Source organism: Podarcis raffonei, chromosome 1 (assembly GCF_027172205.1).
Source record: "Podarcis raffonei isolate rPodRaf1 chromosome 1, rPodRaf1.pri, whole genome shotgun sequence".
NCBI classification, from domain to species: Eukaryota; Metazoa; Chordata; class Lepidosauria; order Squamata; family Lacertidae; genus Podarcis; species Podarcis raffonei.
Window position 1 is genome coordinate 7,904,844 of NC_070602.1, and position 121,896 is coordinate 8,026,739.

A 121,896-nucleotide genomic window follows, 5' to 3' on the forward strand; every position below is an offset into this window, starting at 1 on the left:
CCCTGAGATACAGCAGGGATGTGACAGCAGACAGAGCCTTTTTCATAAAAACAAAAAAATGGGGAAAGTGATGGTCCACTAAGTACAATTAAACCAGGGCGCAGCAAGCCCACACAACTTGCAATCTCACAAGCCAAACACATACAGATTGCCAACCAGGTGGCGTAGGAGCTGGGAGAGCTCCAGCAAACCAATATCCTGGCGGCCACGAAGGTAGGCAAATACTCTTTCCTGCTAGAATAAGACAGCTTCCTAAGCGGTGTGCAATACTCCAAAGCCTGCACAAATCTCATATAAATGTTATTCTCTAGTGCGGCCTCCGCGATGATGGAACTATATCAATGTGGCGTGGCACAACAACCTTGTTTTCATGCACTGGCAGAGGAATGGTGGGAGGAACCAGCTGGGGAACCCCCCACACACAGGGTAGGAAGGTTCAGAGCCTGGGGATTGGAGGTGGGATGACAATGAGCGATCAGTGAGAGAAGAGGGAGAAGACTGGGAGGAGGAGGTGTCAGAAGATGATGAGGCAACAGGGCTTAGTGAGCAGGGAGAGTCTGTGGCAGAGAGAGGTCCAGAATCAGAATCAGGAGAGGAGGGAGGCCAAGAGATAAGACAGGCTGGTTAAGAAGCCAGGGCATCCCCCCTCCTGCTGCAACAAGCTCCCCTCCAAATTGGCCTCACAGAACCAGGAGAGGCATGAAGCAGAAGGAGCAAAGGCAGACATGCAGGCACAGTCTCCGAATGCTTGGAAAACACCCTGGAGAGGAGGCGATGTCTATGACGGTGGGCACCACAGGGACATTTGGTCTTGGCAACTGCTTCCTGGGGCAAGACCTGAGTTGCTGTGCTCATTAGGCCTAGCACTCCTGTGCAGATCCTATCTTGCTCATAGTTAACTCCAGCTTGGTCAGGGTGATTTACTGCTGGCTCCCTCCTGTCACTTATATAGAAAGAAACATGTCCACTGCAGTGGGTTGGTCTAGATAGCCAATTGAATCTCCACCAACCCTACAGTTCTGTGATTCTGTGTCATTGTTCTGGAATGAAGAGCTGTGGGATGGGTTCCTGGTTTTCTGATTGCCAGGGCACAGTATAGATAACATTATTATACTGGAAGGTGACCACGCACCATCAAGACTGGATTTGCCCTTCCTAGACAAGAATCAGCCTGGAACCCCTTTCTCCACAGCGGCACCTAGCAGCTGGAAAGGGTACTGCAGTGTCTGGCTGTGGATGGCCCAAACTTGGAATATTATAATCCAGTTTGATGCAGCTTTTGCATGCAACCTGTTGGTAGATATGGCAGCCCTCTTCAGACATGAAAGAACTGGATTGTGCAGCCTGGCGGGGAGCCCACTCAATGTCTCCTTAAATTAAATCTCCAGCATTCACAGCAGGGCAGTGGCCTCTGCCCGGGACATGTTTGATGTACCTTATTCCCTATCTCATACACCCATAGAAATCTGGATGCAATCTCCCCTCGTGGCTGTGCTCCAAAGCCCTGGAATTACTTTATTCCATACTTTGCACTATTCCCGGGGAGCCTCTTCCCCTCAGTTTGGCCATACACAGTGGGGCTTGTCTGCAAACTCACCATTATTATTATTCCCGCCGCCACTTCCAAATATTCAAGTTATTCCTGTTGCTCCTTACAGCTTCGCCCCGTCTTTCCCAGACACAGCACACTTGTGATTGCCTGCAAATGTCTCCAGTTTCCACTCTGGCTTCCTGTAGAAAATTCTTCCTTCACCTAAAAGCGTGAGATTTGAGGCCCCGGGGGCTTCCGTGCTTCATTGTGCATGTGTCACATTATTTAGCAGCCTGAATACCTCCCCCCACCCACTAAACTTCGTTGAAATTACCTAGCTGTTTGTAGAGGAACAGTCTCTAAAAGCTGCTAAGGCGAGTTGTTTGCCACGACAGCTCCAGGAAAAGTCTGCCTGAACTGTAAGGCAGGGAGGTGTGAAAGCAACAGAGTAAGGGGTGTTTGCTAATGGGAGAGAGGGCCTGGCTCTGAGAGAATGGTTGAGTTGGAAGGGAACCTCAGGGTCATCTAGTCCAACCCCCTGCAATGCAGATGATGCACGAAAGACGGCCATCCAACCTCTCTTAAAAAACCACCAAGGAAGGAGAGTCCACCACCTTTCGAGGGAGACAGTTCCACCTTCAAACAGCCCTCACTGTCAGAAAGTTCTTCCTGGTGCTTATTCAAAATCTCCTTTCTTGCAATTTGAAGCCATTGGTTCTGGTCTTATCCCTCCAGAGCAGCAGAAAGCAGGCTTGCTCCATCATCCATGTGACAACCCTTCAGATGTTTGAAGATGGCTATTGTATCTCCTCTCAGTCTACAGGGTGTGGTGTAGTGGTTAAGAGCGGTGGACTCGTAATCTGGTGAACCGGGTTCGCTTCCTCGCTCCTCCACATGCAGCTGCTGGGTGACCTTGGGCCAGTCACACTTCTCTGAAGTCTCTCAGCCCCACTCACCTCACAGAGTGTTTGTTGTGGGGGAGGAAGGGAAAGGAGATTGTTAGCCGCTTTGAGACTCCTTCAGGTAGTGATAAAGCGGGATATCAAATCCAAACTCCTCCTCCTCCTCTTCTTCTTCTTCTTCAAACATACCCAGGCTAAACAGGTGAAAGTGTCGCATGCCAGGGAACATGCCAGGGAAGTTCATTCAGTATCTCAGTATCTCAGAAAAAAGATTTCCACAAGAGTTTAGTGTTGCTCAACAAGTTGTATGGCTTTGAAAAAGGGATTGGACATTTCTGGGATATGATATATAATGAACTGAAAAAAATGTTTGAAATAACTTTTGTAAAAAAACAACAACCCAGAAGCCTTTCTGTTAGGAATTATAGCTACCGACATTCCAAAGGAAAAGGAAAGACTCTTTATGTATGTGACAACAGCAGCACGGATGCTACTAGCCCAGAGAGGAATGGCAAATTAAGCTGTTAGATTACGCTGAAATGGCAAAATTGACCAGAAAGCTCAGGAACCAAGAAGACAAGAAAGTGAAAAAGAATGGGGAAAGTTTATAATTTATTTAGGATACCACTGTAAGCAGATGAAAACATTAGCAGGATTTTAATCTGACTTGTAATGTAACCAATACTATGGACAATATGGATAGACATAAAATATAATTAGGAAATAATACGCAGTTGACTATGTTGACAATAGACCCATGGAGAGGATGCGGGGGGAGTCCCAAGATTCAGAGTAATCTCTTTATACGGATGTGTATTTGGTATGGTTATATAAATTCATATTTTTAAAATCAAATAAAAATTATTTTGAAAAAAGAAAAAAAGGATTGAACAAATTCATGGAGGAGAAAGCTACCATTGGCTGCTAACCCTGATGGTGATATTCTGTCTCCATTTTCAGAGGCAGCTTTTAAATTTTGGAGGCTTATTTTATATTTTAAACTTTGTATATTGTATATTTTATCGAGGCAAAGTGCTTGGAGACCTACGTGGCGAAAAACAGGATGCAAAAACCCATATATATATGTCAGGGAACTGACATCAGAGATCAACGGAGAGGGAAGACGCTCCGAGGATGCAGGGGAGGGAACCAGCAAGGAGAGAGGGAGAGCTTCGGCTGGGGAAGGAAACCAAGGTGACACCAGGAAGAAAGGGGAGGCTGAGAGTACTTCGGAGGGAAGGCTCCGAGACTCTGCCAGTGAGATCAGTGGGGAGAGCGCAGGATCTCCGCTTGGCACGCCTACTCTGCGCAGAAGGCTTCCGCGCAGAGAAGCTAGGCGGAGACTGGCTGTCAAGGAATTCTTATGTTGGAAGAAGTTCAGGAAACGCCCACTGACGGATTCTGCCAGTGATTAAGACAGTCGCATTTGCAAGGCGCTGTCAAACCAGGGAAAGTTTGAGCTATATCACCTGCTTGGGGGCAGTTTGGAGCTTACGCATGAGCAACACCATTTCCCATTACAATATATATATATATGTTTGAACTGTTTTCATAATGCAATAATACTGGAACCATTCCTGAGATGTTGACCTGTTTTCAAATGTGCCAAATTGATTGTAACTGTTTTATGTATGGAACCATTCTTTATTGCTTTTACTCTTTTCTTTTCTTTTTAGGTTATAAGTGTTTTTGTAGTCGTTTCATTTATCGCTGCAATGCACCCTGAGACCTTGTAGGCAAAGGGCAGGTAAGAAATAAATCAGATCAGACCATAAAAACTGATGCTCACGGATCTATCTATCTATCTATCATCTATCTATATCATCTATCTATCATCTATCTATCTATCTATCTATCTATCTATCTATATCTATCATCTATCTATCTATCTATCTATCTATCATCTATCTATCTATATATCTATCTATCTATCTATCTATCTATCTATCTATCTATCTATCATCTATCTCTATCATCTACCTACCTACCTAACTACCTATCTATATCTGGTTTTCCACATGAGTAAGACAAATTCGTTGTTGGGTTATCCTGGAAAAAGCGACACCCGATTCTGTTGGTATGAAAGCTACTTCACATTTATATAAGGCTCCCCGCAAAGAATCCTGGGAGTCGCAGTTTTTTTGTGGTGTTGCTGAGAGTGCAAACTACACCAAGACGTTCTGTCATTTGGCCTGGAAGAAAAAGGGCCTCCTTAGGAAGAACAATCTTGTCCAAAAACATCTCCAGGGCACCAGGTTGGAGGAGGCTGATCTACGTCGTCGAGTTACGGGGCGGATTCCCCCGACGTTAGGCAAGATCTACGGCACGAATGCCGATAGTAGCCAGCCCTCTGATCTGCATCCCGGCAGATTTCAAACAGACCATGAAAGTGGGTGGTCTAAACTGTCTGCAGACAGCCTTAAATCCCAGCGAGAGAAAGTTCTCGTTCCTGGAATGCGTCTAATATTGCATATCAAAAGTGCCTTTGATTCCCAGAAACATTCTGGAGGCGCAAAACATCTCAATGTATCGCCAGCGTGGAGACGGATGGGCTTGCTTAGAGCGCCTGGGAAGACTCCTGCTTGCTAATCTCTGGGAGTCAAACGTTGATTTGATTTAGCACGAGTCGGGAGGAGTGTGTGGTGTGGGACGCAAGGGAGAGTCACTTTGTATTTCTGGCTAGAGTAGCTGAACACAAGATTCACACACGACACTTAGTTTAAAAGTCTATTGAATGTAACCAGAGGTGTATTGGCCCAGGGTCAGGGTGGGGTAGGAATTAAGAACCGTTACTGTTTCTGCAGCAGGGTGCCTGTAGGGTCCTGTTCTCCAGCATCCTAGAGCCGTCCAATCAGCAGAAAGGGGAGTCTTTCAGCTCACCCAGCTGGAGCCAATCAGAGTGGAAGAAGACGAGTCAGCCACTGAGGATGGGCTCCTGGGGTCACTCTGCAGATGGCACCTGGGAAGGACATGGAAGAGTTCTTCTGTGCCCTGCAAAACCAAGCATGTAGCAAGACTGAAATGCAACGTGTGCCACTTTCAAGAGAAAGAGTGCATGTTCTGTTCCATACCGTGGACCTTCAAGGAAAGCGCTCCCTTGAGAGGGAGAATATTGGGAAGAAGAGGCGAAGGGGTAACAGGGCTTAGTGAGTGGGGAGAATCTGTGGCAGAGAGAAGTCCAGAATCAGAGGCAGAAGCAGGAGAGAAGGGAGGCCAAGAGGCAGAGATGAGTCAGTCTGGCGAAGAGTCACGGGAGTCTCCCCATCCTGCTGTGACTGGAGATGAACTGCTGTTTTCATTGGGCAAGTCTGTGAAGATTGTATTTTTGGTTGGTTTGTTTTTTAAATCATTTTTATTTGGTTTTACAAATATAAATTTATAACCATACCAAATACACATCCATATAAAGAGATTACTCTGAATCTTGGGACTTCCCCCCATACTGTCAACATTTTCAACTGCGTATTATTTCATAATCTATATTTTATAACTATCCATATTGCCCATATTTCTTCTTTCCATCTCTGGGCTGTGAAGATTGTGTTTTTGCTAATAGAGTGTTAACTTCAACTTTGAACAGCGGGATTTACTGCCAGCTCACTCTTTGACATATGTATATATGTGAAGGCATCACTACCGCTGGTTTCTATGCCAACCCCGTGGTGCCTGGCTCTGAGGAAGGGCCCAGGAGATCTTTCCTCTCACAGCTGGGCCTTCTGAATGAGGTGGCCAAGAGAATGCCTGCATTGCCTCTCTGGTTTCCCTCTGATGAGAAGGACTTTCTCAGAATCTTGCCAGCCACTGCAGATGGGAACTGAGCCTGGCACCCCCAGAGTCTCATGCAGGAGCCTCTCCTGGCTCCACCTGCAGGTGCCAGGGACCAAACCTGGGACCTTCTGCATGCAAATCAGATGGTCTGCCACTAAGGTACAGCACCATCCATGAGTCTGGTGCTTTACAGAGCTACAAGAGGGCAGGTCCTTAAGCAGCCTGCATTTTCACATTTGGCACAGAAAACAGAGGAAGGGGAAGGGAGAAAATAACACACCATTATTTGAGGTATATGTATTTTGGCTAAGTCGCACACTTAGCTGTTGTAGTCCTGGGAACTAGGAGGTTGCGCCAAAGGGGCCGTGGAAAAGGTGCAATTTGAAGGACGTAATATAGGTGGCAGGTGGGTGGCTGCTCCCTCAAGGGGGCTGTATTATTTTCAAAAATGAAAATGAAAGCTGAGATGGTAAGGATACTGGAAGCAGTACCAACTGCCCACATGTGGTATGGCCGTTGACTGCCAAAAGACCAGCCGATGGAGCACATGCACAGAGTGATTTCGCCAAAGGGCACGCCGGAAGAACAGAAATAAATCCAGATTTTCCATTGGGATGAAGTTTGGAAAGCAATAAAAACCAGAAGTTCCTCCCCCCAAAAGTTTGCTTTTAAAAAAATATGTGACTGCCGATATCTGACAACTGTAAATGAACAGCTATTGAGCTGGAGGGAGTCTTCGGAGGACGGGGCAGGGAGTGTAATTACAGGTCGTAAAGCCCGCATAATTTTTGCAGACAGAGAGGACTTTGTCTCCCGTGTGACATGCTGATTGCCATCTGGCCCAAAGTCCTATGGTTTGGCTAAGGAGGGTTTCCCCCTCGCTTTTCCGGGAGTAGATTCCCACTGCTAACGGAATATGGCACATTCTAATTTCATTAATGCTGCAGGATTATCACAGCTTCCTCCTTCCTGCGGGGAAAAGGCTGCACAAGGAACTGTACCTACTGTACCTCCAGATGCAATTAGCTGTATATTTATTTAACAGCAGCTTGCCATCCATATGCACGGCTGCATGGGAGGAACTGAGGTCGCATCCTGCCCAAATGAGGCCTATGCATGGGTGGCACTGGCACAGCGTCCCGAATGACAGCTGTTCCGACTTAAAGGGAGGAGGCTGGACTGGAGCAAAGAAATGGAACAATGGCGCAGATCACCTGGAGGCAGGGATAGCCCTGATGTGAGCCATGCTAAGCAATGTGGCTCAGGCAGTAGATAGGGGGAAGGTGAGCAACAGATCTTACTATCATCACTGCTGCTGCCTCCCTGGCCACTGCCATGGGCTGGTTGGACGCAGAGGAATGGTGGGAGGGACCAGCCGGGGAACAACCAAGGGAAGAAGGCTCAGAACCCAAGGAATGGTGATGGGACAATGATGAGTAGTCAGAGGGAGAAGACTAGGAGGTGAAGGTGTTGGAAGCTGAAGAGGTTAACAGGGCTTAGTGAGCGGGGAGAGTCTGTGGCAGAGAGAAGTCCGGAATCAGAGGAAGAAGCTGAAGTGGGAGAGGAGAGAGGCCAAGAGGCAGAGATGTGTTTGGCTGGTGAAGAGTCATGGATGTTTCCCCCTCCTGCTGCAGCAAGCTCCCTTCCTCCCTTGTCTCCCAGAACCAGAAGAGGCATGAAAAGGGCATAGGTTGCATGTAGGTGCAGTCTCCGATTGCTTGGGGAAAGCCCTGGAGAAGAGGGGACTTAAGATGGCTGTGAGGAGGTGGGGACTTTCAGTCTGGCAACTGCTTTTCATGAAGAAAGACCATCGGGAATGAGCTTGTGCTGGTCCCGGGGGGAGGTTACCGTGGGGCGAGGTCCAGGACCTGAGTTGAGGGTCGGCAGACAGTCCTCCTCGGGAAAAGCGGGGTCCACAGTGAGAAGCCGGGCAAGGACAGGAACTCTGGGGAAACAGGACTGGATGCTGGCTGAGACAGCTCTTCAACGACGTTGCTCCCGCAACCTGGGACTGGGCTGACTGGCCTTTATCTTCTCTGAGGCCAGGGGCGGTCCCGGCCCCCAGGAGACCCGCCTCTCCTGGCCTTAAGGCGAGCACTCCTCCTGGGAGAAACCAGTTCCCTTCGCCTCTCTGCCCTGAGCCTCTGCAGTTCAGGAGAGGCTGAAGGGTTACTGGGCCCAGGGGGAGACTCACCTGTAGGCACTGAGTCCTCAACCACCTCCGGAACCAGAGTGGATTCACCTGGTGCCTGCTCCCGAGGATCCGGCACAGGTGCAGGCGCTTCAGCATCAAGGCCCTGCCCCAGTTCAGCCGGCCCTGGAGGCGGGGACTCCTGTGCAGGCTGGGATTCCTCCGGTTCAGCCTCTGAATCGGATTCCCAGGCCATCACAGAGCTGATCTCTTCATTAGGCCTGACACTCAGCCAGGTCTGTGGAGATGGTTTTTTTTGTGTGTGTGAATAAAGAGTGAACTCCAACTTTGAACGGTGTGATTTACTGCCAGCTCGCTCTTTGACAGCCACTGCTGTCAATCTCTTGCTTCGGATGTCATCACCCATGCAACGGGCAGAGAGAAGGCGAGTAAAAAGAGCACATGATAAAAATACATGCAGTGCTTTTCCCCCCAGGGGAAGGTATAAGGGACACGGGTGGCGCTGTGGGTTAAACCACAGAGCCTAGGACTTGCCGATCAGAAGGTTGGCGGTTCGAATACCTTCAACTGGGTGAGCTCCCGTTGCTCGGTCCCTGCTCCTGCCAACCTAGCAGTTCAAAAGCACGTCAAAGTGCAAGTAGATAAATAGGTACCGCTCCGGCGGGAAGGTAAACAGTGTTTCCGTGCGCTGCTCTGGTTCGCCAGAAGCCGCTTAGTCATGCTGGCCACATGACCCGGGAGCTGTACGCCGGCTTCCTCGGCCACTAAAGTGAGATGAGCGCCGCAACCCCAGAGTCGGTCATGACTGGACCTAATGGTCAGGGGTCCCTGTACCTTTTACTCGAAGGTACGCAGTACCTGCACCTCTTTTTTGTTGTTAAAAAGTGTGGCGCTTCTGTAACAACTTCATGGTGGGTACTGGCATCTATTTTTCTAGGAAAAAAGCACTGAGTACATGAACTATGCCTGGTGTGAAGAAGGACGCGAGGGAGAACATTTTCTCCCTCTCTCTCCTAGCCCTAGACCTTAAAGGTAAAGGTAAAGGTACCCCTGCCCGTACGGGCCAGTCTTGCCAGACTTTAGGGTTGTGCGCTCATCTCACTCTAGAGGCCGGGAGCCAGCGCTGTCCGCAGACACTTCCGGGTCACGTGGCCAGTGTGACGAAGCTACTCTGGCGAGCCAGAGTCGGAAACGGAAACGCCGTTTACCTTCCCGCTGGTAAGCGGTCCCTATTTATCTACTTGCACCCAGGGGTGCTTTTGAACTGCTAGGTTGGCAGGCGCTGGGACCGAGCAGCGGGAGCGCACCCCGCCGCAGGGATTCGAACCACCGACCTGACGATCGGCAAGCCCTAGGCGCTAAGGTTTTACCCACAGCGCCACCCGCGTCCCTAGCCCTAGACCTTAGAGCCGTCCAATAAAGCTGAATGTTAGAAGATTCAGGACAAAGAAGCTATTTCTGCACACACAGGCGAACTGTGGGGTTTGCTCCCACAGGAGGAAGTGATGGGTTTAGAAGAAGACTGAAGAAACTCATGGAGGACAAAGCTATAATCGGCTACTTGCCATGGTGACTAAGCTCTTTCCTGCTGGAGGCAGCAATGTTTCTGCATGCGGGGAGAGTGATCTTGCAACCATGTCCTGCTTGCAGGCTCCCCCAGGCATCTGGCTGGCCCCTGTGAAAACAGGATGCTGGACTAGAGGGGCCATTGGCCTGATCCAGCAGGCTCTTCTTATGTTCTCATGTTTCTGCATGCTATTATGGCTTCTGGATTCCTACCAATTCAAATGGAAAGCTACACTGAATAAACACCCACCAATAAAAGATAATGGGAGAGGATTTACCCAGCAAATTATTTGTCAAAATTACAAATACCCAAATACAATCATTCACCCTTGCTAGATTCAACATGCTGCCATCTGCCTTATTGCAGGGCAGATTCGAGGGTAAACCATACGAAGAACGAGTCGCCCCTGTGGCTTGATGGAGGTAGACACTGTTTCTCATGTCTTGTTACGCTGCCGTTTCTACGGGGATATACGCTCGGTATTTATCACTCCTGTTATACAAAAATATCCAAATGGGTCCAAACTTCAATGTCTAAAACTCCTGGTAGAGGACAAGGATCTAGAGATCACACTAAGGGTGTGACTGCCATAAAACTTAGAGAACAAGCTGTACTACCAAAATGATTAAGGTTTTAAATGACAATTTTAGGTTATAGTTTAGTGATCAAGATTTAATACATATTTTTAACTGCCGCTATATCTGAATTGTCTCTGTTATACCCAACTGCAATTCAATGTATTCTTGTTGTGTTTTATGATTTTCCGATATTGTAAGTGAACTGGTCTATGACCGTAATAATAAAATTCATTCATGCTATTATGGCTTATAAATGCTTACATACACACTATTTTCTCCAGTACAATTTACGTTATCTCTGTGCACGCTTTCTGGCTAACGAACTGCAAAACTACTCGGACCCCGAAAGCCTAGAACGCATGGGACAAGCGGTCACATACTGGTAAATACTGACTGTCACTGCCTGGCATTGGTGAGAAATATCATATCTTAATCCCAAATGCAAAGTATCAGCTGAGCACACGGGCATTTGGAGGATATTCACTATCCAAATTCACAGAGCGTCTCCAAAACTTGGAGAAGCAAACATTTCAAAGAATGGCTGCGCTTTGGCTGAAATGTTGTTTTGGGGAATGCAAATAAGTTAAGTTCAGGTTTAAATGTTGAACGGAATCAAAATTTCCCCCTGTTCCTATGGGTGGGTCTGCATGGCATTTAGCTGTGTGCCTCTTTTAATAAGGGAAGTGTCGACAAGTGTGTTTTGGACAGCATTCATTTCCCAACGTTAGGGCATATTGTTGTTTAGTCGTTTAGTCGTGTCCGACTTTCGTGACCCCCTGGACCAGAGCACGCCAGGCACTCCTGTCTTCCACTGCCTCCCGCAGTTTGGTCAAACTCATGCTGGTAGCTTCAAGAACACTGTCCAGCCATCTCGTCCTCTGTCGTCCCTTTCTTCTTGTGCCCTCCATCTTTCCCAACATCAGGGTCTTTTCCAGGGAGTCTTCTCTTCTCATGAGGTGGCCAAAGTATTGGAGTCTCAGCTTCAGGATCTGTCCTTCCAGTGAGCACTCAGGGCTGATTTCCTTCAGAATGGATAGGATTGATCTTCTCGCAGTCCATGGGACTCTCAAGAGTCTCCTCCAGCACAATAATTCAAAAGCATCAATTCTTCGGCGATCAGCCTTCTTTCGGGCATATTAGCTACAAATAAAACTGAACACCACAATATAGCATGCAAGGCTTACTGATACAGAAGGGGGTAACTTATTATCTTAACCATATAATTCAGGAACACGGTAGCAATTTGAGTTTAATTTCTACCTGTTGGGATTTCCTGAAGCAAGGTTCACGCTTGGAATGATTCCATTGCTCCTCATCCCCATGGAGATGCTCTATATATAGTCGCATTAATTCAGTCCAATTATGTTGCGCTGGAAATCTTTCAAGTTGGCTGGTCATCGTTTGCAGATCGTCTTAAACCCAATTGGTGCAGCTCTCATGTTGGGAATTGTGCAGAATTGGCAGCTGGTGTGGCGGCTTTTACCGAGAGTATAAAAGCTCTTTTATGGAGCTGGTGCTTGGGTCTTTGTTTGTTTGTTTTTAGCATAGCTGCCTTGGCTGATCAGCGGGAACTGTAATTCTCCAGCCATTGTCCAATAAATCACAGGCAGGGCCATCCTGATGCTTAAACTCCGAGAGCACTTATTTTCACAAGGGCACCGTGTGTTCTTACTAGCCACACAATTGCAGCACCGTCCCCTGGGCAAGCACTGAATGCGCGGCCCGTTTCGATGTGGGCTGCCATTTCCATGAAATGTTATCTTGCATGGCAAGGCCTGGGCCGTAACAAGGTATTTTAAAAGCAGCAGTACACAAGCAGGGAGAGCATTAACGCAAGGTGCACGCATTAAAATCCCTGCACACGCCGAGTGTATTTTGTTCTCTCCTACTGCCCGGCTCAACAGAGTAGCAAATGCTTTTTAAAAAAAAAGAAGAAGAAGAAGCTAATCTTCATTGATTTTTTCCATTATGAAAAAAAGCCAAAGAAAGAAACGAAAATAAAATAAAACCAGAGAGAATAGAATTCACACTCACAAGGAGAGACTCCAACTAAGTTTCCAGAATTTACAGTGTAAAAGCAGAACAATTAAATCAGCAACCAAATCTAAGAGAGGGAAGAAATCATTCTGGTATACAAAAGTGCCAATATACATGGAAACACGACATATAAGTAGGGTACAAAGCAGTGAGAGAAATAAGAGAGCATGCTATGAGCCACAATTTATAAATATATACACTGCCCTGGACCTTTGGATAAAGGGTGGTATATTGTTGGAAACTGTTGCATACCCTCCAACGTTTCACTGATGAAAATAGGGATGTGCGGTGGCACTGTGGGTAAAAGCCTCAGTGCCTAGGGCTTGCCGATCGAAAGGTCGGCGGTTCGAATCCCCGCGGCGGGGTGCGCTCCCGTTGTTCGGTCCCAGCACCTGCCAACCTAGCAGTTTGAAAGCACTCCCAGGTGCAAGTAGATAAATAGGGACCGCTTACTAGCGGGAAGGTAAACGGCGTTTCCGTGTGCGGCTCTGGCTCGCCAGAGCAGCGATATCATGCTGGCCACGTGACCCGGAAGTGTCTCCGGACAGCGCTGGCCCCTGGCCTCTTGAGTGAGATGGGCGCACAACCCTAGAGTCTGTCAAGACTGGCCCGTACGGGCAGGGGTACCTTTACCTTTACCTTTTTATTCCATAATAGTAACAATAATTTTATTGTTTATACCTACTGCGGGAGGCAGTGGAAGATAGGAGTGCCTGGCGTGCTCTGGTCCATGGGGTCACGAAGAGTCGGACACGACTAAACGACTAAACAACAACAACAACAATCCCCACCCATGTGACTGGGTTGCCTCAACCACTCTGGGTGGCTTCCAACATACATAAAAACATAATAAAACTTTAAACATTCAACAAACTTTCCTATACAGGGCTGCCTTCAGATGTCTTCTATAGGTTGGCTTGGGGATTGCATAACTCCATACCCTCCAACATTTCTCCAGTAAAAATAGGGACATCCTAAGGAAAAGCAGGACACTCTTCTTAAAGGTGGAGTGGAAAGAGGAGCCAGGCAGCTTCCTCAGGTAGCGAAAGAGCAACGGGATCAGGCCCTCTTGAGCTTTGAGGAGGTGTCTGAGTTTTTCACAGAGGAGGTGTGGACTCTGCTGGATCCAGACCAAAGAGCTCTGCACAAGGAAGTCATGGAGGAGAATTATGAGATGGTGGCCTCTTTAGAGACTCTGATACTCAAGTCTGAGCTCATCTCCTCACTTGGAACAGAAAAATACAGGGATGTTGTCCTGGACCAATTAGAATTTTGAGGGGCCATCTGGTAAAGGCTGTTCTCCAACTGGAGCGCTTGCAGGCCAGTGTTTCCCAATCGTCAGTGCTTATACATTTTTTTAGATTTGTCTTTGAACCTCTTTTGTTGACCACCAGCATTACGCTTTCCATTTTTAAATCTGGAATATAGTATTGCTAGAACGCAAAGGGACTTACACAATAGCTCCCTCGCCCCCAAATCTCAAGCAAGTCCTTAACTTCTGCTGTCCTCCAGTGCCCCCCTCCCCATTCCTGTCTTTCCTGCACTGCAGCTGAAGTACTGCTTGGTACAGTGATGCTCCAATGCAACCACAATGGGAAAATAAAAAATAGGGAGATTAATCATCATCATCATAATAGTTCACCTCTCACAGAGCTGCAATTCCCTGCACCCTTAGCCAGCCACAGTTCCCAGGATTCTTTGGGGGAAGACGTGGTCAGTCTATTTGGAGCTGGCTTTGGGATCCACTCCTCACACACATTTTAGAATTGGCAGGTTCCGCGGACCCTGGAGCAGCTGGGAAGCGTCACAGCCCAGGCAAAAATCCCAGGAAAGGACACAGAGGTTAGGGGCAACGCTTCATGCTTTCATCCAAAACATCATTGCTGCTGCTCACACCATGGCAACAAGAAAACAACACTTCACAAGAAAATTAGGGTGGTTTTTTTTAGGGGGAGGGGAAATACAGTAAAGCGCACAACAGCTGTTGAAGGACCCTCATTACCATGGCAAAGTGAGACAAACAGCTATCCATGCAAATCAAAAGCTTTTCGTAATTCCAGGACTGTCCCTGGAAGATCAGGACACTTGGAGGGTATGTTCCGTGTCCTGTCAGGTGATCAGCTCCAGCCTGACTTGAGAGGTCCTTGGCTGAGTGTCCGACAGCATTAACGAGGCCCTGCCTCCCTCTTTGTCATAGAATCATAGAATCATAGAGTTGGAAGAGACCACAAGGGCCATCGAGTCCAACCCATATGAACCCCAAAATCACCATATGAACCCCAAAATCTGGGATCCCCTCGATACTGGTGCCAAAGTTTTGCAACGTTTCGCAGCGACCCGCAAACGGAGTAATTGATACATCAAAATGGGGTTCGTAGTTAATTACCCCAATCTAATCCGATTCACTCCAAACCGGAGCCAGACTTTGGCAAAATGAGGAATTTGCACTGCAAAACTGTTGCCAAATTTCCTCCGTCTTGGAGAAAGAGACACATACGCAGAGGCACGAGGCTCCGTCCTGCTTTTTAATCCTCCTGCAGTTCCTCTCTTAATAATAATAATAATAATAATAATAATAATAATAATAATAATAACAACAATAAATTTAAATGCTGCCCGCCTGACTTGGTTGCTCCAACCACTCTGGGCATCTCCCAACAAAAAAATAGTAAAAACACAATGCAACATCAAACACTAAAAACTTCCTTGAGCAGGGCTGCCTTCAGTTCTCTTTTACAAATCACATAGCTGTTTATCTGTTTGACATCTGATGGGAGGGCGTTCCACAGGGTGGGCACCACTACCGAGTTGGCCCTCTGCCTAGTTCCCTGTAACCTCACTTCTCACAGGGAGGGAACTGCCAGAAGGCTCTCGGTGCTGGATCTCAGTGTCTGGGCCGAACAATGGGGATGGAGATGCTCCTTCAGGTATACGGGGCCAAGGCCATTTAGGGAGTCAGCACCAACACTTTGAATTGTGCTTGGAAAAGGACCGGGAGCCAATGTAGGTCTTTCAGGACCGGTGTTATATGGTCCTGGCGGCCACTCCCAGTCACCAGTCTAGCTGCCGCATTCTGGATTAGTTGTAGTTTCCGAGTCACCTTCAAAGGTAGCCCCACACAGAGCGCGTTGCTGTAGATAACCAGAGCATGCACCATTCTGGTGAGGCAATGCACAGGCCTCTGTGTCCTGACACCCCCTATCCGTCTGCTCAGAATAGTAATACATCTCTGGTGCCATTTCCGGCTGCAGCCCGACATGCCCGATTTGAGATTACTGTAATAATACTGCATGAAAAGGATAAACAGCCTTGTTTTATTCGGTGATTGGTTGCATGTGTTTGCCTAGGAAAGCCAATTCCTTAAGAGGGGAACATGTGGTTCCGGGAGACACATCTGCAGTGTATCTTGGTGCGTTGCCTCTGGTAAACGCTGTGCTCGCTTTAACGATCAGATGTCGGGCGGAATGTGCCAGAAAACAGCCTGAGTCTGCCAATGCTTATTTTATTTTTATTATTTAAAGGGAGGGGAGGGATAAAGTATTGCACCAATGCGCTTTCCAAGGCAGAAAGCTGTGTTTCCTGGCGGTGTGCGTGCCTTTTGCTCCTTCTCTTTCTATCAGCCCCTTGAGTGCTTTTTGGGGTGGCTTCCTCCTTCCTCACCACCTGTGTGTACAGCCCCAAAGCGCAAGATCTGCTTTCTGTTGAGTCTTGAGCGCTTTAAGGAAGGCACCACCTTCAGCCAGGATTCAATGTGGCTTTTGTTCGCACAAAAGTATACAAAAGCTCAGTTGTGATGGCTGCGCGTTTCGAAAAATCCTAGGGTTTCCAAGCTTCCGCCTTGAGGCTATGTTATATTTCACGTGAGATTCCAGGCCGTAAGAGAGAGGGTCTTGGCTGGCTTCTTTTTGAATGCACCTTCTCTCTGCAGAACCGTTTTAGCTACAAGCAAAAATTCGCAGCCAGCCCAACGACTTTTAGGGCTGGATCAATTAAAGCAGGAACTCCCAGGGCAGTTTCAAACAAGGGTGCCATTATCGGCACAGCGGTTGAGGTGAGGAGTGGGGGAGATACAGAGAGATCGTAAAACGAGAAAGTCGCCAGGATGCCAGTACAATAGTTGCAGTGAGCTGAATTTCCCCCACCTCCAGTTAGGAAGTTTAATAACCCTGCAATATTATGCTGAGTCTCTTGATCGCAAGCCTACAAATGCTTCTAAGTTCACTCCAGAACTCCAAAATCCCAAAGAAGGGCTTGTCTGTGTGGGTCATTTTCAGCATTTCAGAAATGGCACAAATGTTCCAGTTATAATATGTGCCTGATAACAGCTGTGGCAAGGGAGATGAGCGCAGCACCCCATCGTTGCCTTTGACTGGACTTAACCATCCAGGGGTCCTTTACCTTACCTTACTATGACTACAGGGTTTGTTTGGCAGACAAAATGAATCACTTGCAATGCAGACGCCAGAGAGGTAGCAGCAATGGTCAGCTGCAGCAAAATCAATGAGGAGTCCTGCAGTATCCCAAAGACTCACAATTTTATTGTCTCCTAAGATTTCGGGGGGGGGGGCGCTGTGGGTTAAACCACAGAGCCTAGGACTTGCCGATCAGAAGGTTGGCGGTTCGAATCCCCGCTATGGGGTGAGCTCCTGTTGCTTGGTCCCTGCTTCTGCCAACCTAGCAGTTCGAAAGCACGTCAAATTGCAAGTAGATAAAAAGGTACTGCTCCAGCGGGAAGGTAAATGGTGTTTCCATTCGCTGCTCTGGTTTGCCAGAAGCGGCTTAGTCATGCTGGCCACATGACCCGGAAGCTGTACGCCGGCTCCCTTGGCCAATAAAGCGATATGAGCGCCGCAACCCCAGAGTCGTTCACGACTGGACCTAATGGTCAGGGGTTCCTTCACCTTTACCTTTAACATTTGGGGGACCAGATCCCGCTTTTTCAGACACAGGAGGTGCTGTCTTCAATTTACTTCAAACTGCTACCTTTCAAATATCATAGGTAAAGATAAAGGGACCCCTGACCATTGGGTCCAGTCGTGGCCAACTCTGGGGTTGCAGCACTCATCTTGCTTTATTGGCTGAGGGAGCCGGTGTACAGCTTCCGGGTCATGTGGCCAGCATGACTAAGCTGCTTCTGGCGAACCAGAGCAGCGCACGGAAACGCCATTTACCTTCCCGCCGGAGCGGTACCTATTTATCTACTTGCACTATGACATGCTTTCGAACTGCTAGGTTGGCAGGAGCAGGGACAAAGCAATGGGAACTCACCCCGTTGTGGGGATTCGAACCGCCGACCTTCAGATCGGCAAGTCCTAGGCTCTTTGGTTTAACCCATAGCGCCACCCGCGTCCCTTATCAAATATCATAGAACCATAGAAATGTAGAGTAAACAAGAAGTAATAGGGACTGGAAGCATGCGTTCAAATACCTCCCTTCTCTGACTGCCCGGATGGTGTATGAGGAGCAGTCGTCTCCATCTCATTGAGAGCAGAGAGCAAGGGAAAAGTCTCTCCAGTTATAGGTGCTTGTAGCAGCTGTCACTAGAGACCAATTTAACAGGTGGATGGAAGCTTTGGTACATGTGGTGCCTCATACGGCCATTGTATGAACTGGATCTTGATGCCAGAGCTCTCAGCCTAATGCATCCATTTGCTTGAGCTGACCTTGAATTATACGACATTTACAGTCTGTGCCTGACAGTCTTTCATGGCTGATTCACAAAACCTCTTGGAACAAGCTCACCCGATGCTACAAGAAGCAATAAGCAAAGAGTGTGTGTGATCCACAACCAATGTTACTTTAAAGCAGCAGCAGATCAAAACCTTTTCACACTCCAAGCTGCTTTCTAAGTTGACAGAGTCCTTTTAATGCAAATTCACTTCAAACCGTAATTTCAGAGCGAACTTTAAAACCCTCCATAAGGCTTAGAACCTCTACAATGTCTCATTGTTTTTTGTTCCAAAACAGTTGAAAGAAAGACCCTCTCTTTTCCATCTGGAGCCGGCGAGGTTTGGCTTGAAGAAAATAACAATCCCAACACGCAAACGCATTAACTCGAATTGTTAAACTGAAATTCTTCTACAATAAGAGATCAATGAAATTAAAGACCATCGCCTTAAATTACTTCCATCCATTATCCACGACGCATTACATCTGCTGCACTTTTGCCGATGGAATATTACTTTCACTGTTATGAGGGCAAGGAATACAGATCCCAATAAAAGAACACACACATCAAACATCGGTTCCTTGTGGCATTCCCCTTTGAAGTCTCATTGGCTTGCTTCCAGGATCCAGTCACAAATTGATTTAGAATTTTCATATATATATATATATATATATATATATATATATATATATATATCCCAGCCCCCCTTCTGAAGAGTGCTCTGGGACCGTTAACCAAGATGGAAATTCCAGTCTCTGATTGAATCTCCAGCCATGTTGCATTAGTAAGGGTACTGTATTTCAAACGGATTTCTTTCTTTTCAGCCAACCCTGTTTCTCCTGGCTACGTATGAAATGCACGGCATTGCCTCTAGCTTGGCCGTGTAGCATTATCAGCCATGAAAGAATTTGAGCTCAACTGGCTCGCTTAATTCAACTGGATGATATGTTTCCATTGGCAAACGTCCCCATTAAAACCAACATCTTGAGAATACTTGGGTGAATTTCGTTCATGTCGGCTCTGTTTTCCCACAGGTTGTCGAGGAAATGCCAGAAACACAAGTTCTCTCTCGTAACACTAGAACCCGGCGTCATCCAATGAAGCTTGAAGAGTGCAGGCTTCAGGGCAGACAAAAGAAATAGTTTCTTCACACTGTAGAATTTGCTACCACAAGATATGCTGACTGTCGCCATCTTGGGCAGTTTCAAAAGGGGGTTAGACGAATTCATGAAGGATGAAGCTATTAATGACTATTTGTCATTACAAGCCATATTACCTCCAGTAGGAATATTCCAGAAAGAACTTGAGAATTGGTCTTGAATAGGTTGCTAGGCAACAGAAAAATCTACCCAGCAACAGGAGCCTTTTTTAAGGGCATGTGGTCAATCTGACCAGATTGGTTACAATATCATCAACTCCATGAGATATTTAAACTTGATAAATGAAATGGTTTTGCAATGGAGCCTTCCAGATTTGAAAAAGAATTGATTAACTCCAAAGGAAAAACTCTTTCTAAAATGTATCGACTCCTCCTTGACTGGGAAGTCAAGGAGGAAGAGATAAAACCAGTACAGTGGTGCCCCGCAAGACGAATGCCTCGCGAGACGAAAAACTCGCTAGACGAAAGGGTTTTCCGTTTTTTGAGTCATTCCGCAAGACGAATTTCCCTATGGGCTTGTTTCGCAAGACGAAACGTCTTGCGAGTTCTTGCGAGTTTGTTTCCTTTTTCTTAAAGCCGCTAAGCCGTTAATAGCCGCTAAGCCGCTAAGCCGTTAATAGCCGCTAAGCCGTTAATAGCCGCTAAGCTGCTAATAGCCGTGCTTCACAAGACGAAAAAACCGCAAGACGAAGAGACTCGCGGAACGGATTAATTTCGTCTTGCGAGGCACCACTGTAATAGTTAAATGGGCTCAAGATCTTGGTTATAACATCCCAATGGATGCTTGGGAAAGACTATGGGAGGTAGATATGAAGTTCACCGTGTGTTATGTATTGAAAGAAAATTTTATGAAAATGCAATTCCGCTGGTATTTAGCACCATTAAACTATCTAAAATGTATAAAAATACCTCAAGTAAATGTTAAATGCTGGAGATGTGGGGAAGCGGAAGGTACAATGCTACATATGTGGTGGAACTGTAAGAAAATAAAGGAATTTTGGGAGGTAGTTTCTAACGAGCTCAAAAACATGTTTAAGATCTATTTTATAAAAAAGCTGGAAGCTTTCCTTTTGGGTATACTAGGTTCAGACAGCCCTAAAAAGGTGAGGAAAATATTCTTGTACGCCTCAGTAGTTGCAAGAATGTTAATCGCTACAAACTAGAAAGGGGACACAATCCCGACCAAACTGGAGTGGCAAAGCAAACTGTTAGAATACGCTGAGCTGGCAAAAATGTCAGGGAAATTGAGAGGACATACTGATCAAACATTTATGAAAGAATGGGACATGTACAAAAAATAACTTAAGGAAATGTAGTAACATGTCAATGGCAGGCCTTGAATGACCCCTGTGGTACAGTAGAAACTCATAGGAGAATAGGTCATCAATGAAAATTAATGAATGAAAACGGAAAGTGCGCTCAAAGAAATAGGTGGTAGATGCATGATGGGGTGACGGGAAGTCGTTACAGATGTAAGATGACTTTAATGTGATTTGATGTAAGATTTTTTTAATTGTTATTTCTGGATGAATTTTTGTTTGTCTTTTAATTTAAATAAAGCATTCAAAAAGGGGGGGGCGTGTGATCAACAAAGGTCAGTGTAAAGTGTCAGTGTGTAAATGAGCATGAGTCAGCATTAGGTCTCTTGCCCGATGGCTGGAAAAGGAAAGGATTATGTTATTTTATTTGTATTCGACCAGTGTAAATCTTTGTAAATAATAAAGATACTCAATTAAAAAGAAACTCTGTTGCAAGTCTAATAAAAGAAGAAAACCCAAGAGTAGATGCTGCGCACACATCAGCATTCCTGGGACTCCTGAGTTGTGCTGTTGTGCTCATGCACGGCCAGGGGAAAAACAAGGCTGTCCAGGGTTGTAAAGACTGTGGAGAGAATAATTGGGAGCACTCTTCCCACCTTGGATCAAATCTATGCTTCCAGGTGTCATAAGAAAGCTGCAGAGATAGTGCAGGAAAGTGCGCACCCCAGAAATTATCTCTTTCAGCTTCTGCCTTCTGGAAGACCAGGACTAGCCGTCTCAGAAACAGTTTCTATCCAAATGCGATTTTGGTTTTAAACACAGTGTAAGTTAGTCTCTGTGGGAGTATATTGTATTTAATTATGGGGTATCAGAGTTTTTAGGGGGTTAACCAGTTAAATGTATTAAAGAAGGTTTAAAATGGAAAATGGCTAAGTGTATGGAGCTAACCTTGGGGTTTCCCCAGTGTTGTTTTATAAAGGACTCTGAGCTGTAACCAGTTAATGATTAACCTGTTGATCGCTTCTCTGCATTGAGAGTGAACCTTTGATCATGTGATGAAGGTATTGAGTTACAAATTCGCCATCTTGAAAGGGTGGAGGCTGTTAAGTCTTTCTCTGAACGTCGTGGAAAACAAAGCATGTCATCCCGCCTCCCCAAGAGCTGCTTAGCCAGGAGATTGGAAAGCAGGTTGGAGAGAGAGATGCTTGTTTGGATTATTTCATGTATTGCAAGATGCTGAACACAAGATATTGTATGGATATTTTTGATGTTTTATTTTTTTTTTAAAAAAAATAGTTTTTATTAAAGGTTTTATTGGATTACAGAAGTACATACAGTGTCCCCAGGTTCAGATTATAACCCCACCTATCTTCTCCCCTAACCTTAAACTGTGTACAATACTAAAGTCTCGCATTGAATAAAACATTGTTTTCTTTCTGTTTTAAAGAAAGTTCTGCCAGTAAAAATTTGAATAATGGGCCTGGACAATGCTTCATTTCCAAAGGAGTCAGTCGCTTCAAAGCATTCTAAATTTCAATTTCCAGTTGCTGGAAGAATTGTTGATTCATTTCATAAAATTCACACTCTGCTTGGTTTTTTTTTTTAAACAAACACTCACCAGTGGTTTCCAAAATGCATTTTTTAAACCCTTAGCACACGGAGAGCGCATGCTGTGTGCTGGGGGCTCACATGGGTGTCAACGCACCATCATAGGCACATGTTCTGCACCGGCTTCTAATGCAGGTCGTGATAAAACTATTTTGAGAAAACAGTGGGAAAAGAGAGATCAGCCGCCAGCGCAGGGTTGCCATATTTCAGAAAGTGAAAATTCAGAGTTGTTGAGCTTTCAGTGGGGGGCAATTTCTTTTGAAGTTGTAAAGAAAATTTTAAAGGAAATTTGCCAAAATCTAGACTTCCGACATGGGTTGCCATACATCCAGATTTCCCCAGACATTTCAGCAATCACCACCCAGACCCTTTTTTCGTCTGCCATATTCCAGATGTATTGCAGCCCTACGCCAGAACTCACCCTTTACTCCAACCGGCACCCCTGAATTCCAGACTCTGAGCCTCAGGCGGCCTGGCAGGCCTATTTAATCACCTTAAATGTGATCATGGGTGAACACACACACTCATGTTCCTTCTCCACCTCCCTACCCTGAGAAAAGACACACACACCCCGGTTTTTCAGCCCCCCAAAACACATTTAATGTGTGTTGCTCCAGATTCAAGCTTGCCATGTGATTCTCTAATAAAATAATTAATATGTATGAGCTGACACAATAGGCTAACAGCTTTAAGGCACCCGCCGCGTTCTATTATGTATGACTTGCCGAAAAGCAAATACAATTATTATCCTAAGTTATAATAATTATGTAATATTTCCTTGATGGAAGCAATTGCCATCTATTGTGCTGGGGAGTAATTACAGCCTTCTGAAAACCTTGATGGTCTTTCGAATCTTGAACAGGCAGCAGAAATGACATGTGCGTTTAAAACAAAAAAAGGACAACCTACAATACCGGGGACAATTTCTTCAAAAAAATTGGATGTGCCCAGAAGACTAAGAGGTTAAAGTGGTAATGGTTAGCTTTAAAATATGGTGTGTTTTTATTCTCTTAGCAGTTTGATGTGGTGCCTTCCAGATGTTTTCGACTACAACTCCCATCAGCCATAGTTGTGGCAGATGAAGGCGTCCGATTTTTCGCACCATAGCATTTCTTCGCTCTGTGTGCTTCTCCCATTTATTATTATCATTTATCAGGACAGAGAAAAGAAAGTGCTTATTCACGCAGCGCGCAGTTAAAACTTTTGAACTTGCTCCTGCAGGAGCATAGCTGTCAACATTTCCCTTTTTTAAAGGGAAATTCCCTTATTTCGAATAGAATTCCTCGCCAGAAAAGGGGAAAGTTGACAGCTATGCGCAGGAGGGAGTGATGTCCACCGGCATGGATGGCTTAGGGTTAGACAAATTCACGGAGGAGAGAGCTATCAATGACTACTAGGCAGGAAGGCTATGCTCTGTCAGGTGTGCATGCAGGAGCCAGGCCCTGTGACCAGTAGGACTTTGCAGGACTTGGGCCTTCCTAAGTTTGTTCTGAAGAGGCAAGGCGCGGCCACACAGGTGATATAAGGTGCTGACCTTATATCCCAGGAAGGGATATAAGGTCAGCATTTTCTCTTTGGCTCTTTGTCACAGCAACACATTCCCTGCCTTGCTGCGTTTGACTCCTTGCTTCTTGATCCTCGGACCCCTGACTTCGTGACTCCTTGCTTCTTGATCCTCAGACCCCTGACTTCATGACTCCTTGCTTCTTGATCCTTGGACCCCTGACTTCGCGACTCCTTCCTTCTTGATCCTCGGACCCTTAACTTCTTGACTCCTTGCTTCTTGATCCTCAGACCCCTGACTTCGTGACTCCTTGCTTCTTGATCCTCAGACCCCTGACTTCGTGACTCCTTGCTTCTTGATCCTCAGACCCCTGACTTCACGACTCCTTGCTTCTTGATCCTCGGACCCTTAACTTCTTGACTCCTTGCTTCTTGATCCTCAGACCCCTGACTTCACGACTCCTTGCTTCTTGATCCTCAGACCCCTGACTTCGTGACTCCTTGCTTCTTGATCCTCAGACCCCTGACTTCACGACTCCTTGCTTCTTGATCCTCAGACCCCTGACTTCGTGACTCCTTGCTTCTTGATCCTCAGACCCCTGACTTCGTGACTCCTTGCTTCTTGATCCTCAGACCCTGACTTTGTGACTCCTTGCTTCTTGATCCTCGGACCCCTGACTTTGTGACTCCTTGCTTCTTGATCCTTGGACCCTGACTTCGTGACTCCTTGCTTCTTGATCCTCAGACCCCTGACTTCGTGACTCCTTGCTTCTTGATCCTCAGACCCTGACTTCGTGACTCCTTGCTTCTTGATCCTCGGACCCCTGATGTGCTGGTCCCAGGGGGGTTACCGTGAGGCGTGGTCAAAGTCCGGTCCTGGGCCGAGGGTCTGGAGACTGTCCACCAAGGGGGAAGCTGGGTTCAAAGCAAAAAGCTGGGCGTGGTTGGGAACTCCGGAAAGACAGGTCTGGGTGCTGGCAGAAACAGGTTTCCAACATCGTTGCTCCCGCAACCTGGGACCAGGCTGACTGGCCTTTATTTTCTCTGAGGCCAGGGGAGGTCCCGGCCCACAGGTGACCCGCCTCTCCTGACCTGTAGGTGGGCACTCCTCCTGAGAGAAACCAGTTCCCTCTGCCGCTCTGCCCTGAGCCTCTGCAGCTCAGGAGAGGCTGGAGGGTTACTGGACCCAGGGGGAGGCTCACCTTCCCCTGACAGGGCTGGGAGAGGTGTACCTGCAGGCAATGGATCCTCAATCACCTCCGGAGCCAGAGCGGATTCATCTGGTATCTGCTCCTGAGAATCCGGCACAGGTGTGGGCGCTTCAGATTCAAGGCCCTGCCCCAGCTCAGCCAGCCCTGGAGGTGGGGACTCCTGTGCAGGCTGGGGTTCCTCCGGTTCAGCCTCTGAATCAGATTCCCAGGCCATCACACCTGACTTTGTGACTCCTTCCTTCTTGATCCTCAGACCCCTGACTTCGTGACTCCTTGCTTCCTGACCCTCGGACCCCTGACTTCGTGACTCCTTGCTTCCTGACCCTCGGACCCCTGACTTCGTGACTCCTTGCTTCCTGACCCTCGGACCCCTGACTTCGTGACTCCTTGCTTCCTGACCCTCGGACCCCTGACTTCGTGACTCCTTGCTTCCTGATCCTCAGACCCCTGACTTCGTGACTCCTTGCTTCCTGACCCTCGGACCCCTGACTTCGTGACTCCTTGCTTCCTGACCCTCGGACCCCTGACTTCTTGATTTCCGGCTCTCTGACCCTCGGACTCTTGGCTTTCTGACTCCTGGCTTCTGGACTTCCGTTCCTGCTCCCACCCCGCCATCTTGCCCCCGGTCCCGACATCCCCAGCCGGGACTTCGATTGCCTGCAAACCGGACCGTGACATGCGCTGCCTCCAAAGTTGTGGGAAGCAATGCTTCTGAACACCACTTGCTGGAAACCATAGGAAGGTAGAAGGATAATTTGCTTGAATCTGGTTTGAGGGTTTCCTTCAGGAATCTGGTTGGCCAATGTGAGGACAGGTTGCAAAACTAGATGGGCCAGCAGACTCTTAACTGCTAGCCATCAGTAGTGTGGAAACAATCTCCAAGGTCACGGTGACATAATCATTGCTATAAAAGAAGTTTGGCAGTGATTTGAGAAAAAGAGGGGAGGGTATTCCAAACACACGGTTCATGTATCGGCTCAGTTTTCTAAAATGTTACTCTGACGCTGGCCTGAAAATATTTGGTGCTGAAAACGTAACAATATGAAAAATGTCACTTTTCCTGCTCTGCCATTCTCCAAAAACACACCACAGAAATCTGAGATGAAGACGCATGTTGGTTTGACCATTCTTATTCCACACTGGGCAGTGTTTTCCAAAAGATTTCCTGAGGAGGAATAAAAGATGCTTAGGGAATAAAACCAGCATCTTAAAAAGCAGAGACATCACCTTACCAACAAAGGTCCGTATAGTCAAAGCCATGGTCTTTCCAGTAGCGATGTATGGAAGTGAGAGCTGGACCATAACGAAGGCTGATCGCCGAAGAATTGATGCTTTTGAATTATGGTGCTGGAGGAGACTCTTGAGAGTCCCATGGACTGCAAGAAGATCAAACCTCTCCATTCTGAAGGAAATCAGCCCTGAGTGCTCACTGGAAGGACAGATTGTGAAGCTGAGGATCCAAGACTTTGGCCACCTCATGAGAAGAGAAGACTCCCTGGAAAAGACCCTGATGTTGGGAAAGATGGAGGGCACAAGGAGAAGGGGACGACAGAGGACGAGATGGTTGGACAGTGTTCTCGAAGCTACAAACATGAGTCTGACCAAACTGCGAGAGGCAGTGGAAGACAGGAGTGCCTGGCGTGCTCTGGTCCATGGGGTCACAAAGAGTCGGACACGACTAAACGACTAAACAGCAAGGGAATAAAACAAAGCTCCAAAGACATAAAATGTAAAAGACTTTGGTTCCTGCCGTGGTAACAGTTTGTGTTTCATGGAACGGGCTGGAGATGAGAGAAAGGGTCAAGTGTGAGGCGGCAAAAAGGCAGACATGGGTGGGTGTGGAGAGGCCAAATAGAAAACACACACGCACTCACACACAAAGGGGCATGTTTGAACTGCTCCACCCCATGTCAGGTGTGCGTGCAGGAGCCAGGCCCTGTGACCAATAGGACTTTGCAGGACTAGGGCCTTCCTAAGTTTATTCCGAAGAGGCAAGACGCGGCCACACAGGTGAGGCCGATTGGTAACTCACAGCACCTGGTGGCAAGAGCTGGAAAGGGATATAAGGTCAGCATTTTCCCTTTGCCACAGCAACACGTTCCCTGCCTTGCTGCGTTTGACTCCTTGCTTCTTAATCCTCGGACCATTTACTTCATGACTTCTTGCTTCCTGACCCTTGGCTTCTTGACTCCCGGCTCTCTGACCCTCGGACTCTTGGCTTCCTGACTCCTGGCTTCTGAACTCCTGTTCCTGCTCCCACCCTGTCATCTTGCTCCCGGACCCAACGTCCCCAGTCAGGACTTTGATCGCCCATGAACCAGATCATGACACCCCAGCTGATTTTTAAAGGGCCCAATTAAAAGAAATTTCTACCAAGATCATGTTGGGGGCCGGGTGTTTTCTACTACCATCCCCTGCTGCAAGCCCACCACCCGTTCCCCAAACCTGCTGCACCAAGAGGTGTGGCAGCCATTTGCACATTGCACACACATGAGGAAAGGTGTGTCCATCCCCACAAAAAAGGGCAAAGATATGCACATTTAATATAGGTGTATAGGTGTGAATTTAAAAATAACTACCCAAACTTAGATTGATAGCTAGATGCTATTTCTATTCATCTATCTTTTTCACTCTATGCAAGAAGAAAGGAAGACTGTGGCCAGGTGATAACTGCTGTCAGGCTGCTTCAAAGACCCTGCAGCTCAGAGGGCAATTTATTTATCCATTTCAGAATGGATATATGTATTGCTTTCAAAATTGGTTTACAAAACCAACTGCAATATGAACAATGTGGCTGGGTGGGAGGAATAGATAAGAATCATCCTTGTAATAATAAAAGAAACATATAATAGAGTGGGGGTCGGGGGCGAAAAATTCACAAAAATAAAAACTTTCATTGGAAATCATTATTTGCCTTTCTGTTTTTTTGATCTACTGAATTGCAATTCTGACATAGCTGGAAAAGGGCTAACGTTAGGGAGGCAGCATTGTGTAGTGGTTAGTGTGCTGGACTAGAAACAGGGAGGCTGGGGTTCGAATGCCCACTCAGCTATCTTTCTTCTTCTTTGGCGACCACTTGGAGCTGAGTGTCTTTGTTCCAAGTTTATTTATTTAGGGAGAGAGGAACAGGGAGGTTGTTGACTGCAACCGCCGAGAGATGATTCACCATGGAATCTGTTCAAACACTTTGGGGAACCGACTTCTGATTTTCAGGGGCTGCGAAGAGCCAGGAAGTTCAGTTTCCAGTGTCTTCCGGTCTGGCCCTAATTCTAATGTATCGCCAATATGTCCTCTACCCCCAGATATCTTTTTACATAAAAAACCCCCCAAACACTTAAGAGATTATTTGTTCTCTTCCTCTGCCCCCCCATTTTTGTAGGGTACTGAGCTGCATAATCTCGCACAACTCAAAAAGAACAAGATTAGAGTGTATTCCCCAAGTCTCCTAATGAGATGAGGAATTAATATTTGAAAAAAGTGAGGAAATCCTGGCTTAACACACTTCTGGGAGAATGCGCTGCAGCCAGCCAGTCGCTCGGCCATGGTAAATCCTCCTTTCTTGGTTTTTATGATATGAGGATGCCTTCCTTTAAAAAGGGGATTTAGCAGGAATCCAACGTGGCCTACGAGGTGGGAAAGGACTTGAATAAGGGACTCTCCGAACCATTTCCCCTGTTCTTTGACCAGCTCTTTAAACTGTGATGCCCAGAACTACATACTGTACAGTACTGCAGGTGGGGTCTGACCAAGGCAGAATAGAGCAGTACTATTGCTTCTCTTGAAGAATCAGAGACTGGCCTTAGCTGATAAATTCTATAAGGCAAATATAACTGATATAACGACCCAGAGGCTACCTTCTGAGCTTGGAAAAAACTTTCAAAGTCAACAGGTTACTTCCAAATGTACACAAACAGAGGAGAGAGATGGCTATCTTCAGGACCAGTTCCGCATGGTATGCACAGACCTCTCCAGCATGGAAAAAAAATCTAACAATAAATTAAAACAACAAAACGAAGCACTAAAAGGAGTTAAGAAGTAAATTGGAAGAGACGATAAGAACAAGTTCTAAGGGTTGGTTATAGAGCAGAAACTTGCCTTAGAGCTCAAAACCCTGCTTCAGGCATTCGGCAGCCATCTTGACTCATTTATGTGCATAAATTGATAAGAAAACCATGCATCTGTAAACACGTCAGATTTAGCCTGACCCTTTGCTAATCTGGACGGGACGCGGGTGGCGCTGTGGGTAAAAGTCTCAGCGCCTAGGGCTTGCCGATCGAAAGGTCGGCGGTTCGAATCCCCGCGGCGGGGTGCGCTCCCGTTGCTCGGTCCCAGCGCCTGCCAGCCTAGCAGTTCGAAAGCACCCCCAGGTGCAAGTAGATAAATAGGGACCGCTTACTAGCGGGAAGGTAAACAGCGTTCCGTGTGCTGCGCTGGCTCGCCAGATGCAGCTTGTCACGCTGGCCACGTGACCCGGAAGTGTCTTCGGACAGCGCTGGCTCCTGGCCTATAGAGTGAGATGAGCGCACAACCCCAGAGTCTGGCAAGACTGGCCCGTACGGGCAGGGGTACCTTTACCTTTTTACCTTTGCTAATCTGACACTGTGCATTCGTTTTCCCATTAAGACTAATCTCTGAATGCAATCGTACCAGTTATAGAAAATTCCAAGGATGTGTCACGGTCATTCTGGCACCCACTAATAAAAGGACCGCCCACCCCCTGGTGGAACCTGCCGCAGTCATTCTGTTGGCTGGGGCCCACTCCCAGGCAGCCCTGACCCTCTCCCCATCAAAACAGAATACAAACTATACAATAAACCAGTAAGACAGTACAAACTAATAAAAAATAAAAATTACATTTATACTAAAATTAAACTAATCCCCAGCCCCAACTAAACGTTTATCCTACCCTCAACAGAGCAAAAACAAAACAAAACAAACCCCCAACATTTAAAACGCCACAGATTAAAAACTATTTTAAAACATTTAAAAGAATTTTTAACACAGCAGGGCAATGTCTCTCCAGCCTCCCAGAAGATTTGGGAACAGCGCGGTGACTGATTCTGGAGAGAGAATTAAGTAGATCCGCAAAACTGAGCTTACTGTCTTTGAGTATAAGGAGACAAACTTTCATGCAACTTAATCTTACTGGGGTGAGATACCGCGGCATATAAGATACATACCTGCATATATATTATTGCTGCAACCCCCAGGGGGACCTTATGGTAAAGATAAGGTCAGGGAAGAATAAAGGGAAAGGAAGCCAGAAGTAAAGCCACAGGTAACATACCTGTTACCTGGATGATGTGTTGACGTTGGACGGGGTAAAGGGCCTTTTAGTGGTGGCACCCCAGCAGTGGGCTGCCCTCCACAGAAGCTCGGTGCCTCCTCTGTTGTCATCTTGACCTTAGCTCCCCCTGCCCCTGCCAATATATTCCCAGACTCTTTCCCAACAGGCTATCTGGATTTCATCAAGAAGAAAGCATTGCAAAACATAATTGGAGGCAAACACCCAACTAGGTTAAAGGAAAGGAGGCAAGCTGTTCCTTTTAGACGCACCCAAGAGCAAAAGGCTGTTATTTCTTCTTCGTTCAATTAAGATCTACAAAATAATACAACAGCAGTTACCAGCCAGTTACAAAAACCTTTGCCACAATTTGGATGTCGGCCGCAAAGTCTCTTCTTGGTGCCCAGAAACAACTTCTGAGCTTCTTCTTCTGTTGTTTTAAACAAAGAGGAAGTTGCTGTTCTGACTACTGATGGGCCTCGGGGACATGTTCCTGGGTCACTGGTCATATCGTGTGTTAAAAGGAGGAAGGAAGGCTAACTTTCGTTAATGTCACAAGGGGATACAATTCTTCCACCAGTGCACGTTAGGAAAATATACCGGCCAGGCTTCAGATTTTTGAAGGCCCTGAGAGGAAAAGATCTCCGGTGTTCCCTCACCCCCATCTCTCTCTCTCTCTCTCTCTCTCTCTCTCTCTCTCTCTCTCTCTCTCTCTCTCCTCTCTCTCTCTCTCTCTCACACACACACACACACACAGTGACTCTGCTATGAAGGAAGTTTAATAAATAATAATAATAATTTCATTATTTGTATCCCACCCATCTGACTGGGTTGCCCCAGTTTGCAGTGCTTGGGGCATTTTACTTGAGAGAAAAGGCAAGTAAGAAGAGATACCACCAAAGTTTATAAAATTATGGCACGGATTAAGAAAAGGTTTCCTTCCTCTCTCATTCCACAATACTGTAAGTTCGTTGTTCTGTATGGGACAATGACAATAAAGATTATCATATCGTATTACATATGGTATGTACAGTTGTTTGTGGTTTTTTATATTATTCTTGCTGTAAAAATGTGTGAGATTACGATATTGTATTTATTTGCATTACCTAGCGCATGTTCTACTGATGAAGCCTAGGATGGCGAAAGAAGGCGAATATTCCGGAAATCCTTGTCTTAAGACTCTGTGAAAGGATTCAACAACCCTTCATGTGCATTATTGGACTCTATGAACAGACAGGAGGAATAGACACTTATACATGTATGGACCTTATGCATGAACTGACTAGAGAATGAACTGATCCACTGGGTCTTCTGCTTTTTTCATTGAACTTTATGAAATCTACAATTTGATACAATAAATAGTATACCTTATTTATTCAAAGTACAGCTGGTTGCTTCTTGTGTGTTTATTGAGTATGTTTCACGTAACCTTAGGTTTGTTGTTGCCTTTGGACAACGGCACGTTCCTCCTGGTCTTCTGCTGCAGCAAAACTGCCCATGGGACCCCCAGCCTCTTCCTTCGAAGAGATTTTCTCCAGGGTCTGGGCTGGAGGGACTCCTGACATCATGTATTTGGTGCTTTGCAAATACTCCAAGGTGCAAACAATCAAGCCAAAGTATATCTGGAACTAAGGACACGTGAGAGTTCCAAGCCACCTCTGCTGGAGAGCTTTCCATGATGACAAGCTTCTCTTTCAACTCTGCGGCTTTCTGCGTTCAAAGTTGTGTAAACTTCGGAAAGGATTCCCGATTGCAAAACCAAGCTTAGCACCCAAGGAGAGAGCGTGTGTGTTGTGGTCTGCGGAGACTGCAGAATAGAGATTGCGAACAAAGGATGGGGCAAAGGGAGTGGCAGAGGCAAAGGGAGGTCAGCAACCAGAGTGGCTTAGCTGTGGGAACTGTGTACAGCCCGTTGATTGGTTCTAAATATATACCAAATTCCTTCTCGAAAGCTATAATTAAAAAAACTCCCATCTATTTCAGGGGACGTGTGTGCCAGAAAGAAGATGATTTAATTACAGCTTTCAAAGTGGAATTTGACCATAAGATATACAGAAATCAATAAGCAAAGAGCAATGCAGTTCCTATGCAACATGCAATAATGTCATGTATCTGCTGACCTTTGGGAACTCTTGCTATGATGCCTCGAACGAAAAGGAATATGCTCCTATCAAAGGGGAAGGTAGAGAAGATGGCCAGACTGGGCAGCTGTTTCAGAGGTCAATTCCTCACATTAAAAATAAAATAAAATCCTTCCACCAAGACATTCAGGGTGGTGTACATGTTTGCTCTGCCCTCTTCTTTTACAGTAACCCTGTGAGGTAGGTTAGGCTAGGCTGAGAGAAGGTGACTGGCCCAAGATCACCTTGTGAGCTTCATGGATGAGTTTGCTGGGGAGGCGGGGTAATCAATTTTTAAGCAAACAGTTTGGATTAGCATATCAGATTTAATAAAGGAGATTAAAGGGGTGTACTGTGTCCAGTATACCTGAAGGAGCGTCTCCACCTCCATCGTTCTGCCCAGACACTGAGGTCCAGCGCCAAGGGCCTTCTGGTGGTTCCCTCGCTGCGAGAAGCCAAGTTACAGGGAACCAGCCAGAGGGCCTTCTCAGTAGTGGCTCCCGCCCTGTGGAACACCCTCCCACCAGATGTCAAAGAGAACAACAACTACCAGACTTTTAGCAGACATCTAAAGGCAGCCCTGTTTAGGGAAGCTTTTAATGTTTAATAGATTGTTGTATTTTAGTGTTTTGTTGGAAGCCGCCCAGAGTGGCTGGGGAAACCCAGCCAGATGGGCGGGGTATAAATAATTTATTATTATTATTATTATTATTATTATTATTATTATTATTATTAAGCTTTAGAGATTTAGTGGCTGAGGAAGATCTACAGCTGGTAGTGAGAATCTGAACACGGGCAAGAAGAGGAATTTCAGCAAGATGGAAATTTACACAGATGTCTTGGGGAAAACATGGAATGGGGCAGCGCTGACTAAACTGAGCAATTTTGTGGGAATCAGTTCTTTATGGGACTCCACTGCCGAGGTGCAACATGAGATCTGTGTTATCCGCCTCCCATTCTCTGCTCCTTCTTCCTTAGCCAACTTCTGCTTGTAAGATACCTGCCCTTTTATTCCATGCCTGTGAAGTTTATGTAGGAGCTTCCAGTAAAGGGACTTTCTCTAAATATTTTTGGAAGGCCAGTCATGTGATGTACTTGGACTGCTCTTATCTACGGATTTGCTTGTAGCCTTTTAAAATTCATTCAGGGTTACTTGCCGACTGTAAAGCGGGTCTGAACGTTACCGTAAAAAATAAATTTGGGTCACTGGGGAAAGAGCTAAAAGCAGCAGAAATCCTTGAAAAAAGTAAAAACCTATGTCCTATCCAAACTAAAAGCAAGACAGACAGACAGACACACACACGGGAGAGAGAGAGAGAGAGAGAGAGAGAGAGAGAGAGAGAGAGAGAGAGATATTAAAGCAGTACAGTACAGTGATGCCCCGCAAGACGAATGCCTCGCAAGACGAAAAACTCGCTAGACGAAAGGGTTTTCCGTTTTTTGAGTCGTTCCGCAAGACGAATTTCCCTATGGGCTTGCTTCGCAAGACGAAACGTCTTGCGAGTTTGTTTCCTTTTTCTTAAAGCCGCTAAGCCGCCAAGCCATTAATAGCTGTTAATAGCCGCTAAGCCGCTAATAGCCGTGCTTCGCAAGACGAAAAAACCGCAAGACGAAGAGACTTGCGGAACGGATTAATTTCGTCTTGCGAGGCACCACTGTACTTGTAAATAGAGCCAGAGTTCTGTGATTTTATAGCATTTCATATTTATGGACTATGGTTCACTACAACCATTTAAAACAGTATCGCTAAACCCCACTGATCCGCTAGGCAGGCAGTGAGATGGTTTTCACTGCTTTACTGCCTGCAAACGACACTAACAAAAAGAATTATAGGTGATGTGTTGCCTACTAAAATACCAAGAATGTTACACAGAGCCACAACAAAAGCATCTCCCTATGGAACAAGGTTTCTTCTGAGCCCCCATGTCGTGGCAATAAGTAATTCAAAAGTTCAAAGTTACCCTGCCCACCATCCACTGGCATGGCCCAGCCAAAGTTAAGCACTTGCGTTGATGCCTGAGAGATGTAAGGATGTGATTTGAAGGCTTGACAGCACCTGACACTTCTCCTTACCCTCCCATTAATGTCCGTCTCCCCACCCCCCTCTTAGAATTTAGACTGCAAACTGCTTGGGGCAGAATCTTCGCTTCTTGCTTATTTGGGGTCCTATGGAATCTACCCCTTTTGCACAATTGGTTCCATGGCTCACCATGGAAAAACATCTGGCTGATTGCCCGAGGATGTTGGGTAGGTGCGTGGGGATCTGCTCTTTGGGGAATTTTTTTTTAGGGCTATCATAATCTACTCTTTGACTCCTGAACCATAATGGTAACATGAAGCCGTGATTGCCACCAAGTTGTAAGGTAAAGGTAAAGGGACCCCTGACCATTAGGTCCAGTCGCGAACGACTCTGGGGTTGCGGTGCTCATCTCGCTTTACTGGCCAAGGGAGCCGGCGTACAACTTCCGGGTCATGTGGCTAGCATGACTAAGCCGCTTCTGGCAAACCAGAGCAGCGCACGGAAACGCCGTTTGCCTTCCCGCAGGAGCGGTACCTGTTTATCTACTTGCACTTCAACGTGCTTTTGGCAGGAGCAGGGACCGAGCAACGGGAGCTCACCCTGTCCCTGGGATTCGAACCGCTGACCTTCTGATCAGCAAGGTTTAGACCACAGCGCCACCTGCATCCCAAGTTGTTAGGTATAGTGATTTAATTTAATGAAACTGGGAATGCTTCAATGCATTACAGTGTTTTTAATTCTGAAATGTTCCCCAGTAACTCTCATGTGATTGGTTAGCTCTGGTCACACAAGTGGTATCTTATTACAGTGGTACTTCGGGTTACATAAGCTTCAGGTTACATACGCTTCAGGTTACAGACTCCACTAACTCAGAAATAGTACCTCGGGTTAAGAACTTTGCTTCAGGATGAGAACAGAAATCGTGCTCCGGTGGCGCGGCGGCACCAGGAGGCCCCATTAGCTAAAGTGGTGCTTCAGGTTAAGAACAGACCTCTGCAATGAATTAAGTTGTTAAACCAAGGTACCACTGTACTTTGTTGTTGTTTAGTCGTTTAGTCGTGTCCGACTCTTCTTGACCCCCTGGACCAGAGCACGCCAGGCACTCCAGTCTTCCACTGCCTCCCGCAGTTTGGTCAAACTCATGCTGGTAGCTTCGAGAACACTATCCAACCATCTCGTCCTCTGTCGTCCCCTTCTCCTTGTGCCCTCCATCTTTCCCAACATCAGGGTCTTTTCCTGGGAGTCTTCTCTTCTCATGAGGTGACCAAAGTATTGGAGCCTCAGCTTCAGGATCTGTCCTTCCAGTGAGCACTCAGGGCTGATTTCCTTCAGAATGGAGAGGTTTGATCTTCTTGCAGTCCATGGGACTCTTGAGTCTCCTCCAGCACCAGAATTCAAAAGCATTCATTCTTCGGCGATCAGCCTTCTTTATGGTCCAGCTTTCACTTCCATACACCACGACTGGGAAAACCATAGCTTTTACTATACGGACCTTTGTTGGCAAGGTGATGTCTCTACTTTTTAAGATGCTGTCTAGGTTTGTCGTTGTTTTTCTACCAAGAAGCAGCACAAATTCGTGAAGGCTACCCATGGCTACTAGCTGTGACAACTACGTTGACTCACTACTCGGGAGGCAGCAATGCTTATTTCCAATTGCTGGAAACCATAGGAGGAGAGAGGGCTCTTGTGCCCCGGGTCTGCTTGCAGGTTTCGCTTGGGCATCTGGTTGGCCACTGTGAGAACAGGATGCTGGACTAGAGGGGCCCCTGGTCTGATCCAGCAGGACTCTTCTTACATTCATCAAACACAATCTCCATTCATTTTGGTGCAAAGGAAACGCAACACAAATGGTCTCTGTTTGCAAATCAATTGCCTATCATTTGTTACTTAAGTCCCACAACAGCAGCAAATACCAATTGCATTTGCTGAGTGGGTTTCTATTCCAGACATGGGACAAATAAGTGAGCGTCAACAATTACTGCTCCTGCTTTTGTCAGAGTTATCTGGCACCTCTACTCCCTATTAGTAGCACCTCAGAGAAGAGGTAAACATGATTCTTCACTGTAGCGGCAGCTATCCTGCATCTTAGGCCGGGCAAAAGGAACTCTGGGAAGGAAGCAAAGGGCAAGGGGAAGTTGAGCTGGGCGAGGGTTAAACAAAAGTATTCCCAGACCTGAACTCTCCACTGAACATCTTGTTTTAAGTCCTGCGCCCGCAGATGCAACCAAAAGGCAGCAATGGTAGTTGGCCCTCAAAAATTTCAGCCCTCGAGTGCCTCAGTGTTTTGGATGGTGGCTTTGAAATCCAATCCATTTCCTAGAACTGGAAATGAAGAATTAATCCTTGAACTGTAAAAATAACATCCTGCATGGGAGAATTAATGGAAACAAGTAACAGGCCAGCCAGTAAGACACTTTCATCCTGGATTTTTAATTCTCTGGTTTATTTTGGACCAAACACTCGAAGCGTGCGTTGTTGTTTTTCTCCTCGCCCGCCCCCCTACTTTCTTGGTATCCAATGTACACATGATGGTTGCAATAAATTAGAATATTTAGCTGTTTGAACTCTTAACAAAACACTCTCCTCCTCCGCCTTCAGTTATGTTCCTTTAGGCTGTCCCCAAGCCAAGGGCAATTCAGATCTCAGGCAGATTTGGGCAGCATATGCTCAAAACATGTTTCAGCTGCTGACCTCACCAACCCAACACATGAAAGCTAAAAATAAACTTGGGATGGCAGAGCTAGACAAATGGGAGCCCACATTCCTTCCCGGGAAAGGAAAGAGAGACAGCGACTCCTCTGATCTGTTTATTGTAGGAAGATAAGATCTGATGTCAAATGTCCGAACGGAGATTGACTTTCTGGATTCTGTCTTCCGGACAGCGCAGTCCTCTTCTAGACGCATCCTCTGAGAATCCACAGTGTTCTCCATCTCCATGTTGCTTCGAACCAAATCCACAATTATAATAATAATAATAATAAATTTTATTTATATCCCACCCTCCCCAGCCGAAGCCGGGCTCAGGGCGGCTAACAACAATACAACAATACAAAAGTACAACACAAACAACACTCTAAAATCATTCATTATAAAATTAATTAATTATTTCCTCGACGTCCCCCATGCACTTATTTAATCCACCTAAATGGCTGGTTGAAGATCCTCTTTGCAAACTCTCTAGCAGCCCAGCCAATTATTCCACTCTTCTGGGAGCTGGAGGGGGACCTGATGCTTAAACCTATCTCCCTCTAGTTGAGTGCCTTCCAAACAGACATGGACCACAGTCCTCTCAAACGGTGTGTTGAATGACTGTAATGCACTAAAAAAAAAAATTTATTAAGGTTCATACAGGAAAATACAAAATTTAATATCTTCTCTCATTTTTTAACCAAACCAAGACTTTTATCTAGATACAATAAAAACACCAAAAAGAGGGGGGGGAGAAATAGATAAATGATATCCCTTGAGTCCGCTAGATGACATCGCTAGGGATCGTTGCCTTAGGAGAGTGAGAAAAATTCTCAGGGATGACTCACACCCCGGCCATCACCTCTTTAATCTTCTACCCTCAGGAATGAGATATAGAAGCACAATCAGCCATACCAACAGGCTAAAAAATAGCTTCTATCCGTGGGCTGTTAGGCTGTTGAACAGAAAATAACATAGCGAAATTGACTTGCGAGGTGGTGTGTTGTTCGATAAGCACACAGAGTGCAACGAAACTGAGTGGTTTTTTGGGGGGAGGCTTGTTTAATTTCATTGTGCACAGGTTGTACAATAACAATAAAGGCATTATTATTATTATTAAAGAATTAAAGAAAAGAGAGTAGAAAAGAGAAAGATAGAAAAATATGATTTAGAAAGTAAAGTACTTTCGATTCTTCATCTGTCCGCCATATAAGAAAACAATATTCATTTTGCCCAATCCAATATAACAATGTGCTTTTGATATGCACGTACAAAGATTATATTGGCCTTGCAGAAATGGAACATTTATATTCACATTTTAACTTCAATGTGCTTTCTCTGCTATTGGTTGACCCGGTATGTGCTTTACCGTCTTGTCAAACATCTTTAAAAAATAAATAAAAAAATGAAAAGGTGTGTGTGTTCTGCACCAGGCAGGAGAACAGCCTGTTGGATCAGGTCAAAGGCTCCAGCTAGTCCAATACTCTGTTCTCATAGTGGCCAAGCAGAACCGGCAGCTGACAGCATTCTCCCCAGCCATGTTCTCTAGCACTCAACGGCATTACTGCCTTCAGCTATGGAGGCAGCGCACAAACATCAGGCCCAATAGCCATTGATAGCCTTACCCTCCACGAAGGATGTAACTCACAATGAGACAAGATAGAAATTAATATGTATGTATATATATATATTGTGGTTGTTGTTTAGTCATTTAGTCATGTCCAACTCTTTGTGACCCCATGGACCAGAGCTCGCCAGGCACTCCTGTCTTCCACTGCCTCCCGCAGTTTGGTCAAACTCATGTTCGTAGCTTTGAGAACACTGTCCAACCATCTTGTCCTCTGTCGTCCCCTTCTCCTTGTGCCCTCCATCTTTCCCAACATCAGGGTCTTTTCCAGGGAGTCTTCTCTTCTCATGAGGTGGCCAAAGTATTGGAGCCTCAGCTTCAGGATCTGTCCTTCCAGTGAGCACTCAGGGCTGATTTCCTTAATAATGGATAGGTCCAAAACAAGCTGTAATCCTGGAGAACTTGTCGCGGTGCAAGAGGAAGTCGTGAAGCAACGTACCCCGCGCCTGCAAATAAACAAGGCTTCAAACAAGCAAGGATTTTACCATGTCCTTTCGAATGCAGTTTTGAATTGTGTTCCCCTTTTCCATATAGCAGAACGCATCTCATTTCTGAATAGCGGCGAGGTGAATCTTAGGAAGCGGTGCTGACGTATCATTCACAAGTCGTCATTAAAGCAGATTTGAAGCCACTCCCCGACACATACTGAGTTTAGCTAGGGCTGCTCTCTCTTGTAGGGCTACATCGCAGCATCGTGGCGAGTACAGCTCTATTAACACAGCTCACGTCTGTCAAAGCAATATGAAGATGGGGTGGAGATCTATTTACGTATATTTTTTTCTCTACACATTTTTGTGTCCTTTTGTTTTTTTCTTTGCATCTTTATAACCGAAAACTTTTCAGTATTGATATTTGATATTAACATTAAAAAAGAGGGGGTAGGGATACAGATTCCTGCCTGCTGCTTTCATCCCTGATTTCTATACTGTTAGACTTAGGGGAGCCCCCCCCAAAAAAACCCATTAATAAATGGTAGGATTTTGATTGGTTGGGAGTATTGAAGAGAAAATTGCAGGCCAGTGGAAAATACAGGCTAAGCTTCCTTTTCAAGCCAAGGCCTCACCTGAAAAAATAGAGGCATTAACATGACAAAAGTTGTTGATACCCCATCTAAGAGGAGTTCTTGGGCCTGGGCAGACAGAGGTTGCCATGGTGAAGTGGTGTCAGGAAAAGGACAGATCCATCTTGGGCAGGCTGGCTGAAAGCTGGCTGGGAGAGAGGCCTTGCTGTGACGAACAAGCCCTTCTTGAAATGACCATGCTGTAAGTTCTGGACTCCCTCCATGCAGACAGAAGGTGTAAATATGTGAATAAATCGTATTTCATATTACCAACAGCAGCCACAATATTGCTGGAAGTCTTGGAAGTATCACAAGATTCTTTACTGTTGTTCTGTCTTGGGAAGGTTTCAGGCTGAACAGGGATCAGGGATGGGTGTTTTACTTATATAACATCCCTGCCTTTGTGGCAAGGGGTTAGCTGTTCTAAACACCATCAGCACTGGGGAAATAAACCTCATTACAAGCCTCCTTTTTAAAAAGGTGAAAGAAAAGCACAGGGAGCAGCTACGAAACAGTACAAGCGACAGGAATGGAAACAAGGAGAAAGGAAATCCCTTCTTTCATAATGGGGCAAACAGAAGCACTGGGAGGAATACATCAAGTGAAACCTAAAACCATCCCTAATGCATTTAAGAGGAGGGAAAATGTGAAGTATATCCTGCCTCTGGGAATAATACTGGTAGGAAGCTTTCACCAGCAAGGCTGGAGGACTTTCTATTTGCCCTGGAATTTGAGCTGTTGTTTGCAAAACCTTCCCAAGAGTCCGCTTTTTTTCCAAGTGTCCGATACTTTTGGCCAATCTGTTTTCCAGAATGACCAATTCCCTGAGCCCGCTTTCTCTCTCTCAGAAGCCAGGAGTTGTCAGAACCAAGTGAGGAAAGCAACAAACCTTCCGCCCAGGATGCAGGAGGACGGGGGAGAACAGGGATTTTTGAGCAAAGTATCTTATGCGGCTTCATGCTATAGGAAAATAGGAAGCTGTCATCTGTTGAGCGAGACGAATGGTCCATCTAGCTCAATACTGTTGACGCCAACTGTCAGCGACTCTCCAAGGTTTCGGACAGGGGGCACTTCTAGCCCCATCTGAAGATCATGGGGGTTGAACCCTCTCCACACAAAGATGTTCTCTCACTGAGCCACAGCTCTATAGACAGGAAGAGCAGGCCAGCTGAAAAGGCAGCAACCCTCAATCACAACAGGATTGCAGAAGGTAACATATTTTTACAGTGCCATGCTTGGCACGAAATGCCCCAACAAAAACTCCAGGCTGGTGTTTTATTGCAGGCAAATTCTGCAACATCTTCTTGAGTTAGGCTTCGTCTGCACTATGCATTTGAAGCAGTATCGTGCCACTTTAAACCATCATGGCGTCTCCTAAATAATTCTTGGAGCTGCTGTTTGTCTAGGGTGCTGGGAGTTGATTGGTTTGCAAACTACAGTGGCACCTCGGGTTAAGTACTTAATTCGTTCCGGAGGTCTGTTCTTAACCTGAAACTGTTCTTAACCTGAAGCACCACTTTAGCTAATGGGGCCTCTTGTTGCTGCCGCGCCGTCGGAGCCCGATTTCTGTTCTCACCCTGAAGCAAAGTTCTTAACCTGAGGTAATATTTCTGGGTTAGCGGATTCTGTAACCTGAAGCGTATGTAACCTGAGGTACCACTGTATTATTATAAAATGTAAAATACCTTGAGTGTTTTGTTTAAAAAAGGAGGATATAAGCATACCAGATAAATACAAAGGTCCAGAGGATCTGAATGCAGAATTCACAGATGTGGGCCCAAGTGTGAGCCTGGCAAGAGGTGCAGGCACTGAAATTTCCCCACACCCTGAAACATTGCCCCAAACTGAAGCCAAGCTACTTGAACCTGAATTTACCAATGCTTGGATGTCTGCATTAGCAACCACAACTCTTTGGACCTCATTCAAAGTAAGATGTAACTCCCTGGGGCCATCTCACCAATGCCATTGAAACTAAGGTGTCAAGCAAGGCTGCATACTGGCCCCACTCTTATTTAATTTCTACATCACTTCCATGGTGGCCCACCTCCATAATACAAACTTTCACTCCCCAAAACACATCTCTGTTCTGCTCTCTGCAGACGATGCAGCAATACTTTCAAGAATGGGATCATCTCAATAGATGGTCCTTGTTAAGTTGTGGGTGAACATATCAGACGACACAGCGATTCTCCAAACAGCTCTTGTTTATTCACAGGTCAGAACAGAACTGAACTGAAGGGTTCAGCCAGCCTGCTTATACAGAGCTCCAGTACAACGTAACTGTAACAACTTTCTGTAACTATCCAATCACTGAACGTCACTTTTGATCCCTTATTTGCATATGTGGACCTGAGTGAAAACTATCTACAGTATCCCCCTGCTGGCCCAGGGTGAGAACTTCAGTACATAACAGTCCTGGTTGCGGGCAGGCTCTCAGCCTGGTTCCCCCCACCCTGGCATGAGTGGAGCTATCGCCCTCACGCCGGGGTGGCACCACATTCACCCAGGGCTATTGCCCAATCATATCGAAGGGTGATAGTGAGGGAAAGTATAAAAGTGGCAGCGCAACGTGTGCCAGGCTCCTGCTTCACGCTGCCGAACAGAGCTGAGACTTCTGTCACCTGCATTGTTCAAAGGTCATAGCTATAATTCTTGTCAACTGTCAATTAATTCTTTTACCTTTTCAGTACATTAATCAGACATTTGAAGTGCGCGCTCTTGTATTGCAAGGAAATCTTTGCTTTTTTATTGCGGAGAGAGTTGCTAACTTGGGTGTCTTATTATTTGACCTGTTGAGTTTTTGTGCAGGTTAATGTAGCACAACGCTAAACTGAAGGGGCAGTTTTGCGAGCGCTATTTGTGGAGTTAATTCTTGTTAAAACTGCACTAGTTTGAGTGGCATCTTGGGCAGTTTATTTTGGCGCGAAAAGCCATTTTAGTGGTAATTTGCTGTGACCGCTATTGTCTAGAGCAATTTATTTAAAGGGGGGGGGAGCAGCCTCATTAAAAGGGACTGCTCTTGTTCCTCTTTTTGCCAGTCAATTACAGTGGTTTTGCTGTTGTTTTTGATTTTGTTATTCCTTTCACCTTTGCAATGTGGCCGGTTTGTATATCTGCTGTTTGTGGTGCAGCAGCGCCACCTGGCGGAGAGCTAAATAATAGCAGGGACAGTTGCAAGCCCAGCTAAATGGACTGTGATTAGCAATTGCTTCAAAATAAAATTCAAAAAGGCAAATGGAATCTACCAGTTGGTTTGACAATATGTCTCCCTCAGACAGAAGTATAAACTTCCAATAGAATGGAAAAGTCAAAAAGCAGAAAGAAACGCTTGGCACAGCTTAATAAAGGCCTTGCACGACAAGTACAGCTCCCTCTTTTGGTGTACCATATCACGCCTCCTGGAGCATGGTCGCAATGTGCCAATTCTGTGCCTCAGAGGTGTCCCAGAGACGCAAGAGGAAGACATTGGAAAGAAATTAATAAAAGAACTGGCAAACTGGTTGGGAGTTGAAGAGGAAAAACCACTCTTAGACATAGACAAAATATTCAGAATAAGGACTGACCAATCTAAGACGTATAAAGGGCTAGATGATTGTATGATTTTCTTGAATTCTAGATTACTTAAACGTAAGATTCATATTAACATTGGAAGTTTTATGTAAACGAATTAGGGAGGAAAAAGAAATAAAAGGGATTATGCTGGGAAATAGAAGTTACAAAATGAGGACATTTGCTGACGATCTAATTATAACTACGGAGCAACCAAAACAGAGTTTAACAAAGGCGTTGGAAATAATATATGGCTACGGTAAAGTTGCGGGGTTCAAACTGAATTTAAACAAGACAAAACTATTAGTTAAAAATTTGTCACCAGATGAAAAAGCAGAATTAGAAAAAATAATACAAATTAAAATCTACCCCAAAATCAAGTATTTAGGATTATGGATAACACCAAAGAATATTAACTTGTATGAAGATAATTATATTAATTGTTGGAAAGATATCAAAAGACAGTTGGAGACATGGACAAACTTAAGTTTATCATTCCTGGGCCGTATTTCGGTAATTAAAATGATAGTCTTACCGAAGCTACTCTTTTTATTCCAAACGATTCCAATTATAGGAAAGACCAGCAGTATTGACAAGTGGCAAAAAGAAATTTCTAAATTTTTGTGGAAGGGTAAAAGACCAAGAATAAAGCATAAGATATTAATAGATACTGTAGAAAGAGGTGGCTCATGTCTTCTCTGGTTGAAAGATTGGTGTTTATTAAAAAATTGGGATATTTTAGATCTAGAAGGTCATGACACCCGTTTTGGATGGCATGGCTATCTTAATTATGGGAAAAATAAAGGCGCACCGGAGTTTTTCAAATCATATAATAAGAAATGCTGTATATAAGGTGTGGGAAAAATACAAAAGATATTTGGGACAGAAAACCCCAAGATGGAACTCTCCATTAGAAGCAATCACTGTTAAAAAAAACAACAACATCAAAGAGAACTGGATAACATATAACACAATATTAAGGGAGGAGGAGGGTCAACTAATATTAATAAGTTATGAGAAAATAAAAGCTCTCTATATTGGACAAACAGGCCAAACCTTACGCCAAAGAATAAATGGACATAAATCGGACATCAAGAATCACAAGACAGAGAAATCAGTAGGAGAACACTTCAGTCTCCCAGGACATTCTATACAAGATCTCAAAGTAGCTGTTTTACTACAAAGGAATTTCAGAAATAGACTGGAAAGAGAAGCTGCTGAATTGCAACTCATTACCAAACTTAAAACCATGGAGAGACCTGGTCTGAACAAAGACATTGGATTCTTATCTCATTATACATGACAAAGCCATTTTTCACCTTCTCACCCCTTGCTTTTTCCTGTAAGACCTATTGCAGTCGTTAAGAGTCGTCAACAGGCTCATCACAGCTATCTGCCAATCACCCATTCCCACCACCCTTCTGAGTAATACCCCTCCCCACCTTCTCACTATATAGAGGGATCTGGCAACTTCTGTTTCAGTGTATCTGAAGAAGTGTGCATGCACACGAAAGCTCATACCAAGAACTAACTTAGTTGGTCTTTAAGGTGCTACTGGAAGGAAAATATTTTTTTGTTTTGAGAAAATAAAAGATCACTTTTCTAGTTGGCTAGATTACTTCCAGGTGAATGAAATGTTCAGACAGGATAAGCAGATAGGTTTTGAAAAGGAGCCTTCAAGATTTGAATTAGAATTACTGAATAGTAAAACTAAAATAATGGCAAAAATGTATAGACTTCTTTTAGACTACGAAGTAATGGATGAGGAGGTTAAGACTTCAATGATAAAGTGGGCCCAAGATGTGGGCATTCCAATTATGCTAAAAGATTGGGAAAACTTATGGAAGGTAAATTTGAAATTTACAGCCAGCTATAATATAAGAGAGAACATGATGAAAATGGCTCATAGGTGGCACCTCACTTCTTCCAGATTATCAAGAATGTATAAAAATTTGGCAAATGCTTGTTGGAGATGTGGAGGAAATAATGGTGACATAATCCACATGTGGTGGACGTGTGGAAAGATTAAGATTTTTTTGGGGGGGGGAAATATTCGATGAATTAAAAAAGATGATGGGGATAACTTTTACTAAAAAACCGGAGGCATTTCTATTAAATATTTTAGATAAAGAGATCCCAAAAAATCTAAGAGAGATATTTTTGTATGCAACCGCAGCGACTCGTATACTTGTGTCCAAGGGATGGAAAGTTCACGAGGCTCCAAAAATAACAGATTGGCAAATCAAATTACAGGAATTGGTGGAGACGGCTCAACTGACTAGTAAACTCAGAGGAAACTCAAAGTCCTGCCGGGACTTTGATCGCCTATGAACCGGACCATGATACACAGAGGGTCTTATCGTCACAGTCAGAGAGTAAGCAAGAAACCTTTTCAGCTAGTCCATGCGGATGTATGTGGTCCTTTTAAAGCTAGAAGGGGTAATTCCCGATATGTGCTTGCAATAACTGCAATAATTGATGCTACAAGGTTTTGCTGGGTTTATCCTATGAAACATAAGGGAGAGGTGTTCTCCAAGTTTAAAGACTGGGTAGCATATGTGGAGATGAAATTTTCCTGTAAGGTACAGAAGTTGAAATCCTACTGAGGTGGAGAGTTTTTATCTAATGCGTTTCGGTCTTGGTTGGGAAGACATGGAATAGGGCATAATAAAACAAACTCTCAGAGTCCTGAGAAGAATGGAGTCACAGAAAGGAAAACTTTAAACCCTGGAACTTGGAGGCACAAAACCGAAGCTAAGCAGGAGAACTCTCTATCATATTGGGGGAGGAATTCCCCAGGAAGAAAAGAGAACCTGGAATAGCTGGAGTTGGATTGGATATAAGTGCTTACTGAAGACCAGGGAAAATTATTGCAACACTCCTTGCCAATAAGTAACTTTTTAACATTTTCTGACATTTTGGGATGCCTATCTCTTAAAGCTTAAAATTTGAAGATTTGGACTATAATATACCGGATTACAAAGTTAAAGAAGTGGACTATAACATATTGGATTACAATTATAAAGTTGGACTATTCTCCATTCACCGCCACCTTCTTGAAAAGGAAAGGAATTATTGAAGAGAAGTATACAATTCTGAACTGATTGTCTTTGTTGGTTTTGCTTATCTTTTGGTCTTATTCCATGTATGAACTGTCCTGTTTGATATAGCCATTTCAGAGCCTGCGGAGGAGGTGGGGTTGCGGTCTTCACGCCCACCCAACGTGCGCGGGGGCTGGCTCCAGCCCCTGTGAAATCAGAGGAATCCCGGCTGCGTCGTCAACCCAGCCAGCCAATCGGGTGGCGGGGGGCGTGGCCTGTCCTATTTAGGGCCGGCGTGGCTGGGGTTCGCCCTCTTTTCGTCGCGCCAGCCTGCCTGTTTTTGAGGTTTGTATTAGGGTCCTTTTTCCTTAGGTTTCTTTGTTGCAGGGTCGCAGCTTTCATTGGACACCCGTAATCCCGTGGATTTGCCTTCACTTCATTCCATGCGTCCTTGGTTTTGCCTCCGGTCCTTCCCATGTCCCGGACAGGGGCTGCGTCAGCTGTTCCCATTAAGCATCACTGGAGCCCAAAGGGTCGAACCACCACTGCCTATCGGATCCGCTTTCTTTTCTCTGGGGCGCCGCTCATCGTTGAAGCATTCCATTGCCCAATCACCCCGGAGCCGCAGAGTGCAGCCGCACGGACAAAAGCCTCCGTCAATAGGAATTGTTTTCTACCGCCCATTGCAAGGGAGCTTCATTGGTCGGGTTTGCTACATGTTCCCGCGAGCTCATTTCCGCAGTTTCATCATCATTCGGAGGACCCAACGCGCACGGCGGTTCAGGTTTTTTTCCGGGGTTATCGGCGCTGCATTTTTGGGGCTGGGGGGTGCCCTGCAGGCGTGTGTTTGGGCTTGGCGGCAAAGAAGGGGGGAAGCGTGAGGTGGTTGCGGGGATCGTTCTCGTTTCTGCGAAAGTTTTACACTATCCTTCTTTGTGTTTGTACCAGCAGCGTTAGTCTTTGGGGGCGGGTGGACTGCAGCAGAGCAGCCTAGCGGCTTCATCAGCTAGCTGGATTTCTTTCGCTCTCCGCGGAGGTTTGGGCAAATAAGCGGCGGCAAGTGTTGCTAGGTGACCAGCCCGTCCCGGCCGCCATCTTGTGTTGGGAATTCAACAAAGGGGTTTGTACGAGGCCTATCTGTAAGTATAGCCACAAGTGTGAAAAATGCCTCGGCAACCACCCGGCCACTGCCTGCCTCAAAGGAAGGCAGCCCTTTCGGGGCGGGAGAGGCTTCTCCAACCAGGGTGCTAGGGGTGGCCATGGAGCTTCCTTCGGGCCACAGGGTAATCAACAGTAATTCTGATCTCGGCCTGGCCTTTTCTCCCATTAAGATGACCTCTTTAAAAACCCTTTTAGATCTCTACCCCAACAGAACAGCAACATTATATCTCTGGGAAGGTTTTAGTTTAGGTTTTAGGATTCCAGTCACTTCCCCCCCCCCCAATTCAGGTGACCCACCAAATCAGAAATCAGTCAGGGAAATGCCCGAAGTTGCGCACAAGAATATTTTTAAAGAAATAAAAGCAGGGAGGGTAGCCAGGCCCTTTTTGGTCCCTCCCATAGAGGGTTTGCATATATCCCCATTAGGCATTGTCCCCAAAAAAGCACCCGGTGAGTTTTGCATGATTCACAACCTATCCTACCCAAAGGGAGAGTCTGTCAATGATGTGATACCTTAGGAACTTTGCTCTGTGAGGTATGCCTCCTTTGACCAGGCGGTTAAACTTATTCACAAATTTGGAAAAGGTGCATTGTTGGCGAAATGTGACATAGTCTGCTTTCCGACTGCTGCCAGTCCACTCGGAAGATTTCCAGTGGCTGGGCTTTAAATCTGAGGGGGCATACTTTGTAGAAAAAGCTACGCCCATGCTCAGTGGCCTGCACAGCCTTTGAGGCATTTAGTACCTTCTTGGACTGGAATTTATCCTCATAGCTGATAATAGACAAAAGTGCTCGGCCCTTCTAGAAGCTTTCACATCTTTAGAGGGGGAGCTGGGGGTACCATTGGCTGCAGACAAAACAGAGGGCCCAGCTATAATTATGGTTTACCTGGGCATTGTGTTGGACATGGTCGCCCAAACTTCAAAACTTCCTATAGAAAAATAGGTTGCAGTTAGGGACCTCATTCAGCAGCTTCTCCCTCTAAGAAAAGTTACCCTTAGGCAGATTCAGTCATTGTTAGGCCATTTGAACTTTGCTTGCCGAGTGGTTTCCCCTGGCCGCCCATTTTGTGGCCGCCTTGCAAGGTTGTCAGCAGGTCTGCGGTCACCCCATCATAGGGTTCGCTTATCAAAAGAGGTAAAATCTGACCTGGAAGTCTGGCTAAAGTTCTTGGAAAGTTATAATGGAATTTCCTTGTGGCAGGATAACATATCTCTGCAAATAGACTTTCAGGTACACTCTGATGCAGGTTCTCTAGGGTTTGGCATTTATTTCAGGGGGCAATGGTGTGCCCAGCAATGGCCTGCGGAATGGCAAGGGGGTCCCACTACCAGAGACTTAACCTTCTTGGAATTCTTCCCAATCGTAGTGGCTGTGCACTTGTGGTCAAAAGAATTCAGTAACCATAGGGTGTGCTTTCACACCGACAACCAGGCAGTAGTATTGGTTCTATCCAAGCAGGCTGCCCGGTCACCAAGGGTGGGGTTCCTTCTACGTACCTTTGTCCTCCTGTGCTTAGAGCTCAATATCCACTTTTCTGCCAAATTCGTGCCTAGTGTTAACAATGACATCGCGGATGCCCTATCTTGTTTTCAGATGGACCGCTTCCGCTCATCAGCACCGGATGCGCACCAGCTGCCACAGCCATTCCTGGAGCACCTATGGAGCCTTGGGAACCAGAAGTGATGCAGGGAGTATTAGCCTCATTGACGCCTTCCACAATAAGATCTTACAAGAAAGCTTGGTCAGATTTCCTAAGATTTCACAATAACTCTAATGCAGCTAGAATCAATGCCCCCCCCCCCCGCCAAGTCTGAGGTTCTTTCTTACTTAGTGCACCTGAGACGTCTGGGCTGGGCTGCTAAAACTCTTAACATGCAGGCGGCGGCGATATTCTTCTGCAAAGCAGCCTATTCTTCTGACCCATGTGCGGACTTTGTGGTGAGAAAGGCTCTGGAGGGCTGGCGCAGGCTGCAGCCTCCCAGTTGCGATAAGAAAAAACCCATATCGTTTGACATCCTTTACCAGATCCATAAAAAGTTGAGATCGGTTTGCTGGTCAAAGTATGAGGCCCGCTTATTCTCAGCGGCCTATTCCATCGCCTTTTTCAGTGCACTTTGCATTGGGGAGGTGGTACTCGAAGGTGACCCACGCTCCTCTTCCCGGGGTTTGTGGTTGAGTGATGTCACGTTATCACAGGAGGACTTAGTTTTGCGGATTCGCAGTTCCAAAACAGACCAGTACAGGAGGGGGGCTTTAATTCGGCTATTAGCGACCAAATAATTGGGCCCATGCCCGGTTAAGGACACAAGGCACTTCTTGTTTACGGGACCTAATATCGCAGGGCCTCTCTTAATCCATGCTGATGGCTCACTCCTGACATGGCACCAGTTCACCCGCGTCATGCGCTTAACAATTGCAGCATGCGGACTACCCCCTGCGGCGCCCTCATTTCGTATAGGGGCGGCCACTACAGCAATGCACATGGGCCTGTCTGCCGAGAGGATAAAAGATCTAGACCGCTGGAAATCAGATGCTTATAAAAGTTATGTTAGGAAAAATTTATGACTGCTTGCCTTGGGCCACCTGACCTTGGCCTGTTCTTTCAATTTTCTTACAGGAAATATGAGGGTACACATCTGGATAATTGGGCACAGCATTATGCATTGGGCCAGGGCCCGTGCCATCGATACCGGTCTAGGGCTGCACATCAACTTACCTTCAAACATCAATATATCCTGGATTTCCCAGAGGGGAATGCGCTGGGCTGAAATGTTACCCGCAGTTAAGGCCAGAGCAGCAGTGGAAGACCCCCCAGATGCTTTAGTAATTCAATTAGGCGAAAACAACTTAGCGTACCGAAAGGCAGTCGATCTGATGTGGCATATTTTTGGGGACTTTGAGGAGTTGAAGGCCTCTTACCCAGACATCATCATTCTCTGGGCATCATTGATGGAGAGGCGGGTCTGGAGAGATAGCCAGTGCCAGATAGCCATAAACAGGGCTAGGAAAGCCTTGGATCCGGCAGTGGTGCGTAGAGTGGCAGCCCTGGGTGGGCGAGTCATTGAACACCCAGGCATACGTTTGAACAACGAGGCACTCTACCGGTTTGATGGCGTGCATCTTTCAGATGCGGGAAATGACATATGGCTGACTGACATAGCAAAGGGGATTAGAGATTGGTTGCAGGCATGAGGGTACTGGCGGCGAGCAGTTGCTCGAGTGGCGGTTAGGCATTGGTAAGAAGGGGTGAAGAGGATGTGGGGGGGGAGGAAACACCATCACCTCCCCCAAAAGCTAAGGGTAGTCCATTAAAGGATTCCGGGGGGGGCGTGGCCCTGTCCGAAGCCTATGGAGGTGTGAGCCTAAGGCACGCCCCTGAGCGGTGACCCGGGGGAGCTCCTAGTTGACGTGCCTCAGCAGGACTCCCCCTTATGGTGTTAACCCATGCCGGTCTTCATGCAATCGGGCTGGAACCAGCTAGCGATAGGACCACTGCCTAAGCTAATACCTCTCATTCCTGAAATCAATAAAGTTGTGGCCTAATTCACCCATTAACCTTAATACTTGGTGTCCAGTGTCTTTATTTCTCCTTGGTGGGGGGCGGGAACTCGTCGCGCAAATGGCCTGTTTGATATATGGCAAGTAAGATTTGGCTGAATTAATTGATTAACCTTTGTGTGAAAGGGGTACGGTAACAGTGATATTTTTACTTTTGCTTTTTAATTCTTTTTTTACTTTCCCCCTTCTTTTTTATTTTCTATTTCTTGTAAGGATTTGCAAGGGTGGGAGAAGGGTCCAAAAGTGTAAAGGGGAAGATTTTATGGTTCAGCTCGGGAGTGGAAAAATGTTTTCACTTCTGGGCAGAACTTAGAATCTTTATTTGGTCTATTCAAGGTCACACCTGTAGGAAAATCCTTTAGTGCAGACATGGAAAGGGGGAAACAAAATATGGGAGCTGTTACTAGGAGGGCCTCCATTGAGAAGCAACATGCAAGTGTACAGGAAGAGACGACAACAGAAAAAACATGGAAGGCAGATTACACTGACTTTCTTACAAAGCAATTTATTGATTTTAGGAAGGAGATGGCCCAGACAATGAAGAGTTTGGCACAACAAGTGCACTCAGACTTGGAAAAATCTACCAACTTATTGACGGAACAGTTTGGGAAGATGGGTGAGAAGGTTAACAATTTAGAAATTAAGGTTGACAAGTTGGAAAAAAAACACTGAGGAACTGGGCCATCTGAAAGAGGAACAGAAAGTTGTTATGGGGACGGGGAGGCCTTCAAGAAAGACAAAATGATTTAGAAGACCAGATCCTTCTGTTGCAGATAAAAGAGAGGGGGGAAACAGTGAGATTAAGAGGATTACCAATTTTAGAGGAAGAACAGTATTTAGAAACATACGTTGCAAAAACAATTTCAGGTGCAGGGATAAATATCCGAAAATGGGCCAGTCCATTCTGATGGGGCCAAGAGCTAGCCGGATGGCTTATGAATACCAAGACCTGTTAGGGTGTGAAACCTAAGACGCTGGCAAGTTAGCAATGTCATGTGACTTTAAGTAGTCAAGCTCGTTAAGTTGTTAAGTTGCTCAGTATATAAAGAGTGTTTGTTTTCTCTGCCTGTGGGGCGTGAAGCAAAATGTCTGAAAGCTCCGGAGGTGTTTCTGTTATCTTTCTGCAATAAACCTGTCTTTGGAAAGACAGGCTTCCCTGTGTCGTTATTTCTTTGCTTTGCTGCTGAGACTTTGAAGCTTGTACTGCAACAAGAATCTCTGCACTGGACTTAATTAAAGCTCTGCAAAGAGAACTGTTGCTGGTGGCGCAGCGGAAGCGCTTACTGGACCAGTACACAGACTCTCTTAAGACCTGCCACTCCAGCTGCAAGATGCAACTGTGGGAGACGGCCGTCGAGGACTTCCACCACACGACAGTCACTGGATGGTGAGACAGCGTTCACCCAGCCCAGGTTGAGTCTACTCACCGGTAAGAGCTCGGGAGGTGCGTGTGCTGGTGCGACGATATGTGGCAGAGGAGGAGGAGGAATTTCTCCAGAGACCTTCACGTGGATACGCGACAGCAGAACATCTGTGTCCGGAGGGACGAGTGCCTCGACATTTTGTTTCAAGGTATGACTATAGTCTCGAGAGGGGAAGAGACTATTGTAGACAGTCTCCTCTGGGGCTAACCCTGAGCAACCTTAATTGGAGGGCATTTCCAAAATATCAGCCCCCCACTGACGTTTTGAGTTATCTGACTCTTTTCGAAGTAACTTGCTAAGATATGGGGGTCGCTCCGAAAATGTACATGCCAATCTTGCGTTCCCTAGTCTGTGGGGACTTAACTGAACTGATGGGTCACCTCCCCTCATCCCAAATCAATGACTATGAGAGCTTTAAAAAGCTGGTCATGCAGAGGTATGGACTTGCAGCCGAGGGGGTGTGTGATTTTGGAGAGCTTAAACAGCTGATGTTAATTAAGCAACTTATGCGGTATTTACCCCCACAAATTGCAAGTTTGGTTGCTGACCGGTCGGCGCCAGCGATTAATGGCGGGTTCCCTCTGAGCTCCGGAGGGAACCGGCCCCGTGAAGTGTGGGTCTGGCCGCTGCGGCGAAGCGGAGACCCGAAGAAATCGCAGGTGGTGAAGCCTGCGAACGCGGAGACTCGGCGGGCTCCATTTGCGCCCCCCCCAACTGCAAGGGAGCCTTTTTAAAGGCTTCTGAACGGAGCGGGGGTGAGCGGTGCGGAGCTGAGAGTCGTTTACCATCTTATACCATCTTCGCGGGGCGAAGCCGCAAGCCATTGTCGGAGAGCGTCGATTCCTTTCTGGAAATTTGGACTGAAAATAACTACCCGTGAGTAGGGGTAAGAAGAGAAAACCTTTTATTAAAAAAAAATATTAAAGCAATTTGGCACCGAAACGGGAGAAGTATAAACAGGAAGTCTGCTTCTCCCGACTTGTAGACAGAACAAAGCAAAGGGAATATAAAGCAGAAACTTTGAAAGACGTTACTTAAAAATTCTGAACCCTCATCCCAAATCAATGACTATGAGAGCTTTAAAAAGCTGGTCATGCAGAGGTATGGACTGCATCTGGAGAACTATCGGAGGGCTTTCCGAAAAGGGGAGAAAGCTGGTCCCACAGACAATACTGCTGTGTACTCGGCGAAAATGGCACAGAACTTTGAACTTTGGCTTGCAGCCGAGGGGGTGTGTGATTTTGGAGAGCTTAAACAGCTGATGTTAATTAAGCAACTTATGCGGTATTTACCCCCAGAAATTGCAAGTTTGGTTGCTGACCAGTCCCCACGAACTTTATCCGAAGCTACAGAGCTTGCAGAATCTTTTCGGCTAAATCATTCTCATCTAACCAACAGGGGACCGGGTGGTGGGTACAGACCGGCAGCTCCAACTGGAAAGTCTGCCCCCCCCCAGTAAAGCTCAAAGTAAAGGCTTCCCAATGCCTGCGAAGGACTCTACTGCAGCAGGTGGGGAACGTGCTAAATTGTCTCCAAATTCAGGATTGTGTTTTTACTGCAAAAAGCCTGGGCATGTGAAAGCGGCTTGCCCCCAATTGAGTGACAAGAAGCCTCCTGTTCTGACTTCAACTCCTGCCCTGCGCCTGATTCAGTGGAGGAGGACTTGGAAGAGGAACCACAAAAACCCGGAGTTGGGGAAAGCCCAATCCTGGATGGGAAGGGTGGGGCAACTCCTGACGCTATGGCTTCTGAAACAGCTGCAGCCCCTGTAAATGGGACCTGCAGGTCCAAGTGAGCCTCATGTGAAGTGGGCTAATTCAAAGTTTACAGCGCCCATTGAGATCAACGGAATTGCTGTGAACTCTTTCAGAGACACTGGGTCTGATATTACCAGTGTGTTCCGTGATCTGGTTATGCCTATACAAATGCAGGCTAAACCCTTAAAGATTAGCCCCTATGGTGTGAATGAGATTTATCAGTCCACTGCTATTGTATCAATAGCCTATAAGGGGTTCCATGGAAACCTGTTAGTTATAGTACATGACCCAAAGGTGTGTAAAAGTCCTGTCCTGGTAGGAAACGATTTGGGATATCAGGTTTACCAACAACAGCGTACAGTAAACAATTAAAACATATGAAGAATTAAAAGATGGCTTGACAGGATGGTTACAATACCACCAGGTAAACGGTTTATGGAATGAGGATAAAAAACTAGGAATTAGCGAGAAAAAATCTAAATATCAAATAGAAATTTTGGAAGGAAGAACAAAACTTTTATCTAAAATGTACAATTTGTCATTAGAGTGGGATACTAAAGATGAGCTAATAAAAGAAGTGATTTCGGTTACAACATAGAATATGATAAATGGGTAAAGTTGTGGAACAAAGGGATTGAAGTTTACGGCATGCTCCACTTTAAGGGAAAACGTTGAAAAAATGATGTACCGGTGGTATATCACCCCAGTCAAATTGGTGAAAATGTACAAAATGGGAAACAAAGCCTGTTGGAAATGTAAACGTAAGGACGGGGATTTCTATCATATGTGGTGGGTATGTGATGAAATGAAAAGATTTTGGAAGCTTATATATAACGAATTAAAGAAACATTTTAGAAATACCTTCCCCAAAAAACCGGAGGCATTCTTATTAGGGATAATAGGAGACAAAATAAAAGAGGAGAATCAGAAGTTATTTCAAATACGCTATGGTGGCAGCTTTCTCCATGGAGTTTTCTTGGCAGGGATACTGGAGTGGCTTGCCGGTTCCTCCTCCAGGTGGATCACGTTTGGTCAAAACTCTCCACTATGACCTGTTCATCTTGGGTGCCCTGCTCGGCATAGTTCAAAGCACTGCAAATAACAAGGCCAGTGGAAGTGATGGTATTCCAGCTGAACTATTTAAAATTTTAAAAGATGATGCTGTTAAGGTGCTACACTCAATATGCCAGCAAGTTTGGAAAACTCAGCAGTGGCCAGAGGATTGGAGAAGATCAGTCTACATCCCAATCCCAAAGAAGGGCAGTGCTAAAGAATGCTCCAAGTACCGCACAATTGCACTCATTTCACACGCTAGCAAGGTTATGCTTAAAATTCTACAAGGAAGGCTCAAGCAGTATGTGGACCGAGAACTCCCAGAAGTGCAAGCTGGATTTCGAAGAGGCAGAGGAACCAGAGACCAAATTGCAAACATGCGCTGGATTATGGAGAAAGCTAGAGAGTTCCAGAAAGATGTCTACTTCTGCTTCATTGACTATGCAAAAGCCTTTGACTGTGTCGACCACAGCAAACTATGGCAAGTTCTTAAAGAAATGGGAGTGCCTGATCACCTCATCTGTCTCCTGAGAAATCTCTATGTGGGACAAGAAGCTACAGTTAGAACTGGATATGGAACAACTGATTGGTTCAAAATTGGGAAAGGAGTATGACAAGGCTGTATATTGTCTCCCTGGTTATTTAACTTATATGCAGAATTCATCATGTGAAAGGCTGGGCTGGATGAATCCCTAGCCGGAATTAAGATTGCTGGAAGAAATATCAACAACCTCAGATATGCAGATGACACAACCTTGATGGCAGAAAGTGAGGAGGAATTAAAGAACCTTTTACTGAGGGTGAAAGAGGAGAGCGCAAAATATGGTCTGAAGCTCAACATCAAAAAAACAAAGATCATGGCCACTGGTCCCATCACCTCCTGGCAAATAGAAGGGGAAGAAATGGAGGCAGTGAGAGATTTTACTTTCTTGGGCTCCATGATCACTGCAGATGGTGAGAGCAGCCACGAAATTAAGAGACGCCTGCTTCTTGGGAGGAAAGCAATGACCAACCTAGACAGCATCTTAAAAAGTAGAGACATCACCTTGCCAACAAAGGTCCGTATAGTTAAAGCTATGGTTTTCCCAGTAGTGATATATGGAAGTGAGAGCTGGACCATAAAGAAGGCTGATCTCCGAAGAATTGATGCTTTTGAATTATGGTGCTGGAGGAGACTCTGGAGAGTCCCATGGACTGCAAGAAGATCAAACCTCTCCATTCTGAAGGAAATCAGCCCTGAGTGCTCACTGGAAGGACAGATCCTGAAGCTGAGGCTCCAATACTTTGGCCACCTCATGAGAAGAGAAGACTCCCTGGAAAAGACCCTGATGTTGGGAAAGATGGAGGGCACAAGGAGAAGGGGACGACAGAGGACAAGATGGTTGGATAGTGTCTTCGAAGCTACAAACATGAGTCTGAACAAACTGCGGGAGGCAGTGGAAGACAGGAGTGCCTGGCGTGCTCTGGTCCATGGGGTCACGAAGAGTCGGACACGACTAAACGACTAAACAACAACAATGGTGGCAGCTAGGGTTCTTGTAGCCCAAAAATGGAAGTCATCAGAGATCCCAACAGTCACTGAATGGCAGGCAAAAAATTTTGAATACACAGAATTAGCGAAAATGACAAATAAAATTCGACACCAAAAAGGGGCAAAGTTTATAGAAGAATGGGGCAAATTTGTAACATATATATAGAATGTAATTGCAGAAGTTTAAGAACTACAGCAGAATGAACATAAATCTTGTGACGTATACAGAAAAGTAAAAGAAACTGTAAGAGAAGATGTATATTAAGAAAACGGCAACTGGAAAGGAAGGAAGTCGAGGCGTGATTTAACGCAATGTTAATAAGATGATATTAAGAATGATTGTAATGGTTTTATTTTGCTTTTTTGTTTTTGTTTTTTGGAAAACATTAATAAAAAGCATTATGGATAAAAAAAACACCAAAAAAACCTTTGGCTCATGTTAAAGAAGAGCATTGTGGGAGAGCCAAATGCTGTAGAACCCTGGGAAAGTGTATCTGTTTCTTTAATTGCAGACTTTCTGTCTTTAAGAGTGTGAATAAGTTATCTTCATATCATAAGGACTGCTGCTGCTGTCCAGGAGGATTCCCCTGCATGAGTGCCTTAGGGCCCCGCTCCTGTCACTCACCACCTGGCCCAGGGCAGGGCCTGACAGGCCTCATAAGGATGGTTGCTGCTACTGCTGCTGCTGTCCAGGAGGACAGAGTTCTTTTTAAAATGTTTTAAAATTTTCTTTTTCCCTTTTGAATTTTTTGTATATGGGGGGGGGAGGATGTTTGGTTGGGCTTGGGAATTTGTTTGATTTTTATGTATTTGTAATTTTTACAGTTTTTTTGTTTGTATTGTTTTATTGTGGTTTTTGTGGTTTTTTTAAGGTTTTATTTTGTTCTTAAGGGGAGGGGTCAGGGCTGCCAGGGAGTGGGTCCCAGCCAACAAAATGGCTGAGGAATGTTCCACGGAGGGGATGCACTGGGACAACCGATCTCAGTGATCATGGGCAGGAGGAGGAGTTAGGCTAAGACCAGACCACGTCATTACAGAGGAGGCAGGTTTAGTCATTGTCTGAGGACTATCCCTGCCTCCGGGTCTGGTCCTGACCGGACGGATACTAGAATCAGCAAGGGATACCCACATGACCTGAAGGTGCTGCTGTGCAATGCCAGGTCAATGATTCATAAGACTGCCATCCATGACTTGATCATGGATGGAGGACTTGACCTGGCATGTGTAACAGAGACTTGGTTGGATGAAGCAGATGGGCCTGTCCTTGCCGCTGCTTGTCCACCAGGTTTCTCTTACGCAAAGATAACAGCCCGGGGGAGTCGATAATGTTGTTGTTGTTTAGTCGTGTCCGACTCTTCGTGACCCCCTGGACCAGAACACGCCAGGCACCTCTGTCCTCCACTACCTCCCGCAGTTTGGTCAAACTCATGCTGGTAACCTCGAAAACACTATCCAACCATCTCATCCTCTGTCGCCCCCTTCTCCTTGTGCCCTCCATCTTTCCCAGCATCAGTGTCTTCTCTTCTCATGAGGTGGCCAAAGTACTGGAGCCTCAGCTTCACGATCTGTCCTTCCAGTGAGCCCTCAGGGCTGATTTCCTTAAGAATGGATGCGTTTGATCTTTTTGCATTTCATGGGACTCTCAAGAGTCTCCTCCAGCACCATAATTCAAAAGAATAAAATCTTCGGCGATCAGCCTTCTTTATGGTCCAGCTCTCACTTCCATACATCACTACGGGGAAAACCATGGTACAATAATACTTATAGGAATATACGCTCCCAATGATAAGAAACCAGAATTCTATGAATTGCTAGAAGAAAAAATGATCGATTACATTGAAGAGAAAATTATTCTAATGGGAGCTTTAAATGGAGTAACTGCCCCCCCCCCTGAGCTGGATAAAACCTCAAGAGGAGTAGGAGGGAAGGGGGGGATACTTCCCTCAAGCTTTTTTCAGTCTTTGAAAACTGATCAGTTAAGGAAGGGGGTCACATTAACCCTGGCCCCCTCAGAGCGAGAGGGCCCCTGCCTGTGGCGAGACACCCGCCGGTTCCTCAGAGTGTGCACCAACCACAAGGTTCCCTTCCTCATCCACGCAGACACACGCCCTTTGACATGATGCCAGTTCACGGCAGTCCTACATAAGGTCATGGCGGCCTGTGGCGGCAACCCCAGGAATTCTCTGGCCACTCCTTGCGCATTGGCGCCACCACTTCAGTGGCAACCCAGGGCTGGGACCCCGCCCATAACAAGGAGCTGGGTCGTTAGTGTTCCACGGCTAACGGGCTACATTCGTCGCCGCACGCTTTTACTTACTGTTTCCATTTAATTTTCTTACAGGTGTGCCCAGCACAAAGGAGAAATTTCCCAGAATGGGCCAGTCCATCATTATGGCCCCAAGAACCAGCCAGATGGCTTATGAGTATGGAGACTTGCCACAACAAATGCGGGAAGCATCTGTGGAGGACGGCAGCTTGGAGCGTCCATCCCGTGACAGTCGCAGATCGGTGAGACATTGTTTGCCTAGGCCAGTCCAGGTCTACTCGCCAGTAAGAGCTTGGGAAACCCGTGGGGCGGTGCGACGGTACGAGGAACAGGAGGTCGAACCTCACCCCAAACCCTTGCATGGATACACAGAGGAGGAACTTCAGCGTCCGGATGGACAGGCACCTCATTATCGTTATGCTTCGAGGTATGATTACAGCCCAGAGCCACGAGGAGCAATTTCCAGACAGGCTCCTCCGGGATTTGCTTTGAGCAACCTTAACTGGCGGGCGTTTCCTAAGTACCAATCCCCCACCGATGTTTTGAGTTACTTAACTCTCTTTGAAATGACTTGCCGGGATTGTTGGGATTCACAGGATGCTGTGTAAGTAAGTCTGCAGGCTTCAGTTTGCAACAGGCTGATGCCATACTCTCTGTGGAAGTGCTGGATGACTCAGCAGTAATGTGATTGGCTGTCACCTGTTTAAAAGTAAAGCCTGTCCAATAGTAATTGTGGTGGTGTAGATGAGTGTGGAGTCTTCTTTTGCCTCAAGGTGCAGCCAGGTACTCTGTCTGATTATATGAACTGCTTCCGTAGATATTTGTATATATATTTAGCTGACAATAGTAAATACTGCACTAAAGAACCTGGGACGCTGAGCATTCTGCTAAAGTGCCATGAGGAATTTGCGACAGGGATATGGGGGTGCCCTTAAAAATGTACATGCCTATTTTGCACTCCTTAATTTGTGGGGAGCTAGCTGAGCTGATGGGCCATCTCCCTTTGTCCCAGGCAAATGACTATGAGCGTTTTAAAAAATTGGTGATTCAAAGGCATGGGAAAGGGAAGGAGAAGAAGAGGAGGCAGAAGAGGGAGAAGAGAGGGAAGAAGAGGAAGAGGACCTAAGTGACAAAACCACCCGAATTTGAATTCAGATACAATTAAGGCTGATTTGAATATATAAAAAAATGACTTTGAAATTATAACTTGGAATGTGAATGGTTTAAACGAGAAATCTAAGAGAAATAAAGTTGAGAATGTACTGAAGAAAAAAAATATTGACGTAATTTGTTTACAAGAAACACATGTTGCAAAAAAACATAAACACATTTTGAAAAATAAAAGGCTAGGGGCAGAATTTATTAATTCAGATGTGAATAAGAAAAGATGAGTAGTACTTTATGTCAAAGAGAAATAGGAGCCTAAATTAATTTGTAAAGATGAAGAGGGGAGAGTAATAGGGGTACAAATTAATTATCAAGGGGAAAAAATTAATGTGGTTGCCATTTCTGCTCCAAACACAAACAAGGCAGAATTTTATAAGAAGTTAGAAGAAAGATTGACAGAAATAGAAGATCAGAAGATAATATTAATAGGAGATTACAATGGTGTGGCAACACCAGAATTGGATAGACTAACAAAAAAGAAGAAAGTTAACCAAGTGAAATTGCCAAGGTCCTTTTTTGATCTGGCAGAAAATTTGGATTTAATAGATGTTTGGAGACATAAACACCCAACCACAAAACAATTTACTTTCTTTTCGGAACCACACCAGAGTTGGGGGAGGATAGATCAAATTTGGATTTCAAGGCATCTAACTCTAAGAACATTTAAATGTGAAATACTGCCATGAACATTATCAGACCATAACCCCATAGTTTTGGAGATAAAAAGCAATGTGCAAAGTACATATAGATGGAGGATGAATGAAAACCTCTTTGAGAATTTAGAAGTAATTGAAAAAGCCAAGGAGACTCTGAAAGAATATCTTAAATGGAACTTAAATAAAGAAACAGATTTGGATATTGTTTGGGATGCAAGCAAAGCTGTCATGAGAGGTTATCTGACTCAACAAAATAACTATAGAAGAAAATTGAGAGAAAAGAAAAAAGTAGAAATCCTAGCTCAACTGGAAGAATGTGAGAAGAAATTAACGATTAAACCCAAAGATGAACAAAACAAACAAGTAATAAAAAGTTGCAAACTCAATTTTCGATATTAGTAAATCAAGAAGTGGAATGGAAAATTAAATTAATGAGACAGAATTTTTTTGAATCAGCCAATAAAACAGGAAAACTTTTGGCATGGCAATTACGAAAAAGACAGAAACAAAGTGTGATAAATAAAATAAAAGTAGGAGAACACCAAATAGAAGATCCGAAGGAAATAAAGAAAACCTTTCAGAAATTTTATGAAAAATTATATAAGAAAGAGTACGAAGAGATAAGTAAAATAGGAGAATATTTAGAAGATTACAAAGGGAAACAAATAACAGAGGAAGAGAACAACTGAATAAACCAATAACAAAAGAAGAGATTCAAAGTGCAATAAAAAAGATGAAAATAGGTAAAGCCCCAGGCCCGGACGGACTTTCAGCAAAATATTATAAAATCTTAGAGGACCAACTAACCCCTGTATTGTGTGATGTTATGAATAACATTTTGCAAGGAGGAAATATACCAAGAACATGGAAAGCAGCACACATAACTTTGATGCCTAAACCAGAAGCCAACAGACAAACTATTAAAAATTATAGACCCATCTCATTGTTAAACAATGATTATAAAATTTTCACAGAAATTTTGGCAAACAGATTGAAAAGAAGTTTAAAAGATCTTATACACAAGGATCAAGCTGGGTTTCTCCCAGACAGACAGCTCAAAGACAATGTGAGGCGTATTGTAGATATTATAGAATATTTAGAAGTTAAAAATGAAATACCAGCTGCGTTAATATTTATTGATGCAGAAAAAGCGTTTGACAACATATCATGGCAATTTTTGTTAAAAAGTATGGAGGCAATGGGAATAGAGGGTACATTTATGAAGGCTATAAGAGCTATATATTCTGACCAAACAGCTAAATTGATTGTAAATAATAATCTGAGAAAGTCATTTGACATCACGAAAGGAACGAGACAGGGATGCCCTCTATGCCCCTTGCTGTTTATAATGGTGCTGGAGGTAATAGCAAACAGAATAAGAAAAACACTGGAGATACGTGGAGTCAAAATTGGTATTAAGGAGTTCAAACTGAAGGCCTATGGGGACGATTTGGTATTATCATTAGAGGAACCTCAAACTAGTGTTGGTAAAGTTTTGGAAGAATTTGAAGAATTTGGTACATTATCAGGCTTCAAATTAAACAAAGTAAAGACTAAAATGATGGTTAAAAATATGGAAAGGAATATGAGAGAGCAATTGGAACAAAAGTACGGAATCAAAGTAGTGAAAAAAGTAAAATATTTAGGGATCTGGGTAACAATGAAAAACATCAATTTAAGTAGTAACAATGGAAAGAGATCAAAAGAGATTTGGATACATGGAATAGATTAAAGTTGTCTTGGGCCGGGAGAATAGCAGCAATTAAAATGAACATCCTCCCGAAAATGTTGAATAACATTTTTCAAACGATCCCTGTAATTAGGGGATCTTATCAATTTAAGGACTGGCAAAAAACCCTCTCAAAATTCATTTGGCAAGGGAAGAGACTGAGGATCAAATTCCAGTTATTAACGGACCGGAAGGAAAGAGGTGGATTTTCCGTACCAAATTTAAGACTATACTACAAAGCTTCCTGTTTATGTTGGATTAAGGAATTGATTATTTTAGAGAATACGGATTTACTGGACTTGGAAGGATTCAACAATAGATATGGTTGGCATGCCTATTTGTGGCATAACAAGGGGAAAGTCCATAAAGGTTTCTTGAATCATATCTTCAGAGGTGCCCTACATGAGGTGTGAGAGGAAAACAAAAGCCTCTTAGAAAGAAACACCCCTTGGTGGCTATCTCCGATAGATATTTTAACAACAAAAAAACTGAATATGGAAGGAAAGAGAATAACATATGAAGATATATTAGTAAAAACAGAGAGAGGATGGAAAATTAAAACATATGAAGAATTAAAAGATGGGCTGACAAGGTGGCTACAGTATCACCAGGTAAATGGTTTCTGGAATGAGGATAAAAAACCAGGAATTAGTGATAAAAAATCTAAATATCAAATAGAAATTTTAGAAGGAAAAACAAAACTGTTATCTAAGATGTACAATTTTCTATTAGAATGGGATACTAAAGATGAGTTAATAAAGGAAGTGATGGTAAAGTGGGCAATCGATTTCGGTTACAACATAGAGTATGATAAATGGGTAAAGCTGTGGAATAAAGGGATGAAATTCACGTCATGTTCAACTTTAAGGGAAAACCTGGAAAAAATGATGTACCGGTGGTATATTACCCCGGTCAAATTGGTGAAAATGTACAAAATGGGAAACAAACCCTGTTGGAAATGTAAACATAAGGACGGGGATCTCTATCATATGTGGTGGGTATGTGATGAAAAGAAAAAATTCTGGGAGCTTATATATAATGAATTAAAGAAACTTTTTAGATATACCTTCCCAAAAAAGCCGGGGGCATTTTTATTAGGAATAATAGGTGATGAAATAAAAAAGGAGGATCAAAAGTTATTTCAATACGCAACGGTGGCAGCTAGGGTTCTTGTAGCCCAAAGATGGAAGTTATCAGAGATCCCTACAGTTATGTAATGGCAGGCAAGATTATTTGAATATACGGAATTAGCGAAAATGACATATAAAATCCGACACCAAAAAGGGTCAAAGTTTATAGAAGATTGGAGTAAATTTGTAACGTATATAGAATGTTAATTGTAGAAGTTTAAGAACTACAGCAGGACTAATATAAATCTTGTGACGTGTACAGAAACGTAAAAGAAACTGTAAGAGAAGAGGTACTTCAAGAAAACCGCAACTGGGAAGGAAAGAAGTCGAGGCGTGACTCAGCGCAATGTAAATAAGACGATATTAAGATTGATTGTAAAGATTGTTTTATTTTGTTTTGGTTTTTGGTTTTTGTTTATTGAAAAATGTTGATAAAAAGCATTTAAAAAAAACAAAAACAAAGGCATGGGCTTCATGCTGAAAATTATTGGTGGGCCTTCCGGAAGGGGGTAAGTCCAACCCCTTAGACAGTCTTTCTGTGTCTTCCACGAAAATGGCTCAAAATTTTGACTTGTGGCTTTCAGCTGAAGGCGTTGATACTTTTGAAGGACTAAGGCAATTGATGTTAAAATAACAGTTTATGCGCCAATTGCCTCCTGAGATTGCGAACCTGGTCGCTGATCAACACCCCGCTACTATGGACCAAGCGACCGAATTCGCAGAGTCATTTAAACTGAACTGGTCCCATTTGGCGAATAGAGAACCGTCGGGAGGGAATAGAGTGGCGGCGTCAGCTCCAGCCAGGAGATCTGATCCTCCCGCCAAAGACCAAAGTAAAGTCACTCCCATACCTGCAAAAGACTCCTTTGTAGCGGGAGGGGATCGCTCTAAACTTGCTCCTAGTTCGGGACTGTTTCTATTGTAAAAAAACCGGGCCATGTGAAGGCAGCTTGCCCTCAATTGAGTGATAAAAAGCCTCCAGCTCTGACATTAACCCCTGCGGTGTGCATGATCCAGCGACCAGCAGAGGATTGGGAGGCAGAGCAGCAAAGTTCAGGAGCTGGAAAAAACCCAGATCCGGATGGAAAGGGTGGGGCAGCGCCTGACGCTTTAGTTCCTAAGACTGCAAACGCCGTTACAGTGGGGCCTGTGAGTACAGGAGCAGGACCAAGGGTGCCACATGTTAATTGGGCTAATCTGGAATATTCAGCACCCATTGAAATAAAGTTGTTGTGAACTCTTATCAAGATACAGGGTCTGATATCACCAGCGTATCCAGAGATTTGGTTTTGCCCATACAGATGCAGCCTAAGCCCTTGAAGATCAGCCCGTATGGCGTAAATGAGATTTTCCAGCCTACCTCCATCGTCCCTGTTTCCTATAAAGGTTATAATGGAAACCAACTTGTTATAGTACTAAAGCAAGAGGTGGAGGGTTGCCCCTATGCTATTCATATAATCAGTTAGCAGTTATCAATATATTCACATATGCTCACATATAACCAGAACCTTACAGTGATTTTTATAATCCATTTGAATCATAAAAAGCTTTTGCCTAGTCTAACAGAAAACTGCTTGAAACCGCAAGTTCAGAGAAGGACCTTTCCCCCAGTGCTTTCTTGCACCCTAGAGAAAGGGGAAGCTATAAATCAGAAGATGCTGGTACATCTCTCCCCCTCAACTCTAGACTAATTCTGGACACGAAACAGGAAGGGCTGACCACAATACCCCTTACATGAACAGATGCACGGGGGTGTTAGCACCAGGAGATCCCCTCCTAGCTGAAGTTTCAATTCCCTGTTCCATCAACTAGGGAAAAGGTCAGACTGCACAGACAAGAAAGCAGAACTTGGGAGTTGTACTCTGCACATGGACAAGAGCATGGCAGAAGCGCGCTTATTGGTTATTTTTCGCTGGCGTTCGTGATTGTCTCATGATTGTCTCATGATCTGTGATGCTGCACTCAGGTATATAACTCCTGAACTTGAATCCTTTGGGGTCCCAGTCTTTTGGAAAAGATTCCAATTGGGTCCATTATTGCTCAGCAATAAACCTCACCTTCTTTTTCTCCAATTTGCTGTGTCTGTCAATCCTTTGTCTCCACTAAGTGGGTACCATTTTAAAAATATTTGCAACAAATTGGTGCCGTGACTCGGATGACAGGCCAGTAGGGTACCTTTTTACCCAAAAGCCTTGCCCAGTTGGGTGGGGCAACCACGTCGTTGGACTGCTCACCTCCAGGCGCCACCGGACTATTTCCAAGGAGAGGATCAGCTTTTCCTCCTCTTGCTTTAGTACATGACCCTGAGGTGTGTAAAAGCCCTGTTTTGGTGGGAAATGATTTGGGGTTTCAGGTTTACTTGCAGCAGCAGTTAACAGTAAACTCTGTAACCGTAGAAACCCCCTCCATCTCATCCCAGGTGGGCACAGGTTTTTTTGTTTTTGTTTTATTATTAAATTTGCTTAGTAACATAACATTATTTTATATATTCTATAAAACAAAGAATACAGAACAAAATTCATTCATACTACAATGCCTAACTTCATAACACTAATATATATGGTTTCTGGGGGAAAAGGCTTACATAACAAAATCAATTCAAAATACCATCCAGTTTACTTCCCCCCCCTCCCCACTCCAGCCCTCCCCACCCCCGGTCAGGCCTTCCTTCTTCATATCTTTATCCATGTACACAGTCTGTTCATTCGAGCTTGTATGTTAGGGTTGGCTTCACCTCTTTCTATCAAGTTCCTGTAAAATGCCCATTTATTTTTGGCATTTATTTTCCCATCTATCCTCTGCCACTATCTGTGCGAATATTTCAGACTGTACGTATTCAAAAACATAATCATTCCATTTGGCCTTTTCTTTCCATTCCAAAGCAATAACTGCCATTCCAGCTAGAATCATAATCTTGTACTACTCTTGCTTATTACTCCAGCACAAATGGTATATATAGTGAAAGGGTTTAGTCCCAAATGCTGGCATTGTGGTCAGGCGAAAGGACTATATTCACACATGTGGTGGGAATGTAATCTGGTTAAGGAATATTGGCAAAAGATTATAAAGGTAATTTCTGTATTATTTCAAATAAACATAGAAGTTAATAGGGATTTGTTATTTTGGGGAATACTGGGAAATAACAAAACACAGGGTTGAATGGAAAATCTGGAGGGGAGGGAAAGCCCTCGACACTCAATCCGGAGTCAGTTGAGGAATGTGATGCCTCTGCTGGGTTGGGAGACCTGGGAGAGTTTGCAGCAGAGCAAAGATCGGATTCTTCCCTACAGGATTGTCGGGAGGCGGTTGGAGCTCCGCTCCAAGGAGAAAAGAGGGTCCAATTTGTGTATCAAAGGGGACTCTTATATCACCAGTTTGCGCCAAAGAAAGTGAAGGACAAGGATTTTGTTTTGCAGTTGGTGGTTCCGGAGAAGAAAAGATCAACGGTCCTGAGCCTGGCCCATGAGGACAGTTTAGCAGGACACATGGGTTTGCAAAAAACTCTAGAGAGACTCGGTCGTTATTTTTATTGGCCTGATGTGTATCAAACCACCAAAACTTATGTACGTTCCTGTGTTGTTTGTCAGAAAGTGGGTAATGACCATGATAGTTTGTCTAATGTTTTGCAGAGTGTTCCCTTAGAAGCAAATTGGCGGCCTCTCTATCTGCCACCCAAACATCAGAGTGGACATTTCTGGGCTGTTCAGGGCAGAGGGAGTGCATTTGACCCTCTCAGGAAACAACCTCTGGTTGCGCGATGTGCACCAAGACCTCAAGGACTGAGTGGACAGCAGGGTATGACTCTTCTTGGGGGGGGAGCTTTCAGCTGTAGGTTTCTTGGCGGCGAGACCCCTTCTCAGGGTCTCGGGTGGTGGTTTTAGGTCTTGGTCAGTATCCTCGTCTACCTTTGAGATGGGGGTAACATCTTCATGCACCCCCCAACAGTGGCATTTGCAGGGCCAGTTAAAGGGATGATTGCAAGAGACACTGGCCCTAGAGCGGAGGCTTTGGTGAAGTGGGAGGGCACGCTGTGTAAGTTCACGCTTTACAGTCCCTGTTACATTCCCATTCCCAGGATGCCTGCAGAGGGTTCGAGGTGATGACCTCGAGGGCACCCTGCCCTACTGAGACCCTCCAGCCTCTCCATTGTATCACACCAAGCACCACATGAAACCCGAGCCCCGAAATAAAAGTGCCTTTTTCCCCCTCTCTGCGCCCGTCCATTTTCATTGGTAGACCGGGGGAAGCAAACAGCGTATTTTATGAATGAAAAGACTATTTGCGTATGGGAACGTCCCGACCAATCAGCCTGCGCCGAACGGAGGCTGCAGCCAATCAATGCAATGCATTTCATCTGCAGAGCCAGCTCAGCTCGAGCTCTTGAACGCCTCGTTTACCTTCTGACAAGCTGTTGACAGCTCCCTGCTGTGAGAATAATGGACTGACACCTCATAAACTTGCTAAGCCAATCAAAATTGATACAATGTAGCCAGTTGTTTCCAAAATGGACTGCCACTGTGTTAAAGGGCTAAAATACATAAAAATTCACAGAAAATCGCCTGAACCATCGATTCTCTTGCTTCCAATGCCAATCTGCTCCATTTCCTTAGGACTTTGAAACCACCCAGTGCGCTCCATAATCCTTCGAGCGGGAGGTCACGTACACACAGGAAGGACCTCATTGATACCAAATCACCCGAACCTAGCCCTTCCTCCAGGCCAGGCCAGGTGGCAGACTACGTAAACTAAGATCCTATTGTTGTGGCCTAATTTAAACCCATACATTGTTGTCACGTCTCATTTCTGGGGATAGGCTCCAGGGACAGAGTTTAGCACGTGGGCTCGCAATTCAAACTTTTTTCTTTGTGGAATTGTTTGAAGGTTGGGGGGTAGCATTTGATTGTTGGCTGAGGAAACGCAGCCCGCCTTACGGGGTCAACCCCTTTCAGTCACCCCTTCAGGGAGACATTGGGGCAGGGGAGCCCCCACATTGTCAGTCAGTCTACACAAGTGTAGGCCAGGCACCGCGCAAGAGGCATGTTACCCTCAAACCAGGGCAAAATCTAGGTTTCTCTTAAGTGAGAGCCAGGGGGAGGAGAGTAGCAAAGGATTTAACATTACTTCCGACAGTGTCGCACTGGGACTTAGCTTACTCTTCTGTGTCCCAATCCTCCAGGTGAAAGGTAGAGCATTAATGCTTCTGGGTGGTCAAATGCACAATGTGTGGGAAACAAGCAAGACAAATTTGAGCTTTTAAAACAGGATGGCAAATATGACCTAGGAGGCTCATGACTGGAATGTAGGAATTGACAAAGATTCTGGACTATATGGACTTTGGACCAGCCTTTACAAATGGAGTCTAACCTAACTAAACCAAGGGGAGCTTTTTCCATGGAGAAAAGAAATCTGAAGACCTGCAGCAGCAGGATTCTTAACTTTATGTTTAATTCTTGGCTTTTTCTAGAATTATGATAGACATAAAAGAGAAGCTGAGAAATTTAAACAATGACCAAATCGGCAATTAATATTCGGCATAATATTGAAATGAATGGATCAGTGTGGAAAATTATGGGATTCAACAATGAACTTTTCGGCATGTTACCAAATTAGAGAAAATATGTATAAAATGCAGCATAGATGGTATTTGACACCAATAAAACTGGCTAAAATGTACCCCCAAAAAATCAACAATGTGCTGGAAATGTCTGGAAGTAGAGGGTTCCTTTATTCATCCTTGGTGGAAATGTAAAAGGGCAAAATAATTTTGGAAGATGGTGTACAATGAGTTGAAAACTTTTAAACTTCCCAAGAAAGCGGAAGCACTTCTTCTAGTTGTAATTGGGAATGAATACCTAAGGAAGGCCACAACCTATTTTTATACACAACAGCAACAGCAAGGATAGTATATGCAAGGTATTGGAAATTAAGAGATATCCCAGGGAAAGAATAATTACTATACAAACTAATTAAATATGCAGAGCTTGCCAGTATGACAATAAAATAAACAAATTGACAAGCAGTGAGTGGGAGTACCTAGGGGAATATTTTAAAAAATTGGACCTTAAATATACGTTCCAGGTAGGGGGTACTTTGTGACCCAACAGCTGACATTATGAAAGATAAAGAGTGGGAAATTGGGTGAAGGAATGAATGTATATGCAACCAAATAAGATGTATAAAGAACTGTCATGAAATGCTTGATTATTCCATTATAGTATGGAAAAGAATATGCAACTGTAAAACTGAAAAATAAAGGACTCCCTACCTCCCCCCCCCTGCTCCAATACTTTGGCCACCTCATGAGAAGAGAAGACTCCCTGGAGAAGACCCTGATGCTGGGAAAGATGGAGGGCACAAGGAGAAGGGTTCGACAGAGGACGGGATGGTTGGATAGTGTTCTTGAAGCTACAGGGAACCAGGCAGAGGGCCTTCTCGGTAGTGGCGCCCACCCTGTGGAACGCCCTCCCATCAGATGTCAAAGCGATAAACAACTACCTGACATTCAGAAGACATCTTAAGGCAGCCCTGTTCAGGGAAGTTTTTAATGTGTGACATTTTAGTGTATTTTTGGTCTCTCTGGAAGCCGCCCAGAGCGGCTGGGGAAACCCAGCCAGATGGGCGGGGTACAAATAATAAATTATTATCATTATACCAGCATGAGTTTGACCAAACTGCGGGAGGCAGTGGTAGACAGGAGTGACTGGCGTGCTCTGGTCCACGGGGTCACGAAGAGGCAGACACAACTAAACGACTAAACAACAACAACCACCTGTTAAAAAGGAATAGTCTAAACAGGAAGGAAGGAGGAGTAGCATTTTATGTAAATTATGTGTGCAGTCCATGACTTGAGGCTTGGAAAGCAGACTGGGTGTTTATGGGTAAAAACAGCGGGAGAGAGAAACAAGAGTGATCTTCTTGTGGGGGTCTGTTATAGACCCCGCCAAGCCACTTAGGTGATTTCTTCCTAGAGCAGAATACCGAACATTCAAAAAGGAGATACAATGGTCATGGATATCATGACTTCAACTTCCTAGATGTTGGAACTCAAACTCTGCAAAGAATCTAAGGTCTGGGAAATTCCTCACTGACAATTTCATTAACCCAGAAAGTGTAAGAAGCACTGTGGGAAATAATCCATTTTAGACCTGATCCTCACCAATAGGGAGAAACTGAAATAAGAGCTGGAATCAGAAGCACTGGGAAACTTGGGAAGTGATCATGTCCTCCTGGGTTTCATGATACAGAGGGCAAGGGAAATCTGAGTGCAGTCAGACACACACTCTGGACTTTGAGAAGGCCAATTTCAAAAAACTTAAGGAGCTACTGGGTGAGATCCCATGGTCAGAAATCCTCCCCCCCCCCCGATGATCTTTATTAAATTTTTAGTTACATACTGTACATACACATACATTATATTTCACATTTGTTCTTGCTCTCCCGAGCTGACTTCCCTCCTTCCTTCTTCTGGCTTTTTTATGTCCTCTTGGACTTTTCACATTGTCTTTGTCCATTTTCAATAAGATTGTTCTTCTTCATTTTTTCCATTAAATGTCCGTAAACAAATAAATCTTTCTATATATACAAGTTCTTGTTGTCTGTCTATATTCATTTACAAATATTGTTCAATAATAGTCCTAATATACATTTTTAATTCATTTTGATATTATTATCCAGTAAATTTCAGGTCAGAAATCCTTTTTGTTATTTATGCCCCACCCGTACATAAGGAGCTTACAGAAGAGCCGAGAGTTAAGAAGGGCATGTGTAAAAAAAGGGGAAATCCTGAAGAAACTGCAAGACGAAGAGAATCGCGGAACGTATTCTTTTTGTCTTGCGAGGCACCACTGTATTCTATTTTCCCTGGCCCAAGATTCATTTAGGCATTTCCCCTAGCTAATACAGTCTGAATAAATCTATCCAAATGGCTTTTAGCCTCATTGGATTTTAACACAGTGTGATAGGAATTTTGAGGTCTTAGATATATGGAAATGTTCATAAATGTACCAACCAAGCATGTACATAGATCGGCACAGAAAGGCCAACTTGGAACCATTTTGATTCCTAAACTGAGCAAATGTTTTCTCTGCAAGGTCAAAGTGGGAAACCTCCCATTGCCTCTTTCCTCACAAATCCTGTCTTAAGGGCGCATTTAAGATATGAATAGGGTGTGAGCCTGTGACCTGATCCAGGAACTAAGTATTTATCATTACAAAAGACTGGCCAGGCTCCCCAGGAAATCCAATCAAGTAACCTGGCAGACAGGAAATAAACAACAACAGGAGAAAAACAACATTAAAATTTCTGTTTTAAGACCGCCTTTTCTGTGATGTAGGTATGAGGTATCTGAGGGGTGGTCTTGATCTAGAGGGTGGCAATTTCAAAAGTCTTTATAAGGCCTTGCGTGCCATTTTTCTGGGTTCCTCCTCTCTCCTGCAGATTAGGGGAGCACCTGTTGCAACAGATCAATAAAGATCAAGCTTACTAGCTGCTTTGCTTCTCAATATTCTCTGGTTGGCCTCTGTTATTCTCTCCTACCAATAGGGAACCTATGTAAGGACTCTTGGATACCCCATAAGGGATAAGTGCAATTTTTGTTTACAACAACGGCCACTACCTTCTTGCTATAATTCAGGAAACTCAACTGTCAAATTGCAATTATTTAACACAAGATCGATTTACAGCATTAAATTACCTGTCTCTTGGACACAGGTAAGAGGTACACAGCCCCCTTAAGTAGGTTAGAGCCTAAGAAACGCAAAATGACTTAAACACAGTTTTAAATTTTATGGGGAAATCTCCCACTGATTACTGAAAGATTGAATTATAGTGAAGTTCAGGTAATAAAAACATATGTATTGTAAAACAGCTAACAAAACGAAGTAAAAAGCAAACATCAGAAAAGAAGGGCGGTAAGTCAAAATTTTGTTGAGGAGGGGAATTTAAGACAATAAATGTTTTGGAGATTTAATAAAAACAAGATAAAAGGAAAATCTCAACTCTGAAAATAATCTAGGGTTGCAAGGTTTTAAAAGTCTACGAAGTTTTCAGCTTCCTTCCAAAGACTCCAAGCCAGGCAATGGTTTACAACACGGGTGTCAGAGACTTATTTGACACGGCGAGGGCGGGGTTGGATACGGGAGGCTGCCGCCGCTGCTCTCAACTTCTTTTCGGGCTCGCCGGGGTGAAAGAAGTCCCAGCGGGAGCGCAGTGCACCTGCGCGAGGTGGAACGTGGAGAAGGGCAGAGCCGGCTTCGCGCACGTTGGAGAGAGGGAGACTGAGAGCGCGCTTGTGTTTCAGGAGCGCGCCCTGTGAATACTCGGGGCAGCGTGCTTTTGCTTTTGCTTTTCTTTTCTTTATTTATTTCTTTAGGCGCATTTCCGCGCTGCCCAATGAACAGCATCCTCTGCCTCTGGGGATTCGTGATTCAAAAGCAAATTCGATACGTAAATAACGTCAGGCGCGGCTTCCTCAGGGTGCGTGTTGCAAAAATTTATATAAGGAAAAAAAGCTGATAAGGAATTGGTTTATATTGGTTTATATATGGGAAAAAAGCTGATAAGGAATTGGTTTATTTCATGCAATTTTTTCCTCAATGTTATTACAGGGTCCGGCCATCAGTTCCCGCCCTCCTCAAAGGTTTAGGGTAGGTAGCAAAGGGGAAAAAATCCAAACAAATGCTCGATTAAAATTTGGGGAATGAGAAAAATTAAAACCTGCACATCTTGTGTAACTTAAACACCAAGCCAAACAGGAAACAATTTTTATATTCATATATGTATTCAAATGAAATCAAGGTGTAGTGTTCCATGAGCCAGAAGCTCTGCATTACTTAAATCCAGCTGTTAAAGGTGTCATGGGCTTTGAAGACACTCGAACTCGAACCGGCCCTTTGAGGGTGACCAAACTGCTGATGCGGCCCCCGATGAATTTGAATTTGACACCCCTGGTTTACAATCTCAGGGTGAGAGGATACAGCAAATAAATCTGTGCTAAACTAGTATCCCCACCAGCCCCGCCCTTCAAAGACCAGTTAAACCATTCAAAAAGCTGAGCCCCACAAACTAACGTAGCCATCCTGAGTGGCTAACAGTATCACATGGTTGAGTTTTTATAGCACAAAGAACAGGAGCAATTATTGCTTAATTTCTTGTAACACTACCCAATATTCTTGTAGCAAACTTCAAATTCCACTCTGCATTTGCCTGGGAAGTGACACACCTCAGAGATCCTCCCAAACTAAATTCTTTTTTGTGCTCTCCGCCCTCTACAAATGCCTCGGCTGGTGTGTTTTTTGTTTTTTGGTGTTAATAAGCAGCTGCAGCCAATAACTTTCAAAATGAGATTTAATGCTAAAAATTCCTCCACCCAAAAGCCTTAGTTGCAAAACCTTGCATTTAGCAAGGTGAAAACTGATGAAAACTGCCCTCAGTCCCTCCCTCCTCATCCAGATTCACTTGAATAAATTCCTGCAGTTTAATTGGAAAATACAGGATCTTGCTCGAGCTAGCCAGACTGTTCTTAAACTTTCCTCCTCAGAATTTTTATTCTTATTTTCCTTCCTTTGCCATTTCCACACCCACCTTGTGTTTTTCAAGGCTGCAGCCCAGACTGCATTTTATCTGCAAAATACCGTAATCCTCTGCAAACAGGATAGTGCAAGAACACATCTGCTGCAGAAAAATTTGTTTGCCAGGAGGCTGTTTCTGCAAACATCCTGGGTTAATCTGAAACCACAGGAATACTGTGCTTCATCACATAAAAGAGGCTGCACTTGTGTTGCTTGCAAGTAAGTCCTATGGAACTCATGGGGACTTGCTTCTGCACAGACATGAATAAATGCAATTATATTAAAGCACGTGAATGCAAGCAGGTACTCGCCGGGTGCTAAATAAGGATCAGGCAGACTCAGCAATGGAGAATAAGAAGGTGAGGTTTATTGCCAGGCAATAAGGACCCAGTTTGGAATCTCTTCCAAAAGGAACTGGGACCCCGATTGACAGAAATCCAGAGGTCTTTATACCTTAGCAGATCACAGCAAATCATAGATCATGAGACAACCATGAGGGATTCACGATATTGTCAGCGAAAATTAGCCAATCAGCAAGCTTCTTGTCACGCTACCAGCTCCTGGTCAAGCACTGGTCAAGCACGGAGTTCTAGTTCTGCTTTCCGTTGCTTGCAGTGATGCTCTGTCTAACCTCTCCCCTAGTTATGACAGGACAGGGAGTTTGGAGATTTTGTGCTTTTGCTCTTCCTGTTCTGTGGATTAATTTAGCCTGTATCTGAGGGGATTTTGTACCAGAATCTCTGATTCACGTCTTCCCCTTGTCCAGGGTACACGGGTGTTTGTAGGGGAAAGGTCGGCTCCTAATTTTGCTGTTTCAAGCAATATGCAGTTAGCTAAGGCACAGCTTCCCTTTGATTCAAAATGGATTATAAAATACTGTAAGCCCTGATTATGTGTGAGCATATATGAATATATTGATTACTGATAACTGATTATATGGATAGCATAGGGGTAGCCCTTCTTCCTTGCCTCAATATCACCGAAGGGTGGTGGTTTTTTCCCCTCCGGCCCCTGCCCACCCTCTTTGTTAGCTAAAACTAGCGAGGTCGGTTTGTATTCTGGAATTCAACTTCAAACTCGAGGCTCCGAAACGTAAGATGAGACTTGGTGCGGTCACGCTCTTTTGCATGCTAGATTATTATTATTTTGGTCTTTATATAGTTTTATTTAATATACATCCTAAACAGAGGATGGACAAGCTCAGAACATTAACATTGCAGCAAATCTTGCCTCAGTTTGGGGCTTTCCTGCAGACCTAAATTGGAGCGCTCACGTGAATAATGGTTTCTCTTTAAAAAATAAAATAAAATCCCTATAACTGAAGAGAAGCCAGACCAGCAAGCTTTGTATAGTAAGTCATTTTCCTGTGCTCTCAGTTAGAAGCACTGAGAACCCCCTGGGTATAGGGAGGTATATAAATTCAACTAATAATAATAATAATAATAATAATAATAATAATAATAATAATTAGATGCACCCAAAACAGCATTTTCTGCACTGACTGGAAGGAACAGTAGAATTTCAGACAAGGGAGCTCCCTAACCTCACTGGGAGATACCAGGGATTGAACCTGAAACCTTCTGCATTCAAAGGAGATGCTTAAATAAACAATAAACCTAAAGCTTCCCTCATCTTCACATCTATTATAATTGTTGCTTATACTGATATCCCAACCTTCTTCCCACACTGGGGGCTCAAGGCAGCTTAGGCAAATTAAAACAGATAAATTGCAAAAAAACAAACCAACCTAAAAAACTAAGAACGTGAAAGAGAAGCTCAAAAGTAAGCAAGGTCTAGTAGGATTAAAATAGTATATTTTTAAAAAAGCAAAAATTTCACAGGCAGCAAAGCATCGCTGCTCTGTCAAAAGCCCTTTCCTTTTAGAAACCACCGGTAGCATTATGTGCGTTTATAAATGTTATCTAAATTTCTGCATCGAGGGACCCTCCGCCCGCAACATCCACACCCCACCAGCCCAGGCCTTTGCTCATCTCAGTGAAGGCCAGCAGTTTGAGAAGTCAGCCTTTAAATAGCAATGAAGCTTCACATCACCTGCAGGGGAGGACCAAACTGGCAGAGGGAGGTGGTTAACCCTTGGCTCACCCAAGCTGCTTTCTGGAAGGGAATCAGTCCTCTTACCTCATTAAGCTGCTGATACCCCCACGGAGGCAGAAAAGGCAAGGACCCATATTATACCTCTTATTTTTCCCAGCAGAGCTAATAACAGATTATTTAGTTTCAGGAGTGCATTGGTACAAGAGAGAGATTTCAGCTGGGAAACTGGTAATTATTATTATCATTATTATATAAAATAGTGTTTAAAAAAGTGAAAATCTGGACACTTTTTGAGCTTTTTTTTAACAAAAGCTCTGAAAAAAGATGAAGCTTTTGGGGACAATTCACACAAAAAAAGTTTTTTTCTTTTTTAATGATTTTATTTCAGTTTTATACATTTCAATAGTTTTACAATCATTTTAACATTTCAAAACTTGACTTCCTTCCCTCTCTTTCTGCGGTTCCCTGAATTTGTTATATATATATTCTGCACATTCCAAATTAACATAATGGTCTGGTGCGTCTTATAGAGCAAAAAATACGGTAGTTACTCAGAAGTAAGTCCCACTGGATTCAATGGGGCTTACTCCCAGGTAAGGGGGGGGACTGCATCTTAAATGAAACCTGACTATTTTCAGGGATGGGGGGAGGGGTCTGTGCAAGAACTCACTGTAGTAGTGATATACTATCTAGGAGTCAGCAGAATTTTGAGAATACCGTATTGGCCCGAATATAAGCTGCAGCTTTAAAATTGGAGGGGGGGGGAAGAAAAAATACCTGAATATAAGCCACTCCCTTCCTGGCTGCATACTCGGGGGGCGCATACTGTGTTGCCTTTCCCCTTCCTCGCTCTCTCCCTTTCTGGCCTTGGGGGAGAGGAAGGGGGAATAACGTGTGGGGCAGCACTGCTTCACCGCACTCCTGGCCCTGTTTGCTCCACTCTCCTGGCTGCATACCGTAAGGTCATGAATATAAGCCACACTTTAACTTTTCGTGGTCGGAATTTATTTATTTTTTTGGGGGGGGGGAAGTGTGGCTTATATTCGGGCCAATACAGTAACCCCCATGTGACAAGTCAGAAATTAGGCATTGGGTTACAACAAAAGGACACATTCTATTCCTGTAAAAACACCAGGCAGGCCCCACAAATAACCCAGAGGTGCATTTTAAATAAAAGGACATATTCTATTCATGTAAAAACACCCTGATTTCCGGACCGTCCACAGGTCCAATTGAGAAGGCGATTGGGCCGCATCCGGCCCCCGGGCCTTAGGCTGCCTATCCCTGCCTTAGAACGAAAAGGTTTAGACCCTTGTTATGCATAATGGCCCATAACCATTCAACTTTAACGGCAAAGACTTGCTGGAGCTTTTTCAAAATGCAAGGGTTATATGCAGCACGTAGTCCTGAGCAAGCAAATCATATGAATACACTGAGTTTAGCAAGTTAGTGTGTATGATGCCCGAGTTGCGGCTAATTCCTTTTTATATACATATAAATAAATTTTATTTTCAATGCAAAAAAATTACAACAAAAATTACAAACATTGTATCCAAAATAATACTATACAAACAAGAAAGAAAAACAGAACACAGAAAAGAAAAACAAAAGAAAAGAAAAAGCACACATCTACAAATAAAACCATATTTTCATTCTAATCTAGTCATTACATACATATACACATATTGACTTCCTTCCTTTGTTCTAGTCCAGCCCCGCCCCGCCCACGCTTTAAAATCTAAGGGAGGACTCCAATGTAGATTAGCCAGGCCAGCTTCTTGGTAAATTGATGGGCCTGAGTATGGACATTAGTGTGACAAAGGATGTGGCTTTGTGAGGGGGAACAAATGGATCCCCTCCCTCCGTCCCTGGCTGGTAGTGAGTAAGACAAAGTTTGGGGCAGTAGAGTTGTGAGAGACAGAGCCCTGTCTGATTTCTGGTCTGTGACTGGGAGAAACAAGACCTTCTGGGTGCTGTGAGCCCCTCCATCTTAGCCTCAGGTTATATACCTGCCTGCGAGTGCTCCAGTTGGAGAACAGCCTTTACCAAAGGTGTCATGGGCTTTGAAGACACTCAAACTCAGGACGCAAGGGAGAAACGTGCTAGGAGGAAGGAACGCTTGGCAAACCCTCACCATGATCAACTCCCGCCCAGAAACCCATGTCCCCACTGTGGAAGGATGTGTGGATCCTGAACTGGCCTCCATAGTCACTTACAGACTCATTGTTAAAACCGTGTTTATGGAAGACAATCTTACTCTGCTAGGAGTGATCGAAGCAGAAGAATGTGTAAATAAGCCATATATCCTGAAGACACCAAAGACTCTGCTGCAAATCAAACTCTAGGTAAGGAAACCCTGGAAGCTTGCAGCACTTGGAGATTGAGGTGGCATGCAACAATATATAATAATAATAATCATCATCATCATCATCATCATCATCTTTTATTTATATCCGGGCCGAAGTCGGGCTCAGGGCAGCTATCATCCGATAGATAACATTAGTATGAAATCAAACAATAATTAAATTACCTCCTAAAAACAGGTCAAATCAAATTGAAGTGTAATTAGATGGCTTTCTACAGGGTTAGGGTTGGGAACAGTAAATGGCCCAACTGTTTAAGCTGATCTTATATGGATGGGCCTGTGAGAATGCTGGGAGGCCTCTTTTATTCGAGTTCTTATACAAAAAGAGAAGGGGAATCAAACCCTGACCAAAGACCTGGCGGAACAACTCCGTCTTGCAGGCCCTGCGGAAAGATGTCAAATCCTGCAGGGCCCTGATCTCTTGTGGCAGAGCGTTCCACCAGGCTGGGGCCAAGGCCGAAAAGGCCCTGGCCCTGGTCGAGGCCAGCCTAATCTCTCTGAGGCCCGGGATCTCCAAGGTGTTATTATTTGCAGACTGTAAGGTCCTCCATGGGGCGTACCAGGAGAGGTGGTCCCGTAGGTACGAGGGTCCTAGGCCGTACAGTAGTACCTCGGGTTAAGTACTTAATTCGTTCCAGAGGTCCGTACTTAACTTGAAACTGTTCTTAATCTGAAGCACCGCTTTAGCTAATGGGGCCTCCCGCTGCCGCCACACCGCCACCGCACGATTTCTGTTCTCATCCTGAAACAAAGTTCTTAACCCGAGGTAGTATTTCTTGGTTAGTGGAGTCTGTAACCTGAAGCGTATGTAACCTGAAGCGTATGTAACCCGAGGTACCACTGTATAGGGCTTTAAAATAAAACATTGGTCATGTGATCCTATATTTCAGGGGAGGCTATACTTCAGGGGGTGGGCAACTCCCAGTTTGGGAGCTTAATCTAGCCACCAGACAATTTTTTTCTGACCCTTCAGGACCCCCCACTATTTTTGGCGACGGCACGTATATCTAAATAGTAGGTGAGGCTCAGCGCCCTGATGGGGTGTCCTGGGAGTGGGGAGTTTGAACGCCCATCTATCTTTTGATCAATGGGGGTGCAGCTGCCACCTCCACCTCAGCTAGTCTTCACTGCTTTGGTGAGAGGGGGGACTCTGTGCCTCTGTGTGTGTACACAAGCAGGCATGGACACGTGAGGGTGTGCAGCGCCCACTGGAAGGGAGAAGCCAGTGTGGTCCTCAAGCCAGAAAATTCCACCACTTCCCGCCTGCTTTATGTGGGAACCCTGTGCCTCTCCTGATGTTGGATGAAAATGCCCCTTAGAATCATAGAATTGCAGAGTTGGAATGGGTTCCAAGGATCATCTAGTCCAACCCCCTGCAATGCAGGAATCTCAACTAAAGCAACCAGAACAGATGGCCATCCAACCTCTGCTGAAAAACCTCCAAGGAAGGAAAGTCCACCACCTTCCAAGGGAGCTCATTCCACTGCTGAACAGCTCTTACTGTCAGAAAGTTCTTCCTGATGTTTAGTTGGAATCTCCTTTCTTGTGACTTGAAGCCATTGGTTCGAGTCTTGCCCTCCAGAGCAGGTGAAAGCAAGCATGCTCCCTCTTCCATGTGACAGCCCTTGAGATATTTGAAGATGACTCTCATATCTCCCCAAGTCCCCTCTTTTCCAGAATAAAAATACCCAGCTCCTTCAACCACTCCTCATAAGGCTTGGTTTCCAGAACCTTGATCATCTTGGTTGTTCTCCACTACACACATTCCAGTTTTGAGAATCCAAGTAAGAATTTCTCTCCTTATTGCTAAAACACAATACATATCCTGTAATGAAGAGGCATTGTAATCTGATGCAGAAAACCCAGCTATTTCACAGTTTATTAGGAATTACCGTATTTTTTGCTCTATGAGACTCAAGTTTTCCCTCCTAAAAAGTAAGGAGAAATGTGTGTGCGTCTTATGGAGCAAATGCAGGCTGCGCAGCTATCCCACAAGCCACAACAGCAAGAGGGATTGCTGCTTTCACTGCGCAGCGATCCCTCTTGCTGTTCTGGCTTCTGAGATTCAGAATATTTTTTTTTCTTGTTTTCCTCCTCCAAAAACTAGGTGTGTCTTATGGTCTGGTGCGTCTTATAGAGCGAAAAATATGGTACTAACTTATAGACCAGCTAGCCAGTTTTTAAGGAATCAGTTGACTGTCACAATGCCATATAATTATAAAAAGCTTAGCGGAAGTTCTTGCGTGTAGCTGATTTTTATGTAATTTTTTTTAAATAACAATTTATTTTCCAAAAAGATGACATCAAAAGTAAACATAAAAACAACAGTATATAAAACTGATTTTTATGTAATAGCCACCCTCCCTCTCTTGGTTGCCGAAACATGGCTATTTCACAGTTTATTAGGAACTACATAACTTAAAGAGCAACTAGTGAGTTTTTAAGGAATACGCAGAATGTCACAATAGCATATAATTATAAAAGCTCAATGGAAGTTCTTGAGTACAACTGATTTTTATGTCAATCTCCACGAGACTGCAGTGATGCACTTGTACTCTCCGTCACTGAAAATCTAACAGACTGACCCCTTTGGGACAGTGTTATGTTGTCCCCACTACTCTGTCTTCGTGCGCTGCTTCTTCTTCTTACTGGAGCTGGAGGTTCAAGTAATGAGGATACGAGGTCAAACAGCACAGCTATCCAGGCCAGACCAATGACGATCCAAGTGGCTGCGAGTAGCCGGTAGCCAATAAAATATGACCTATCATGCTTCCTCCCTGGAGACACAGAGAAAAGCAACAGTAAAGTGTGAGGAGGTGATTTAAAGGACCCGCCAACTCAGACTTCCGGCTTCCGACGATGAGATATGGCAGCCTCCCAAGAGATCAGACAAACAGCTGTGACAGTAATTCAGGGTTAAATAATTAACCGGCACACACACATCCCGGGGGGGGGGGGGGAGCTGCGTCGCACCACCCGCAGACCGTAGGTTATCTGCGTCCAAGGCACGAATTTAGCAACTCTCCAACGTCAGCCTCGTCAGCCGGGAGTCCCTGCTTCCTAAAAATTAAAAGGTTTGGCAAAAAAATCCAGGCGTGCTATGGAAGGAACGAGTTAAAAGAAAAATCTGCTAAACTACACAGTTGCTGGAGGCCAAGTTTTGGACTTCAAAAAGACTCCTTTCTTGTTGTTTTGATGAATGAGGTGAGCGGCTGCCGTACTTTTATATTTGTTATATTTGGTATTTCATGACTTGGCGAACCCCACCAAGAAAGAATTAATTACCCAAAGGAAACGCAGGAGGCGTAAAATAATTGGACTTATTGGCGTTATCGCAGTCCTCAACGAAGAGCCCTGATCAAAATTGGCAGAGCAAGATCAGATATGACCAGATCAGCTCAGGATAAGGAGGAAATATGGCGACAGTAGAAGCTCTGAGACAGTAAGAAAAAGGATATGACCAGAAAAAGTCTCCTTCAATGGGGGGAGATTGGAGATATATTTTTATTGGAATTACAAAAGGGGTGTTCTTTACAGAGGATGCATTTACTTGCATGGAATTCAGTGGTACCTCGCGTTAAGAACTTAATTTGTTCCGGAGCTCCATTCTTAACCTGAAACTGTTCTTAACCTGAAGCACTACTTTAGCTAATGGGGCCTCCTGCTGCCGCTGCGCTGCCGGAGCACGATTTCTGTTTTCACCCTAAAGCAAAGTTCTTAACCTGAGGTACTATTTCTGGGTTAGCGGAGTTTGTAACCTGAAGCATCTGTAACCTGAAGCGTCTGTAACCCGCGGTACCACTGTATTACAGTTTGAGAAGAGAGTGGCGGTGAACTCTGGATGCCTGCCAGCTGTCCGAGGGCCCCGGAGAACTGGCGTGGGTTTTTATGGGAAAACCGGAACAATCTTTGTGTGACTTACTGATTGCCAAGTACACTCCTACAATACATTTGAAACATTAAAGATCAAAAGACAGTGCGAAGTCGCTAATGAACTTCAACCTTGGATGGAAGTCCAGAGCCTATTAGAACAACAATCAGCAGAAAATGGAGGGGTCATCGAAGGAGGACTGTGCTTCAAAATATTAAGACTGAGAACAATGTGGAAAAAGCCCTCTGCATGATTATAGAAATAAGGAATGGTCAAATAAAACAAGATAGTTATACCAGCGACTGACTGATCAAGAGAGGAAATTGTCAATATTAGGACTGGAAAATTGTGAAGTAACAAAGAAGACAGCAGAAAGATAAAGGATGGACATTTAGCTCTTGAATCCAGAACACGGGAAGTCCCATTGAAATTAATTAATTCAGCAGGATGAAACGGTCAAATCAGCGATGATTAAATGGGCGCAGGACATAGGTCATAACATTATGTTTGCTGACTGGGAGCAGTTGTGGACCACCGGTATGAAGTTTACGGCATGCATTGCCTTAAAAGAGAATATTATGAAAATGATTTACAGGTGGTACATGACCCCAGTCAAGCTTGCAAAAATTTATCACCTGTCCGACAACAAGTGCTGGAAATGTAAAGAAGCTGAGGGAACATTCTTTCACCTTTGGTGGACGTGCCCAAGGCTTACTGGGAAACGATATATAATGAACTGAAGAAGGTATTTAAATTTACCTTTCCTAAGAAACCAGAGGCCTTCCTTTTGGGCATAGTTGGCCAACGGGTGCCAAAGAAAGATAGAACATTTTTTATGTATGCAACAGCAGCAGCAAGAATACTTCTTGCCAAGTATTGGAAGACACAAGATCTACCCACCGTGGAAGAATGGCAGATGCAAGTGATCGACTACATGGAGATGGCCGAAATGACTGGCAGAATCCGTGACCAGGGAGAAGAACTGATGGAACAGGATTGGAAAAAGTTTAAGGACTATTTACAAAAACATTGTAAAATATTCGAGTGTTAACATGATGTGGGAAGTGAAGGTAATAGGGTTTGTGGGATTTGGTTAAATGTGAATGAAAAGAAGAATGTCAAAAAGGAGAAGGGGTTATGAACAGAATAATATTATGTCACAGTATACAAGATGAGGACTGGGTTAAAATAATGAAAAATTGGGACATAATAATTAGAAGAATATAAAGTTAAGTATGGTTTAAACAAGGGTTTGAATTTGCTGAATTTGATTGGAATAAAGAGGAACACAAAAAAGGGGGATGTGAGGAGGTCAAGACAGAGGGGTATGGAATTCTGTTAATACAAAAAAGTGGATTTTTCTTTTTCTTTTTTTTCTGCTTTTCTGTTTTTTGTTTTTTGCTATATATTTTTGTTTTTCTGGTGTTTTTGTTTTTTATATGAGCTTTATTCATGATAATACTTTATTTGAAACGATGAAATTTTTGATTTGTAAAACCTCAATAAATATTTATTTTTTTAAAAAAGAAATTAATTAATTCAGATTACATCATTCCTATTTTGTTTTTGAATGTGGAAATATTTGGTTTGATTTGTTATTAATAATGTTTTTTAATTGGAAAATGAATAAAAATTATTTACAAAAAAGAAGAAGAAAGGACTCACCAACTCAGTTTATCTAAACTTCGTTAGGTCATGTTCACACCATACATTTAAAACACATTTCTACCACTACACATAGGAAACTACCAATGTCCTATTTGTGATGGTTTAGGCTCATGATGATGTTTGAGCCTGTAAAGGCTTTGGTGTGGTTGCACTACCAAATTTCCAATCAGTGCACATCCTGTAACTTCCTGCTCAATGATGATGATGATATTAATAATAATAATTTTATTACTTGTACCCCAACCATCTGACTATACAGGGGTGCCTTCAGATGTCTTCTAAAGGTTTTGTGGTTCTTTATCTCCTTGACACCTGATGGGAAGGTGCCACCACCTCTTCCTGGTTCCCTGTATCCTCACTTCTTGCAGGAAGGGACTGGCCCCAGGCCCTCAGAGGTGGACCTCAGTGTCTGGGCTGAATAATGGGGGTGGAGACGCTCCTTCAGGTATACTGGGCTGAGGCCATTTAGTGCTTTACAGGTCAGCACCAACACTTTTGTGCTCAGAAACGTACTTGAATAGAAGTATAACCACCCCACCCAACCCCACTTACCATTCCTCCCTCCACCTCTTTCCCCCTCTTTTCTTCCTAATAGTTTAAACCAATTCATGAACCAAGAAATTGGTTCACTAATAATGAACCATGCGTTGTAGATATTACTCCACATTTATTATGCTATTTTTGTGATATACAAATGACATGAGAAAACTTGGTATACTTATTTGTTTATAAAACATAATAATAATAATAATAATAATAATAATAATAATAATAATAATAGAAATGTAGAAACATTTACCGTATTTTTCGCTCTATAACACGCACCAGACCATAACACGCACGTAGTTTTTAGAGGAGGAAAACAAGAAAAAAATATTCTAAACGAAATAGTGGATATATGATTTTTGTGGTTCATGCTGTGGCCACAGACATGTGATCTGACAGTGAGTTTGGAGTAGCCCAATGCAAAAATCCTGAGGATCCATGTGGATCCATGCTTTGTAACCACGGAGGAGGAAAGGAAGGGGAACCATGGATCCTCTGCTCACGACTGTGGCAGATCCCCCCACCACCACCCATAGGCATTCGCTCCATAACACGCACAGACATTTCCCCTTACTTTCTAGGAGGAAAAAAGTGAGTGTTATGGTGCAAAAAATACGGTATTTTCATCCCACATTTGTTGGCAACAGTTTGTTCCAGTTGTTGGCCTCAGGCAGCAGTGGTTGCAGTTGCTAGAATGGTGCAAAATCTATTCATTTTGTTAGATTGTGCCCAATTCTCCAGGTCATTCTGAATTCTGGTTCTGTCTTCTGCGGCATTATCTATCCCTCCCAGTTTGGTGTCGTCTGTGCATTTGATAAACATCCTCTCAATTCATTTCATCTCACCCCACTTGTCCCTTCTTTGCAGGATGTCAACGAACCATTAATGAGTACCATTAATGAGTACTCTTTCGGTTCGGTCAGTCAGCCTGCTACAAATCCACCTAACGCTTATCTTCTTCAACCCACATGTTACCTGCTTCCTCTGGAGAAAATCATGCAGTACTTTGTCAAAAGCCTTACCAAAATCAAGGTATAATATGTCCACAGCATTTCCCTGACCCATCAAGTTTGTAATTTGATCAAAAAAAGAAATGAGATTCTTCTGGCATGACTTATTTTTGAGAAACCCATGCTGGGTCTTAGTAATCACAGCATCCTTTTCTAAATGCTCACAGACCAAATGTTGAATTATCTGTTCTAGGATAGGGATGTCCTTAATAATAATAATAGTAACAATAGTAACAATAAGTTTATTGTTTATACCCAACCCATCTGACTGTGTTGCTCCAGCCACTCTGTGCGGCTTCCAACATATAGAAAAGCATAATAAAAAAGTAAACTTTAAAACACTTCCCTATACAGGGCTGCCTTCAGTTGTCTTTTAAAGTTTACTTATCTCCTTGGCTCGTGGGTCATAAAGCTCCATACCCTTCAATATTTCTCCAATGAAAATAGGGACGTCTTAAGGAAAAGCAGGACATTCCAGGATCAAATCAGAAACTGGGATGGCTTCTGTAAATCCAGAACTGTTCCTGGAAAATAGGTATACTTAGAGGGTCTGTACTTGAGAAACTTAAAATATGGTTTGGGTTCCAAATTATAATCATTGCCAACCATCATTTTGTATGACACCTGATCTGAGCTTTCATATTCTTCAGCACAACAGTGAAGCCCACAATATGAAAGTATTTTGAAAGCCTTACCTATTAGATAGTCTCCAAAACCAATGGTGCTGAGTGTAATAAATGTAAAATAGACAGCTTCACTATAATTCCAGCCCTCCATCCATTGAAAGAGAAACGAAGGCAAAATAAGAAACATTTGAATCCCCAAAACCACATAGAAGAAAAGATATTTTGCTGTTTTCTGAAAGATAAAGCAAAAAAGAAAATTAAAAAGGTAGGTTTGATGCAACAGAGCTCAGTGTTCTTGGCCTTCAGCCATGCACAGGGATTTAAGGCTGCATTAACAGATAAATAACAATAATTCCACCCTAGGTAGACTTCATCTGGAGCACAATACCCAGTTCTCCATTCACATGCAATTGCTTGGTTCACATGTAATGACACATAAGCCAAGCCACGGTTTAGTGTGGCAGTGCAAGGGTGCAGGTGTTGGAGAAAATAATAATTTAATAAAACTGTATTTTGAACATTGAATTTTTACAGTACAGAACTAGCTGCTTTGAGGTACTGTGCATAGTGAATGTCCGTTCGCAAACACTGTTCGAATCTATGGGTACCACTGTATGCCTAAAACAAGAATCAGCTAGGCATGGCAATTGTGATCAGTCTTGAATTGTTTTGTAAAAAAATATATTGAAAGAGGACATTGGAAAACTTGTAATGAACAGGGAAATTAGTCAAAGTCTTAAAAAAGAAAGACACTGAAAAATGGTTGTATGTAATCACACGATATTATGATGAGGGCTGATCTGAAGAACCAAATGATTTGAATTGGTTCAGAATGACGACATGGGGTTGCACCTGTTAAGATTGCTGTGATCCTTGGATTGGTGTGTGTAATCTAGAAATGTATAAAGAACATGGCTTTGGATGTGGTTCTTTGCAGCCTTCTTCTTATGTGTGAGGCTGTCCCTATGCATCCTTTTCTTTTGGGTTGCTGTGTGGGGAAGCTACAGTCGAGGAACCTCCTTTTAAATTTCTCCAAGACAGGCTCCAGGAGAGGAGATGGTGGCTGCTTTGGCCACAAACTAAGGCATGGTTTGGCTTAGCATGTTTGTCCAAACTCAGGCTCATTATTTGTGCCTGCAGACAAACCACAAGCTGTAAGCAAATAAGAAACCTTCATTTTAGAAACAAGCAAGTATCTAAAAGCCTTGGTCTGTTGTAATCCCGTGTTAACTTGGCAAACTTGATTTTCTAAACATTGAAAAAAATGGAACTATAGAGGAAAGTAATCTCCGAGTTTGTAATATCCAAACTGTGTTGTACATTTTGTTAACGTTTACGCTTCAAAAGGTGACAATTCAATTTTTGTTCAGCAATTTTTGCACCCACCCTCACACCCACTAACATTTTGGAGAATTAAGAAGCATTAAATTCCATGAATTTGAGAAGATATATTTTGCAAATTTATACTGGAGCCATTTTCACTAAAGGCAAACAGCTGTGTTCCAAAAATATGTACTGCTAAAACAAATAATTTGGGGAGTTTCTCTCATTCCTATTTGAAGGCAGAGCTCGAGTTTATCTTCCTTACTTAATTAGAGGGCATAATTCACATGTCTAATTTATTCTTGTCTTCCTCCTATTATAGAGCCAGCTAATTATATATGCATATGTATATGCAATATAATAGAAGAAGAGCCCTGCTGGATCAGGCAAGGGCCAGTCTAGTCGAGGATCCTGTTCTCATCGAAGCTGACCAGATACCCACAGGAACCCTGCATACAGGACTTGAGAGCAGGAGCAGTCTATGTCACCCTCAGTCTTGTGACTGGTAAAATTAGAAATTATCTCCAGATGAATTACCTTGTTTTCTTTCCAATACACTTTCTCTGCACAGGTTTCACAGATTCTTGAGACAAAAAAGCCAATATAGTTCAAGCAGATGAGGTTGAAGGGGATTCCAAAGAGAGCAAAAATAACACAAAAGATCTGACCATCTGCTGTTTGGGGACAGAGGTTTCCATAGCCTGTTAAAAGATTAAGAAAGGGTTGCAAAGGACGTCAGCAACTGTCGATTTGCCAATTACCTTCAGATTTTTCAGTTCTTCAAAATTTGTGACACAGTTATTGGATTAAAAAACAAATTACAAAATTCTTATTTGTTTTGGGATAAATTTAGAAATGTATTTGATGATATGTCTTTGGTGATGAAATAGGGCAAGCAAGGAGCGTATCAGCTAGAGGAACCACCATCGTGCCCAGATACCCCATAACAGCCCTCAGTGTAAGCCTTCAAGGCATCTGCTCAAACAAACCTCCCTTTTAGCTTTTTTTGAGAAAGGACTCAATTATGACTTGGCTGATCTATCTGCCAATTCATTCTTATTAAATAATTCTTATCCAGAATGTAAATTGGGACTTCCGGCACGGAATGCCATGGCGTGCAGCGGTCCCATAATAGCGGATCCCGATTCTGCACTTAATCAAGGATAAAAATGAGAGTAATTATCCTTCTGGAAACACACACACACCCCAATCGGAGGGGCGAGCCTTCACTTGGGGGTTGTCCATTAACTGTATCTCGTTCCGATGGAATACGAGCGCAGGGGCACTTAAAGAACAGGCATGTTTTGGAACAAGGAGACATGGGAACCTGCTAAATGAAATCAGCCATTGTGTGCCAAGGTTTTGATCGGGAGAGGACTTCACCGTAACAGGATTATTATGTAAGTGAAGGGGAGCCTTTTGTTCTCTTTTTATATTTATATTATATTTGATGATCTATGATCCAGCAAACCTTCACTAAAGACATATTAAGAAATTATTAGTGGACTGAGTTTATTATTGGAGTACAACTATAAAGGGAATGCAACAGGGACTTTAAAAAAAAGACTTTAGAATCTGCCTACAGAGTTCTTCAAATGAAAGACTGTGAAATACTGTGATGCTTTGTGGCACTGTCTCCTATAGGTAAAAGTAAATGGACCCCTGACCATTAGGTCCAGTCGTGACCGACTCTCGGGTTGCGGCACTCATCTCGCTTTATTGGCCGAGGGAGCCGGTGTATAGCTTCCGGGTCATGTGGCCAGCATGACTAAGCCACTTCTGGTGAACCAGAGCAGCGCACGGAAATGCCCTTTACCTTCCCGCCAGAGCGGTACCTACTTATCTACTTGCACTTTGAGGTGCTTTCGAATTGCTAGGTTGGCAGGAGCAGGGACCGAGCAATGGGAGCTCACCCCGTCACAGGGATTCGAACCGCCGACCTTCTGATCGGCAAGTCCTAGGCTCTGTGGTTTAACCCACAGCGCCACCCACGTCCCTACTGTCTCCTATGGAGAGTGTTAATTTGGATCTACAACTGCTTTGGTGAGACATCAGCTTGTTAAAAAAGTTGGGAAGATTAAGAACAAAGAGCTAGATGTCAACCCGGAGCATGGCATGATGCCAGTATGCTTTTGGTTCAGATAAACAAGATGGTGACAGTGCTGGCTCTGATGCACTTTGAAAAATCACTCTTGAAGGGAGACAGCGCGGAAAAAGGATGATGCATTATAACATGAAAAGAAGTACAAAAGAAAAGTATTTTACACAGAAAATTATAGGCTTTAAATGCCTCTTGCAAGTTAATGGATATGGATTTTTCAAAATACGAGTGACGTTGTTACACTGGCGGCTGCAAAAAAACAACAACAGAAGAAGGGATCGAGATAGGAATTGTTATTTTTGGATTACATATGAGACTATGTGTGGGACTTTGGAATAAATTATCTCCAAAAGATCAAAACACAGGAAGCCATCTAATGTGTTTAATTTGGAATGTATAATGGGTTTTATAAATTGTATTATGATTTGGTATGATTTGATATCCCCCTTCATGGATCACTGCCTTGCCGTGGCGAAGGGGCTTGAATAACTCAGAGAAGCTATGAGCTATACCGTGCAGGGCCACCCAAGATGGACAGGTCATAGTGGAGAGTTTTGACCAAACATGATCCACCTGGAGCAGGAACCGGCAAGCCACTCCAGTATCCCTGCCAAGAAAACTCCATGGACAAAGATTACCATAACAAAAGACAAAAGTGGAAAGGACCTAACAGAAGCAGAAGACATCAAGAAGAGGTGGCAAGAATACACAGAGGAACTATGCCAGAAAGAAATGGATGTCTCGTATACCCCAAGTAGTGTCGTTGCTGACCTTGAGCCAGACATCCTGGAGAGTGAAGTCAAATGGGCCTTAGAAAGCACTGCTAATAACAAGGCCAGTGGAAGTGATGATATTCCAGCTGAACTATTTAAATTTTTAAAAGATGATGCTGTTAAGGTGCTACACTCAATATGCCAGCAAGTTTGGAAAACTCAGCAGTGGCCAGAGGATTGGAGAAGATCAGTCTACATCCCAATCCCCAAGAAGGGCAGTGTCAAAGAATGCTCCAACTACCGCACAATTGCACTCATTTCACACGCTAGCAAGGTTATGCTTTAAATTCTACAAGGCAGGCTTAAGCAGTATGTGGACCGAGAACTCCCAGAAATGCAAGCTGGATTTCAAAGGGGCAGAGGAACCAGAGACCAAATTGCAAACATGCGCTGGATTATGGAGAAAGCTAGAGAGTTCCAGAAAGACATCTACTTCTGCTTCATTGACTATGCAAAAGCCTTTGACTGTGTCGACCACAGCAAACTATGGCAAGTTCTTAAAGAAATGGAAGTGCCTGATCACCTCATCTGTCTCCTGAGAAATCTCTATGTGGGACAAGAAGCTACAGTTAGAACTGGATATGGAACAACTGATTGGTTCAAAATTGGGAAAGGAGTACGGCAAGGCTGTATATTGTCTCCCTGCTTATTTAACTTATATGCAGAATTCATCATGCGAAAGGCTTGGCTGCATGAATCCCAAGCCGGAACTAAGATCGCCGGAAGAAATATCAACAACCTCAGATATGCAGATGACACAACCTTGATGGCAGATTGTGAAGAGGAATTAAATAACCTTTTAATGAGGGTGAAAGAGGAGAGCGCAAAATATGGTCTGAAGCACAACATCAAAAAAACGAAGATTATGGCCACTGGTCCCATCACCTCCTGGCAAATAGAAGGGGAAGAAATGGAGGCAGTGAGAGATTTTACTTTCTTAGGCTCCATGATCACTGCAGATGGTGACAGCAGTCACGAAATTAAAAGACGCCTGCTCCTTGGGAGAAAGGCGATAGCAAATCTAGATAGCATCTTAAAAAACAGAGACATCATCTTGCCAACAAAGGTCCGTATAGTTAAAGCCATGGTTTTCCCAGTAGTGATGTATGGAAGTGAGAGCTGGACCATAAAGAAGGCTGATCGCCGAAGAATTGATGCTTTTGAATTATGGTGCTGGAGGAGACTCTTGAGAGTCCCATGGACTGCAAGAAGATCCAACCTCTCCATTCTGAAGGAAATCAGCCCTGAGTGCTCACTGGAAGGACAGATCCTGAAGCTGAGGCTCAAATATTTTGGCCACCTCATGAGAAGAGAAGACTCCCTGGAAAAGACCCTGATGTTGCGAAAGATGGAGGGCACAAGCAGAAGGGGACAACAGAGGATGAGATGGTTGGACAGTATTCTCAAAGCCACAAACATGAGTCTGACCAAACTGCGGGAGGCAGTGGAAGACTGGAGTGCCTGGCGTGCTCTGGTCCATGGGGTCATGAAGAGTCCGACACGACTAAACGACTAAACAACAATGATTTGATATCATAATAATGTGGCCTATATTGGAGTGTTATTAATGAAAATTAATAAAAATTATATCTAAAAAAAAACACCAGAATTTAATTTGGCTGCTGGTGTAAGAAGAGGCATTAATTAAGAGGCTGAAAAACAAAGCAAAAAGCTTATCTTAAATTATCGATGCTCAATAACGTTTACCAATGGATAAGCATGATCTGCTTAGTTTAAAATCATCTTATATTACTTTTAACTCTCCATTCCTTCAGTGAGATTAAATCCATTAGCGTGGGAATAATAATATAATTGTAATTTATTATTTATGTGTCACCCATCTGACTGGGTTGCCCCAGTCACTCTGGGTGGCTTCCCCTGTCCCATAGAAACAATACTTCGGTCTTGTCTGGATTCAGCCTCAAACCGTTGGAAAAGGGATAGACACAAGTTTTCAAAGCAGAGGCTGCTAAGGGAGAGATGAACAGAACTCAATATGGCAAAGACATGGCTGAACACACCATTGATTGTTAGTATCATCCCACAGTTATTGCATAAGCAATTGCAAGAGTTTAGTTTGGTTTTTATTGTATGTTGAAAAGTTTAAATATATAACCAACATGCTCCATGCATTTGTAAGGACCAGACTTGAGTTGTTTTCAGCTGAGATCCCATGAAGATTTTGCCAAGCACCTCAGAATAATCAGAGACCCAATTAGAAGACTAATAGTATCTACTGATTGAAATTTGCAAGAGGAAAGAGTCAAGAAATGAAGACTCCTGGGATACCTCAAGTCCAAAGGCTGAGAAACAGATAAGCCCTTCTCTTGGGTCTCAGAAGCCGCAGCTTTATGGCCTGCACTCGAAGAATGGATTATTTTATCCCTAGCACACTTGAATCAACAGTTTGTGCTTCACACCAGAAAGCTTACCCAGAGCTTTCCAAACGGTGTGTCGCGACAAGTTAGTGTGTTGGCTGCAGTGTGTAAGTGTGTCGTATGAATGCTGGAGAGGGGTTAGTTTAACCACCGGTTTGCTAAAGGTAAAGGGACCCCTGACCATTAGGTCCATTCATGACCGACTCTGGGGTTGCGGCACTCATCTCATTTACCATCCCACCGGAGCGGTACCTATTTATCTACTTGCACTTTGATGTGCTTTCAAACTGCTAGGTTGGCAGGAGCAGGGACCGAGCAACAGGAGCTCACCCCGTCACGGGGATTCGAACCACCGACCTTCTGATCGGCAAGCCCTAGGCTCTGTGGTTTAACCCACAGCGCCACCTGCGTCCCTCTACCGGTTTGCTAGTAAAACTCAATTACTGTGTCACAAATTGATGCATGTATAAAAACTGTGTCACCAACCTGAAAAGTTTTGAAAGCTCAGGATTAAACAGTGCTAAAATGGTAGGTTCGCCCTCTCATTCAGTGCATGGTTTTCTGCATTGAAGGCATTCATCTAGACATAAAGGGTGTGTGGTTTCTTGAGTGTATTTTGTAGCTTACTTGAAAGAAGTAATTTGCATTGGGAGACTGTCATGGGGTCAGTTGCACCTGGTGGGATTTGAACTTGTTTCCCTAGCCCAACTACTTTCCACAGGGTGGTTTTAATAATAGGTTGACCCCAGAAGGGTAGGGAATAAATAACTAATCAGGGAATGGCCTCATTGGGCATATAATAAATGAACTATTTATTTGGCCAGAAAGGGCAAGACAAAGATGAGATGTGAAGGATGATGAAAGAGCAAAAGCAAAGCCTGCACCTTAACACTATTTATCTAATCGAGAGCAGTTGAATGCCCTGCATACTATATTCGGGGAGAAGCCAGAACCAAATGACAGTACCTATTGTGGCTAACATAGTTCCCACGAAGAAGAAAGAATTAGTGAAATCCCAGCTGCTGTATTTATCATGAGGTTTGGTTCCTGTTGGATCTATTCCCAACCGAACAGCTTTTACCAGTTTCTGCAATTGAAGGCAAGACTCAGTTTGAATATTCCAACAATAAGAATAGCCTCTCCTCTGATTATCACTAGATACTGCTAACCAAATTGCTATGCACTCAGAAGGGAAGTTCTTCTGGATCCGTCGAGCAACCATGGCATTTCTTTCAGCCAGAACTTTCTGGAACTCATTTCTGGCACCTCTCAAGTAGGAGCCTTTGCCGTTAGAGGGGAATGAGGGAGGTTTCTCTCCCTTGAACCCAAGAGAGGGTTTTATAGCAATGCATAAATGGCTTGGCTTGCCTGTCTTCATAAATTCTTTTGGACAGAGTCTGCTTGGAGTATTGGCTCTCCCATATTCTCAGTCAACAAAACAATGGTGAGACGACATCATCTCCCATCCTCTGTTCTAAGGCACAAACACACTTTTCAAGGCAGTTAACCAGACAATGATTCAGCTTTTCTGTGACCTTGAACAGAGTCACCTGTTTTGCAACTGCTATATGACGTATGTTCTCCTTTCCCCAATATAGTGGTACCTCGGGTTAAGAACTTAATTCGTTCTGGAGGTCTGTTCTTAACCTGAAACTGTTCTTAACCTGAAGCACCACTTTAGCTAATGGGGCCTCCTGCTGCCGCTGCTGCAGGATTTCTGTTCTTATCCTGAAGCAAAGTTCTTAACCCGAGGTAATATTTCTGGGTTAGCGGAGTCTGTAACCTGAGGCGTATGTAACCTGAAGCATATGTAACCCGAGGTACCACTGTATATTCTTTGCAAAATATGTTTCCCAACAAATGCAGTACAAATGCTAACAAAAACCTGCTCCTTATAACTGAATCAGAGCAAACGTCAATTTGGGTTTACAATGGATTGTCGTTAACAAGCTGGTTTTCACAAGGAAAGCCCCAGAGTAACGAAATGGTGCTCAGACACGGAGCTTTAAATCATGGCCAGGCCTGGAGAGAGTGGAGGAAAGCTCAGTGTGGAGAAGCCCATGCTGCCTTCAACAGTGTTGGCAGAACAGAGCCATAATGGCTAGTAGCCATGCCTTGTCTTATCCTCCAACAATTTGCCTAATCCTCCATGGGGATAAATTTTCACATGCAGAAGGAAGGGTGAGTCCTTATGGCTCTATGCTGGCCACTGATTCTGTCCCCACCTCAATTCCCACCTCCTAAACTGTATTCCCCCCATATATACTTTCTGATCTCTCAACCTCTGGTGTCCTGCCATGGTCTGTCATTTCAGTCTTGCTAAAGTAATGCCTTACCTGTATGAATACCTCCACCTCTTCTGGGCTGAGAGCGGTGTAGTTTGAAAAGAATTGTGCTTTCATACGAAACGTTGCTTCTTCTAGTCTTTTGTGGTGATCGTTCTCCAGAAGCTCAATGACAAGGGCACCCATCACTATGTAAGTCATGTAGCCAGCCAGCAGTAGGAGGCCCTGCTTCCTGCTGACACGCATCTTGTCCTGTGTGGGAATGAGAGCCAAGGAAGAAGCAGACACAAGAGCAACTATAGTTTAGTAAGCAAGTCGTTATTTGTCTTGACCCAGACTCAACAGTACAGCCCCATTGCTGAGCACTCTACATAGCTGGACCCAAGCTAACCAAATGAATTTCAACAGGGATGAATGTAAGGTTCTGCACTTAGGCAGGAAGAACCAGATGCACAAACAGAAAATGGGGGACACATGGCTAAGTAGCAGTACATGTGAAAAGGATCCAGGGGTCTTGGTGGACCACAAGCTGAACATGAGTCAACCGTGTGTTATTAATACCACAAGGTTTATCTAAATTAGTATCGTTAAACATCAACAAAATGTAAATGACATTCCCAGAGGAATTGAAGGAGCCAGTGGTGCACCCACTCTTAAAGAAAACATCATTAGATCCTTTAGATCTATCCAATTACCGCCCAGTTTCGAATCTTCCATTCCTGGGTAAGGTGATTGAGAGAGTGGTTGCTGAACAGCTTGGTGGGTTTCTGGATGAAACCTCGGCTCTGGATCCATTCCAATCCGGCTTCCGCGCTGGTCATGGGACCGAGACGGCTCTGGTCTCCCTAACAGATGATCTCCGCAGGCAGCTGGATCGAGGCAGGTTGGGGCTGCTGATTCTTTTAGACCTGTCAGCAGCCTTCGACATGGTCGATCACGAACTCCTGGACAACCGCCTCTTCGACATGGGGATCCAGGGCACAGTCCTTCAATGGCTGCGCTCGTTTCTCTCTGGTCGGGGACAGAGGGTGGCGCTTGGGAGGGAATTGTCATCGCGCCACTCCTTGGTGTGAGGAGTGCTTCCGGGTGTGATACACTCCCTGATGCTTTTCAACATCTTTATGCGCCCCCTCGTCCAGCTTGTCTGGAGTTTTGAGTTGGGCTGCCATCAGTATACTGATGACACCCAACTCTATCTGTTGATGGATGGCCATCCTGACTCGGCCCCAGACATACTGATCAGATGTTTGGAAGCTGTGGCTGGATGGTTACGTGGGAGCCGGTTGAAGTTAAATTCTTTGAAGGATGGATGGCGGCTAACAAATTGAGGTTGAATCCTGGCAAGACAGAAGTACTGTTTTGGGGGGACAGGAGACGGATGGGTGTGGAGGACTCCCTGGTCCTGAATGGGGTAACTGTGCCATGAAGGACCAGGTGCACAGCCTTGGAGTCATTCTGGACTCCATGGAGGCACAGGTCAATTCTGTATCCAGGGCAGCTGTTTATCAGCTCCATCTGGTACGCAGGCTGAGACCCTCCCTGCCCACAGACTGTCTCACCATAGTGGTGCATGCTCTAGTTACATCTCGCTTGAACTACAGCAATGCGCTCTATGTGGGGCTACCTTTGAAGGTGACCCAGAAACTACAACTAATCTAGAATGCGGCAGCTAGACTGGTGACTGGGAGCGGCCCCCGAGACCATATAACACCGGTCTTGAAAGACCTACACTGGCTCCCAGTACGTTTCCAAGCACAATTCAAAGTGTTGGTGCTGACCTTTAAAGCCCTAAATGGCCTCAGTCCAGTATACCTGAAGGAGAGTCTCCACCTCCATCATTCTGCCTGGACACTGAGGTCCGGCACCGAGGGCCTTCTGGCGGTTCCCTCGCTGTGAGAAGCCAAGTTACAGGGAACCAGACAGAGGGTCTTCCCGGTAGTGGCACCCACCCTGTGGAACGCCCTCCCCTCAGATGTCAAAGAGAAAAATAACTACCAAACTTTTAGAAGACATCTGAAGGCAGCCCTGTTTAGGCAAGCTTTTAATGTTTAATAGGTTATTGTATTTTAGTGTTTTGTTGGAAGCTGCCCAGAGTGGCTGGGGAAACCCAGCCAGATGCACAGGGTATAAATAATAAATTATTATTATTATTCGAAGACAGAGGTACTTTGGCTGGGTCAGGACGATATGGGATTGGGGGGGGGCAACTCCCATCTCTTGCGGGGGCGCAATTAGTGCCAGCACTGTCCGTTAAGAGTTTGGGTATAATCTTCGACACCTCCCTTTCCATGGAGGCATAGATTGCAGGCTATAACAAAGGTGGCATTTTTTTATCTCCGCCAAGCTAAGCAGTTGGCTCCTTACCTCTATTACCCTGACCTAGCCACTGTGATCCACGCGACGGTCACCTCCAGTCTGGATTATTGTAACTCACTCTATGTGGGGCTGCCCTTGAGACTGACCCAGAAACTCCAGCGGGTGCAGAATGCCGCGGCGAGACTCGTTACGGGGTCCTCGCTGCAGGATCACATTCACCCAGTGCTATACCAGCTGCACTGGCTCCTGGTGGAATACAGGGTCAGGTTTAAGGTGCTGGTTTTAACCTTTAAAGCCCTATACGGCCTAGGACCCTCATACCTACGGAACCGCCTCTCCTGGTATGTCCCACGAAGGACCTTATGGTCTTCAAACAAAAACATCCTGGAGGTTCCAGGCCACAGGGAGGTTAGGCTGGCCTCAACCAAAGCCAGGGCTTTTTCGGCTGTGGCTCCGATCTGGTGGAACGCTCTGTCACAAGAGACTAGGGCCCTGCGGGATTTGACATCTTTCCACAGGGCCTGCAAGACAGAGCTGTTTCACCAGTCCTGTGGCCAAGGCTCTCGCTTTGGTAATCCTCACAGAACTCTAGCCCAATTGTTGCCATTAATTTGATTTAAACTGATTTTATAATGAATTGATTTTAGAATGCTGTATTATTTTACTGTTGTTAGCCGCTCTGAGCTCAGCTTTGGCTGGGGAGGGCGGGATATAAATAATTTATTATTATTATTATTATTATTATTATTATTATGAGGTATCAATGGATATCAAGAAATGGCAGTCATTGAACCTGACCCTGTGGGGGAAAGTCAATGCTCTTAAACTGAACATAATACCTAGACTAGTTTATATCTTAAGAGGAATTCCAATTCACAAAATTAAATATTTGTTTAGAAAATGCCTTTGGGACTCTTCAGTTCCAAGAATATCAATTCAAAAAAATCAAATATTGATAAAGGAAGGAGGATTTGGGATCCCAGATTTAGGACTGTATCACTAAAAAAGACTGAGACTGATGAAATGGAAAAATAAAAGTGAGGCTCCCTTCCACGATTGGATTTAAGACATACAGACTTGCAACATATGAGCAACTTGCGTTTAAAGCAGACTTGCCGTAGACAAATTCAATGATATGTTGAATCCATTCTTACAAATACTGTACGTAGTAGGTTAAGATCTGGTGAATTAGAATAACAACTCTGTAAAGGATACAGTTTTGTTTTTCTTCTCTCCCCTCTTTACTTTGCCTTCTATATGGTTTTAAAAAAATTGTCTCTAGAAAATGATTGCAAGGAAGCTCTCAGATGACAAAACCATATGTGAATATGTTGCTAGAAAAACTCGAAAAAAATCTTCTTCATGTCGTATAGGTGTCTAAAATAAAAGATTATATTGACTGTGCAAAAAGCAACTGCTTCAATTACTTCTTGGGAAAGTTGTTTGGAGTGTTAGGATACTGCATGTCAAAACACACTTTATCTTTCCAGGTTTGGTTTGGTTTGGTTTTTTTAAGAAATACAGTTCATTGGGAAACATGGAGGAAGAAAACCAGGAGCTTTTGTCATGTTGGAGCTAATGTGTTTTCCCACATCCATAACCAGCCCCGGGGTCATTTGGAGGAGGGAATTGAAAGGAGGGGAGAGGTCTTTGCTTGGCTCATCACTCACCCTGGTAGGGACATTCGATTCCAAATCCTCTTAAATGATCCACTTCTTTGACTTCCAATATCTGATGGGAGTGTCTCAGTGCTTCCCTTTCACTAGGTAGCTATTTGGTAGGAGCAGCCTGACCACATCTTCATGGGCTCTATGAGGTCATGGGTATATTACTCTCTTTTGTGGACTGGCTTACCTGGTCCTCTGTGAGGTCATGCCCTCTGTACCTGATGGGCTGCTGAAAGCCTCCAGGTCTGAGAGGCTGGTAGGAAGATCAGACCACAATATTTTAGAAATGTACAGGGGACAAGTTTGACCTGTTGCTACTTCGAGCAATGGGAATGCGCATCAGATTTGCAGATGGCACCAAACTGGGAGGGGTAGCTAATGCTGCAGAAGAAAGAATCAGGATTGGGGGTTGCCATTTGTTCTCTTTGTCCTCATGGGCATTTTTCTCATGGGCAGAGTCATCATAGTGATCCCTAGTTAAAAGCAGAAGTCAACAAAAAAGCAGAAGTCAATAAATGTGTCCTCTTTTTTGCACCCCTACATTGAGCCCCAGCTAACAAAATGAATTTCAATAGGGACAAATGTCAGGTTCTGCACTTAGGAGGGAAGAACCAGATGCACAAATATAGGGAGGGGGGAGGCAATCTGGTTTACTAGCAGTATATGTGAAAAGGATCTAGGTGTTTTGGTGGACCACAGGCTGAACATGAGTCAATAGTGTGATGCAGCAGCAAAGCTAATGCTATTGTTAAACCCTCGGAATGAATAAATGCTAGGATTTTGGTTAATTGGGATATGGATTAGAACATAAGCTGCAGAGCTGTTCCAGACAGATAATTCCTGGGCTGGCTTATGCAAATCAACCTGGCTGACCCAGGGCTATCAAGAGTACTATAGGGGTCATTAACAATACAAGATCAGTCTACATCCCAATCCCAAAGAAGGGCAGTGCCAAAGAATGCTCCAACTACCGCACAATTGCACTCATTTCACACGCTAGCAAGGTTATGCTTAAAATTCTACAAGGAAGGCCCAAACAGTATGTGGATCGAGAACTCCCCGAAGTGCAAGCTGGATTTAGAAGAGGCAGAGGAACCAGAGACCAAATTGCAAACATGCGCTGGATTATGGAGAAAGCTAGAGAGTTCCAGAAAGACATCTACTTCTGCTTCATTGACTATGCAAAAGCCTTTGACTGTGTCGACCACAGCAAACTATGGCAAGTTCTTAAAGAAATGGGAGTGCCTGATCACCTCATCTGTCTCCTGAGAAATCTCTATGTGGGACAAGAAGCTACAGTTAGAACTGGATATGGAACAACTGATTGGTTCAAAATTGGGAAAGGCGTACGACAAGGCTGTATTTTGTCTCCCTGCTTATTTAATTTATACGCAGAATACATCATGCGAAAGGCTGGGCTGGATGAATCCCAAGCTGGAATTAAGATTGCTGGAAGAAATATCAACAACCTCAGATATGCAGATGACACAACCTTGATGGCAGAAAGTGAGGAGGAATTAAAGAACCTTTTAATGAGGGTGAAAGAGGAGAGCGCAAAATATGGTCTGAGGCTCAACATCAAAAAAACGAAGATCATGGCCACTGGTCCCATCACCTCCTGGCAAACAGAAGGGGAAGAAATGGAGGCAGTGAGAGATTTTACTTTCTTGGGCTCCATGATCACTGCAGATGGTGACAGCAGCCACGAAATTAAAAGACGCCTGCTTCTTGGGAGAAGGGCAATGACAGGCCTAGACAGCATCTTGAGAAGTAGAGACGTCACCCTGCCAACAAAGGTCCATATAGTTAAAGCCATGGTTTTCCCAGTAGTGATGTATGGAAGTGAGAGGTGGACCATAAAGAAGGCTGATCGCCGAAGAATTGATGCTTTTGAATTATGGTGCTGGAGAAGACTCTTGAGAGTCCCATGGACTGCAAGAAGATCAAACGCATCCATTCTTAATGAAATCAGCCCTGAGTGCTCACTGGAAGGACAGATCGTGAAGCTGAGGCTCCAGTACTTTGGCCACGTCATGAGAAGAGAAGACTCCCTGGAGAAGACACTGATGCTGGGAAAGATGGAGGGCACAAGGAGAAGGGGGCGACAGAGGATGAGATGGTTGGATAGTGTTCTCGAAGCCTCAAACATGAGTCTGACCAAACTGCGGGAGGTAGTGGAGGACAGAGGTGCCTGGCGTGCTCTGGTCCATGGGGTCACGAAGAGTCGGACATGACTAAACGACTAAACAACAACAACAACAACAACAATACAAGGGAACTTCCCTCTTGACCCTAGGTGTGAACAAAGACTGGGGATTTGGGAGTTTGCCAGGGTACCTGCTCTGGGTGAGGGCAAGGGGTTTCTGGGAGAAAGAATGTGGGGGGGGGGAGAGATTCATCTTGGAGAGAGAGGCTGTATGCTTGCACTGCTGCCTCTTGAACTGCCCATTCCGTAAGAGCTGGACTCCTTCCATGCAGACTGAAGGTTTAAATAGCTGAATAAACCCTATTTCTTAAAGTACAACAGTTTCCACCATTTCTTCTATTCTCCAAAGTGACTCTCGGCTACATCAACAGAAATAGTGTCCACATCACAGGAAGTAATAAAGGTATCAAGAATCTAGAAGCCAAGCCTGATGAGGAACGGTTGAAGGAGCTGGGTATGTTTATTCTGAACAAGAGGAGATATGAGAATCATCTTCACATTCAGGAGGAGCCAACCATTGAACCACGCTCAACATAGAGGGTGCCCAGCCCCCTGGCAGCAGATATTGAGGGGGCTGAAGACCCTTCCGTCCCTGGAAGTTGGGACGCCTGTCCTAAATCCCATCAGCTGGCAGACCATAGGAAACAGCCTTAAATCAAGTCAGATCATTGGTTCGTCTGGATGAGCATCAGCTACACTGGCCGGCAGAAGCTCTCCCGGGTTTTTAGTCTTCCCCAGCCCTACCTGGAGGGGCTACAGATAGAGTCTTGAACATTTAGCATTTAAAGCATGTTCTCTGCCACTAAACTGTGACCCTTCCTCATCTCTTGAATATCGGATTATGCCTTCAGAGCCTTTCCAGGCAATCGGTTTCTCCCAGAAGGAATACTGTGGTGTTTCTAAATTGCAAGGGGAGGTACAGCCATCTTTCTTCCAGTTAGCATCTCTTGTTGCAAGTCAATTGCATTTCCCAAGATATGATCCACAGCATTTGATCTCTGTGAAATGCACCCAGCTTGAACTTGCTTTGCACTAATGAAGTGCTTTGTGGCCTGGCAGCACTACCCCTGTGATAAACAGCAGTCCTCCCTTTTTCCTGCGCCATGTTATGACTCTCATTTAAAACCTTTCTATATCTGAGGGCTGGGAAGAGAGGAGCATTTGGGTAGCTGTTTAAAGACAAATGCCTCTGAAAAGGCAAGGAACAACAGCAATGCCATCCTCTTCCCTAATAACTAGGATTGACAGGTCTCATGGGGCCAGTGAAGTACAGTGGAACTTCAGAAGCCAAACGCCTTGAAACTCGAACGTTCTGGCTCCCAAATTTCAGGACTCCCTCGCGCCCCCTCCATGGAGTCCCATTTTAAACATTTATTTCTACATAGTCTTCCATACTCAAATTTTTATATCAAAACATATTATCCATAGTAATTGTTACACTACAAGTGAAATCAAAATTCTACTAATGTTTCCATCTGCTTACAGTGGTCTCCTAAATAACTTATAATTCCCCCCCCCATCTGAAACCCAAGGTTTACCAAATGTGAAATATAACTGCATATTATTGTAATGATCTTAGGCAGGCAAGCAAGTCCCGATAAAAATTTATGACTCTCTGGCAGTTTTATGGTATGCTTATTTACAAATTATACCCAGAGCACGACTCTGAGCCTGCCGCTCTTTGCTACGAGTTGGTCACTTTGAGTCTCCGTTCCTGTCACACCACGAAGGGTGCCAAAGTCTAGTCCTTCCTCTTTTGCACTTCTATTGCATTTTAACCCTTTCAGCCCTTCACATTCGGGGAGAAGGTGGGTAGATTCCCTCCCGCTCTCAGAAGAGCCCTCTGAACGCTGTTTCTCTGCTGGTTGCATAGCAACCCCCTCAATGCCATCTACCTCTCCCCCTCCTCCTGCCTGCGAGCTGTCTGCTGCTCTATCTGAGTCTGGGAACTCTTGGTGAAGGGGGGCCGAGCTAACCCACTCCTGCTCTGTCTGCATTCTTTCGTCTCCAGAGTCAGACTCTGGCTCTCTCTGTACTGGCATTCCTTGATCTTCGGAGTTTGATTCTTCCCAGGCGTTCGATTCAGCCATGTCCCTGACAATTATTTTCAGCTATCCTACCCCACTAATGAAAATAGTGCTGTGCTGTACTCTTAAGAACATCATCGACACCCCAAGATGGCTTGATTCCCCTTTCTGTTTCTAGGCCAGGGAAGACAACAAGGAACTTTGCAGTACCTTAACAGCATGAAACAAGGTAAGAGGAAGATATTTAGCTCTCCCAGAAGCAGAGCGTCTCTGCAAATGTAGTAAACAGGAACCTGATACTTTGGAGCATATTTTCTTTTCTTGTGATTTTGGCATTTATGCCAGAAGACAATTATTAGAGGCCTTACAACTCAACAGGCTCAATTCTATGCCACCAACGGTTCAGGACCTGCTCTCGGACAGGAATGATCAAATTACTTTACTAGTGGCTGAATTTTTGAGTGCTGTCCATGTAGAAAGGCTAGGCCATTATAAAGAGATTTAGTGGTTCTTAATTGATTGGTGATGTGGTAGTGTTATATTGTATTATTTATGCAAATTGATTTTCTCTGGCGTTAAAGATCTGACTGGGACAAACCTTGTTATGCTGAGCTCGTATTTTGCACAATTTGTATACGGTGTTTGTTTGATAATGTGTGGTTTGCTATGCCTAATAAAGCATTGACTTATTATATGAGCCACCCTAGCCACTAGAAGGCTGTGAAAATTTGTGACCCTCCTCCTGACAGTGGTGACAAACTACTCCTTTAGGTTTGTATTGTGTAGGAGCGGACCGCCTTACAGGGTTGTCGTTCTGATTCCCAACTTTCTCTCTGGGTTTCCAGTCATTATTTTTCTTGAAGGGACTGGGTGCTAGTGCTCCCCCTAAGTCTCCTTCGATTTCATCTAACAAGATAGAGATTTCAGCTACTGTTTCCAGTTTCTTATCTTTAAGGAACCAGCGCTGGTGTGCAGGAACCTGTCTATAAAATTGCTCTAAATTGGTCAACTGTTTAAGTTCATCCAAGGTTTTGATTTTACTTTCTTCCACCCATCTGTCCAGAGCTTTATAAATATGGCTACTCAGCTGGGCATAAGTCTCTCCTGGTTTTCTTTTAATGTCACAAAAGGATTTTCTACTTTGCTCTGCAGTTAAAACAAACCACCCTTTCATTCTTTCTTTGAATGTGAGATAATAAGAGGTTTCATCTTCTCTTAAATCTGAGTATATTTCACTCAAAGTTCCACATATCTGTGGGTGTAAATACAGCATCCAGTTTTCCTCGGGAATATTTAACTCCTTACAGGTCTGTTCAAAACTTAGCAGGAATGCCTTTGACACACTTAGGGAAATCTCTTCACATTAGCTGAGGTAAAGTCTCCACCCCCCTACCAATGGATGTGGCAGTTCTGCTCTCAGCTTAATTTCCTCCATTTTTAAAAGAAACATGTCTTTTTCATAGGCCATCTTGGCCTCCCTTTCTCTTTCTTCTTGGGCTAATCTGGCATTTCTTTCTTCTTTTCCCTCATGAGCTAATCTGCTCTCTCTCTCTGCCATATCTCTCTCAGCCTGTATCTGTGCTGACCGAATGTCAGCTGCAATTCTGGCCTGTTCAGCTGCTAATTTTGCTTTTTCCTTTCCTTTCTCTGCTTCAACTTATGTCTTTCTTTCTTTCTTTCTTTCTTTCTTTCTTTCTTTCTTTCTTTCTTTCTTTCTTTCTTTGCTTCAACTTTAGCCAATTCTAATACTAGCCTTAGCATTTCTAATTCAGTATTAGGATTCTCCTCAGATGCAACAGTTCCCTGTACTGGATCATCCCGAGGCTCTTTTGCCTGGTGCTTGCTGGCCATTTTCTGACAGAAAAAAATTCTTCTTTCAATAAAATAACCTCAGTACTTTATTAAACTGGATGTTCTGTATCTGTGGGCACATTTATGTGGGGGTTTTAACTTTGTATCACGGCGCTGCCACTACTTAATATATAACAGCAGAATGGCTCTCTCTTTCCCTGGCGCCACTATGCCAGCGTTCTGTTTCCCTTTCCCTCAGGTGAAATCCCCAATGGAGAATGAATCACGAGCGACAGTCACTATTTTCCGTCACAACATGCCACTCTTCTTTTCAGAAGCTTAGTTTGATCAGCATCGAGTATACACCTCAATGCTGATCAAACTATAAACTACATTACTTCTAGTAAATGAGCCACCTTAGCCGCTAGAGGGCCATGAAAATTTGTGTCCCAGACTGTTTCTTGTCTGCCTGTGTTGTATCTGAAACCCGAGGAGCACATTGGTTGCCAGATGTGAAATACATTGGCAATATTTGCATTAAGGGGCATGACGAACTCAGATCTATTAATTTTTAGTATGCCTGTTCTTACGGCCTTTTAAATGTGTTTGTGGGAGTGGAGGGCATTATTTTGTTTTGGGCTTCGTTTTAACTATTTGTTTTGTCCTTTTACCCTGTATTTTTTTCCTTGTGAACCTCCCTGAGACCTTCAAATGAAAGGCGGTGTATAAATTTAATAAAGAATGGGGGGGGGGAATTGTTGGCTACAGCCCCTTGTTGTCCTTGTGGGAGTGCCTCCAGCTGTATGGGAGCTGAACATCCAAGCATCAGCATTGAGATGGAAGAATCTCCTTTCCCGAACTGAATGGTAGAACATCTGCTTAGCAGGCAGCGAGTTCTGAGTTCAACCTCCAGCATTTCCAAACTCCTGTTTGAAATTCTGAATTGCTGCTTGTGGTCAGTCTAGACAGTATTGTGCCAAATGTCCCACTGGTCTGACTCTGTGTAAGGCAGCTCCCCGTGTTCCTAAGCATTCTAAATGGAGTGCATTTGTTAAGGAATGCAGACTCTCCAATTTTCCATCCCTGTTTTTGATATGATCCTTAGGATGTCCCTATTTTCACTGGAGAAAAGCTGGGGAGTATGGGACTGACTCCATCTCACTAAGAACCAGGAGGCTACCAAGAAGCTGGGAATAATGTGGGACGTAACTCACCCAAGTTCCCTCAATATTGTGGACCATTGTTCTTTGAATATTGTTGAAACAGAACATGGTTCAAATTCTGCATTGGGTTGAGATGAAATCTCTCCTAACCCGGATAAATAAATTAGAACTCTTCCCCCCCCCCAACATATATTTTTTTCAAGGGGAAAAAGAAGAAACAATTTAGCACAGCATCCACAATGTCTTCCATCTGCAAAGTATGTTTTATCTATGCATATAGAATGTTTTTGTTGTGTGTTTCTCTGGGTATTACAGTCATACCTCGTGTTGCATTTGCTTCAGGTTGAGCGTTTTCAGGTTGCTTCCGGGTTTTAGCACTCACGCATGTGCAGACACACAAAATGGCATCACTTGCATGCGCAGACGCGGCGAATCATGAACCGCGCACGCGGGTTGTATTTTGCTTATGTTGCGAACGGGACTCCGGAACGGATCCCGTTCTCAGCCAGAGGTACCACTGTATAGAAATTACATTGAGTGCCACTTTCAAATCAAAGTCCAACTTTGAGAAGCCTTTAACTCCTGGCCATGCTAGGCACATCACAAGGGGTGTGTGTGAGAGATTGTCCGCATGTTATTAAATTGTCTTTATTTGGGGCATCTTCTGTTTCTGCACAAAGCATGTGTTGCTGCCACCTGTGCACATATATGCGCATATCTCCATAGCAAAGCTATATTTAGATTATCTTCTTTATGGTGTGCTTTTTTCTTTGTCTTCTAGTGGAGGCCCGAGGTCTTAAGCATTCAGAATTCCCCACTCATTGTCCTGCAATTCCATATTTCAGGGGCGGTTATACTTCAGCTGTGACCAACTCCCAGTTTGTGAGTTTGATCTGGCCCCGAGACAATTTTTTTCTGGCCCTTCAGTACCCTCTACTGTTTTTGGCGATGTCACATATATTTAAATAGTGAGTGAGGCTCAGCGCCCTGATGGGGTGTCCTGGGAGGGGGAAGTTTGAATGCCCATATATTTTTTGATAAGGAGGGGTGCAGTTACCACCTCCACCTAAGCTGGTCTCCACTGCTCTCGTGGGGGGGGGTTGTGTCTCTGTGCATGTCTGCCTGTGTGTGTGCACACGGAGGCGTTCACACATGTGAGGGTGTGCAGCGCCCACTGGAAGGGAGAAGCCAGTGTGGTCCTCAAGCCAGAAAATTCCACCACCCCCCTCCCACTTTACATGGGGACCCTTTGTCTGTCCTGATGTTGGACGAAAATGCCCCTTAGAACCATGGAATCATAGAGCTGCAGAATTGGAAGGGGTTCCAAGGGTCATCTAGTCCAACCCCCTGCAATGCAGGAATCTCAACTAAAGCATCCAGGACAGATGGCCATCCAACCTCTGCTGAAAAACCTTCAAGGAAGGAAAGTCCACCACCTTCCGAAGGAGCCTGTTCCACTGCTGAACAGCTCTTACTGTCAGAAAGTTCTTCCTGATGTTTAGTTCAAATCTCCCTTTTTGTGACTTGAAGCCATTGGTATAAGTTCTCCCTTCCAGATCAGGTGAAAGCAAACATGCTCTCTCTTCCATGTGACAGCCCTTGAGATATTTGAAGATGTCTCTCATATCTCCCCCAGTCCCCTTTTCCAGAATAAAAATACCCAGGTCCTTCAACCACTCCTCATAAGGCTTGGTTTCCAAACTCTTGATCATCTTGGTTGCTCTCCACTACACACATTCCAGTTTTGAGAATCCAAGTAAGACCCACCCTCCCTCTCTTGGTTGCAGAATACCAGGCTATTTCACAGTTTATTAGGAACTGCATAACCTAAAGAGCAACTAGTGAGTTTTTAAGGAATCAGCAGGCTGTCACAATGGCATAAAATTATAAAAAGCTCAACCGAAATCCTTGAGGACAACTGATTTTTATGTCAGTCTCCACCTGAATGAAATGATAAATTCTTCTCCAGTGGACATGTAGCAGACTGACTCCTTTGGGGCGGTGTTATTTTTACCCTCTGCTGCTTTTTTGTGAGCTTGGTTTTGGATCCACAGGTGCCAGGAATGAAGATACCAGTTCAAACAGCACAGCTATCCAGGCCAGACCAATGATGATCCAAATGGCTGAGAGCAGCCGGTAGCCCGGAAAATAGGTTCTGTCCTGCTTCTTCCCTGGAGACACAGAGAAAAGCAACAATAATGTGTGAGGAGGTGATTTAAAGGACCCGCCAACTCAGTTTATCCAGACCTCATTAGGTCATGTTCACACCATACGTTTAAGACATTTCTACCACTGAATTGTGGGAAGATGAACACAGGAAACTGCCAATGTCCTTATTATTGCCTATTCATTATGGTTTGGGCACATGGTGCTGTTTGAGCCTATAAAAGCTTTGGTGTGGTTGCGCTACCACATTCCCAATCAGTGCACATCCTGTAAATTCCTGCATATATATATATATATATATATATATATATATATATATATATGGTAAAGGGACCCCTGACCGTTAGGTCTAGTCGTGACCGACTCTGGGGTTGCGGCGCTCATCTCGCTTTATTGGCCGAGGGAGCCGACGTACAGCTTCCGGGTAATGTGGCCAACATGACTAAGCCACTTCTGGCGAACCAGAGCAGCACACGGAAACGCTGTTTACCTTCCCGCCGGAGCGGTACCTATTTATCTACTTGCACTTTGACGTGCTTTCGAACTGCTAGGTTGGGAGGAGCAGGGACCGAGCAATGGGAGCTCACCCCGTTGCAGGGATTCGAACCGCCAACCTTCTGATCGGCAAGTCCTAGGCTCTGTGGTTTAACCCACAGCGCCACCTGCGTCATATATATATTATATATATATTATAATATATAATAATAATAATAACATAATGTTGTATCTTGTTGTTTTATTTGTATACCACCTCCACTCAGGGAGGCTTCCAGCATATATAAAAACATTATAAAACATAAAGCGTTAAGAATCTCCCTATACAGGGGTGCCTTAAGATGTCTTCTAAAGGTTGTGTAGTTCTTTATCTCCTTGACATCTTCCTGGTTCCCTGTAACCTCACTTCTTGCAGTGAGGGAACCACCAGAAGGCCCTCGGCACTGGACCTCAGTGTCCGGGCTAAACAATGGGGGTGGAGTTGTAGTTCCAACCAAGAGAAAGGTGCAAAATCACTGTCCAGTAAAACATATTGAGCATTTTCCTTTCTTTCATCCAGCCCAACCCTCTGCAATGCAGGAATCTCAGCTAAAGCATCCATGACAGATGGCTATCCAACCTCTGCTTAAAATACCACAGGGAAAGAGAGTCCACCACCTCTCAAGGGAGTCTATTGCACGGCCGAACCACTCTTACTGTCAGAAATTTTTAATGAATGTTCAGTCAGAATCTCGTTTCTTGTAACCTGAAACCATTGGTTTGAGTCCTACCTTCAAGAGCAGGAGAGAAGAAGCATGCTCCCTCTTCCATGTGACGGCCCTTAATATATTTGAAGATGGCTATCATATCTCCTCTCAGTCTCTTCTTTTCCAGGCTAAACATAGCCAGCTCCTTCAACCATTCCTCATAAGGCTTGGTTTCCAGACTCTTGATCATCTTGGCTGCCCTTCTCTGCACATGTTCCAATTTGTCAACAGCCCAGAACTGGACCCAGTATTCCAGATTGTCAGATTGTTCTGACCAAGCAGAATAGAGTGGTACTATTCCTTCTCTTGATCTGGACACTGTACTTCTGTTGATGCAGCCTAGAATACCGTTAGCTTTTTTTCCTACTGTATCACACGGTTGACTCATGTTAAGCTTGTGGTCCACCAAGACCCCTAGATCCTTTTCACATGTACTGTTAGTAAGCCAGGTGTCCCCCATCCTATATTTGTGCAGATGCTTCTTCCTGACTAAGTGCAGAACCTGACATTTATCCCTATTGAAATGCATTTTGTTAGCTTGTGCCCAGTTCTCCAATCTGTTAAGGTCATTTTGAATTGTGATTCTGTCTTCTGTGGCATTAGCTACTCTTCCGAGTTCAGTGTCATCTGTACATTTGAGAAGCATCCTCTCAGTTCATTCAACCAAGCATTTATAAAGATGTTGAACAACAACAGGTCCAGAACAGAACCCGGTGGCACCCTACTTGTCACTTTTTTCCAGGATGTCAAGGAACCATTAATTACTCTTTGGGATAGCTTCTGTAAATCTGGAGCTGTTCCTGGGAAATAGGGATACTTGGAGGGTCTGTACTTGAGAAACTTAAAATATGGTTTGGGTTCCAGATTATAATCATTGCAAGTCATCTTTTGTGTGAAACCTGAACTGAGCTTTCATATTCTTCAGTCGAGCAGATTGGTTCCCACTAGTACCTTGAGGCCCCAGACGACTTAGCTTTATCTCTAAAACCAGTTAAGCTCACAATATGAAAGTATTTTGAAAGCCTTACCAATTAGATAGTCTCCAAAACCAATGGTGCTGAGTGTAATAAATGTAAAATAGATAGCTTCATAATAACTCCAATCCTCCACCCGTTGAAAGAGGAATGATGGCAAAATAAGAAACACTATAATTCCCATAGCCACGAACAAGATAAAATATCTTGCTGAATTCTAAAAGATAAAGAAAAAAAGAAAAGAAATAAGGTAGGTTTGATGCAACAGAGCTCAGTTTTCTTGGCTTCCAGCCATGCACAGGGATTTTAGGCTGCATTAACAGATAAATAACAATAATTCCATCCTAGTTAGACTTCATCTGGAGCACAATACCCAGTTCTACATTCACATGCAAGTGCTTGGTTCACATCTATTCACTGGGAACCTACATCCTTTTCTTTTGGATTGCTGTGTAGGTAAGCTACAGTCTAAGAACCTCCTTTTAAATTTCTCCAAGACAGGCTCCAGGAGAGGAGATGGTGGCTGCTTTGGCCACAAACTAAGGCATGGTTTGGCTTAGCATTTTGTCCAAACCCAGGCTCATTTTTTGTGCCTGCAGACAAAGCACAAGCTGTAAACAAAACAGAAACCTTTGTTTTAGAAAGAGGCAAGTATCTAAAAGCCTTGGTCTGTCGTAATCCCGTGTTAACATGGCAAACTTGATTTTCTAAACCTTGAAAAAAATGGTGACGATGCAATTTTTGTTCACTTGTACGTTGTTGCATACACCCTTGCACCCACGACCATTTTGGAGAGTTAAGAACAATAAATTCCATGAATTTGAGAAGATATATTTTGCAAATTTATCCCAGAGCCATTTTCACTAGATGCAAACAGCTGTATTCCAAAAATCTGTGCTTCTTGAAACAAATAATTTGGGAAGTTTCTCTCATTCCTATTTGAAGGCAGAGCTCGAGTTTATCTTCCTCATTTAATTAGAGGGCATAATGCACAATTTTTTCTTGTCTTCCTACTATTATAGAAGCAGCTAATTATATATGTATATGTATATGTATATGAAATATAATAGATATAAGAAGAGCCCTGCTGGATCAGGCAAGGGCCCTTCTAGTTGAGGATTCTGTTCTCATCGAAGCTGACCAGAGGAAACCTGCCCACAGGAAACCTGCATACAGGACCCGAGTGCAGCAGCAGTCTATGTTGGCCTCAGTCTTGTGACTGCTAGATTAGAAACCATCTCTAGATAAAGTAACTGAATTACCGTATTTTTTGCACCGTAACACTCACTTTTTTCCTCCTAGAAAGTAAGGGGAAATGTCTGTGCGTGTTATGGAGCGAATGCCTATGCGTGGCGGGATCTGCTGCAGTCGTGAGCAGAGGATCCATGGTTCCCCTTCCTTCCCTCCTCCGTGGCTCGCTTTGAAACAGCAAAGTGGGAGAAGAGCCGCTGAGTGGGGAGGAGAGAGGGACAGAGAGCCTGCTTCTTTAAAGGAGCAAAGCGGGAGAGGTGAGATGCCGCTTACATGAGTGTAAGCGGCTCCTGTCCGGTTGGTTCCTTTAAAGCAAGCAGGCTCTCGGTCCCTCTCTCCTCCCCATTCAGCTCGCTAAATAGCAGCAAAGTTTTTCAGCTCGCTAAGCTGGGGATGAGCAGGGAGGAGGGAGAAAAGCAGAGCCTGCTTGCTTTAAAGGAGCAAAGCGGGAGAGGAGAGGAGCCTTCTCCCCTTATACCCCTCTTCTGCATTATTAGCAGCATCCTTCTCCACCCACCCCACGCGTGCTCCTTGTCCCTTGAGTGCTTTTCCTTCCCTCCCCACTTAAAACGTGGTTACAAAGCACGGATCCACATGGATCCTCAGGATTTTTGCACTGGGTCAACCCAAATTCACCATCAGATCACATAGCATGTGCATGGCTACATCTTGCACCAAAAAAATCACACACCCACTGTTGCCTGGGGCCGCAGTGGTGCAAAAACGTGGTTACAAAGCATGGATCCACATGGATCCTCAGAATTTTTGCATTGGGCTACTCCAAACTCACTGTCAGATCACATGTCTGTGGCCACAGCATGAACCACAAAAATAATACACCCACTGTTTCGTTTAGAATATTTTTTTTCTTGTTTTCCTCCTCTAAAAACTATGTGCGTGTTATGGTGGGGTGCGTGTTATAGAGCGAAAAATACTGTACCTTGTTTTCTTTCCCATGCACTTTCTCTGCACAGCTTTCGAAGACTCCTGAGACTAAAAAGCCAATATAGTTCAAGCAGAGGAGGCAGAAGGGGATTCCAAAGAGAGCAAAAATGACACAAAAGATCTGACCTTCTTTTGTTTGGGGACAGAGGTTTCCATAGCCTGTTGTAAGATTAAGAAAGGGTTGCAAAGGACGTCAGCAACTATCGACTTGCCAATTACCTTCAGATTTTTCAGTTCTTCAAAATTTGTGATACAGTTACTGGATTAAAAATGAATTACAAAATACTTATCTCTTTTGGGATAAATTTAGAAATGTATTTGATGATATGTCTTTGATGATGAATTTGGGCATGCAAGGAGCATCTTAGATAGAGGAACCACCCTTTTGCCCAGATACCCCATAATAGCCCTGAAGGTAAGTCTTCAGGGCATCTGCAGTGAGGAGGGAAAAGAGTTCCTCCATTCGTCACCATCAGTTGGCTAGAATCAGTTGCAATTCCCAAGTCCCTAAATTCTTTCAAGAACGCTCTAAGAATATGATTTCTTTCCATTGCGGTGTGACCTGACCTGATCAGTATGCCCAGGTGAGAGCTGGGATAGATAAGGGTTAAACTCTACCTCTGATAGAGGGCTCTGAATCTTTTCTCCCTTATTCCCACCTTCTTTCCTTCTTTCTTTCTTTCCTTCCTTCCTTCCTTCCTTGCTTGCTTCCTTCCTTCTTTGATTTATTTATTTATTTGTTATTTATTTATTGATTTCTCTCTGTGTGTGTTTCTTCTTTTCTTTTACTTTATATCAGTTTGGTTTTTATTGCATTGTATGTTGAAAAGTTTCAATAACTAAGCAGCATACTCCATGCATCTGTAAGGACCAGACTTGAGTTGTTTTCAGCTGAGATCCTATGAAGATTTTGCCAAGCACCAGGAATAATCAGAGAACCAATTAGAAAACTAATAGTATCTACTGATCCAGATTCTCAAGTGGACAGAGTCAAGAAATGAAGCCTCCTGGGATACCTCAAGTTCAGAAGCTGAGAAACAGATAAGCCCTTTTCTTGTGTCTCAGAAGCTGCAGCTTTATGGCCTGAACTCGAAGTGCAGATTAGTTTATCCCTAGCACACTTGAATCAACAGTTTGTGCTTCACACCAGAAAGCTTCACTAGAGCTTTCCAAACTGTGTGTCACGACAAGTTACCGTAGTCTGTCAGCTGCGGTGTGTACTGTAGGTGTGTCATGCAAACGCTACAGAGGGGTTAGTTTAACCACCAGTTTGCTAGTAAAACTGAATTATTGTGTTACAAATTGATGCATGTATAAAAAGTGTGTCATCAACATGAAAAGTTTTGAAAGTTCTGGATTAAACAGTTCTGGATTAAGCTCTGGATTAAAGGGACGCGGGTGGTGCTGTGGGTTAAACCACAGAGCCTAGGACTTGCTGATCAGAAGGTCGGCAGTTCGAATCCCCGCAACGGGGTGAGCTCCCATTGTTCGGTCCCTGCTCCTGCCAACCTAGCAGTTCGAAAGCACGTCAAAGTGCAAGTAGATAAATAGGTACCGCTCCAGCAGGAAGGTAAACGGCGTTTTTGTGTGCTGCTCTGGTTCGCCAGAAGCGGCTTAGTCATGCTGGCCACATGACCCGGAAGCTGTATGCCGGCTCCCTTGGCCAATAAAGCGAGATGAGCACCGCAACCCCAGAGTCGGTCGCGACTGGACCTAATGGTCAGGGGTCCCTTTACCTTAATAAGGTACCTTAATAATAACCTTTACCTTAATAAGGTAGGTTCTCCCACTCATTCAGTGCATGGTTTTCTGCATCCAGACAAAAAGGGTGTGTGGTTTCTGGTGCATTGTGTAGCTTACTGGAAAGAAGTTGCAATCCTATGCAAATTTATTGAGGAGCAAGTCCCACTGAATGCATAGGGTTGTGCTGAGAGAGACGGATTTGCATTAGGTTGACCCCAGAAGGGTGGGGAATAAATAACTAATCAGGGAATGGTCTTGTTGGGCATACAATAAATGAACAATTTATTTGGCCAGAAAGGGCAAGGCAAAGATGAGATGTGAAGGATGATGAAGGAGCAAAAGCGAGAGCAGTTGAATGCCCTTCATATTATATTTGGGGAGAAGCCAAAACCAAATGACAGTACCTATTGTGGCTAACATAGTGCCCACGAAGAAGAAAGAATTAGTGAAATCCCAGCTGCTCCTCTGTTTGTCATGAGGATGGGTTCCAACTGGATCTATTCCCATGTGAACAGCTCTTACCAGTCTCTGCAATTGAAGGCAAGACTCAGTTTGAATATTCCAACAATAAGAATAGCCTCTCCTCTGATTATCACCAGATACTGCTAACCAAATCGCTATGCATTCAGAAGGGAAGTTCTTGTGGATCAGTTTAGCACGTTCTTCCCCCAGGGGCCAGCCCAATGCTCATGGGAAGCCCACAAACAGGACCTGAGCACAACAGCCCTCCCCTCACTTGTCACCCCCAGTAACTGGTAGGCATAGGGCTTTTGCTTACTTAACTTTTTCTCTACTCTTTCCAGGCAAAGGCCCACACTCCAAGGGGTGCTTGTTGTGGTTTGCACCAAGCTTTCCCAGTGAAAACTGTGATCTATGTTTGAGTTGTTGAGAGTGATTCAGTGGTTTCACCCTCAAAGCTTAGTAATAAAGTAGACTCCTTACACAAGACTTGAAAACAAGTCTTGACTGGTCAGGATGGCAACTTGGGCTTTTTTTCAGCAGGAACTCTCTGGAACTCAGTTCTGGCACCTCTCAAGTAGGCGCCTTTGCCATTATAGGAGAAGGAGGGAGGTGTTCATGGTGAGTTCCAGGAACTTCCGATACCTCTTTTCCTAGAAAAATAGCCTGATGACAACTGTATAACAAACTGTATTGTTTATATATCAAGTTCAATACTAAGTGTTTCTCTCCCTTGAGCCCAAGAGAGGGTTTGGTCTTCTTGCTCCAAAAACACACTTTTGTAGCAATGCATAAATCATTACCCCTTGGCTTGCCTGTCTTACTAAATTCTTTTGGACAGAGTCTGCTTGGAGTATTGGCTCTCCCATATTCTCAGTCAACAAAACAATGGTGAGACTACCCCATCTCCCACCCTCTGTTCGAAGGCACAAACACACTTTTCAAGGCAGTTAACCAGACAATAATTGAGCTTTTCTGTGACCTTGAACAGAGTCACCTGTTTTGCAACTGCTATATGATGTATGTTCTCCTTTCCCCCATATTATCTTTACAAAATACGTTTCCCAGCAAATACAGAACAGTCCTACCTTGGTTCTCGGATACCTTGGTACTCGGCTCCCGAATGCCACAAACCCTGAAGTGAGTGTTCTGGTTTGCGAATGTTTTTCGTAAGCCAAAAGTCTGACACAGCTTCCATGGCTTCTGATTGAGTGCAGGATGCGTCTGCAGCCAATTGGAAGCCACACCTTTGTTTTCAAACCGTTTCAGGAGTCGAATGGACTACTGGAATGGATTAAGTATGATAACCAAGGTTCAACTGTACACATATTAACAAAAACCCACACTTTATAGCTGAATTGGAAGAAACATAAATTTGGGTTTTCCGTGGCAATGATTCAGCTTTTCTGGGACCTTGATTGGAATCACCTCTTTTGCAGCTACTACGTGACGTATGTTCTCCTTTCCCTAAATTATTCTTTGCAAAATACAGTACAATACAACAACAAATATTATTATTATTATTATTATTATTATTATTATTATTATTATTATTATTATTATTTGTACCCCACCCATCCCGGTTTAAAAACCGCGCTCAGGGCAGCTAAAAACAATATAAAACATTGATTAAAATGTGACTTATTAAGAGCATAAAACAGCATAGAATACAACATAAAATGCAGCATCAATAAAATTCAAAAATCCAGGGGTCATTTTTGGAAGGAAAAAAACCCAGTCAGTAGACATTGATTGATCAGCAGGGCTAACCGGCCATGTTGGTCCTACTGGGGCCAGCAAGGAGAACAAGGAAGCATTTAAATGTGGGGTCCCAGAAAGGGTTTCTTCAGAGAAGAGGAAAGGGAAAAGGGAATAGAGGATCAGGCTAATTCAGATTGAAGGCCAGGCGGAATAACTCTGTCTTACAGGCCCTGCAGAAGGAGATTACCGTATTTTTCGCTCTATAACACGCACATAGTTTTTAGAGGAGGAAAATCCGTAGGCATGCCACCCGTAGGCATTCCCTCCATAACACGCACAGACATTTCCCCTTACTTTCTAGGAGGAAAAAAGTGAGTGTTAGGGTGCAAAAAATACGGTAAGTCCTGCAGGGCCCTAGTCTCATGGGACAGAGCATCCCACCATGTCGGAGCCCTCACTGAAAAAGCCCTGGCCCTGGTGAAGGATAGTCTGGCTTTCTTAGTGCCTGGGACCTTTAAGCTATTATTATTCATGGACCTTAGGGTCCTCTGTGGGTACGTACGAGGGTCCTAGGCTGCATAGGGCTTTAAAGGTCAAAAAACAGCACCTTAAACTTGACCCTGTACTCCAACAGGAGCCAATGCAGCTGGTAGAGCCCTGAGTGGATATGCTCCCATGGCAAGGACCCCATGAGGAGCCTCGCTGCAGCATTCTGCACCCACTGGAGTTTATGGGACAGTTTCAAGTACATCCCCGCATAGAGTTACAGTAGTCAAGCATGGAGGTGACCGTCGCATGGATCACTGTGGCCAGGTTGGAGCGGGAAAGGTAAGGGACCAACTGCTTCATACGGTACAAATACTAACAAAAACCTGCTCCTTATAACTGAATCAGAGCAAACGTCAATTTGGGTTTACAATGGATTGTCGTTAACAAGCTGGTTTTCACAAGGAAAGCCCCAGAGTAATGAAATGGTGCTCAGACACGGAGCTTTAAATCATGGCCAGGCCTGGAAAGAGTGGAAGAAAGCTCAGTGTGGAGAAGCCCATGCTGCCTTCAACAGTGTTGGCAGAACAGAGCCGTAATGGCTAGTAGCCATTCCTTGTCTTATCCTCCAACAATCTGCCTAATCCTCCATGGGGATAAATTTTCACATGCAGAAGGAAGGGTGAGTCCTTATGGTTCTATGCTGGCCACTGATTCTGTCCCCACCTCAATTCTCACCTCCTAAACTGTATTCCCCCCATATATACTTTCTGACCTCCTAACCTCTGGTGTCATGCCACGGTCATCCCTTTCAGTCTTGCTAAAGTAATGGCTTACCTGTATGAATACCTCCACCTCGTCTGGGCTGAGAGCGGTGTAGTTCGAAAAAAATTCCTCTTTCATGTGAAAAATTGCTTCTTCTATTCTTTTGTGGTGATCGTTCTCCAGAAGCTCGAAGACGAAGGCACCCATCACCATGTAAGTCATGTAGCCAGCCAGCAGTAGGACGCCCTGTGCCCTGCTCACAAACATGTTGTTCTGTGAAGGAATGAGATCCAAGGAAGAAGTAGACTCAAGAATGACTATAGTTTAGTCAGCAAGTCCATATTTTTCTTGACCCAGACTCAAGCGTACAGCCCCATAGCTGGGCACTCTCCATAGCTGGGCCCAAGCTAACCAAATGAATTTCAGTAGGGACAAATGTACGGTTCTGCACTTAGGCAGGAAGAACCAGATGTACAAATAGAAGATGGGGGACACATGGCTAAATAGCAGTAAATGTGAAAAGGATTCAGGGGTCTTGGTGGAGCACAAGCTGAACATGAGTTAACAGTGTGATATTAATACCATGAGATTTATCTAAATTAGCATCATTAAACATCAACAAAATATATCATGAGGTATCAGTGGATATCGACAAATGGCAGTCATTGAACCTGACTCTGTGGGAAAAAGTCAGTGCTCTTAAAATGAACATAATAGCTAGACTAGTTTATATCTTAAGAGGAATTCCAATTGACATACCAAGAAAGGAAGAGGAAGAGGTGGATGAATTTGGGTATATTAATGTTAGACCAGATGATAAAGAGGATGTATTATATATATTCTGTTTTAGGAGATAGATACAGATTACCTACAAATGCTCAATGGCACTATCTCCAGACAAAACGCTTGCTAACCACCATCTACAGACGAGCAGCTTTTACAGCCTCAGAGAACCCAAAGATATTGAAGCAGTTGATTAATTCTCATGCAACAAAGGGCCATCAACATATATAAATCTTTGTTACTAGCAAACCAATTTGATATACAGGTATTGAGGGAGGGATGGAATAAAGAATTAGAGACCTCAGTTTTGAGCTCACAGTGGGAAACTCTTTTTAAGTGCTTTAACAGGGGTTCTCTGGACCTTAAATTGAGGTTCATACAACACAAAATAATATTTTGAATATACTGGACCCCATCACGTTTGTTTAAAAAAGGGCTAGCTAAGGTATCTAACTGTTGGAGATGCAGTCAGTACAATGTTTTCCCAAAACCTATGTGTTTTTCATTGTCCTATATTGAAAGATTTTAGGCAGATGGTAACAGAAACTATCAACAGAACTGTATGGAATAATCTGACATTTACAGTGCAAATTGAATTGTATACCCAGCAGATGGAACCTTACAAAAGGACAATATGAGTGGTGTTTCTGTGCCCTTAAAGGTAAAGGTACCCCTGCCCGTACAGGCCAGTCTTGACAGACTCTAGGGTGGTGCGCCCATCTCACTCAAGAGGCCGGGGGCCAGCGCTGTCCGGAGACACTTCTGGGTCACGTGGCCAGCGTGATGAAGCTGCATCTGGCGAGCCAGCGCAGCACACAGAAACGCCGTTTACCTTCCCACCAGTAAGCGGTCCCTATTTATCTACTTGCACCCGGGGGTGCTTTCGAACTGCTAGGTTGGCAGGCGCTGGGACCAAGCAACGGGAGCGCACCCCACCGCGGGGATTTGAACCGCCGACCTTTCGATCAGCAAGCCCTAGGCGCTGAGGCTTTTACCCACAGCGCCACCCGCGTCCCTTCTGTGCCCTTACCATGGCAAAAAGACGGATACTGATGAATTGGAAAAATAAAAATGAGGCTTCCTTCTACCTTGCATTGAAGACAAACTCGCAAAATATGAACAACTTGCATATAAATGCAGACTTGCCACGGATAAATCAAAGGATATTTTGAACCCATTCTTACAAATACCATAATAGGTTAAAATTAAAAATTAAAATATAGTCCAGTAGCACCTTAGAGACCAACTAGGTTTGTTCTAGGTATAAGCTTTTGTGTGCATGCACACTTCTTCAGATACACCAGATACACATCTGAAGAATGTGTATTACACATCTGAAGAATGTCTTGGACATGCAGTGTTAGGAACATTGTATGTCCAACACATTTTCCCTTTCCGGGTTTGGTTTGGTTTGGTTTTTTTAAGAAATAGAGTTCATTGAGAAACATGGAGGGACAAAACCAGGAGGCTTTGTCAAGGTGGAGCTAGTGTGTTTCCCCACATCCATAACCAGCCCAGGGGTCATTTGGAGGAGGGAACTGAAAGGAGGGGAGAGGTCTTTGCTTGGCTCCTCACTCACCCTGATAGGGTCCTTTGATTTTAATTCTTCTTAAATTATCCACTTCATCAACTCCCAGTATTTGATGGGAGAGTCTCAGTGGCTTCCTTTTACTGGGTAGCTATTTGGGAGGAACAGCTTATCCCCCTCCCCCATGGGCTCTATGAGGTCATGAGTACATTACCCTCTTTTACTTACCTGGTCCTCTGTGAGGTCACCACCTCTGTACCTGCTGGGCTGCTGATAGCCTCTCTAGGTCTGAGAGGCTGGTGGGAAGATCAGCCCACAGTATTTTAGAAATGTATAGGGAGCAAGCTCTGATGAGCAATGGGAATGCTCATCAGATTTGCAGATGGCACCAAACTGGGAGGGTAGCTAATGCCACAGCAAAAAGAATCAGAATTTAGGGTTGCCATTTGTCCTCTTTTTCATGGGCAGAGTCATCATAGCAATCCATAGTTAAAAGCAGAAGTCAACAAATGTGTCCTCTTTTTTGCAACCCAACATTGAGCCCCAGCTAACAAAATGAATTTCAATGGGGACAAATGTCAGGTTCTGCACTTAGGAAGAAAGAACAAGATACACAAATATAGGATAGGGGGCACCTAGTTTATTGGCAGTACATGTGAAAAGGATCTAGGTGTTTTGGTGGACCACACACTGAACATGAGTCAATAGTGTGATGCAGCAGCAAAGCTAATGCTATTGTTTAACCCTCAGAATGAATAAATGCTAGGATTTTGATTGATTGCGATATGGATTAAAATACAAACTGCAGAGCTGTTCCAGATAGAGAATTCCTGGGCCTGCTTATGGAAATAAACCTCGCTGACCTACAGCTAGCAAGAGTACAATAGGAGCCATTAACAATGCAAGGGAACTTCCCTTTTGCCCCTAAAGGTAAAGGACCCCTGGCAGTTATGTCCAGTTGCGGACGACTCTGGGGATGCGGCACTCATCTCGCTTTACTGGCCGAGGGAGCTGACATTTGTCCGCAGACAGTTTTTCCAGGTCATGCGGCCAGCATGACTAAGCCGCTTCTGGTGAAACCAGAGCAGTGCACCTAAATGCCATTTACCTTCCTGCCAGAGGGGTACCTATTTATCTACTTGCACTTTGACATGCTTTTGAACTGCTAGGTTGGCAGGAGCTATGACCGAGCAATGGGAGCTCACCCCGTCACAGGGTTTCGAACCACGCCCCAGGTATGAACAAACACTGGGGATTTGGGAAGTTGCCAGGGAGCCTGCTCTGGGGGAGGGCAAGATGTTTCTGAGAGAAAGAAGGTGGGGGGAAGGAGACATCCATCTTGGAGAGA

The 121,896-nt window shown here is 44.3% G+C and overlaps 2 protein-coding genes across 2 annotated transcripts; both read right to left on the reverse strand.

Annotated features, from left to right (window-relative positions):
• Positions 1-80,991: 80,991 nt before the first annotated feature.
• LOC128402286 (potassium channel subfamily K member 16-like) lies at positions 80,992-105,891 on the reverse strand. Its single transcript, XM_053366251.1, has 6 exons — positions 105,760-105,891; positions 95,388-95,588; positions 94,018-94,138; positions 88,337-88,500; positions 86,546-86,708; positions 80,992-81,532 (listed from the first exon to the last, which is right to left on the reverse strand). The coding sequence occupies exons 1-6, from the start codon at positions 105,889-105,891 to the stop codon at positions 81,276-81,278; spliced, it is 1,038 nt and encodes a 345-aa protein (XP_053222226.1). The 3' UTR covers positions 80,992-81,275.
• Positions 105,892-108,407: 2,516 nt separating this feature from the next.
• LOC128419444 (potassium channel subfamily K member 16-like) lies at positions 108,408-120,720 on the reverse strand. Its single transcript, XM_053400180.1, has 6 exons — positions 120,600-120,720; positions 118,310-118,510; positions 115,231-115,354; positions 113,079-113,242; positions 110,942-111,104; positions 108,408-108,677 (listed from the first exon to the last, which is right to left on the reverse strand). Exons 2-6 carry the CDS (start codon positions 118,502-118,504, stop codon positions 108,517-108,519), a joined length of 807 nt encoding a protein of 268 aa, XP_053256155.1. The 5' UTR covers positions 118,505-118,510; positions 120,600-120,720; the 3' UTR covers positions 108,408-108,516.
• Between the last annotated feature and the right edge of the window lie 1,176 nt (positions 120,721-121,896).

What these genes read in the sequence shown, in the direction of transcription:
- LOC128419444 (XM_053400180.1), bottom strand. Translation starts at nt 118,504, where the DNA reads ATGTTTGTGAGCAGGGCACAGGGCGTCCTACTGCTGGCTGGCTACATG. An exon ending in AGGTGGAGGTATTCATACAG is followed by an intron (nt 115,355 to 118,309) that starts GTAAGCCATTAC and finishes CTTCAATTGCAG; the next exon opens with AGACTGGTAAGAGCTGTTCA. An exon ending in TTTTGGAGACTATCTAATTG is followed by an intron (nt 108,678 to 110,941) that starts GTAAGGCTTTCA and finishes CTGTGTCTCCAG; the next exon opens with GGAAGAAGCAGGACAGAACC.
- LOC128402286 (XM_053366251.1), bottom strand. Translation starts at nt 105,891, where the DNA reads ATGCCCCTTAATGCAAATATTGCCAATGTATTTCACATCTGGCAACCA. An exon ending in ATGGCCCTCTAGCGGCTAAG is followed by an intron (nt 95,589 to 105,759) that starts GTGGCTCATTTA and finishes ATTCCCACACAG; the next exon opens with GACAAGATGCGTGTCAGCAG. An exon ending in TGTATTGGAAAGAAAACAAG is followed by an intron (nt 86,709 to 88,336) that starts GTAATTCATCTG and finishes TTTATCTTTCAG; the next exon opens with AAAACAGCAAAATATCTTTT.